General features: G+C 44.2%; 1 protein-coding gene across 2 annotated transcripts; it reads left to right on the top strand.

Annotated features, from left to right (window-relative positions):
• Nucleotides 1-54,907: 54,907 nt before the first annotated feature.
• LOC145359333 (SWI/SNF-related matrix-associated actin-dependent regulator of chromatin subfamily D member 2-like) lies at nucleotides 54,908-120,881 on the top strand. 2 transcript variants are annotated; one of them, XM_080213928.1, is made up of 13 exons: nucleotides 54,908-55,522; nucleotides 66,614-66,798; nucleotides 69,106-69,151; nucleotides 70,596-70,718; nucleotides 73,599-73,718; nucleotides 77,346-77,441; nucleotides 80,770-80,871; nucleotides 82,426-82,587; nucleotides 85,339-85,436; nucleotides 87,584-87,719; nucleotides 103,427-103,549; nucleotides 108,402-108,503; nucleotides 114,288-120,881. In XM_080213928.1, exons 1-13 carry the CDS (start codon nucleotides 55,352-55,354, stop codon nucleotides 114,339-114,341), a joined length of 1,518 nt encoding a protein of 505 aa, XP_080070054.1. In that variant the 5' UTR covers nucleotides 54,908-55,351; the 3' UTR covers nucleotides 114,342-120,881. The 2 variants fall into 2 exon arrangements, with proteins under 2 accessions (XP_080070054.1, XP_080070055.1); XM_080213929.1 differs by having other exon boundaries at nucleotides 69,109-69,151.
• The last annotated feature ends 1,186 nt before the right edge of the window (nucleotides 120,882-122,067 follow it).

Here is a 122,067-nt window from a genome sequence, read left to right on the forward strand (position 1 = left end):
CTCTCAGGTGTTTGGAGCTTTTGTTAGTCACCTGCTCAGAAGATACTTTAATGTTGGCTTAAGTCAATGGCCATGTAACTTGTGCGGGGTTTTTTTGAAAGGTTTAGGGGTTGTCTCTCCTTTGATATTTTCCAGGCCTCATCCCTCTCCCAAAAAGCAATGAACCTAAAATGTACTGATTTGCCCAGGAGCTTTTCGGGATAGGCCCGAGGGTTGTTGAGACTGAGTGCCAGTGGGGCAGGGACGTGGGGAGTTGTGCTCACGTCCATCTCAGACTCATGAGCTGAAAGTCAAGTACATGCGTTACGCTCCTTTGTGAAATTAGGCAGTTTAGTCCCAGAAGTGGTCAGGGACACTCAATACCAAACTGCCCCTACACTGACACTAACTCACCCAGAATCACATAACAAATTTGATTTGAAATGGAAAAATGTCACAAGTGTTCAGCAGGATGAGTATTCTTCCAAAGTGAACACTGTGGTGATTTGTGGAGGTAGAATAGAGAGACCTTTGCTCTGTATCTCACTGGGTGTGAATCAATGAATTTATCAATGGGTTTATTAAGTTTAGTAACTATTCACAGTGAGATAAAGGCTACTGCACGCCACAACTCCAGGCTCTTTACACAAGAAAAGGCCACGTTCAGCCCCACAATTTGCACGCTCAGGCCCAATTGGCCAAATGGTCACATGACCCAAGGGGCATGCTACCACAAGCATCCAACATGGGCGGCACGGTGGCACAGTGGTTAGCACTGCTGCCTCACAGCGCCAGGAACCTGGGTTTGATTTCCAGCCTGGGTCACTGTCTGTGAGGAGTCTGCACATTTTCCCTGTGTCTGCGTGGGTTTCCTCCAGCTGCTCCGGTTTCCTCCCACAGTCCTAAAGACGTGCTGGTTAGGTGCATTGGCCATGCTAAATTCTCCCTCAGTGTACCCGAACAGGCGCCAGAGTGTGGCGACTAGGGGATTTTCACAGTAACTACGTTGTAGTATTTATCTTACTTGTGATTCTAATAAATAAACTTCAAAACTTAAGCATGTTCATGAATGTAAAATCCACATAACAAAATCATGAAAGAAAAATTACATCCAGTGAACCTAGAAATGCAAGCCACAAAAGGAGAATGTGATTGAATATTTCTGACCTAGAACCGACATGGGCCATGAGTCAGTAATCGGACAGTTCTGCTTTTGAGATGTTGACTTCTTAACTGCTCCCAGATCAGTAAGTCTTACCTGGTCACAGACGTTTTTAACATAGAACACTACAGCACAAACAGGTCCTTCCGCCCACAAGTTGTGCCAATCATATCCCGATCTACCAGGCCTATCTATAACCCTCAATCCCATTAAACCCCATGTACTCATCCAGAAGTCTCTTAAAAGACCCCAACGAGTTCGCCTCCACCACCATCGACGGCAGCCGATTCCACTCACTCACCACCCTCTGAGTGAAAAACCTACCCCTAACATCTCCTCTGTACCTACTCCCCAGTGTCCTCTCATAGTGACCATTTCAGTCCTGGGAAATAGCCTCCGAGAATCCATCCTATCTATATCTCTCAACATCTTATAAACCTCTATCAGGTCGCCTCTCATCCTTCATCTCTCCAGGGAGAAAAGACTTTCCTTCCTCAATCTATCCTCATAAGGTATGCCACCCAATCTAGGCAACATCCTTGTAAATCTCCTCTGCACCCTTTCAATAGCTTCCACATCCTTCCTGTAGTGAGGTGACCAGAACTGCGCACATTACTCCAAGTGGGGTCTGACAAGGGTCTTATAAAGGTGCAGCATTACCTCCTGACTCCTAAAGTCAATCCCTCGATTAATGAAGGCTAGTACACCATATGCCTTCTTGACCACGTCCTCCACCTGCGAGGCCGATTTAAGAGTCCTATGGACCCAGACCCCAAGGTCCTTCTGATCCTTTACACTGCTCCTACCCTTGATAGTGTACTCCTTCATCCCATTGGAGCTGCCAAAATGGACAACTACACATTTATCTGTGTTGAAGTCCATCTGCCACTTCTCCGCCTAGTCTTGCATCCTATCTATGTGACGCTGCAACTTCTGACATCCCTCCAAACTAACCACAAACCAGAAGCTTTCGCTGCTGGTGACACAGCCTTTAAGTTTTATGTCACTATAGCAGTCACAATGGCAGAGCCTGTCACACTGGTCGCACCCACTCAGTTTCCATATGTCTATGACCAGCGGTCAGTAATGTCTGACTGAGTGACAACTGTAACAATGCCCAATGTCTTCCCACGGGCACAACTCTGGTGTTGGTGCTGTTACTGATATTTATCCAGGTACGGGTGCTGGTCCACTTATATTAGCGGCGTTTTGTTTTTTCTGAAGTGTCAGTTGGTAAATGTGTTGAAACTATCGACTTCTGCCATGTTTACACTCTCGAGATACGCCCTGAAAAATGACCAAAAGGTCAAGTTGTGTTATGTAACAAAGGGACAATAATTGAGTCAGAGAATGGTTCGAGCACAGGAGGAGGCAATCAGGCCCATCCAGTTCTTCTGGTTTTCTAAGAGTTATTCAGTCGGTCCTATTGCACCACCAGTTCTGAATGGCCCTGCACAGTTTTTCTCTCTATACAATTATCCAATTCCCTTTTGAAAGCCACAATTGAATTTGCCTCCAATGCACTCGTAGGCAAAGCTTTCCACATCCTAGCCACTCCCCACTTGAAAATGCTTTTCTTCATGTTGGCTCTTTGGTTCTTTTGGAAATGATTTTGAATTGGTTTTCTCCAGTTCCTGACCCTAAGAATCATAGAATCCCAACAGTGCAGAAGGAGGCCATTTGGCCCATCAAGTCTGTACCAGCAACAATCCCACCCAGACCCTATCCCTGTAACCCCAAGAATTTACCCTGCTAATCCCCTTGACTCTAAGGATTAATCTACCATGGCCCACCAACCTCAGCTGCAGACTGTTGGAGGAAACCGGAGCACCTGGAGGAAACCCAAGCCGACATGGGGAGAATGTGCAAACTCCACACAAACAGCAACCTGAGGCCAAAATGGAACCTGGGCCCCTGGCGCTGTGAGGCAGCAGTGCTAACCATCGTGCCACTGTGCCTTTTGCCAATGGGAACAGTCTCTCTCCTTTCTATTCTTCAAGACTATCCCTGAATTTGAACAGCGGATTAAATCATTTCCTCAACCTCCTCTTCTCTAAGGAGAATAAGTGTAAAGTTTAAGTTCTAAAGTTAATCTATTAGTGTCACATGTAGGCTTACATTAACACTGCAATGAAGTTACTGTGAAAGTCGCCACTCTCCAGCGCCTGTTCGGGTACACTGCCAGAGACTACGTTTACTTCTCTGAAGTCCTGTTGTTTGGAGGACATATCTTTCTCTGAAATTGCTGTCTCATTCACTGTCCAGAAGTGTTAAAAAGTTGGAAGTCCGGCATCACACGGACATACTTGTTTTTGTGCTAACTAATCCTGAGGAGGGGTATATGTCTGTGGGATATTGCTTTACATTGGAATAACAGAGATAAAGACGGACAAATCCACAAAAAACAAGACAATCCAACCCAGCCAACTGCCACCCAATCAGTTTACCCTCGATCATCAGTAAAATAATGAAAAGGGTCATAAACAGTGCTATCAGCAGCACCTGCTCAGCTATAACCTTCTCACAGGTGCTCAGTTTGGGTTTCAGCAGGGTCACTCAGCTCCTGACCTCATTACAGCCTTCATTCAAACATAGACAAAAGAGTTGAATACTAGAGGTGAGGTGAGAGTGACAGCCCTTGACATCAAGGCCCCATTCGACTGAGTATGGCATCAAGGAGCCCTAGCGAAACTGGAATCAATGGGTATCAGGGGGCAAACTCTCCACTGGTTAGAGTCATACCTGGTACATAGAAAGATGGTTGTGGCTGTGGAGGGTCAGTCATCTCAGCTCCAGGACATCTCTGCAGGAGAACCTCAAGGTAGTGATCTAGGTCCAACAATCCTGAGCTGCTTCATCAAAGACTTTCTCTCCATCAGAAGTGGGGATGTTCAGCACCATTTGCAACTCCTCAGATACTGAAGCTGTCCATGTTCAAATGCAACAAAATCTGGTTTGGGCCAACAAGTGGCAAGTAACATCCATGCCACACAAATACTAGACAATGACCATTACCAGTAAGAAACACTCTAGCCACTGCCACTTGACATTCAATGGTGTTACCATCACTGAATCCCCCACTGTCAACATCCTTGGGGTTACCATTGACCAGAAACTCAACTGGACTCGCCATATAAACACAGTGGCTATAAGAGCAGGTCAGAGGTTAGGAATACTATGGCAAGTAACTCACCTCCTGACTCCCCAAAATCCACCATCTATAAGGGCACAGGTCAGGAATGTGATGAAATACTCCCCACTTGCCTGGATGGGTGCAGCTCCAACAGCACTCGAGAAGTTTGACACCTTCCAGGACAAAGCAGCCCACTTGATTGACACCACATCCACAAACACCCACTCCCTCCACCACTGACACTCAGCAGCAGTGTGTACTATCTACAGGATGCACTGCAGCAATTCATCAAAGATCCTTAGACAGCATCTTCCAAATCCTCGACCCTTTCCACCTAGAAAGGCAAGGGCAGCAGATACATGGGGACACTACCATCTGCAAGTTCCCGTTCAAGCCACTCACCATTCTGACTTGGAAATACATCACCATTCCTTTGCAGTCACTGGGTCAAAATCCTGGAATTCCGTCCCTAATGGCATTGTGAGTCAACCCACAGCACGTGGACCGCAGCGATTGAAGAAAAGGCAGCTCACCACCACCTTCTCAAGGGCAACTAGGGATGGGCAATAATTGTTGGCCAGCCAGCGACACCCATGTCCCCCAGTGAATGCTAGCTTTCAGAGTTATATTGTGTCATGTTTAACTCTGGCAATTGGTAAAAGTTATGCTAAGTCTTTTTGTTATATTCTAAGTGTGTTCTTAAATGAACTTTGTTTGATAAAAGCTTCCTAATGGCTCACTTGAATCATACCTGGAGTGAAACAGCTTATGCTCAACCATTATGCCAAATTCACATGTAAATCTGAGGCTATTTTGAGATGGGGAGCTAATGCAGGTCAGCAGGTTTCTGTGGGTGAGTGGGGCTCACTGCAGCATAGGATATCTGGATGTTACAGAATGTATTGAGGCTTGAAGGTTCAGAGACTGATGGAGGTGGGGGGTGGGCATTGAACTTGAGACCTGAGGTGATAAAGGAATGGATAAGAATTTGTGTGGAAGTGAGGTGAGGGAAGGGCGAATGTAAACAACGTTGTGGAGACAGAAATACGTGATCTGAGTATTGAAGAAGTTACGGGACTTCAAGTTCAACTCAGTCAAATGGAAGAACTGTGGGCACTCAGTCTGATTCAGTCGAAGTGAACAAGTAAGGGACGGATAATGTGCAAATTTACCCATCAGTGTCAGAAACAATTGGTTTCAAGTCTTCCTGATATTCAGTCGGTGGATCACCTGACAAGATACCGACTTGTCTACTTGGCAATTCTATAAAAGCAAAAGGTGCTCACGAGGTCAGGAAAGGTGCTGGAAGGGTAGAGTGGTAACTGTCTTTGGAAGAAAAGCACTAAATTACCTGGTAAATGGCATCAGCAGCCTGCCTGAAAACTGTTCATAAGGCAGACACTGGGAAATCTGTCAGGGTCAGCGTAGGGTCAGTTGGACAGATAAAAATCCTGCCTTACTCTGCCAGACTGCTGATGATATTTCTGCCTGAGCAGCAAACTTTAACGATGGATGACTACAGAAAGGTAATTAAACAACAACTGAACGAATGACTGCACTGCACAAGGGAGCTGGGAAGAGGTTAGTGGATCTCCGTCATAAGTCACTAATTGCAAGAATCAGCAAAAGTTTAATAAACCTGAAATAATCTTACTGAGGTCGGTCTTCTGTAATCAGTCACCCTTTATCCAGAGCGCTGTTCAGGGTACAGGTCAGCCCCGTGTCTGAATGGAGCCAGCTGGTTTTAAACATCCCGCACTCACCCCACCCCCCCAAACCCCCCTCTTGTTCCTCCTTCCCCATTGGGCAAGCCTCCACTCACTTAATAGCGGAGAACCCACTTTGTAAGGCCTGGAGGGAGATTATAAAATGATAGCTTTAAATTGAGGGGTGATGATTATAGGACGGATTATATATATTATCCTATTGATTATAGGAATTATAGGACGGATGTCAGAGGTAGGTTCTTTACTCAGAGGGTAGTAAGGGTGTGGAATGCCCTGCCTGCAGCAGTTGTGGACTCGCCAACTTTAAGGGTGTTCAGATGGTCATTGGGTAGGCATATGGATAACATTGGAATAGTTTAGGTTAGAGGGTCATTAGATTCATTCCACTGGTCGGCATAACATCGAGGGCCGAAGGGCCTGTACTGCGCTGTAATGTTCTATAGAATCACTACAGTGCAGGAGGAGGCCATCTGGCCCATCAGGCTGGGTACCGACAACAATCCCAACCACGCCCCATCCTCATAACCCCATACACTTACCCTAATCTCCCTGACACTAAGAGTCAATTTTGCATGGCCAATCAGCCTAACCTGCATAACTTTGGAGTGTAGGAGGAAACCGGAGCATCCAGAGGAAACCCACAGGGCACGGGAAGAATGAGCAAACTCTACACAGACGGTCACCCAAGGCCAGAATTGAATGCTGTGAGGTAGCAGTGCTAACAATTGTGCACTGTGACGACCTATTGATGATTCCTCGTGGCCCCAAAATTATGTGTTAACTAAACACAGAGGCCAGGTTTCTCCGATGTTGTACCCTTTGCCGTTGCTGCCAGCAAGAATGGAGAATTTGATGCTCAGGCAAATCTCCATTCACTGCAGCGGGACTGGAGAATCCCAGCCAGGTCGGAGGTCAGAGAATTCTGGCCAGAGTTCCAGCTGACACCGGAAGATTGTGAACCAAACACCCAGACAAGGTCGCGTTAAATGCTCAGTGTCCTTGAGGTAACAACTGCCACAAAATAAACAGATGTCATTGCTTAGCAAGTATCACAAGGCTATGTTCTTTTTTATTTTTGAAAATATGATTTAAATTCTTAACTGACTGGAAATTTTTGCAATTTGAAATGAGATGGAACAAATTAGTTAAAAGCACAAGAACACCTCCCAAGATGATGGTGAAAAAACAAACAACACATCTCTGGGGAATGTGAAGAGAGAGACATCTCCTATCATTCAGAGACCCATCAAAACCTGTCACTGTCTGAGAAAAAGCCATTAAAATGCAAAGTGCTGGATATTGAAACAGTGGTTGTCACAGGTCTACCCAAAACACTTTGGACATACACCATGAATGAAGTATAACAGGCTAGGCTACAGACACTGCAAAGAGACTGCAAGGAAGTTTTAGCAACATTTATGCTCTGTCGCTCTCTCTTTCTCTCTTTTGGAATATGTGGGTGTCACTTGATCCGAGAAGCCAAATACCGGAAAGCTATCGTCAAATTGAGATCCTAAAATAATTGCAATACCTTTGACATCTGACCTCATCCAAGAAACCAGCTAACCTTAATTGGCCACAATGCCAAAAATCAAGGACAATAAAAGAACACCTAACCACATATTCTTCTATATTATGTATTGTAAAACAATACATCTCTGTGTGCGCAGACACATGACATGCTGTGACATCATCTCCCTAATATCTTGGATCACTAAGGGGTAATTTTGCATGGCCAATCCACCTGAGCTTCACATCTTTGGACTGTGCGAGGAAACCGGAGGATCTGGAGGAAACCCACGCAGACACGGGGCGAATGTGCAACTCCACACGGACGGTCACCCAAGGTCTGAATTGAACCCGGGTCTCTGGTGTTGTGAGACAGCAATGCTGACCACTGTGCCACCATACCGCCTAGTGTAAGGTCCTATAACTCATGTTCATAGTGAGTAATCATCAATGTTTAAAAGTTTGTCGTAGCACCACTGAAGTAAAGGAGGAGAGATGTTGTGTATTATAAAGCAATTCATCCCTGTGTGATTAGTCACATGGTGTGCTGTGGCATCACTGGAGGCATTTGCAAGCTTTAATCTCTTTTCCATGTTTGACTTCAATCAGGTAACACCTTGTAAATAAATCTGCATTGGTTTGTTTAGGAACCCCCATTGTGACAATTCAGAAATCCTCTCTCGGTGTATGTTTGGGACTGTATGAAGGCCAAATCATTTGATGTTGCGTTTTTTTTATTCTTCTCTTTTGTTTAAAATCTGCTCTTTCTTTAATTCAAGTGAAAACATTGTTTGATTTGGCTCCTTTTTGCTCAGTGTTTAAATAGATAAATACATTCAGATTTGGAAGGGATATGCGCTTGTAAAAAAGAAACTTAAACCTTTACTGCGAGGAAGTTGAGTAGAGGCGGTAAATTTAAAACTGAGATAGAAACATAGAAGATAAGAGCAGGGGGAGGCCATTTGGCCCTTTGAGCCTGTTCCGCCATTCATGGCTGATTGTCCAACTCAATAGCCTAATCCTGCTTTTTCCCCAAAACCTTTGATCCCATTCACCCCAAGTGCTATGTCTAACAGCCGCTTGAATGTAATCAATGTTTTGGCATCAACTACTTCCAGTGATAATGAATTCCACAGGTTCATCACTTATTGAGTGAAGAAGTGCCTCCTCACCTCTGTCCTAAATGGTCTACCCTGTAACCTCAGACTGTGACCCCTAGTTCTGGACTCCCCCACAATCGGGAACATCCTTCCTGCATCTGGTCTGTCTAGTCCTGTTAGAATTTTATAAATCTCTATGAGATCCCCCCCTCATTCATCTGAACTCCAGCGAAAATAATCCTAACCTAGTCAATCTCTCCTCATACATCAGTCCTGCCATCCCCAGAATCAGCCCCGTAAACCTTCACTCCCTCGAGAGCAAGAACATCCTTCAGCAGAAAAGGAGACCAAAACTACACACAATACTCTAGCTCTGGCCTCACTAAGGCCCTGTATAATTGCAACAACACATCCCTGCTCTTGCACTCGAAACCTCCCGCAATGAAGGCCAACATACTATTTGTCTTCTTTACCGCCTGTTGCACCTGCATGCTTACCTTCAGTGCCTAGTGCACCAGGACACCCAGGTCCCGCTGCATACTCCCCTCTCCCAATTCACAGCCATTCAGGTGGTAATCTGCCTTTTTCTTTTTGCTTCCAAAGTGAATAACCTGACATTTATGGTGATGAGAGGGAACTATTCATTCCTCCTCACCTGGGTTTAAGACAAGGCTGCAATTTAAGTAACAAATCATGCAGATTGTTATGAAAGGGTTGGGTTACTCCAGTCTTCACCAGGTTTCATTAAAAAAATAGACATGAGCACAAACAGTACGCTCTTTTTTAATTGCGTGCACTTTTTTGCTAGAAATAGAAATCTGTTGAATTCAGCACAGTTCCTTGATAATAGGGTCATGGGGTTTTTCACCGTAACTTCATTGCAGTGTGAATGTAAGTCTACTTGTGATTAATAAATAAACTTTACTCATGGGTCTAAGGTTAAACCTGGTGGCTGTGAAAGATGACATATGAAGAGAGATTAAACAGTTTGGGTTTATACTCGCTGGAGTTTAGAAGGATGAGAGGTGTATAAAATAATATATAAAATACTAAAAGGGATTGATGAAGTAAACATAAACCTTCCTGCCTGCCATGGAAATCGTAGCAGGCGGGGTGCGGACTCCCCATTGCAAAGGTCCATTGACATCAGGTGGGATTTTCTGGTTTTGGGGCGAGTGCGGCTGGAAATTCCTGCCCCAAATGTTTCCCCTTGTGGGGCAATCTCAAACAAGAGGTCACAGGTATGGGTTGAGAGGCGGTAAATTTAAAGCTGAGATGTGGAGGAACTACTTCTCGCAGAGGGTGGTGAATTTGTGGGACTCACTGCCCCATATCGCGGTGGAGTCTGAATCATTAAGTGATATCAAGATGGAGATAGATACATTTCTGATATTAAAAGAATAGATTAAGAGGATATGGGAACAGGTGGGGAGATGGATTTGAGACCAGGAAGAGATCAGCCATGATCTGATTAAATGGCAGTGCAGGGTCTAAGGGCTGAATTGCCTACTTCAGCTCTTAATTCCTATGTTCCTACTAGCTGGCACGCAGCAAGTAGCCAACACAGCTTATTTACAGTCTTTTAAAACTAATAAAAGGGGACCAACTGGCAGACAAGGTGAAGGGTTTTCTTCACTGACGTTTAAAAATTGGAAATTTAGAGTATGGTGGATAATCTGCCTTTCCCAATTAGTCCAGTTCTTGCTTTGACTGGTAACCAATCATGGGCAGTGGAATAACTTCATAGGCTTTGTTACTGCCAAAGAAAAATCTCACCTTGGGACAAAATTTCCTTTGTGCACTAAATCTAGTCAGTCTTATGCAATCATTGCATTTCTTCAGAAGGTTTTTGAGGGTTAAGAGCCCAAGACCTGAAGGTCACTGTTTTACAGGCACAGAAAGGACTGCCTCATGAACCAGTGTGTGCCATTTTTTATGCCAGAGGAAAGCAGTGCACCAAGTTGAACACCCAGAGAGGTGTTTGACAAAGCTGTTAGCCTCTTTGCAGATGCAAATTGGAGCCTCTTATTTGAAACCTACTCCGTAAAATCCAGTTGCAAATGTCCGTGGCAATCTGGTGAATGCTGAGATCCATTTCTTTCAGTGACTAACAGTCAAACCAACAGTTTTTGTTGGGAGTCCATTACCTAAAAGGTAAATTCTGAATTTCTTTTCACTAACCTGCAGTTCAAGAGGAGTAAGTCTGTTCTTTCCAGCTCCACATTAAATGTGCAAGATTCTGCCTGCCAATAATCGCACGCCCCCGACAAGATGGTTCCTCCTTCCCCTAGACTCTGCTGGGGGACCATAGCATGTGTGCTGGCCAACTCTGCTTCCTCATTCATAATCAACAAACTTCACCTTCTCCTCAGCACCTCACACCTCCCCCCCCTTTCCCTCCCATGCCCCTCAGCCTCCCTCAAAATCTCAACTACAACACTTAGTTTGCCAGTAATAACTTTGTCCATTATGGGACAAGATAGATGGATCTGTTCCTATGATCAACAATCATGAAGAACCATTATACCACACACAGTGGGACATTGAGATCGTCCTCTTTTTGTGCACGTTCCAGTCAGAAGGCCCAAACTGACCTGCTGAAATTAATTTTACTTACAGTCTTAGAATCATAGAATCCAGCCAGTGAAGAAGGAGGCCATTCGGCCCATCTTCAGTCATTCAGAACAGTGGCACAACCAACAAATTTTCTCTCTGCTTTCAGAAGCCACTGTATAAGGATTCAAAGGCAGGACTATTAGTGCAGTTGATTATTGAAAACAGTACCTTACCAGACAGAGTTCACCATTCAAAACCTGGGGCATAATCCCCCCTGATGTAACCATGTCTTGCCAAGATCTGAATTCCTTTAACTATGAAAGAAACATAAAAAAGACATTTGGAAGTCGGAAGAATGTTTAAATGCTTGAACTGTGCCTGGTATTTTCCCCCGTTCCCCCATCCCGCTCCAGTAGAGAAACATGCCCAAGGCCCCGCTAAGCCAATGCCTTCTCATTCAGACACTACCTATGTGCAATTCATTCTGTTTTTTTGTTGCCTGAAGTAATAGATGATGTCCAAATTTGTAATACTTAATAACAGCCATTGGTTATAATGAGCTGAAATTATTCTTCAAAATCTATGAGCCATGGAAAGTGAATGCACTTCTTGTAGATATTTGTTCTGCATAAAAAATATTCTACAACTAATGAGCCATATCTGACCTTGGAATTTTGAGAGACAGGTAAGTATTACAGTGACAAGCATGATTAAATTATGTTTAAATCTTGGGAATTACTCATTTCTTGCTCTGAAACAATGATAATGTGGAAACTTTGTTTTTAGGATTGAGAACAGCCTATCCCTGATGAACTGGAACAATGATAGACAGAAAAATCTCATGACAATATGAATTAAAGCAGGATGGCAGAAAGGTAAGGAAGGACAGGACAAGGGCAGCCCATTTAGCCGCATATTTCTGAGAATAATTTTTCTGGCATGATTTTTTTACGTTTATTTATCAGTGTCACAAGTAGATTTACATTAACACTGCAATGAAGTTACTGTGAAAATCCCCTAGTCGCCACACTCCGGCACCTGCTCGGGTACACTGAAGGAGAATTTAACATGGCCAGTGCACCTAACCAGCACATCTTTCAGATTGTGGGAGGTAACCAAAGCATCCAAAGGAAACCCACGCAGACACAGGGAGTACTGTGTGCAGTTTTGGTCGCCGCACTTACGCAAGGATATTTTGGCCTTGGATGGAGTGCAGAGGAGGTTTACTAGGCTGATACCGGAGTTGAGGGGGTTGAACTATGAGGAGAGGCTGAATAAACTAGGCTTGTACTCGTTAGAGTTTAGAAGAATGAGGGGAGATCTCATTGAGACATATAAGATGACGAATGGGATGGATAGGATAGAGGTGGAGAGGCTCTTCCCGCTCAAAAAAGACAATAGGACTAGGGGGCACAGCCTCAAGATAAAGGGGGGGCGGTTTAGAACGGAGTTGAGGAGGAACTTCTTCACTCAAAGGGTGGTGAATCTCTGGAATTCTCTGCCCGTTGAAGTGGTGGAGGCTGCCTCGCTAAATATTTTTAAGACGTGGGTTGATGGGTTTTTGATAAGCGAGGGGATTAAGGGTTATGGGGAGAGGGCGGGAATGTGGAACTGAGCCACGTCAGATCAGCCATGATCTTATTGAATGGCGGGGCAGGCTCGAAGGGCTAGATGGCCTACTCCTGCTCCTATTTCTTATGTTCTCCTATTTCTTATGTTCTTATGAGAACATGCAAATTCCACACAGTGACGAAGTCAGGAATCGAATTCGGGTTCCTGACTCTGTGAGGCAGCAGTGCTAACCACTGTGCCGCCATGCCCAATGCTACCCAATTTGTCCAACAAAATTGTAAACCCATTAATGAGCAGCAGTTTTATGACTCCATTGCATCCATTATGTTTGTCTTCCCCACCTCACTTTCCAATGGTCTGTATAAGTGTTGGTTCATTTAGGGTGGCACGGTGGTTGGCACTGCTCCCTCACAGCTCCAGGGACCCTTTGAATTCTGGCCTTGGGCCACCCCTGTGTGGAGTTTGCACATTCTCCCCGTGTCTTTGTGGGTTTCCTCTGGGTGCTCCAGTTTCCTCCTACAGTCCAAGGATGTGCAGGTTAGGTGGATTAGCCATGGGAAATGCATGGGGTTACTGGGATAAGGCGGGGGAGAGGGCCTGGATTAAATCCTCTGCTATAGAGTCAGTGCAGACATGATGGACCGAATGGCCTCCATCTGCACTGTAGACCATTCTATAATCTTCTGAAGGTTTTGATTAACATAAAACAAAGTTTCAAGAAAGATAATGTCAAAAATAATTAAAAGGGACTCCAGGATGACAACTCATCCTGTTGTCCAGCCATACACAGGTCGAGTCTTTCATTCATTCATTCTATTACTTCCACAGTCCTGTAGTAAAGTAAATTTGAGTCACAAGTTAGGTTTACATTAAAACTGCAATGAAGTTACTGTGAAATTCCCCTAGTCACCACAGTCTGGTGCCTGTTCTGGTCAATGCCCCTAACCAGCAGGTCTTTCAGACTATGGAAGGAAACAGGAGCACCTGGAGGAAACCCACACAGACACGGGGAGAACATGCAAACTCCACACAGACAGTGACCCCAAGCCAGAATTTGAACCCAGGTCCCTGACACTGTGAACAGCAGTGCTAACCATTGTGCTACTGTGCACCTGTAGATCAGAGTTTGAGGATGATGTGACTAAAGATTTATACTGAAGAGTGAAGCTAGTGAATTGATTGAGTGACTCTATTTATAATGCAATTGGGGATTTTCACCTCTACAATACAGTGAGTTTGTTATTACAGTTAGTTACATTCAGATTTTAGGATTCCAAGTTTGTGGAATGTCTGAAATTTTCAGTGGATGAGGGAAGGGGACTTCTGGCCCTGAAACGATGCTGTAGGATACTAACAGAAAAATCTTCAACATATCGTTGTCTGAAATACGTTTCATCACTAAAGCGGTGATGTAAAATTGATTTGTTTTAAATTATAACTTAAAAGTCTATATTAGAATCTGTAATGTAAGCTTCAGGACTACTGATTTTTAATGTCTGCAAGACAGATCAGAAAAGGTTGGGTGGATGGTTTAAAAATGTGAAACCCGGTCCCAAATCATTCACTGTTTCCAGCTTTCATGGACAAGTTTGGGTTTCCCGAGTAACCCACTCTCAAGGTGTGTCAGTGATTACAATACTCAAATAAAGTGTTGCCAAAATTCTCAGTTCTAAGAAAAACCAGCAGCTAACAGGAGGCCGGAGTCACCAGATCCAGCAGTTAGGAGTTTTTCCAGCACTGCTTGTGAGCCAGGAAAATGTGCTTCCTTCCATTTCCCCTACACCTCAAAATCACCTTCTGCTCTTGTGTCTCCCTCCCTGATCACTTGCCCACATAATCTGCCCCCAGCCCACTAGAGAAGCAGTGCTGACCTGGTACTCAGTAAGAGTATGATTCAATGGGCTGGATTGATATCCCTGACATAAAAGAAAGACAAGGGCAGCAGATACATGGGGACACCACCACCTGCAAGTTCCCCTCCAAGCCACTCACCATCCTAAATTGGAAATATATCGCCGTTCCTTCGCAGTCACTGGGTCAAAATCCTGGAATTCCCTCCCTAACAGCATTGTAAACCCAAAGCTCGTGGACTGCAGCGATTCAAGAAGGCAGCTCACCACCATCTTAAGTGCAACTAGGGGTGGACAATAAATGCAGGCCAGCCAGCGATGCCCATGTCCCACGAATGAATTAAGAAAACTTCCAGTGGTATCAAAGTTGATCAATTCTGTTGTTGACACTGGTCAGTCAATAACTTCTATCTGGCTCTTTATTTTACTTTATTGAAGAACTGAGGTAAAATATGAAAGCTGCAAGGGCTGGGTTAATGTCATTAAACTCAAATGTGTTTCTGATTGGCTTTAAGAAGCAGTGGTTCAACATTCACATCAGTATTACCAGCAGAAAACTTCATGGTTAAAAGAAAATTAAACTGGGGTTTGTGAGTTCAACACAACATTGACGACCTGCATTTGTTTCACATCTTTAATGTAGTAAAACATTCCAAGGCCATTCAGTTCAAGTTTATTTATTAGTGTCACAAATAGACTTACGTTAACACCGCAATGAAATTACTGTAAAGATCCCTGAGTCGCCACACTCTGTCATGGTACACTGAGGGAGAATTTAGCATGACCAATGCTTCGAACCAGCACATTTTTCAGACTATGAGAGGAAACCGGAGCACCCGGAGAAAACCCACGCAGATACGGGGAGAACGTGCAGACTTTGTACAGATAGTGACCCCAGCTGGGAATCGAACTCAGGTCCCTGTGCTGTGAGACAGCAGTGCCACTGCGCCACCTTGCCGCCCATTCCTGAATTGCACTTACATAACTTGGGTATATTATTCACTCATTGACACATTTATTCACAAGACAGATTCTCTATTTAAGGCTTACAGGCAAGTATTATTTTCCTCTTAATTTTTTAGTACATTTTCCAACTAGAAAAGCTACTCCAGTGCAGCGGAACCCATTCAATCAAGACGTAATTAAAGAACTCGACAATAGTGCCAATAAATCTAACATATGAGAGAAAGAAAAGTAACAGAACTGGAGCTTTTATCTTGTTTACATTGTTAACTTTAACTAGCTAAAAAGCATCAGCATCAAAATACCTCCAGCTTCGAAGATCTAATGTCTATCTGCAGACAAGTTGAAATGAATGAAGTTGTTTCTATTCTTAAATCAAACGGCACGAGCTTGGAGCAAGCAGGTTTATTCCGCATTTTCACCTTTGGGGAACAGTGGGAAGGCTTAGCAGATCTTCCACAACTAATAACTCCTGGAACGTGACTTGGACCGACGACTTGTAGATAAGAGCTTGGGGCAGAGAGCTACAAGACTTCCAGTAAACAGGCCAAGGGTGAGTCAGTACTTTCACAGAGGATAGTAAGTGTTTAAAAATGCCACCAATGAATAAAACATAGAATAACAACTTGTACTTTATATAGGTCCTTTAGCATAGGTAAACATCTTAATAGATAGAATCCTAAAGTGCAGAAGGAGGCCATTTGGCCTATCGAGCCTGAACCAACCACAATCCCACCCAGGCCCTATCCCTGTAACCCAATGCATTTACTCTAGCTAGTCTCCCTGACACTAAGGGGGAATTTAGCATGGCCAATCCACCAAACTGGCATATCTTTGGATTGTGGGAGGAACCCAGAGGAAACCCATGCAGACACAGGGTGAACATGCAAACTCCACACAGACAGTGATCCAGGCCAGAATCGAACTCAGCTTCCTCGCGCTGTGAGGCAGCAGTGCTAAGCACTGTGCCACCGTGCTGCCCAGAAGCATCACAGGAGCATAACCGGACAAAAACTGACACTAATAGATAAAGATAATTGGGCACTTTGGTGAAAGAGTTCAATTTTAAGGAATGTCTTAAAGGAGGAGTTGAAGAGGCAAAAGCATTTGGGGAGGGATTACCAAAGTCTGCAGCCTAGATGCCTGCTACACATCCACTAGTAGTGACGTGAAGAAAGTGGAGGCCTCACTAGAGGCTGGAATTGAATTAGTGTTCTTGGCGGGATGTAGAGCTGGAAGGCGGCTTATAGACAAAGGGAGGCCAACAGAAGGACCTCAAAAAGGGTGAGAATGTTAAAATCAGGGCATGGTGATTGTGGAGCCAGTGTAACTCAGTAAGCACAGGGGGTGATCGAGAGGACAGGACTTGTTGTGAGTTAGGATACACCCAGCAGAGTTCTGGGCTCGCAGAGGGTGAGATGGGAGGCCAGCCACAAGTAGGCTGGAATAGTCAAGTCTGGTGGGGAACAAAGATGTGGACGAAGGTTTCAGGAACGAAAATGACTGGGGTAGGTATATTCCACACGTTACCTATTACAGCATTGTTATAGCTCTTTAAACTAAGGTGGGCATTAAAAAACAGTATTGGAGCACTAACAAGTGATGCTATGATAACAAGCTCAAGGATTTTAATGTCGACAGATAGGTAGATCACAATATACATTTCGAAATGTGCAGAAAGGGAATTCATATCAATACGCGGTGCATGACATCAATTATATCATGATCGATATGTCCAATGCATAAAATATGGAGATTATATTAAATACAATAACAAATAATCCAAACTCTCTTTCAAGCCACAATTCCCCCTCAGGGTTCTGTTAGCATTCATAACATACTTGTTGAATTAATGTCTTGCAACATTGAGGCAGCTATCCATCACCTTTTCTGTTAATCACATCAATCCCTCAGGTTATCAGATTCGGTCTTGTTTTACACCTGTTTTGAAAGCAGTCACAAAAAATCAATAATGACCCTTCCAACCTCAGAAAGCAACTCCTTTTCATAATGAGCTTGTTTGCGTCAGTATCGTTTTGAGCAGGAGGTAAATAGGGGAGGGGATGAAGGAAAGGCATGGGGAGAATTGCACTTCCAGAATGATGACTGCAATGCCTGGGACAATCCGCCATGGTCTCCTGGAAGAGCAACAAACTTGGCAGAAGAGGAATTTAAAGCAAAATCCCTTAAAATGGAACCTGCCTATCCTTAATTGTCAAATACCAAAATGAAAGACGAGGACAAAATTGATGACAAGAACCAGGTCAGGTTGATTGATTGGGAAATTAGTGACCAACAGGGGGATTTGTTCTCAGTACAAATTGTACATGGTCAAGGCATCAACTCTGAACATGGTGACATATCAACAGTTCGCTCTCCATCATACCTTTGATCATAGATAACTAATAGCTTTGACCTGAGAGGTCCTAAGACTGGATAATTCCCGCTTAGAAATTAGTTCCAGTATGAAATCTGCACTCCATGAATGAATGAAGATTCACATTTCAGTGTTGCATCTAAAAGGTCCATCCATAGTCAAACCTGACCCAAAGTTTGTGTCTTTTGTCATTTTGTGTAAGAAATATGTTTTGAGAAGAGCATTTCCACCTTGAAGCTCTAATTCTAATTTAATTGTGATTTGCAGCATCTTTCTGTAGCATTGGCTTCTGTGCATTCATTTGCCCTCCAAATATATCTGGCCAAGTAATCTTAGCCTATAAGTATAGATCGGTTTGGTCTTCTGCTTTTTAGAAAGACAGGAAGACATTATGGTTGTCCCATAACACAGAGTAAGAGAGAAAGCTCTTTAGCCTCAGCAACAGCACCAAGAGAGCCCCTCGCTATACCCCTTATACACCAATGACTGTGGGCAAATTCCATTCCAACTCCATTTTCAAGTATGCTGACGACACCACCATAGTGGGTCAGATCTCAAACAATGATGTGATGAAGTACAAGAAAGAGACTAAGAATCCAATGAAATGGTGCAATGACATAATCCCTCCCTTAAAGTCAGTAAAATGAAAGAGACAGTCATTGACTTCAGGAAACATAGTGGAGGTCATGCCCCTGTCTATATCAACGGGGATGAACTGGAAATGGTCAAGAGCTTCAGGTTTTTAAGTGTTCAGATCATCAACAACCTGTTCTGGTCCTTCCACACCAATGCGACAGTTAAGAAAGTCCACTAATGTCTCTACTTTCTCAGGAGACTAAGGAACTTCAGCATGTCCATTATAACTCTCTCCAAGTTTTACAGTTTCACCATAGAAAGCAGCCTTTCTGGATGTATTATATAGCTGGTGTAGCTCCTGCTCTGACTAAGACCGCAAGAAGCTACAAAGGGTTATGAACATAGCCCAGTCACGCAAACTTGAATCAATTGGTACGTGACCTCAGACTTTTGATCCTTTTTCCCGATGGAAGAAATTGAAAGAGAGTAAGTCTGAGGTGCGTGAGGTCCTTGATTATTTATGTTGGCTGCTTTTCCCAAGACAGCAGGAACTGTAGTCAGAGTCAATGAATGGGAGACTTGATGGACTGGGCATTGTTCATGACCCATTGTAGTTTCTTGCCATGTTAGTCAGAGAATGAGCCAAACCCAGCTGTGAGAGAAGCAAAAGGATGCTTTTTATAGTGCATCTGTAAAAAATTGGCGAGAGTCATGGCAGACATGCTGAATTTCCTCAGCGTCCTGAGAAAGTAGAGGCGTTGGGGGGCTTTCTTAACTCTAGTGTCGACATGGAGGGACTAGGACAGGTTGTTGGTGATCTAGAACCTAGAAAGTTGAAACTCTCGACCAAGGATGAGATCAGTACAGTCGTGAGAAATGATCTGGGTTTGGAAGATATAAGATTTAAAATCAGTTTGGTTGGAAGCAATAAAAAGCAAGAGAAAGAAGTCATTGATATGAGTAGTTTAGAGGCCCATAACAGTAGCTACACTGTAGGACAACACATACATCAAATAACAATGGTACTTGTAAACAATTTGCTGCAATAATTGTGGCTAGCAGCCTTGAGGATGAGTTCATAAAGGGTATCTGGATGAGTTTCTTGGAACAATATGTTCTGGAATCAACCAGGGATCCGGCTATTTTGGACCTGGTAATGTGCAATGAGATAAGATTAATTAATGTCCTTATAGTAAAGAATGATCAAGGGAAGAGTAATCATACTAAGACAGAATTTCACATTCAGTTTGAGGGTGAGAAATATGGGTCAGAATCTAGAGTCTTAAACCTAAATAAAGGCCATTACAGAGATCTGAAGACAGAGTTGGCTAAAGGAGCCTAGAAAAATAGGTTAAAGGCAGAAAAGTAGAGGCGATCATTTGAGGAGCTACTACATAACTCCTAACAAAAATATGTTTCAATACAAAAGAAAGACTCTGCAAGATGGATACACCATCCAAAGCTAACTAAAAAATGTTATGGATGGTATAAAACTGAAAGAAAGGATGTACAAGAACGCAAAAATTATGGTAAGCCAGGAGATTGGGAACGTTTTAGAAATCAGCAAAGGATAACTAAACACAAAGAGATACACTAGAATCTGAGAGTAGACTAACGCAATATATAAAAATGGAGCATAAACCTGTTAAAAAGAAGAGCAGCTAAAATAAATATAGATTCCTTAGAGAAAGAGACTGGGAAATTAATAATGGGAGCATGGAAATGACAGATTTTGTACAATTATTTTGCATCTTTTTTCATGGTAAAAGACACAAACAGCATTCCAAGACGAGTAGAAAATCAAGGGGCAAAAGGAGAGAGGAAATTAAAACACCGCTATCACGAGAGAAAAAGCATGAAGAAAATGAATGAGATGAAAGGCTGACAGATCCCCTGAACCTAATGGCCTGCATCATAGGGTAGCACAGTGGCACAGTGATCACAGTGCCAGGAACCCGGGTTCAACTGCCAGCTTGGGTCACTGCATGTGCAGAGTCTACACATTCCCCTCATGTCTGCTTGGGTTTCCTCCAGGTGCTCTGGTTTCCTCCTATAGTCCAAAAGACGTGTTGGTGAGAGACATTGCCATGCTAAATTCTCCCTCAGTGTACTCGAACTGGAGTGTAGCGACAAGGAGATTTTCACAACAACCTCATTGCAGTGTTATTGTAAGCCTATTTGTGACACTAATAAGTAAACTAAATTAAAAGAAGTGGCTGCAGCTATAGTAAATGCATTGATTATAATCTTCCAAAATTTCATAGAGTCTGTAAAGGTTTCAGCAGATTGGAAAACAGCACATATAATGGAAGAAAGGAGAAAGACTAATCTACTTTGTTTTAGTAGTCTCAAAGCAGGGGTTTCTGTATCTCCTGCTACAATAAACATCTTTAGTTGCAATGTAAATTTATCATCATGGAATAAACCAATTTAAAATCATAGAATTTCTATTGAGCAGAAGGAGCCATTCAGCCCATCAAGCCTGCACCGATAGCAACCCCACCCAGGCCCTATCCCCGTAACCGCACATATTTATCCTGTTAGTCCCCCTAAACTAAGGGTCAATTTAGCATGGCCAATCAACCTAACCCACATATCTTTGGACTGTGGGAAGAAACCGGAGCACCCGAAGGAAACCCACGCCCTCCCGCAGAGAATGTTAAAACTCACTACAGCGACCCCAGGCTGGAATTGAACCTGGGTCCCTGGCACTGTGAGGCAGCCGTGCTCACCACCTTACCACCCCGTAAATCATTGAACATAACTTGAAAAAAAAACCTAAGAAATAGGAACAGGAGTAGATCACGCAGTCCCCTTGAGCATGCAGTGACTTCAATAAGATCCTTAGCACTGTGCCTTAACATAGTGGCACAGTGTTTAGACCATAAGACATAGGAACAGAATTAGGCCACTTGCCCACTAAGTCTGGTTTTCTCCACTATTCAATCATGGTTGATATTTTTCTTATCTCCATTCTCCTGCCTTTTCCCATAACCCCTGATCCCCTTATTAATCAAGAACCTATCTATCTCTGTCTTAAAGATACTCAGTTTCCTGGCCTCCATAGCCTTCTGTGGCAAAGAGTTCCATAGATTCACCACTCTCTTGCTGAAGAAATTCCTCCTCATCTCTGTTTTAAAAGATCATCCCTTTAGACTGAAATTGTGCCCTCTGGTTCTAGTTTTTTCTACTTAGTGGAAACATCCTCTCCAAATTGTCCAGGCCTCATAGTGTCCTGTAAGTTTCAATAAGATCCCCTCCTCATCTTACTAAACTCCAATGAGTACAGACCCAGAGTTCTCAACCGTACCTTATATGGCAAGCTCTTCATTCCAGGGATCAGTCTTGTCAACCTCCTCTGGACCCTTTCCAAGGCCAGCGCATCCTTTCTTAGATATGGGGCCCAAAACTGCCCACAATACTCCAAATGGGGTCTGACCAGAGCCTTATACAGCATCAGAAGTACATCCCTGCTCTTGTATTCTAGCCCTCTCGACATGAATGCTAACATTGCATTTGCCTTCCCAACTGTCAACTGAACCTGCATGTTAACATTAAGAGAATCTTGAACAAGGACTCCCAATCTCTTTGTGCTTCTGATTTCCTAAACATTTTCCCATTTAGAAAATAGTCTATGCCTTCATTCCTCCTTCCAAAGTGTATAACCTCACACTTTTCTATATTGTATTCCATCTGCCACTTCTTTGCCCACTCCCCTAGTCTGTCCAAGTCCTTCTGCAACCGCCCGCTTCCTCAAAACTACCTGTCCCTTTACATATCTTTATATCAACTGCAAACTTAGCAACAGTACCTCAGTTCCTTCTTCCATATCATTAACGTCTACGGTGAAAATTGTGGTCTCAGCACCGACTCCTGAGACACAACTGGTCACCGGCTGCCATCCTGAGGGAGACCACTTTATCCCCACTCTCTGCTTCTGCTAGTCAGCTAATCCTCTATCTATGCCAGGATCTTACCCTTAACACCATGGGCTCTTAACTTATTTAACAGTTTTCTATGCAGCACCTTGTCAAAGGCCTTCTGGAAGTCTAAATAAATCATGTCCACTGGTTCTCCTTTATCTAACTTCCTTGTTACCTCCTCAGCAGTTAGCACTACTGCCTCACAGAACCAGGGACCCAGGTTCAATTTTGATCTTGGGTGCCTATCTGGGTGGAGTTTGCATGTTCTCCCCGTGTCTGTGTGTGTTTCCTCCGGAGTCTTCTAGTTTCTTCCCACACTCCAAAGATGTGTCGGTTAGGGGGATTAGCGGAGTAAAAAGATGGGGTTATGGTGATAAGGCCTGGGTGAGATTTTCAGTCGGAGAGTCAGTGCAGGCTGAATTAGCCAAATGGGCTCCTTCTGCACGGTAGAGATTCTATGATTCTACGATCCTGCCTGAATCCCATTATCCTTGACTTGTTTGCCGATCAAACTTCTGTCTAATTCATTAGTATATTCAATGAGCCAGTTTGCTTCACTCTGTAATGGAGAACTCTGAAGGTTAGACAGCCTCAGAAGAAATTTCCACCCACCTTCACGTTAAATGGGAGAGCCCTTATTCCAAAACTGTGTTCCCGAATTCTCTATTCCCGCAGGGAAACACATCATCCCAAGGGCTCACCTTTCAGGCTTCCTTAGAATCATATGTTTTAATAACCTTTCATTTTTTTAAAACACCAATGAGCACAGACTCAACCTTTCCTCACGAAACAAACCCTCCATCCCAGGAACCAACAGAGTGAACTTTCTTTGAACTGCCTCCAATGCAAGTATATTCCCCTACACTAAAACTCTACACAGTATTGCAAGTGCAGTTTCATCTATGCCCTCAGCTACAGTTGCGGCAAGGCTTCGTATAAAAATACTTCATCCTCTTGCAATAAAGGCTACCGTTCCATTTGCCCTCCTAATTACTAGCATGCTGACATTTTGTGCTTCATGCACGAGGACATCAGCCCCCTCTATGTCACAGCATCCTGTCGTCACGTTCTATTGAGGTGGCACAGTGGTAGGCATTGCTGTCTCACAGCAGCAGGGACACGGGTTCGACTCCAGCCTTGGGGGTCACTGTTTGAGTGGCTTCCCATGTCTGCGTGGCTTTCCTCCGGGTGCTCCAATTCCCTCCCACACTCCAAAGATGTGTAAATTAGATGGATTAGCAATGATAATTTGCCCCTTAGTGTCTCAAGATGTGTAGATTAGATGGATTAGCCATGCTAAATTGCCCTTTAGCATCCCGAGGTATGTAGGTTAGAAGGGAATAGCCATTATAAATGTAATGGGGTTATGGGGGTAGGGCGGGGGAGAGGGCCTGGGCAAGATACTCTTTCGGAGAGTTGGTGCAGACTCAATAGGCCAAATGGCCTCATTCTGCACTAAAGGGATTCTATGATTCGATTCACGAAATGTTTAGAAAATAAAATATTTGCACAAATCAGAAACACCAAATCACCTCCAGAGAGACATCCTCACCCAAAATAAGGAAAGCTTATTGACAAATTTCCAATTGCAGTGGATGCTTTGAAGGAATGATGTGGAGACGCTGGTGTTGGACTGGGGTAAACACAGTAAGAAGTCTGACAACACCAGGCTTAAGTCCAACCAATTTATTTGATAGTAAATAAATCGGTTGGACTTAAACCTGGTGTTGTCAGACTTCTTACTGTGCTTTGAAGGAGGCTGTCTTGCTCCATAGGTCACCAGAGGACATTAAAAACATATAATAGTTTCACAATCAGCATTAAGTGATACTTAGGGGCATTAGTGAGACAAAATTCAAAATGTAAAGTCATGCTTGGCTTTAACATTTTCCTTGAAAATAAAAGTTTAATGACAAGCAGAACAGGTCAAGCAAATTTAATCTGTGGATTGTTATGGCTGAAATACCTAAAATAGGATTGACTAATATAATTTTAATGTAATGTGCCATAATATTAGTTCTATAGCGCCAGGCTTCCCTCTGTGACAGGAAAATGGTATTGCCACTAATGTTCCTCTAAACTGGAGGCGCAGCTAATGTTTTGAGGGTTATTAGAGATGAGTGATATTCCTAATGTCAATGCAGGCATATAATGGGATTAACATTATATTTATCAGTTTAGAAGTCAGGCAGCTTTTTCCTTCTTTTCATTGCAATTTATATCTTTGATAAGTTGAGTTAAGGCAATGCATGCTGATTTATGCCCAATCCTCTTTGTTTTCCATAACCTGTCAATCTTGGACCATGCAACGTGCAGTCAAAGGCAGCAAAATGTGGCTCAGTAACACTTTCCTTTTGTGTTACAAGTGCCTTTTTGCTCTCGAGGGTGATATTCAAGCCGTGAAAGTTGCCCAAGGTCATGAACCTTTACGCGTCTGAGACTGGCTGGAGCATGTGATAACTGCAGCATGTCCACGATTGCGATGATATGTTTAGGAGGTCACTGAGCCTCTTATATTCCAAGAGAGCTGAGTTTGATTCTCTCTTATCATAAGGCACTAGGCAGAGGGAATGAGGATTGCAGGCTTAGCCATAGCGAGCAGTGTTATGTATGTGGGGGGGTATTGCCTTTAAGGGAATGGGCCATGTGACCTCAGGTGTGAGTTTTTTTTATTCATTTGTTCAACATGGGCGTCACTGGATGGCCAATATTTATTACCCATCCCTCATTGCCCCTGAGAAAGTGGTGATGAGCTGCCTTCTTGAACAACTGAGTAATTTGCAAGGCCATTTAAGAGGGCAGTTGGGAGTCAACCACGTTGCTATGGTTCCACAGTTACAGGTAGGCCAGACCAGGTAAGGACAGCAGATTTCCTTCCCTAAAGGACATTAGTGAACCAGGTGGATTTTTCTGACAATCGACCAAGGTTCCAGCTCATCAGTATATTCCAGATGCTTTTTATTGAGTTCAAATTTCATCATCTGCTGTGGTGGGATTCGAACCTGGGTCCCCAGAACATTAGCTGAGTTTCTGGATTAATAATCTAGCGATAATACCACTAGCCCATCACCTCCCCAAAGTTGAGCTGTTGGGATCTGCCCAGAGTGGGCAGTCAAAGCTTGGAGTGTGGATGAATAGACATAATAAAGAGCTGTGTTCCCTGATTGTGGACTAGTTATTAAGGAAAAGCATCAGTACAAGTGGTGTCCCAGACTCTCCACACATTGCCTTGAGGACATCATTCAACTCTGAGATGTACTGCAACCAAAAGGGGTTCTAATCGCTGACCCTCTAGCTGGTGTGCAACCACTTACAATGCATGAGGCAAGTCCATGCTTAGTATCTAGGCAACAGTGATGGTGCCTTTATTCTCTGGCATTTTGCTATGCTATCTCTACTGGCATGACAGGTGATACTGGGAGACTAGGGATAGCGTGTGACGACATGGTTGACGACATTTGTACACAGCCCATGCACATTTGGGCAGCATGCATAAAATGAAAGCCAAACTGCCATGCAAAATGTGATAGAACATGAGAACTAGGAGCAGGAGTAAGCCATCTGGCCCCTCGAGACTACTCCGCCATTCAATAAGATCATGGCTGATCTTTTCGTGGACCTAGCTCCACTTACCCACCCGCTCACCATAAACCTTAATTCCTTTACTGTTCAAAAATTTATCTATCTATCTACAGAGCAGACTACTGGCATGCTGAAGCAACTGGACATTGCTGGAGGAGTCTTTGTGTGCTTGTTACAACATAAGTAAGACCAATGATGTTCTACTGTATACTACATGGCATTGCCAGCATTAAAGCAAGGCTTTTGCTAACAGTTATATGGTAACAAGTTGAGTTGGAGAAGGAGGACAAGAAGAGTCAACTCACCCTTTCTGGTCAGGCTGTCAGTGACTGACTCATCAGACTGCGATACCGATAACTGAAACCTCAAATCTCCAATCAACAACAGTCCCACACTCAATCTTCCAATTGTTACTGACCATCAGAGCAATCGCTTGGCATTGATGCAAAAATAAGAACTTACCACAAAATAATCTTTCCAAACCATGCTGTATTGCATTGAGATACCAGCTAACAGCCCTTGTGAATTCTAACACAGCCTGCAAAGTGGTTGCCTGGCCTAGTTTTTTTTTAAGTTTTAAGTTTATTTATTAGTGTCACAAGTCGGCTTACATTAACACTGCAATTAAGTTACTGTGTGTCCCCTAGTCGCCACACTGTTTGGGTACACAGAGGGAGAATTTAGCATAGGCAATGCACCTAACCAGCATGTCCTTCAGACTGGAAACTGGAGCACCCGGAGGAAACCCACACAGTCACAGGGAGAATGTGCAGACTCCACACAGACAGTGACCCAAACCGGGAATCAAACCTGGGCCCCTGGTGCTGTGAGACAACAGTGCTGTGCCTCCGTGCTGCCCATTTGCAGAGCTACCTCAGTGGCTGCCATATGACTAGGAGAAGATTGTTGACTTCCAGTGAGGGAAATTGCAGGATGTCCTCGAGTAGCTCCGGCCTCTGTGCGCCTGAGGTCAGACTGCAACATCTTAGATGAATGCTGTCATTCTGAGAGAATGACAGTAACAATATCCTGATCCACCACTCCCTGGGGCCAGTAACCCTGGCATTGCTCTGGAACGCAGGTTAGAGGACCACTGTCAGACCCTTTGATCAGGGACACCTGCAACTATGAAGGCAGCATTTTAACTTGTGTGACAGCAAACTGAGCTTACACCCAGCTCTCAGATGTTGGGTGGTTTCTGCGTGTGCTGCAATGATGCTGAGCTATCAGGTATTGCATTGTGGTTGGATTTTCAAGTGATAATCAAATTGCGTCACTGCTTCCATACTGGAGAGATTGGCTTCAAGCTCTGCATAAAACCCTGTGCCAAATTAGTGCCAGACTACTCCATGCGCCTTGGCATTGGTTACAGATCTGCCAGTATCACCGAGCATTTCATTTTGCATATCCATCAGCCTTCTTCTGCCCCGTCAGAGTCCTTACTCGAATCCTCTTTAGCAGCCTCACCCTCTGATAAACTAGAAGAAACATTACATTTATTCCCTGCCCTGGCTGTGACCATTCATACCCGATCCCACCTCAGAGGGAAGTGGATTGTGGGAAGTGGAATATGGGAAGGACGATTGGTTAAGAGCATACCATCATCTTCAATGGTTTCAGCCCTCTCTCTGGCCATGACCGTTATCATGGCTGCTCCAATGAAGATGTCAACCGTGTCCTCCGTGGAGATAAGGACATGTAGCCATGCCTGCTCCCCTGCAGCTGGCGTGTGCCACCTTACCCTGCAAGAGAGAAAGAAGTGTGTCAGTAAGCATGACTCAATGTGTTTGGATGATGTGGTTGTCATTGTTGAACAGCTGGCAGTGGATGAAAGGAGTGAAATGTGGGTACTCTTAGACTCTTGATTGTCACCAAGGGATTCACTTGGTGCCTAACCTAATGTATACTTCCTTCTTTTTCCTGATCAGAGCCTCACATTCCTTGTCACCCAGGGATCCCTAAACTTCAAGCCTTTCCCTTCATCCTGACAGGAATATACTGCCCCTGGACTCTTGATATCACATGGGTTTGAATGGCATTTGTGCGCAAAGACATTGATTTCACCATAATGTTGATGATGCTGCATCATTTTTGGAAAGTGTGAAGAAAGACCTCAGAGAAAGGCACCTCCAGCTGATGACACAGCTTCTTGTGGAAAACCTGAAGAAACAATGGAGCATTAATCTGTTGACCTATCATCTTGTGCTTTGTGATGGCGGCAATCTTTGTGGGGTAGCACAATGACACAATGGCTAGCATTACTGTCTCACAACGTCAGGGACCCAGGCTCGATTCTTGTCTTGGGTCTCCGTCCGTTTGCATGTTCTCCCCGTGTCTGCATAGATTTTCTCTGGGTGCTCCAGTTTCCTCCCACAGCCTGAAAGACGTGCTGGTTAGGTACATTGAACATGCTAAATTCTCCCTCAGTGTAGCCGAACAGGCGTCAGACTGCAGTGACTGGGGGATTTTCACAGTAACTTCATTGCAGTGTTAATGTAAGTCTATTTGTGACTAATAAATAAATTTTGCTTTTATTTTACTTTACAATTGCAGCACAGCAGAGACAGGGTTTTTGGGACTGTTTATATTTCAGCCAAATGTGGTTAAAAAGTTTAAAGTTTAATTATTAGTCACAAGTAGGTCTTACATTAACACTGCAATGAAGTTACTGTGAAATTCCCTAGTCGCCACACTCTGGTGCCTATTCAGGTCAATGCACCTAACCGTGCATTCAGAACTGTGGGAGGAAATCAGGGCACCTGGAGGAAACCCACGCAGACACAGGAAGACCATGCAGACTCTACGCAGAAAATGACCCATGCTTACTTTCAACTGATGCACAAGGACACCAAAGTCTCACTGAGTATCCAACTCTCTCAACTTACACTCATTCGAATGATAAGTCAGGATGGTGAATGATTTGGAGGGGGACTCCAAGTGGTAGTGTTCCCAGCTATTTGCTGCTCTCGTCCTTCCAGATGGTAGTGGTAGCTGTGATGTGTGTATATATACATATATATATATGTTGGTGTTTGGGGAGCAAATTGCCCCTTTAAGAGTACAGATAGGTGACCTCTGGGTGCTTAGCTCTGCCCAGTGTGGGACCTGTTGATCAGTCTTAGACCCTGACTGTGAATGAGTGCACACTTTCAATAATTAGCTCCCAATACTGAAGTATTTGTAATTTTTTTATGCCACTTAGTTCACAGAGGCATACATAATAGTCATGGGCTGGGAAGGTGCTGTCTGAGGAACCGTGGTGAGCTCCTGCAGTGCATCTTGTAGTTGGTACAAGCAGCTGCCACTGTTCATTGGTGTTGGAGGGACTGAACACTTGTAGTTGATTTTATTCATTTAATATCTCTTGTAATAATCTTAATTAAGTTTTCACATTTAATGAACCTTGTCAACATCTGGATAGCAGGGAGCAGAATTAGTAATGCTGTCAGTATGTTCTCAAAATACTCTGCTGAAATAAACAGTGTGGAAATAGTGCTCATGGAAAGAGGGGAAGAAAGAGAACTATCATCCCAATAACTAGCAATGTGGGATTTCCACGGGTGAAGGTGTTCTGGTTGGGTCGGTTGGAGTATTTTGTGTGCAGTTTTGGTGTCCTTATCTTTTTAGATAAGCTTTTTAGACGGAGGGTGGTGGGGGGCCTGGAATGCACTGCCAAGTGAGGTGGTTGAGGCAGATACATCAGTGACATTCAAGACTTATCTGGATAGGCACATGAACAGATGAGGGATAGAGGAATACAGATGGTTAGTCTAGATAGGACAACATGATCGACGCAGGCTAGGTGGGCCCAAGGGCCTGTTCCTGTGCTGTACAGTTCTTTGTTCCTTTAGAAGTCATGTGACTAAAACCTCCAAGACTACATCCAACTAGAACTTGTTGCTATATAGCCAGCCATATTTTTAAAAGTGTTACTGTTCTCCCAAAATAGGCTTTCTGAGTCACTGTGGTGGGCACCAACAGAAGATCCAGCTGTAAGTTCACATTGGCGTGATGTCTGGGCCTCCCTTGAACATGCCAGCGGCGGCTTGGGAGAATTAATCCTGCCCAAAGTTTCCTGAAGCTGAGCTTTTTTTTTCATTCAGGTAGGATGGGAAACTACACAACAAACCTTTTTAAAAGCCCAGAGGTCAAGAGATTGCCTGCGGACAAAGGTTTAGTCTCCTTTAACAGGGTAAGTGGAATATGTCATGGAGAAGTTGTCATTCTTGCTTATATCCTATATTTAACTCAGTGATCTGTTTTGAAACATAGTCTATCCATTATACTGACACAAGTACTTTCTAAGGGCACGGAAGCAGCCATTAACTCTTCAATTATCCCTAGCCTCTACGTCCCTGACCTCTTCCATGATAATCATATGGTTTTCAACACAAACCCTCCACTGGTTATCCTCAAGACTATTTTATTACCTTTGGAGCTATTAACAATAATTTACTGGTTCATTGCTTATATCTTGGATATTTCTGCATCCTTTCAATGAATCTGACACAATGCATTGCTTAACCATTGTCAGATATTCCTTGAGAACTATCTACTCCCTTTTACATTTCTCCAAGATTTTCTAAATTTTAAAATTAATGGGGTGGCACAGTGGTTAGCACTGCTGCCTCACAGTGCCAGGGTCCCAGGTTCAATTCTGGATCACTGTCTGTGTGTAGTCTGCACATTCTCCCAGTGTCTGCGTGGGTTTCCTCCGGGTGCTTTGGTTTTCTCCCACAGTCCAAAAATGTACTGGTTAGGTGCATTGGCCACGCTAAATTGTCTGTTAGCATCAGGGGAGATTAGCAGGGTAAATGTGTGTGTTTGTGGGAATAGGGCCTGGGTAGGATTGTGATTGCTGCAGACTTGATGGGCCAAATGGCCTCCTTCAGTACTGTAATGATTCTATGAATTCTTGGGATGTGGGCATCACAGGCTAGGCCAGCATTGATTGGCTTTCTAGGCCATGTTCAGATGGCATTTAAGAGTCCAACTACTTTGCTGTGGATCTGGAGTCACACATAAGCCAGATCAGGTAAGATAAAGACAGCAACTATCCTTACCTAAAGGACATTAATGAGCCTGATGAGCTTTTACAACAATTAACAATGGTTTCGTGGTCACCATTAGACTTCTTATTGAATTCAATCTCCAGTATATGTCACTGGATTTGAACCCAAATCCCCACAGCATTACCCTAGGTCACTAGATTACTAGCCCAGTGACAATTCTGGTATGCCATCTTTATCCCCTTTATACTTCAAATAAAGAATCCACATGATGGTTTCATCAACACTTGTTGTATGATTGATACATTTGCGCCAAACAGATGATTGGGAGAATAATAGTCACATCTTGGTTCCTCTTTGGGAATACATAATTTAGGCATATGCACATCCAATAAAGACCAATCTTGTGTATCGGTGTTGCAATTATACAGAGCCTTGGTGGGGCCACACCTGGAATATTGTATGCAGTTTTGGTCTCCTTTTCTGAAGAAGGATGTTTTTGCTCTCTCGAGAGTGCAGCGAAAATTTACCAGGCTGATTCTGGGGATGGAGGGATGGAGATATGAGGAGAGGTTGACTAGGTTAGGATTGTTTTTGCTGGACTTCAGATGAATGAGGAGGGATCTCAGAGTGGCTTATAAAATTCTAACAAGACTCGACAGGGTAGCTGCAGGGAGGATGTTCCTGATGGTGGGGGAGTCCAGAACTACAGGTCATAGTCTGAGACTTCAGGTTAGACCATTTAGGATGGAGATGAGGAGACATTTCTTCTCCCAAAGAGTGGTGAGTCTGAGGAATTCATTACCACAGGAAGTAGTTGATGCCAAGACATTGAACGTAATCAAGAGGTGGCAGGATATAGCACTTGGGCTGAATGGGATCAAAGGTTATGGGCAGAAAGTAGGGTTAGGCTATTGAGTTGGACAATCAGCCATGATTGTGATGAATGGCGGAGCAGGCTCGAAGGACTGAATGGCCTCCTCCTGCTCCTATCTTCTATGTTCCTATGAAACAAAGTTTCATCATCATGATCTTCCAATGCAAGATTAATGTCAGAATTCAAGCTGCCAAATTTTCTAGTTCCGCCCGCGATGATGTTCGCCGGTGTTGGGGCTGGAAAATCCCACCTTAGATTGGAGCGATTTACTGTTTGTTTCTGTTTGGGTTTCTTGTTCTCAAATTTCTTTGACATTGTGTCAGTGGCTGAACATTTAAATCACCTCTTGTGTATCTTTTGCTGGTAGGAGACTGACGACCAATCGTTTTCTGCTAGCTGTCATCATTCGCCAAGCACAGGCTCCGAAGCAACATTGGGCGATGAATGGTTTAATTATGAGATGTTGGAGTATTACGTTCCCACTCCTTGTAAAGCCAAAGTTAATCGATGTACCAAACGGGCAAAGACCCGAGTGAAGCAGATCTGCATTGTACCCTTGCTGACAAATGTAGTTGACTCAGATCCAACTGTACACCCAGTGGTGAAAAAATACATAGTGGCAAAGTCACCTTCAGCACCTGCTGTACTTCTGTCATCACCGTCTACTAAAAGACCACCTGAGAAAAATGTTACGTTTGTTAAATCAGTTGCTCGGTCAAATGCGCCCACTTCCAAACAACCGAGATGGACTGTGCCAACTGGTGTACTGGATGGATTCGCGTCTAATGTAGACACCATACCCCAGGAGACTGCATCCGACACGTCATTACTTTTGTCACAAGATGTTGCTCTGCGGCCGATCATTCGATTCCGAAACACCTGGTTGTCGTCCTCAGCACCGGCTGCGATCATGTCCCAGATGCCTCCGGAGACTTCCTTGGCAGAATCAGCGGATGTCATATCAGATGCAACCACCTCAGACCTGACGGGTAAAATTCAACCCGCAAATAAAGCTAAATGTGCTGTGGAAATAATATCTGCAAAGGAAAGTGACTCAGAATTGGATCTGACAAATGAAAGCTCCCTGACGCAAATCAAATCTAAACGTGTCACTGAGGGATGTCTAGGGAGAACGGCAACTCAACTGCTGGCGACCTTTAGATCATGCATTGGAATTGGGAGTAATGGGTTAGTTGGCTACAGTGTCAGCTATATTCTAAAATCCCCCAGCAGCCATGAAAACTTAATACAACAAGCATAGGTTACTAATTACCTGTCAAAAGTATCTGTTTCACCATCAGTAGCATTAGCGGTTCTCCCTGACCCTGAACATTATATTCAAGGTGTAATAAAAACGTTATCTCCTGAGACATAGCTATCTTAGCTAAGGCCTATTCATTTACGTTATCCCAGACAGAAGCCAATATTGAGTTTTCCTCCAAGCTTCTCAAAGCTGAAGATGACACATTTGGAGTAAAAATGCACCTTATTAACATTCATCAGTGATGAAGATGTCTTTGTCTCTGAAATATCAATCAAAAATTCCAATTTAACAGATTCAGCAGCTCCTGTTACCCAAAACTTCAACCCTCAAAGTAGACAAAGAGTTACGCACTTCTTTCTGGAAAATAACTACATAGGTCTTAGTTAGATGTTCATGGCATCAATGTGATTTGGACACTGATGAATAATGAAGACTACCTAGGAATATTAATAGCTTGTGGCATAAGAAAGGAATGACAGTCAGAGAGGACAAAGCAACTGAAACACAAATAACCTGATGGATTGTTTGAATAATTTCCTCAATGTAAATGTAACACGGAAGAACAATACAATGCCTCTTTTGGCTATTCCATGAATATTCAGAGAGAGCTAAGAACACCACTCAATATCTTAATCTATACATCTGGCACCAAAAATGTTGAGCATGTTTTGTAAAAGACTGCAAAGAAATGTCAATTCATCCGTTGCTTTCCTGTTTCCAAAGCCTTCACAGGACCTCGGTTTAGCTTTCTTTTCCCTCATGTTAATGTACCCATTTTCCTCGATTTCATAACTGAATCCCTATGATTAATTTTGGTACTCCATTATCTCGGTACTCCATTCAAAGCCAGGTGGCTGTCCCTGTTGTAACACCGCGACCAGGATGATTTATATAAGACATTTCCATTCACTGCTCCATTCTGATTTGTTTCATTTTCATGTTGAGGTCTGCTGGAGTACCTGGGCTCATTCAACTGTGGAGGGGCAGCAACATGTAGTTAAAAACTGTTCACAAAAAAAGATTAATAAATAACATGACCTCGTTCGACGGCATAAAGGGAAAATTTTGATTTGGCCTTCAAGTCGATGATTGTTGTAAAGCTTTGTAAACTGCCTGGTATAAGCCACAGAATGTTTTTTTGGGCTTTGTTACAATGCTTTCCTTGTTGTATTCAAAACTATTATTCTCCTCTTTTGAATTGATATGTTGCTTATCAACGAGACTGGGGATACTTGTGGAGCCTCCTCTTCCAGTGCATTGTTTAATTGTCCACCAAAGTCGTGGAATGGTTTCAAGATGGTTTATTGACAAACTGCAGCATGACAGGACTCCGACTCAGCTGTTAAGACCAGTCAGAGTGCAGAATTCGGAACTGCACAAGAAATTTTTGTTTCAAATTTGATCACAAGTAATTAGCATTTACCGATAAAAGTGTAGGAGTTATCTCTAACCACTCACGGTTATTGATGAAGGTTACATCATGCATACATAGGGTATAGTAGCCATTAAAGCTTGTACATAACAACATAAGAACGTAAGAAATAGGAGCAGGAGAAGACCATCTAGCCTCTCGAGCCTGCCCTGCCATTCAATAAGATCATGGCTGATCTGAAGTGGATCAATTCCACTTACCTGCTTACTCCCCATAACCCTTAATTCCTTTATTGATCAGAAATCTATCTACCCATGACTTCAACATATTCAACGAGGTAGCCTCCACCACTTCAATGGGCAGAGAATTCCAGGGATTACTACCCTCTGAGAGAAGTTCCTCCTCAACTCTGTTCTAACATTATCTCTGTTGTACACGTTATATCAAAAAATTAAAGCTATATCTCTGACCAAAGGTATATCAACTTCCCTTTCCATTGTTCCTTGTTTAATGGGTTGAATGGTGGCATAGTGGTTAGCACTGCTGCCTCACAGCGCTAGGGACCCGGGTTTGATTCCCGGTTCAGGTCACTGTCTGTGTGGAGTCTGCACGTTCTCCTTGTGTCTGCATGGGTTCCCTCTGGATGCTCTGGTTTACTCCCACAGTCCAAAATATGTGCTGGTTAGGTGCATTGGGCTAAATTCTCTTTTAGTGTAGCTGAACAGGTGCTAGAGTGTGGCGACAAGGGGATTTTCACAGTAACTGCATTGCAGTGTGAACGTAAGCCTATTTGTGACACTAATAAATAAACTTTGCTTTTACTTTGATGAGCAAACATAGGTGCAGCTGTGCATCATTCAGTTAAATGGTCCTTGACTCTTATTTGGGTTTGCCTTAATCAAGATCTGTGGTTTGCACATAGCTTTCCCTGTGTGATTGAGATACAGCGTGCAGCTTATGTGATTTTTAATCTTGTGTGACTATTAACCTTTGCAGACTATATCTATTATTTCTCTGGCTGCTGGGTACTAGTCTAGTGTCCTTTTTACCCTTCAGAGAGTTTGGAAACAGTTCCCACATTTTTAGCCCATGGATCTTTATTTTCCGAATTCACAAATGTCCAAATTGTATACCTCTGAAACCAGTTCCAGTGATTCCCCTTACTTTCTTCAGTGGCACCTTGGCCATGCAGGCATGTTCTAATGTGCCCACACTTGTGCCAAAGCAGGGTGGCCTTCGAACTACTCTGGCATTGGAGTATAAATTCCATTATCCCAGAATCTTACTGAACTCCCAAAAACTCTAATTAACAACACATTCAAGTTCACAAAAGAGGACAACCACTCAGGGTGGCCTAGAGATAGCGTTGCTAACTGTACTCCTGGAGGTCTCATTACAATCATAGAATCCCTACATTGTAGAAGTAGGCCATTCAGCCCATCAAGCCTGCACCAACAACAATCCCATCCAGACCCTATCCGTGTAACCCCCATGTATTTACCCTGCTAGTCCCCCTGACACTATAGGTCAATTTAGTATAGCCAATCAACCTAACCCACACATCTTTGGGGGCAAACCGGAGCACCCAGAGGAAAAATACACAGACACGAGGAGAATGTGCAAACACCACACGGACAGAGACCCAAGGTTAAAATCGAACCCGGGTCCTTGGCGCTGTGAAGCATTAGTGCTTACCACAGTGCCACCATGCTGCTCTAAGTCACACGTCCTCACATGATGTGCCTTCATGTTCCAACCATTAGTCGGGCAACACATCCATTCTTGTGATGCACTGCCTTCTTGCACCAACTGGACAGCAAAAAGACTCATTTTTCAATTGGATGATCATAGAATCCTTACAGTGCAGAAGGAAGCGAGTTGGCCCATCTACACCACCAACAATCCCACCCAGGGCCTATCTCCATAACCCCATGCATTTACCCTAGCCAGTCCCCCTGACACTGAGGGAGAATTTAGCCAATCCATTCAACCTGCACGTCTTTGGACTGTGTGAGGAAACCAGAGGAAACCCACACAGACACGGGGAGAATGTGCAAACTCCACACAGACAGAGACCCAAGCCAGGAATCGAACCCTGAACTCTGGTGCTGTGAGGCAGCAGTGCTAACCACTGTGCCACCCCATGAAGCTTGACTATCAGCCAAACAGCCTTTTAAAAATACTTTTCAATATTTTTCTACCCGCTAAAGAGAAATGTTCAAAGAAAATGACAAAGAAAAATATTTTATTGTTCTGATGATTTATCTCAGAGTTGCACACAGCAGTATCCTGGAGATTGATATTTAATTCCTGGAAATCCAGGCGAATTCTGAAGGTTTGGCAACCTACCTGCCTGTTCAGAAGATGAAAAATCAATTTGGCTATTAAGTGTGACAGTCAGTACACATATTAACAGGCACTCAGGAAACTTATATAATAGACATAGAAGTTCTGCAGACCAGGAAAGTCCCAAACTTTGGGCATAGTTTTTCAAATCTTGCACAGAGTGCTGGATTAGGAAATAAAAGCTGCGTGAAGTTTGCTGGTTTGTCTGGCCTGATCAAACAGCACACTGTGTGAGGATTGCACAGCCAATTGGGGGGATAAACTCACCAGCAAAATGGGAGATTCATTTTTAAAGGGTGCTCCAATCTCAAAGTAAAGTTTGTGCCCGGAGGACTATACTCACCTTCGTGCCCTTATTGTGGTCATCACAACTAAATCAGTACTGATTCCCGTCGGCATGATGTCACACCCGCACTCAACGTTCCTGGAAGATTGTGAGGTTGGTAAACAGATAGATGCGTGTTGTATGTAAAAGTCACTAAGTATTATCAATCTCTTACCGATTAAACAGCCCAGATTTCTCCTCTCACTATCCATCTGTAATCAGAAAGGAGTTTTTAATTTTTTGATTTGATCCCTTTATCTGTGGTATTGTATTTTCCCCAACCCTTAAATTTGAAGTGTTCCAATCCACCCACACACACACGCATACACACACACACACACGTACACACACACACACACACGTACACACACATGTACACACACACACGCATACACACACACGTACACACACACGTACACACACACACGCATACACACACACACATACACACGCACACACACATATACACACACACGCACACACATACACACGCATGCTCGCTCTCTCTCTCTGGGAAAGGGATTTTGCAATGCCCCTTCAGCACACAGACGATAACACAGATACAGGGCCAGACCACCATAAAAATGCCAGTTATGGTTTTATGCGAAACCGGAATCCATAATCAAGGGCCCGATTCTCCCAATCAGATTCTAAATGCTGAATTGGCGAGCAAAATGGGTAATTCACAATTTTTTTTTCAGTGGGAGTTCAGACTCGAATCTCCCACACTCTGTGCAATGCAGAGGTCACTATTATGAACATCATTAAGAGCTCAGGGCAGGGCCGATTCACGCCAGTGTCTGACAGTTCTGGAACTCTGCACATGCGTAGTGGCCTGGAACTGTCAGACTGCAGTTTGCTGGCCGGCTCGATCGCTGCCCAGGACTCCCGCACTGCTGCCCCCCATGACACCCCCATCGCGGCATGATTGTGGGTACCCCTCATCCATTCGTGGGCTAGCCCTTAACCCCCGCCCCCCGCCCCCACCATCCGGAGCACTGCAATCTCCAGCTCCACCCCTCCCAGCAGTGATGATATCCCCCAGCCCCGCCACAAGCCTCCCCACAGGACATAGACGCTCCCCTCCATCCAGCAGACCACTCCCCCCAAGCCAGCCCTGATCTCTGGCCCCCCTCTAGCCCCGACCAATCCTATATGGAGGGGAATCCCCCACCCCCACTGATTGCCTCCAGGCTCCACCAACAATAGGTCCTCCTCAGGCCCGGCCTACAATAGGCCCTGCCCACAATTGATCACACCCCCCTTGGCCCCGCCCCAGGACATGCCCCTTGGCACTGCTCAATGCCCAGTAAGGCAGTGCCAAGGTGCCCCCTAGGCATAGGCACCTTGCCCCCTTGGGCAATGCTGGTGGCACAGGCTGGCACTGCCAGGTTGCCCATGCTCGGGGCACCATTCCTCTGCTGCCCGACCCCGGGGGGATGGCTGCAATTGCCCCCCTTCACTCCAGCAGGGTCTACTACTCTACTCTAAACCCCCCCAAAGTGGAATACACCTGGCGGGTGGGAGACGCTATCGGGCCTGGAGAATTCAGTCCCGGGCCCGATAATCACATTTAAATAAAACTAAAAACAGATTTAAATCACTTACCTCTCATCCCACCAATTTCCAGCACAGTTCCATTCATGGGACATGGACATCGCTGGCTGGTCCAGCATTTATTGTCCATCCCTAGTTGCCCTTGGAGGACAGTTGAGACTCAACCACACTGCTGTGGCTCTGGAGTCACATGTAGGTCAAACCGGGTAAGGGCAGCAGATTTCCTTCTGTAAAGGACATTAGAAAACCCCATCTGGTTCACTAAAAATTGACAATAGTTTCATGGTCATAAGTAGATTCTTAATTCCAGGTTTTGTTTTCTTGAATTCAAATTCCACTATCTGCTGTGGAGGGATTCGAACCTAGGTCCCCAGATTTCTGGGAAAAGGCAGGAGAATGGGGCTGAGAAACTTATCAGCCATGATTGAATGGCGGAGCAGACCCAATGGGCGGCACTTTAACATAGAGGTTAGCACTGCTGCCTCATAGCGCCAGGGACCCGGATTGGATTCCCGACTTATGTTCCTGGCTGGTGTTTTATGACCTCGCTCGAGCGTGACTCATAATATCCCACCCGAGGTCAATGGAGAATTCTGCTCTGTGAGCCTTGCTTGCCTCAATTTCAGTGAAATTCCGGCCTGTCTGTGCAGAGTCTGCATGTTCTCCTCATGTCTGTGTGGGTTTCCTCCGGGTGCTCTAGTTTCCTCCCACAATCCAAAAGACGTGCTGGTTAGGTGCATTGGCTGTGCTAAATTCTCTCTTAGTGCACCCGAACAGGTGCTGGAGTGTGGCAGCTGGGGGATTTTCACAGTAACGTCATTGCAGTGTTAAAGCAAGCCTATTTGTGACACTAATAAATAAAGTTTTAAACTGAAAAGAATGGTCTAATTCTGCTCCCATATATTATGATCTTACTTGTCACTTAACAACTAGCCAAAACTGAATGTTGTCCAATGAGAATGTTGCTTTGACTCCTCCAATTGCAGGCCATGCAGCAGAGGAGGTTGTGCAGGATGCAGTTTATCCTTACAATCCTGTCGGGAATCTTGAAATCGGCCCAGAAATCCATTTGAACAATCATATGGTGCACTTCATTATAATTCCAGTGGTCCCATGACTTTGATTATGCCTGCGACGCTCATGCTTAGTGAGGTTGCCAAGGGCTGCTCGGAGCTTACAATAATTTTGAAAAAAGGGAATTAAAATCCTTCGTTAAGTCATGAAAACCTGGCAGGCTTCGTGAAACCGAACTCAGTGCTCAGCCCAATGTGAAACCTGGTGGGACTGGTTCCTCGGAGCCAGGGAAGCAGGTTTGTGCAGGGTGACTAAACGACTACCTGTAACTTTTAATATACAACACTCAATCGTTCCCCCTTGAGGACAGCTATTGGAGTCAAGCAGCGACCCTACTTTAAAATTATTAAGTGCTTGCTGTGTGTGGAGTTCTGTATGTATGTTTCATTACAATTCCAGTGAAACAATTATAGCTTGGGTATAGTTTCTGGCGAATTTATTCAGCAGGCACTGATCTCAGACTTGTACCACATCAGTGAATGCAACATGTTTCTATCAGTGGCTCTGCCAGAAATTCAAGCATTTCAAACATTTAGGGCTGATCGGATAAGAGGTTTACAACATTGTAAGTGGCACGGACAGAGTGGACAGTCAGATGCTCTTTCCTAGGGTAGAAAAGTCAAGTACTGCGGGACACAGGTTTAAGGTGAGTGGGGAAAAGTTCAGAGGAGATGTGCGAGACAAGTTTTTTTACACAGAGGGTGGTGAATGTCTGGAACGCACTGCCAGGGAGACGGTAGCAGCAGGTACAATTAAGAGGCGACTAGGCAAGTAAGGAATAGGATGGGAATGGAAGGATACGGACTCCGTAAGTACATAGTTTAGGCAGGCATCATGATTGGTGCAGGCTTGGAGGGCCGAAGGGCCTCTTCCTCTGCCGTACTGTTCTTTATTCTTTGTTCATTTTGCGAAATTGATGAAACAGGTTTACGTGTATTGTACACATGTATACATTAAGATCTGATCAACTTCCTGCAAAGGCTTTCAGTAAATTGTATAGCTTTTATTTTTGACACTTTTCAGACTTGGCAGTTCACCTCAATTCCTGTAAGTGTTTTTTCAAAGATGACACTACTCCCACAACACCTTTTTGAAACCTTGTCATGCCTAAACAACACAGTTATTATCATAGATCCCCTATCGTGCAGAAGGATATCATTTGGCCCATCAAGTCTGCACCGATTCTCCAACAGAGTATCCCAACCAAATCCTAATTCTATAACCCCCACATATTTACCCTGCCAATCCCCCTGAAGGGGCAATTCGACATGGCCAATCAACTAAACTGCACACCTTTGGACTATGGGAGGAAACTGGAGCACCCGGAGGAAACCCACATAGACACAGGGAGAACGAAAGTGAGGTTATACACTCTGTTAGGACGAATAGAGGCATAGACTATTTGTTAAATGAGGAGAGAATGCAGAAATCGGAAGCGCAAAGGGACTTGGGAATCCTAGTTAAGGATTCTCTTAAGGTTAAGTTGCAGGTTGAGCTGGTAGTCAGGAAGGCAAATGCAATGTTAGCATTCATTTCAAAATGATTAATATACAAATACAGGGATGTACTGCTGAGGCTTTTTAAGGCTCTGGTGAGACACATTTGAAATATTGTAAGCAATTTTGGGTCCCATATCTAAAGAAGGATGAGCTGCCCTTGGAGAAGGTCCAGAGGAGATCCACGAGAATGATCCCAGGAATGAAAAGCTTGATGTACGAGTAGTGTTTGAGGTCTCTGGGTCTGTACTCGCTGGAGTTTAGAAGGATGAGGGGGGATCTTACTGAAACTTACAGCATACTGAAAGGCCTGGATAGATTGGACATGGTGAAGATGTTTCCATTAGTAGGTGAGACTAGGATCCGAGGGCACAGCCTCAGAGTAAAGGGACGACTCTTTAGAACCAAGATGAGGATGAATTTCTTCAGCCAGAGGGTGGGAAACCTATGGAACTCATTGCCACAGAAGGTTATGGAGGCCACGTCATTGAGTACATTTTCAATAGACATAGATAGATGGTAAGGGGATCAAAGTTTACAGGGAAAGGGTGGGAGAACGGGGTTGAAGACTTATCAGCCATAAATGGCAGAGCAGACTCGATGGGCTGAAGGGCCTAATTCTGCTCCTATATCTTATGGTCTAATGTGCAAACTCGACACAGTCTTCCAAGGCTGGACTTGAACCTGGGTCCCTGGTGCTATGAGGCAGCAGCGCTAATCACTGTGCCACCGTGCCACCCTATGAACACATGGGACCACCATGATTATAACTGAGCATTCCAAAGAATCGTTCAAAGATTCAAGTGAGGGTTTCCTACATTATAACCAATAATGGGTGAACTGCATCCAGCACAGCCTCATCATACAGAGAGGCCTGCATCTGGAGGAGAAATAGCAGCGTCCCCGGATGAAGGCAACACACTTGAGGATGAGAAAATAAATGAGGAGGATCATCTCAACATCTTGTCGCACTGCTACCTCACAGCATCAGTGACACAGGATCTATTCCAGCCTTGGGTGACTGTTTGGAATCTGCACGTTCTACTCGGGTCTGTCTCATGTTTCCACCCACAGTCCAAAGATGCGTGGGTTAGGTGGATTGGCCACACTAAATTGCCCCTTAGTGTCCAAAGATATGTGGGTTGGGTGGCACCAGTTTATGGGTATGGGACGGAGGAGCGGGCCTGGATGCGTTGCTCTTTTGGAGAGTCGGGGCAAGCTCGATGGGCCAAATGGCCTCTTTCTGCACTGTAGCAATTCTATGATTCTATGCACAGTGATTCCAGGGATCAGTTCATCGTCCGACCCTGAATAATTACACAAAGCCTCCCTGTATTACTCTTCCTGTTACAGCCTTCACCTCTCCCAGCATCCTGCTCGAATATATTTCCTCCATTCTTCACATGTTGAACCTTAACAACAACATAATAAACTATGGAGGGTTTCACACACTGTGCTCACCGGATGACAACTAAAATGCACTTTTCCATTTAATTACTGGAAGTGTAAATCCCGCCTTAGCTGCAAGCTAAATGAACTGTCAGTGCCGCAAACTGGGAGTGTTTAATTCAGCACAGAACATAAATTGAAATCTTTCCTTTGCTATCACGTCACATGGTGAATTTATGCACTGAGCTAGCATGACAACTTTCAATGGAGCGGAAATGACAGACACTGCAGCACTGTACCACAAACACCGTCCGCAAAAACCATGAGATTGTACGTGTCACAATATTCAGGGAAATTAAGTAAGAACTGATTAGGAATCTAAGAACTTTTAAGAAAATAAAAGAGTTTCACTGTGATACACAGGAATGGCAGCGTCACAATGGTTAGCACTGCTACCTCACAGCGCCAGGGACCTGGGTTCAATTCCCGACTTGGGTCACTGTAGAATTCTACAATGCAGAAAGAGGCCATTCGGCCCATCGAGTCTGCACCAACCACAATCCCACCCAGGCCTTACCCCCATACCCTCACATGTTTACCCATTAATCCTTCTAACTTATGCATCCCGGGACACTAAGGGGCAATTTAGAATAGCCAATCAACCTAGCCCGCACATCTTTGGGCTGTGGGAGGCACCTGGAGGAAACCCACGGAGACCACAGGGAGAATGTGCAAACTCCACACAGATAGCGACCCGAGCCAGGATTCGAACCCAGGTCCCTGGAGCTGTGAAGCAGCAGTGTTAACCACTGTGCTACCGTGCCGCCCATGTCTGTGTAGAGTTTGCACATTCTCCTCGTGTCTGTATGGGTTTCCTCCAGGTGCTCCGATTTCCTTCCACACTCCAAAGATGTGCGGGTTAGGTTGATTGGCCATGCTAAATTGCCCCTTAGTGTCAGGCGGATTAACAGGGTGAATATGTGGCATACGGGGATTGGGCCTGGGTGGGATTGTTGTTGATATGGGCTGAATGGCCTCCTTCCACATTGTAGGGATTCTATGAATAGTTGGGATGACTCCTTTACGTAAGTCTAGATGTATGCTGGGAGTCCCTCCCTAAACTTCTCAAACTCTCTCTCTCTTCATGTGAGGAAAAAGAAGAAAGAACTTGCATTTATATCACATTCTCCACAGTCTGGAATTCTGTTTTACATTATTACTCTGGCAATGCAGCAACACATTGAATCAGCGTTAGCTCAGTGAGAACACTCTTTACCTTCTCAAGGTTGTTCACATAATCTAGGCTGGCACCTCAGAGTAGTGAGGGACTTAAATTAATTAATAGCTGAAAAGACAAAGGAACTTCAGGGAAAGGCCTACAAATCCCCGGGACCTGGTGGCCTACATCTTGGGGTTCCAAAGGAGGTCGTTGCAGATTTGTACTTGTTATGGTTTTCCCAAAACTCTTAATTCCTCAATTTTCTCCATGACTGATGTAAGGCTAACTGACCTCTAGTGTCCTGTTTTCTCTCTCTCCCTCCCTTCTTGAACAGCGGTGTTACATCTCTCCATCAGCTGGGACAAAAACATCAATGTGGAAGATAAAGTTTAAAGTTTTAAGTTCATTTATTAGTGTCAGAAGTAGGTTTGCATTGACACTGCAATAAAGTTACTGTGAAAATGCCCTCGTCGCCACACTGCAGTGCCTGTTTGGGTACACTGGGGAGGGAGAATTTAGCGTGGTCAATGTGCCTAACCAGCACGTCTTTTGGACTGTGGGAGGAAACCGGAGCACCCGGAGGAAACTCACGCAGACACGGGAAGAACGTGCAAACTCTGCACAGACAGTGACCCAAACTGGGAATCGAATCCGGGTCCCTGGCACTGTGAGGCAGCAGTGCCAACCACTGTGCCACCCTCGTGAAGCCGGAAATATTAGATTAGTTGGATGGAAAATAGGTTAATGAGCGGGACAAAGAGAGTAGGGAAGAATAGGGGATTTCTAAGTTAGCAGGCTATAGCTAGTGGAGTGCCTCAAGGATCAGTGCTGGGGCCTGGCTATTTGCACCGTTACTGACTTCAACAAAGAGAACCAGAGCCACATTTCCATGTTTGCTGATGGTGCAAAGCCAAATGTGAGTATAAACTGCAAAGAGAGCACAGAGAGGCTACAAAGGAATATAGTGAGATTAAGTGAATGACAGATGGAATGTAATGTGGGGAAATCTGAGGCTATTCCCTTTGGCAGCAGGAAAACAAAAGGAGAATTTTTTTAAAGGCATGAAACTTCTAAACATTGATACTCAGAGAGATCTAAGTGCAGCATTGCAGGTACAGCCAGCAATTAGGAAGGCAAATGGCAAGGGGGTTAGAGTACAAGAGTATGGAAGTTGTCCTGCGATTATACAGGGCTTCGGTGAGACTGCTCCTGGAATACCGAGTGCAATTTTAGTCTCTATGTTTAAAAAAACGATACACTTGCATTTCTGCAAAAGACTGACTACCTTCCTGCCTCCACACTGATTAAGTCTGTGGTGGGAAGGCCCATGGACAAGCCTCTCTCCCGGCCACTAATCGATGCAATGAATGCCAACCAGTGCTTCAGCTTGTTGCTGCTGGTATTAATCTAAAAGGGGGGGTTGCACCTGCCATGTGGGAAGCACAACAATTATACCCTGGCCTCTTTGCTTGTGGCTCCCGGTGAGGATGGGGGGGTGGGATGAGGGGGGGGGCGCTCATTTGAAGGCACTCAATGTCTGAGCGAGGGACCCAGAGTTGGGAAAGGAAGGTCCATTGTGACTCACCCCCTTCCCTTGCTGCCGATCCTCTTCCCCACTCACCCAGGATCCCTACTCCGGCAATCGTCCTCTGGACATCACTATTTGTGCCCAGATCCATCTGTGATCTGTAGCGTGGTGGCCCAGTTGTTAGCACTGCTGCCTCACAATGCTGGGGACCTGGGTTCAATTCCCGGCTTGGATCACGGTCCATGTGGACTCTGTACATTCTCCACGTGTCTGCGTGGGGTTTCCTGCGGGTGCTCCGGTTTCCTCCTACAATCCAAAGACGTTCTGGTTAGGTGCATTGGCCATGCTATTTTCTCCCCCAGTGTACCCGAACAGGCACCGGGGTGCGGGGACTAGGGGATTTTCACAGTAACTTCATTGCAGTGTTATTGTAAGATTACTTGTGACAATAATAAACTTTAAACTGATCGTTGGCCTCAGGTGCCTGTCATACTGCCAGCAGCTACTGTCTTCCCTGTGGCACTGCTCTTCAACTGCCCACAAAAGACAAAGAAAATTACAGCACAGGAACAGGCCCTTCGGCCCTCCAAGCCTGCACTGACCATGCTGCCTGACTGAACTAAAGCCCCCTGTCCTTCCGGTGACCGTATCCCTCTATTCCCTTCCTCTGACTGACCAGTCTCTGATTGGCGCAGCTCTTGGTGATGAGCCATCCATCCCCCCCACCACCCATCACGAATGTCGAAGTGGGCTCGAGGAGCTGAAGGGTCTACTCCTCCTCCTACCCCTTATGTTCTTATGTTTAAGATGCTCTTTAAACCATACTTATCTGACCAAGCTTTTAACCATCTGCCCTATAGCATTTGCCTTATGTGGGTCAGTCTTTAATTTTATTTTATAACGTTTCTGTGAAGTGCTTTGGGCTGTTTATTATGCTGTATAAATTATTGCTGCTGCCATAACACTGTGTACTGTACTCTCGAAAGAATCCAAGAATCCCTACAGTGCAGAAGGAGGCCAATCGGCCTAAACTGACAACAGTCCCGTCCAGGCCCTCTCCCCATAACCCCACACATTACTCTGCTAATCCCCCTAACACTAAGAGGCAATTTGGCATGGCCAATCAACCTAACCTGCACAGCTTTGATTGTCAGGAACTCTTGCATTGCACTGTACATCTGATCACTGAATGAGTCTTTCATCCTTAAGATTGTTTATTTTTAGTTCTCTGTTTCTCCTGGTCCAGTTTAAAATCACTCCTATAATATGACTGATTGGTGCAAAAAGTCAAAGAGATCGTTCTTCCCATACTGTCTGTGCCGACTCCTTGAAGGAGCTACCAATTAACCCCATTCCCTACCCTTTCCCCAAAAACACCCTTACAAGTTTCTCTGATTTGCTAACTATTTCCACATCAGCTTTTTCTGCGTCCCTTTTTCTTATTTTTTTCTATTTTCAGTTGTACACAGAAATAGAGCCTGCAGTGACCCAAAACATGTTCTCTCCACGCCTCTCACAACCTCACTTGAAGACATTTCTTTACATTTCCTTGCTGTCTGCCTGATGGCTCAGCACCAGGTTCTCTGTTCCCTCCAGTGAAATTCACAGTCAGTCACGGGCTTCGATCAGCCTGTCCTCTCTGTAGCTTTCCTAGTCTCTCTGAGTATCTTTGCCAGCCTTTCCATGTATCTCTCTCTCTCACACAGCTGCCACAAGCAACCTCTTAACATTAGAGCAAAGGATGAAAAAAACTTGCATTTATGTAACATATTTCATGGCCTGAGGATTTTTCAAATTAGCTTACAGCCCAAGGGTGTGCATTGGTGCTCTGACACTGCGACAACGCATCGTGTCAGCCTGGGTTCAATGGTGACACTCATTACCCTCTCAAAATTGTAGGCTCAAGACCCATTCCCAGGAATAGTGCACATAATGTAGGCTGGCACTTCAATGTTGTCCTGAGGGAGTGCAACACTGTTGCAGGTACCATCTTTCGGACGAGACATCAAACCGAGTCACAACTGGATCTCAAGCCAGATGGTGAAGTATGAAACTAGATGGAAATCCAATTCTGGATGGTTGATTGATTGGCCAGTTGGTCAATCAGTCAGTCGATTGGTCAGTTGGTTGGTTTGTTGGTAGGGCAGTCAGTTGGTTGGATGGTGTAATAAACCTTCGGAGGCAGAAGCCCCTTCACCAGAATCTCTTTATTTACAATTCCAACAGCGGTACACACAGTGCTATCAGTCAGCAGTCTACCTTCAGGGGTGCCAACCTCAGTGGCCTGATTGAAATCATTACAGATGGTCAGTTGGTTGGTTGATCGGTAAGCCAGTTGGTCAGTTGGGCAGTCAGTTGGTTGGGTGGTGGTCAGTTGGCTGGTCGGTCAGTCGGGTAGTCGGTTAGTGGGTCGGTCAGGCAGTCAGCTGCTTGTTTTATCGGTAAGTCAGGCAGTCGGTCAGTCAGTTGGGCAGTCGGTTGTTTGGTTGGTCAGTTGGGCAGTCAATTGGTCAGTCAGTTGGTCAGTTGGTTGGTTGGTCAGTTGGTCGGTCGGTTGATCGGTCATTCGGTCGTCAGTTGATCGGTCAGGAAGTCGGTTGGTTGGTCGGTCAGTTGATCGGTCGGGCGGTCAGTCAGTTGGTTGGTCGGTCGGGCAATTGGTTGGTCGGTCAGTCAGGCAGTTGGTTGGTTGGTCAGTCAATTGGTCAGTCAGTGGTCGGCACAGAACCACATTCCATGGAGTCCGTAGAACCCGACGGTGCAGAAGGACACCATTCAGCCCATCCAGTCTGCACTGACTCTCCAAAAGAGCATCTCACCCAGGCCCATTCCCACCCTGTCTCTGGGACCCCACTCCACCTAACCTACACACCTTTGGGCGTGTGGGAGGAATCTGGAGCACCTGGAGAAAACCCACGCAGACATGGGGAGAACGTACAAACTCTACACAGGCAGTGACCCAAGGCTGGAATCAAACCCACATCCCTGGCACTGTGAGGCAGCAGTGCTAACCACTGCACCATAATGCCACTCTGTCTTTGCTGCTCTGAAATAGCTATACAGTTAGTCCAGTTATCCTCTCTTTCCCCATTGTCATGCAAACTTTTCCTTTTAAAATTTATCTCCAATTATCTATTGAAAGTTACTACTGAATCTACTCTGACCATCTTTATAACTGGTGTATTTCAGAACATAACAACTCTCTGCATGATGAAAACTCATCTCTTTTACCTGTTTACTAACAAAAAGCAAAAGTACTCAGCATTAGATTTTATTACACAAAAATATGAGCGATTTTGGCAACTTTTTATGTCATAATTGAGGATAAAATCAGTTTGGCCAGATTAGAAATTATTTTATAATCTGGGAAGTTATTTAATTATCAATCCAATCTAATCTCAAAGGTCTATATTATGAGGAAAATTTGATGAAACCTGGGCTCTTCAGGTTGTTAAGGGAATGCCTGAGCAGTGATATTATGGAAGTTTGTAAAATAGGTAAGGGAGTGGAAAAGATAAATCTGAAATTGCAAGAGTTGGTCAAAGACACAGGTTCTAACTAATAAAAGAATGCATTGAGAATTCATAGCAGGATTTCATAGAATAGAATCTCTTTATTGCAGAAGGAGGCCATATGGCCCATCAAGCCTGCACTGACCACAATCCCACTCATGCCCCACTCCCATAACCCTCATTTACCCTGCTAATGCCACTGACATGTGGGTCAATTTAGCACGGCCAGTCAACCTAACCTGTGGACTGGGGGAGGAAACTGGAGCACCTGGAGGAAACTCAGGGAGAATGTGCAAACTCCATGCAGACATTAGTATGAGGTTGGAACTGAACCCAGGTCCCTGGCGCTGTGAGGTAGCAGTGCTAATCACTGCGCCACTGTGCCGCCCATTAATCACGGAATCATAGAATAGAATCCCTAGAGTGCAGAAGGATGCCATTCAGGCCATCAGGTCCACACCGACAATAATCCCATCCATGCCTTATTCCTATAACCCGGCATATTTACCTCACTAATCCCTCTAAGCTACACATCTCTGGACACTAAGGGGCATGGCCAATGTACCTAACCCACACATCTTATTGTTGTAAACATAAAATAGAATTGTCACAGTCTCTCTCCAGCCCTACAATTCTCCTCAAAGCTCTGACTCCGCTCTCTTTCTTATATGTCTCCCCTCTGTTTAAACATAAGAACATAAGAACCAGGAGCAGGAATAGGCCATGTGGCCCCTCGAGCCTGCTCTGCCATTCAATAAGATCATGGCTGATCTTTTCATGAACTCGGCTCCACTTACCCACCCACTCACCATAACCCTTAATTCCTTTACTGTTCAAAAACCTATCTATCTTTGCCTTAAAAACATTCAATGAGGCCACCTCAACTGCTTCTCTGGGCAGGGAATTCCACAGATTCACCACCCTTTTTAGTCCTACTGTTTGTGTCCATGCCATCAGTCGCTTGCACCCAGCACTCTGAAATTCCCTCCCTTCATTCTCACTACCGCCCCCCCGCCCTCCTGTCCTCCCTTAAAGACCCTTCTTAAAACATTAAAAATCTTTTCAATCAAGCTTCTGGTCACCCCTTCTAACATCTCCTTCTTTGGGTAGGCGTGGATTTTCTTTTTAAACACTAGTGCAAAGTTGTCTTGGGCTTTGTTTCCTATGATGTGGAACCTGGTGGAACTTAAACCTGGTGTTGTCAGACTTCTTACTTTGTTTTCTATAGCAGAGACATGTAGAAAGTTGCACTGTAGATGTTGTACATTTTCCTGGTTTACAGGCAGAGGGCGCAGTCTGCATGCTCTGGTGAAGTCCAGAATGACTTGAACAAAATATGTCATTGGGTAGAATAGTTAGGGACAGATGAAATTTGATGCAGACCTGTTTACAAAGCTTCACATCAGAAGGCAAAACAGTCACTGCATTTATTTCATGTACAGTGCTGGCAGAGGTAAAGAGGAATCTGAAAGAGGTTTCGGGAATCTCACTGAACGCAATTGTCAGCACGCCCAAGGCAGGAAGGATAATGAACAAAGCCAATAACAATGTAGAAGCACCTTGCCAAAATGTAGGTCAGGCGATGTTGAGATTTAATTGCAGAGCGATCTGGTCGGACCACACCTTGAAAACGGCGTTCAGTTGCAGCTGCCAAGAAACCAGTGAAGACACTCAGGTGCTGGAGGCACAGGAACCACAAGGCTAGGCCTAGTAGTAGGGATGTGAGGAAATATTGGATAAACTTAGGCCTTTCGACCTTGGGAGGAAACACCTAAAAAGTGGCCTTGTAGACTAATGATTGTTAAGGGATTGGAACAAGTAAACCTGGAGCCTGAACCCCATTGCTCTATTCTCATGATTTACAGGCTCAAACTAGTAAAAGATAATTTTATGATTAATATCAGATTTTCTTCAACAAATGTGTGCAGGTAGAGTATTTGATACAAAACCCCCAGAATCTTTACGTCATAAGGAGAGGCTGGATAGACTGGGACTTTTTTTCCTGGAGCATAGGAGGCTTAGCAGTGATTTTATAGAGGTCTATAAAATAATGAGGGACATAGATAGTCAACATGTTTTCTAAAAGGTAGGAGAACCTAAAACTAGACAGCATTGGTTGAAGGTGAGAGGGGAGAGATACAAAAGGGACAATGTTTTCACACAGACAGTAATGAACTGCCAGAGGTAGTAGTAGAGGCAGGTACGATTTTGTCTTTTAAGAAGGATTTCGATAGATACATGGGTACGATGGGTATAGAGGGACAAGGGCCAAACGCAGGCAATTGGGATTAGTTTAGTGGTTAAAAAAAGGGGTGGCATGGACAAGTTGGGCCAAAGGGCCTGTTTCCATGTTGTAAACCTCTGTGACTCATCTTTTGAGAAACAATTAGATGCTGCAATGGAAATACTTTAGGTTTTTTTGAGACAGACAAATTAAATTGCCTGCTCATTCAGAAGTATTTTATGATTTGTCATAGGCCAACCAGAGGTTCCTGGCCTCGGCCAGTCTGGTGTTGCACATTAAATCTGCCTGGGCTGTAGGGGAATGATTTTGTCTAAGAGATTCTTGTAACCATGCAGTATTATTGTGAGCATAATGGAAACTGGGAGCTTCTGCTAACCATTAGATTTGCCTACTAACAGACAGAAGTGTGTTATCTGATGTTAGATTTGCCTGACATCCAGACACAGTGCAGTTTGAAAGTTTGTACTAACTGTGCAGTTCTGGAATCAGAGTATCCCTACAGTACAGAAGGAGGGCATTCACTCTGAGTCTATACCGACTCTCCGACACAGTGTCCCACCCAGGCTCTATCCCTGTAACCACATATTTACCCCACTAATCCCCCCTAACCTACACATCTTGGGACACTAAAGGGCAACTTAGCATGGCCAATCCACCCAACTGCACATCTTTGGACTGTGGGACGAAACCGGAGCACCCAGAGGAAACCCATGCAGACATGGGGAGAACGTGCAAACTCCATACAGACAATGGCCCAAGGCCAGAATCGAACCAGGTCCCTGATTCTGTGAGGCAGCAGTGTTAACCACTGTCAGTGTAAAGGAAATGCTGAGGGCAATCTTTGGGTGAAATAGAGTGGAATATACTGTCACCCATTTTACATTGTTTTTTAAGAATAGATCTCACTACCAATGATTGAAACTTGATCTCTCTGGCAGTATGTTAGATTAACCCTGCTTCAAGACAGAGAACTCCTGCATTCTATCATTAAGTCATATGTGTTAGTTGATACTCAGTAGTAACACACTGGTCTCTAAATCTGAAAGTCCCACTTCAGTGGTCTGAGCGCATAACTTTAAATGCTGCCCAGACCAGGAGTGAGATCTACCCTGTTCTTCTTCGAGACTGAGGATCATTTACATTCAATTGAGAGGGCCTCAATTTAAGGTCTCATTTGAAAGAGTACTACTGACAGTACATCACTCCTGCAGTACTGTAATGAAGTGTCAGCCAGGGTGATGTGGCTGACACCATGCTAATCAATACTCTGAACATATATCACTCAACTAACATCACTAGAAGCAGTTTTGTTTTAAATCATTTGTGGAACATATGCATCACTGGCTGGCCAGCATTTATTGCCCATCCCTGGCTGCCTTGAGGGCAGTTGAGAGTCAACCACATTGCTGTGGCTTTGGAGTCACATGTAGGCCAGACCAGGTAAGGACAGCAGATTTCCTTTCCTAAAGGACATTAGTGAACCAGATGGGATTTCCTGACAATCGACAATGGTTTCATGGTCATCAGTAGATTCTTAATTGCAGATATTTTTTATTGAGTTGAAATGCCATGGCTGGATTCGAACCTGGGTCTCCAGAACATTAGCTGAGTTTCTGGATTAATAGTCTAGAGATAATATCACTAGGCCATCTCCTCCCCATATGGTCATTTCTTTCACTGCTGCTTGTAGGGCCTTGCCATATGAAGAAAGATTAAACAGGCTGATTAAACAGTACTCCTTGGAGTTCAGAAGAACAAGAGGTGATATGATTGAAACGTATAAGATTATTAGGGGGTTAGACAGGGTAAATGTTGGGAGCATATTCCATTCATGGAAGAGTGTAGGACCAGAGGGCACAGTCACAGAATAAGGGCGTGCTCATTTAAGCAAATTTGAAGAAGACTCTCTTCTCTCAAAAAGTGGGGAATCTTTGGAATTCTTCACCCCAGGAAGATGTGGAGGATGAGTCCTTGAACATTTCCAAAGCTGAGATCAATAGATTTTTAATTAGTAGAAGAAATAAGGGTTACAGAGATAAGAGGTGGAGATGCTGGCATTGGACTGGGGTGAGCACCATAAAACGTTTCACGACACCAGGTTAAAGACCAACAGGTCTTCTCCTGATGAAGAAGCAGTGCTCCGAATGCTCATGATTCCAAATAAACCTGTTGGACTTTAATCTGTGAGATTTCTTACAGAGGCAAGATGGAAAGGTGTACCTACTGAGTATTAGATCAGTCATAATGTTATTAAATTACAGAGCAGGCTCAAAGGGCTGAATGGCCTTCTCCTATGCCTATTTCTTATGGTCTCATATACACATTGGCTGCGGTGTTTCCTATATTAAAGAAGTGACTGCAATTCCAAGGTACTTCATTGGCCGTGAAGCACTTTAGAACATCCTGTAAGTTCAAAACTTTCTTCATCCATGTTAGGTTTATCTGGTTTTCAGGGAACATTTTAAGAATTTGGTTCTGGAGTAAAAGGTCCTCTGGTCATCATGTATAGAGATAAAGTAGAATACCGTGGATGCCGGAAATCTGTAATAAAAACAGAAAACTCAGCAAGTCTGGCAGCATCTGTGGAGAGAGAAACTCAGTTACTGTTTTGAGTCCATATGAATGGACTAAAAATGGAGAGTAACAAAATTCATGGCTGGAATTCTGTGGTCTCATGCACTTCGCCATCATTAAGAACAGAGAATTTGGCGCTCAACCAAATCTCCATTCTCAGCAGTGGGACTGGATAATCCCAGCCCATATTTTGAGTCCATATAACTCTTTCAAGGGTCGCATGGACTGGAAACATAGGGCGCAATCTTACCGGCCTTTCACACCTTGCTCCCTTGCAGCGAAGTCGGAGAATTCAACAGCTATTCAAACCTCCATTCACTGTGGCGGGATGGGAAAATTCTGCCAGTGTGAACAGTGCTAAGATTCCATCCATTAACTCTATTTTTCTCTCCACAGCGCTGCTGAGTTTATGAAGCACTTTCTGCTTTTATTTATGCCTAGAAACATTTTTGGAGTAGCTGTGCTTGTAAAGATTTCCCCCTTTTATTAAACGCATCACAATATCTATTAATTTATGCATTTATTTACTAGTGTCACAAGTAGGCTTACATGAATGCTGCAATTAAGTTACTGTGAAAATCCCCTTGTCACCACAGTCCAGCGCCTGTTCGGGTACACTGAAGGAGAATTAGCATGGCCAATGCACCTAAACAGCACGTCTTGAGGAGTGTGAGAGGAAACCGGAGCACCCGTAGGAAACCCACAGGGAGAACGTGCAGACTCCACACAGACATGCTGGGAATTGAACCCGGGTTTCTGGCACTGTGAGGCAGCAGTGCTAACCGCTGTAAAAGGCTAAAGATGGTTAGAAATATGTAAAGATACTGCTTGCTGGAAATAGCTGAGGAATAAAGTGGGTTGGGGGGGAGGGGGGTCTGTTAGATTTCCTCTGACAGAAGCTTCTGCTGGCTGTGGAGTGCACTTTACCTGCAGCTTTGTGTTCAACACTACAGCACAGTATTGAGGGCTGCCCGGGTAGAGTGCTCCTGCTAAATGTAGACAGAGGGCGCGCAGCCTGAGTTAGTTCCCTGTTATAACCTGCTTGTGCAATCCCCACCCATCTGCCAAAAGCCACAGAGTGGGCGGGAGACGCAGCAGTTCGCAAACAAGACTCGCTGGCACACACAAAAACACACACACACACACACACTCTGATCTTTATCATTTTGGACGGTTTGCTGGTTCTGAGGGACTTTCAGAGAATGTGTCAGTGGCAGCAGAATGGGGGCTTACTGCTCCGCAGCAGATCCATGGCTCATGATGACACCAAACACCTTTGTGCCTGTTAAATGCAGTGTGTGTGTGTGTGTGGATTTGTTTTTTTGTAAAAAGCCTTAAATGTAGCTGGCAGCAGTAGTTGTGGAGCAAAACCAGACCCCCCATCTCCCTGAGGCTTGCTTTGTGAACATCAGCTAACTGGAGGAGTGAATTGTACCTCAGTGACAACTGGGCCAGGAAGAGTTACTGGAGTGAGATTAGTCTCTTTTTTTGTTTTTTGTGTTTATTTTTTTTTTAAAAAAAATCTATATATGTAAATGCACTTACTTTGAAAAAGATGGCGACAAGAGTAGGAGGAGGATACCCCATGAATCCAGGGAGTCCTATGAACCCTTCCTTGGGGGTGAACCCAATGAATCCGATGCCAGGGCAAGGAGTCAGGATGCCCCTGAATCTGCAGCAGCAATCTCCAGTCTTCCGGACGATGGGTCCCGGCGGCGCTTACAGTGTGAGTACCCACCCACCCTCCAGCTCTTCAAACCAAGAGCAAAACTTTCCCAACTTCTGTCTATTTTTTAAATCGATTTATTTACAGCGACCAATGGGAAATCTCTGAACCCAGGACCAGAAGAAGAGCAGAAACAATGATTTTTTTTTCATTTTGTGCAGTCTAATTGTGTCCCTTCTAATTTAATATTTCTGTTCGCAAGGAGGGTTTCATGTACACTGCTTTTTTTGTGGGTGGAGGGGCTGCTCATACTGGTTTCACACACGTGTAAGTGAAATTGGGACAGCTGTAAGAGAGGGTTTTGTTTTATTCAGAGTGCTTCTTGTTCTGGTTGTGGAAGGAGACTTTTTGAACTGCCTTCTCCCCCCACCCCCACACCCCGGCAGATCTCTCTTTCTCTCCTCCACCCTCCCTGCATTTCTGGGGTTGAGATGAACTGGGAAAACTCGGCCTATAAAAGCTCCCTCCCCGATCCTTCCTGCTTAATATGTTGTTTTTTTTTGTTCCCGTTTCGCTCCACTTCCGCATTGGGTGTCGCATCCAGAAAGCTGCTGGAGATGGCAGAGGCTGGGAGCTCCCCCGCTGCCGGGATCGGCTCCCAACAGGGGCAGCTACTACCCCCACACCCACCCCCACCCCCGGGAAGGACAATAACCCCACTGCCCCCAACACTGCAGCCCGGTCCCCCGCAAAAAAAATTAGATACAAGTCGCGTCCCCCACGTGGTCAGCACTGTAACTGAGGAGAGGCACATGAGCGCCATCACATGTCCCGTATTACAGAGACTCTGGCAGAGAGTGGGGGGTCAGCACAGCCAGGGCAAGGCAGAGAGTGGAATGAGACAGAATAGGGACAGTGGGGGAGAGGGGATGTGGATTATAGGGAATGAGTGTAGAGGGGATGTGGATTACAGGGAGAGAGGCAGGGGATGTGAATTAAGAGGTTAGGGGGGATGTGGATTATAGGGAGAGATGATGTAGAAATGCCGGCGTTGGACTGGGGTAAACACAGTAAGAAGTCTCACAACACCAGGTTCAAGTCCAACCAGTTTATTTGTTAGTAATCACACTATTGCTATCAAATAAACTGGTTGGATTTAAACCTGGTGTTGTGAGACTTTTTGTAGGGAGAGAGACAGGGGATGCGGGTTATAGGGAGAGAGACAGAGGGGATGTGAATTAAGAGGTTAGGTGGATGTGGGTTACAGGGAGAGAGGTGATGCAGATTATAGGGAGAGAGACAGAAGCGATGTGAGGGATTATAGGGAATGAGGGTGGAGGGGATGTTGGTTATATGAAGAGAGACAGGGTGTGCGGATTGAGGGGTTAGAGGAGATGTAGTTTATTGGGAGAGACAGAGTGGATGTGGATTACAGGGAATGAGAGTAGAGGGGATGTGGATTATTGGGAGAGACAGAGGAGATGTGAATTGAGAGGTTAACAGGGATGTGGATTATAGGAAATGAGAGTGGGGGGATGTGGATTATAGGGAGAGGGACAGGGTGTGCAGATTGAGGGGGTAGAGGAGATGCGGATTATTAGCAGAGAGTCAGAGGGGATGCAGATTGGCGGGGGTGGAGGGAATGTGGATTATCAGAAGAGAGACAGGATGTGGATCACAGAAAGAGAGAGAGACAGGATATGGATTGAGAGGGTGGAGAGGATGTGAATTGAGGGGGTAGAGGGGATGTAAATTATAGGGAATGAGGGTAGAGGGGATGTGGATTATAGGAAGCTGGGGAGAGGGGATGTGAGTCACAGGGACAGGGGGTAGAAGGGATCTGAATTATAGATCCAAGGGAATGTGAATTATAGGGAATGGGAGAATAGAGGGGATGTGAATTGAGAGGTAGGAGGATCGCAATTAAAGGAGTAGGAGAATATAGGGGACATGAATTATAGGGACAGTGGGGTAGAGGGGATCTGAGTAACAGAGACAGGGATATAGTGGGTCTGAATTATAGGGATGGGGGGAGGATATCAATTATCTGAATATGGGCAATCCTAAATCCAGTTTATGTATTTGCCAATAAGGGCAGCACCAAAATGGATCTGTGTAGATTGCAACTCACCACAGGGTTCGGGAACCCTGTCTTTAGCCAATCTTATTCTTCCAGCCATCTCTCTCTGTGTACGTGCCCACATGTTTCCCTTTGTTCCATGTGCCAATGTCTTTGCCATCAGGCTGATTTCATATCTAGTTTTCTTTTTGAAAAACATAAAACCCCATTCAATTTACCTTTGAATTCTTCAAAGAATTCTATAAAATTAGTCAAGCATGACCAACCTTTAGAAATTCATGTGACCGGCCCTGATGAACTCATATCTCTCCAAGTGCTTTGTAATTTAATTTTATATTATAGACTGGTGGTCTACCAACTGAAACAAGACTAACTGGCCTCTAATTTCCCAGCTTTGAATTTGCTTCCTTTCTAAACCGTCACAAGTCCTGAAATAAGAAGGCATAAAAGAGAAACAGAAAGTGTTAGAAATACTTAGCTGGCCTGGTAGTATCTTTTGAGTGAGAAACAGAGTTAAAGTTTCAGGTCAATCACATTTTGTTGGAACTGGAAAAAGTTCAAGATGTGACAGACAGGCATTTTTGTGGCAATAAATGTGACTCCAGGATGGTACATTGCAACGTCAAGGATGGTACGGAGTGGCTGCAGGACATTCCTCTGCGGGAGGGTGAACAGTCACGTTGTGGTCCGTTTTGGGACCAATGACATTGGTAAGACAAGGGATGAGGTCCTGAAAGCAGACTTCAGGGAGTTAGGAAAGAAATTGAAAAGCAGGACCACAAAAGCAGCAATCTCAGAATTACTCTAAGCATGCTGGTAAGCACAGGAACAGGAGGAGAGAGTGATTGAACTTGTGGTTGGAGAATTGATGTTGGGGGTCGGGGGGCATCAGCTCTCTGAGGCATTGGGACCGGTGCAGGGGCAGATGGGACTTGTAGAAGATGGATGGATTACACCTTAGCAGAAGTGGGAGTTACACACTTCAGAGCGATTTGCTAATGTTGTTGGGGAGGGTTTAAGCTAGATTGGCAAGGAGATAGGGTGGTATGGTGGCACAGTAGTTAGCACTACTGCTTCACAGTGCCAAGGAACTGGGTTCATTCCAACCTTGGGTCACTGCCTGTGCAGACTTTGCAAATTCTCCCCCGCCTGCTTGGGTTTCTTCCATGTGCTCCGGTTTCCTCCCACAGTCCAAATTCGTGCAGATTGGGTAGATTGGCCATACTAAATTGGTCCGTAGTGTCAGGGGGACTAGCAAGGTTATGGGGAGGGAGCCTAAATGGGATTGTTGTTGGTGCAGGCTTGATGGGCCGAATGGCTCCTTCTGCGCCGTAGGTATTCTATGATTCTGAGAGGGTACTCAGATTGGAAGGAATAAAACTGGTAACCAGAAGTAGAAAAGTAAAAGCATGATTAGAAGGCAGGTGAAATGAAGACATCCTCCAGATAGGATCAGGATGTGGAATGATATTAGAAAACAAAGTTATCCAAATGCATGCAGCCTCCACAATGAGGTCGATGATTTGAAGGCACAATTGGCTGTAAATGGGAATGACGTCAATGCCATTTCAAAGACTTGGTTATTGGGCAACCAAGACTGAGAACTGAATGTTCAAAGATATTCATCATTTAGGAAGAATAGGTGAAAAGGGAAAGGACATGGGGCAGTGTTGCAAGTTATGGTTGCGATCAGTACGTTAGTGGGAGAGAATCTTAGACCAAAGTGTTGAAATGTAGAATCAGTGCAAGAAGCAGCATGAATTGGTGTGAGTTACTTACAGGCCAGCAAACTGTGCTGCTAATGTTGGGTGCAGTATAAATCAGGAAATTAGAGCTGCATTTACACGGGAAATACAGTAATATTGGGCAACTTCAATTTGTTTATAGATGGTAAACCTAAATAGCTCTAATGTTATAGAGGTTGAATTCCTGGAATGTGTATGAGATGTGTTTCTGGAATGCTATCTTGAAGAATCAACTAGGGAATGGGTATACTATAGATTTAGTATTATTTAATGAGAAAGAGCTAATTAATTACCTTGCTGTAAAGGAGCCTTTAGGAACTAGTGAGCATAATGTGTTAGGAATTTATATTAAGTTTGAAAGTGGTATATTCGTCCTGAAACTAAGGTCTCGTATCTGAGCAAAGCTATGATGGTATGAGGGGCAAGTTGGCTAAGTTGTATTGGGAAAATACACTAAAAATTTGATGATAAACAGGCAATGGTTGATTTTTAAAGAAATATTTCATGGTCTACAACAAATATATTTTGTCTATGATATAAAATGCCAATAGAAATGGTGAATCCATCATGACTAACAAAAGAAATTAAAGCGCAGGAGGTGATGGCCCAATGATATTATGACTAGAGTATTAATCCAGAAACTCAGTTAATGTTCTCGAGACCTTGGTTCGAATCCAGCAACCCAGCATTTCGATTCAAATCCAGCATTTCGAATCCAGCATTTCAATTCAATAAAAAATATCTGGAATTAAAAGTCTACTGATGACCATGAAACCATTGTCAATTGTTTGAAAAATCCACCTGGTTCATTAATTTCCTTTAGGGAAGGGATTCTGCCATCCTTACCTGAAAGGCGTACATGTGATTCCAGAGCCACAGCAATGTGGTTGATTCTCAACTGCCCTCTGAAATGGCCTAGTGAGCTGCACAGTTGTATCAGTGTTTCAGTAAGGCAGCTCAGCACCACCTTCTCAAGGCAACCAGGGATGGGCGATAAATGCTGTAAGAAGTCTCACAACACCAGGTTAGAGTCCAGCAGGTTTATTTGGTAGCAAACGCCACTGGCTTTCGGAGCGCTGCTCCTTTGTCAGGTGAGTGGGAGTTCGATTCACAAACAGGGCGTATAAAAACACAAACTCAATTTACAGCATAATGATTGGAATGTGAGTCTTAAAGGTGCAGACAACGTGAATGGAAAGAGCATTAAGCACAGGTTAAAGAGATGTGTATTGTCTCCTGACGTGACAGTTAGTGAGATTGCTGGCCAGCCAGCGACACCCATATCCCACAAATGAATAAAAAACAAAATTGCATTGGATCAAAGGGAATTAGAAGGTTGTCAGAAAAAGTGGTAAATTGGGATCAATTTAAAATCCCACTAAGGAGTGAGAAAGAGGATATTATTGCAGCCTGTGAGAAACATTTAGGCAAATTGTAAAAGCTTTTTTAGGTCTGTGGTAAGAAAAGGTTAGTAAGGATAAATGTGGGTCCATTATAGGTGCAGACAGGATCATTTATAATAGAGAATGCTGGAAAAACTAAACAATTACTCTGCATCTGCCTTCAGGGAGAAAGACCAGAAAATCTCCCAGAAATACTAGGGAACTAAAATGAGAAACTAAAAGAAATTAGTATAATTAAAAAGGTAGCGCTCAAAAATTAATTAGTTTGAAGGTTAATACGTCTTCTGGACCTGCAGGGCTTGACAGGATAGATGTAGATAAGATATTTCTTCTGGCTGATGAATCTGGGAAGGGAGTAGGGTTGGGGGGGTGGTGAGGGGAGTTAGGAGGGTGGGTGCAGCTTCAGAATAAGGGGTAAGCCATTTGAGATTGAGTTGAGGAGGAATTTCTTCACTCAGCGCGTAGGTTTAATCTTTGGAATTCTCTACCCCAGTGGGCTGTGGGAGCTCAGTCACTGAGCATGTTCAAGACAGAGATTGATAGCTTTCTGGATACTAATGACATCAAGGGTTATGGGGACAGCGCAGGAAAGTGGTATTGAGGCAGATGATGTAAGTGAATGGTGAAGCAGGCTTGATGGACTGAATGGCCTGCTGCTACGTTCCTGTCATGTGGAGATCTTTGTACTGGTGAGGCCGTAGCTAGAGTACTGTGTGTAGTTTTGGTCGCCACACTTGCGCAAGGATATATTGGCCTTGGAGGGAGTGCAGAGGAAGTTCACTAGGCTGATACCAGAGATGAGGGGGTTGGACTATGAAGAGAGACTAAATAGACTAGGTCTGTACTCGTTGGAGTTTCGAAGGATGATGGGGGGGATATTGTAGAGACGTATAAAATGATGAAGGGGATGGATAGGGTAGAGGTAGAGAGATTCTTACTGCTTAGAAAGGACAGCAGGACTAGAGGGCACAGCCTCAAGATAAAGGGGGGGGGGGGGCGCAGTTTAGATCGGAGTTGAGGAGGAACTTCTTCACTCAAAGGGTGGTGAATCTCTGGAATTCTCTGCCCGTTGAAGTGGTGGAGGCTACCTTGCTAAATATATTCAAGTCCCAGGTAGATAGGTTTTTGATAGACAGGGGAATTAAGGGTTATGGGGAGAAAGCAAGAAAGTGGAACTGAGCCACTTCAGATCAGCCATGATCTTATTGAATGGCGGGGCAGGCTCGAAGGGCTAGATGGCCTACTCCTGCTCCTGTTTCTTATGTTCTTAGATGCCAACATTGGACTGGACTAAGCACAGTAAGAAGTCCTGAGGACGGCTTCAACCAGGATCTTGGGTTCATGGCACACTATCTATAATCCCCACAACTTGCCTGGGCTTGCAAAATCTCACTAACTGTCCTTTCTGGAGACAATACACCTCTTTAAGCTGTGCTTAAGCCTCTCTCCACTCACATTGTCTGTAACTTTAAGACTTCATTGTCTGTCAAGATTCACATTCGAACCATTATCTTGTAAATTGAGTTTGTGTCGGTATATGCCCTGTTTGTGAACACAACTCCCACTCATCTGATGAAGGAGCAATGCTCTGAAAGCTTGTGGCTTGTGCTACCAAATAAGCCTGTTGGACTTCAGCCTGGTGTTGTGAGACTTCTTACTGTCCTGTGTTCCTATGACAGGTTTTAGGCAAGTACAGAGAAGGGAGGAAAGAACACAAGGGAAGGTCTGTTATAGGGTGGAAGGCAAAATAACAAACTGGATGATGGCTCGAGGTTATAGTAATGGGACAGGTAAAGTAATAGAAGATAGCCCTGAGGAATTGGAAGTGGGAATGGCAGAATCAAAATTCAGAATCAAACACTTCTGGGTTTAATCAGAGGTGATTAAACCACCCTCTGAGTGAAGAAATTCCTCTTCAACTCAGTCCTAAATGGCCCATCCCTTATTCTGAGGCAACCAGAAGCTTGGGGATCATACTTGAGCCCCAAAAGGAGGTGTTCCATGTAGTTATTACCCAGTCTGTGCCTGGTCTTCCCAGTGTTGAGGAGATCACATAATGAGTAACATATAGTGTATGCTAACTTGAAAGAAGCAGAAATCACTCTGTCACCTGGAAGAAACCCAGAGTAGTGAGAGAGGAGACAGAAGGGGAGGTGTTGCACCGTCTATCCTTAAATGGGAAGGTGTTGGGACTGAGTGGGCAGGCAAGGATGAGGACCCTGTCAACCATAGTGGAGGGAATGTTTGGCTGACCGAAAAAGATAACATTGGAAGTTACAGTATGGAAGGTGACATTGAGAGAGCAGATGCGAGGAAGGCAGAGAAACAAAGAAAATGGAATAGTCCTTTAAAGGAAGCTGGATGAAAGGTCGTAAAGATAGCTATGGGAGTCAGTGGGCTAATAGTGGATATTGTTTGATAGTCTACCCCTAGAAACTGGGATAGAGAAGACAGGGAAGTGAAGCCAGAGATGGACCCTGCATAAAACCAGGAAAGATGGAAATTGGAAGTACAAGTGTTGAATTTGTCCTGTTGCTGGTGAAAGCAGGAAACAGGACCAATACACCAGAGAAAGGTCAGGAAGATAGCTGAGTAGGAGCCTTAAGAAGATATTCCACATATTCCATGAAAAGGCAGGGATAACATTTTGTTCTGTCATTTAAAGTGTAAATTGTTGACAAATTAGTGTTTAGTCAGTCGTCTGTTAGTCTGTTAATTACAGCAAACATCTTAAAATGTGAAAGCTTCTTGAGTTATCTTTTCAGTTGTTAACTGCAAGTTGTATATTTTTAAAACCTTGTTGGTCTCCAGAGTGATCATGACAGTAATTGGGAGGAACAGCAGTTCATCTTTCCTTTAGGCATTTGACAGTCTTCCAGACTCAGCAGTTCAGCAGTTTCTAATCATAACCACGGTCCCAATTTTTCAACAGCCGTTGTTGATAATGATACTGTTTTTCCCATTTATACTTCTTCCAGGCCCATCTTTTGCTTTTTCCACTTGTCCCATTACCACCTTGTTGTTCCTTGCCCGTCATCCATTTTGTTGTTTAAGCTCTCCTGCATTTTTCCCTATTATCCGATGTTGCTTTTCCTTTCCTCTCCCTCCTCACTTACCCTGCCTTCAGCATTTTCACTTGCTTAAACTGTTCTGCAGTGACCTAAAAATTGGGTGGCACAGTGGTTAACATTGCTGCCTCACAGTGTCAGGGACCTGGGTTCAATCCCCGTCTTAGCCAATGTGCAAACTCCACATAGGCATTCTCCTCGTGTCTGTGTGGGTTTCCCTCTGGGTGCTCTGGTTTCCTTCTACAGTCCGAAAGACGTACTGGTTAAGTGCGTTAGCCATGCTAAATTCTCCCATGGTGTACCCAAACAAGTGTTGTGTCAGATTGTGGCGACGAGGGGATCTTCATAGTAACTTCATTGCATTGTTAATATAAGCCTACTTGCAACACTAATAAATAAACTTAAAACTTTTTTCTTCATCCACTAATGCTGTCGAACCCATGGAGTATTTCCAGCATTTTCTGTTTTTATTTCGTATTTCTAGCATCTGAAGTATTTTGCTTCTGAGTTAATGTTAAAAGGTTTAGTCAGATTTGAGATTATAGAAGTGTTCCGGCTTCCTCCCACAGTCCAAAGATGTGCAGGTTAGGTGAGTTGACCATGCTAAATTGTCCCTTAGTGTCAGGGGGACTAGCTCAGGTAAATGCATTGGGTTAAGGGGATAAGCCCAGGTGCGATTTTGGTCGGTGCAGACTTGATGGGTCAAATAGCCTCCTTCTGCACTGTAGGATTCTATGATTGAATTATAGAAGTATAAGGATGATTGAAAACTGAACAATGATAAGAAATCTAAATTATAGGAACATGGGGAAAATATAAGCGCAGAGTTACAGTTTCATAAAACAGACATCAAACCCAAATATACAAAGCAAGGGTACATATGGGATTTGAATTGCGGGATATAGGGAGATGTAAAAATTGAATTAAAGTAGCATGGGTGAATTACGTGAGCTGAATTGTCAGAACTGTGGGGACATGAGGAGGAGAAATTTGATGGCACGTCATGCCATCAGCAATGTCTCATTTGCAGTTGATGGCTTAATGGAAAATCATGTTAGCAGCAAGTAATAGAGAATGGTGAATGATAGAAATGCAATTTTGCAATAAGCCCACCATTGGTATGTGAGCCCCTGCTAAGGTCTTCAAAATTTTTCCCCATCGAATTTCAATTGTAAATCAGGGCTGGATAGGACATGAACTTTAAAGTTTATTTATTAGTCTCACAACTAGGCTTACATTTTAAAGTTAAAGTTTATTTTTTAGTCACAGGCCGACATTAGGCTGACATTAACACTGCAATGATGTTACTGTGAAAATCCCTTGGCTGCCACACTGCGGCGCCTGTTCGGGTACACAGAGGGAGAATGCAGCATGGCCAGTGCACCTAACCAGCACATCTTTCAGACTGTGGGAGGAAACCAAAGCACCTGGGGGAAACCACATAGACACGGGGAGAACATGCAGACCTTGAACAGACAGTGACCCAAGCTGCGAATCAAATCCAAATCCCTTGCGCTATGAGGCAGCAGTGCTAACCGCTGTGCTGTCCCAATTATAGAGACATACGGAGGTGCAGGGAACTATATCATAGGAACGTGGCTTGAGAGATACAGAATTTTTTAGCATATCTACTTTGGGGATCTAAACAGAAGTACAAAGAATAAAGAGAATTACAGCACAGGAACAGGCCCTTCAGCCCTCAAAGCCTGCACCGACTATGCTATTCGTCTGAACTAAAACCCCCTACCCACCCGGGACCATATCCCTCTATTCCAATCCTATTCACGTATTTGCCCCTTAAAAGTCACTATCATATCTGCTTCCACTACCTCCCCCGGCAGCAAGTTCCAGGCACCCTCCACCCTCTGTGTAGAAAAACTTGCTTTGTACATCCCCTTTAAACCTTGCCCCTCGCACCTGAAACCTGTGTCCTGTAATAATTGACTCTTCCACCCTGGGCAAACCTTCTGACTATTCAGCCCATACCCCTCATAATCTTCTAGACTTCGATCAGGTCGCCCTCTGCCATTCCAGTGAGAACAAACCAAGTTTCTCCAACCTCTCTTAGCTAATGCCCTCCATACCAGACAACATCCTAGTAAATCTTTTCTGTACCCTCTTCAAAGTCTCCAAATGTTTTTAGACTTTTAAGCTTGGGTGGCATTAAGGAATTCAAGCATTTCCCCCACCAAAGTGATTTAATTGTTATGGAACTGTGACTTTATGTGGCTTTATGTGATTTTATATTACAACCACAAAAAAGTATCGACAATTGTTAAATAAATGTTATGCACCTAAACCAGAGGCTTGTCTAACCTCAGCCACATGTGGAAGAGGTTCCAGGAGGGAGCTCATAGGGAGAAATGTTCCCATCAGTGGGAGGATTGAGAATGATGTAAGATGATTGGCAAAAAGAAGTGATGGCAGCACGAGAAAAAAATGTTTAATACAGCGATCTGGAATGCACTGGCGGAGAGTGTGTGGCTGAGGCAGATTCCGACATGGGTTTCAAAAGGAAATTGGGCAATTGTTTAAAAATTTGTTGGGCTATGCGGGGAAAAAAGTGAGGAGTGGTACTAGTGCTCTTGCAGTGGGCTAGCGCAGACACAATGGGCCAAATGGCCTTCTTCAGTAACCATTCTGTGGCTACAATCTCCCACTGGTGGAGAGAATAATAGGACACTTTAATGTTGGGCTCTGGAATTTATCTCAATATATCTCACAAAAATGTTTAGAGCTGGACTGGTTGATCAGGAAGGACATGGATGAAAAGAGCCATACTCCTGCAAGGGTGTTGCCTGTTTGTGACAACGTTCAGTAAACTGTCTTGCCTTCCTCCTTTCCCCTCACCCCAGCGTCAAGGGATGCCACCAGGAGCTCGCATGGGAATTCCGGGCATGCAGATGGGCATGCCCTCTGGCTCATCCTTCATGGGGGGTTCTGGCATGAGGCCAGGCATTCCGCAGCCAATGATGGACCCCTTTCGTAAACGTCTCCTTCCACAGCAGCAACCTCCGCAGATGCAGAATCGCGGGAGAGGGTAAGGAATGGGGGTAAGGTGCGGGGGGGAGGGGGGTGGCAGCGGGGGGAGGGAGGCATATCATTCCGTACAGCAAACAAAACACTTCTTCACTCCTTTTCAAAGGGACAGCCAAGTTAATAAGATGCTTTGAAATTTATATAGTAGATTGTCATGTATAATCCCCAATGTGTCTCCAGTTATCCAATTTGTGCATGAGTCATACAGATCAAGAAGGTTGCAGCTTTGTTGCCACGTCTTTGCTGGACTGCCTGATACTCAGAATTCATAGAATCCCTACAGTGCAGAAGGAGGCCATTTGGCCCATCAAGTCTGCGCCAACAACATTCCCACCCAGGCCCTGTTCCCGTAACTCCACGCTTTTACTCTGCTAATCCCCCTGACACTAAGGGGCAATTTAGCACGGTCAATCCACCTAACCCACACACCTTTGGAGTGTGGGAGGAAACCGGAGCACCCGGAGGAAACCCACTCAGACACGGGGAGGATGTGCAAACTCCAAACAGACAGTGATCTGAGGCTGGAATTGAACCCGGGTCCCTGGCGCTGTGAGGCAACAGTGCTAACCACAGTGCCATCGTGCTGCCCTATTGGCAGGGATAGAATGCTGCAGTGCTTCTAAGCTTTGGCAGAGAACATTAGCCCAATGTTTCTGCTCCTGACGGCTGGTCTGGTGACCATATAAGGGTAGCATGGTGCCTTTTGAAATGGCAGCAGACTACCCAATAACAATGTCAAAGCTGTCAACAAATAAAAATGTATTAGTGCATAGTAATGGTACTGGGAGCACAATGAACACCTATGGAATATTGCCTCAGCATGGAGTCAGTTTTATAAGAGGGCAGGGAACAGAATTAACCAAAACTTGGCAAAAGAAATAAGGCATGTCCTAAGTTCTTTAGCAAATCTAGAAGTGATGCAATGAGTTACTTTAATTTCCTTTACTGTTTATAAACGTAGGCCACATCCCTCTGCAAGGTCCCTTCGGAAAAAGGGTTGCCTCACTGTACTCTCTGGACATGTAGATAGCACAACATCATGTGCATCGCTGCTGAAATGGGGTTGAGTAGTATTTAGGCTGGAATGTGTGACCACAATGGGTATTAACAGTGATGAAAACCCAGATTTGCTAAATGTGAATGTTGGGGGATGAAAGAAAAGTGTGTTCCTAGTGACCATACTTAGCAAATCAGAGGAGAGGCCGTGGTTTAGTGGTATTGTCACTGGACTAGTTACCCTGATACCAAGGGTAATGCTCTGGGGACCCAGGTTCAAATCCCACTGTGGCAGATGGTGAAATTTGAATCGAATAAAAATCTGGAATTAAAAATCTAATGATGACCTTGAAACCATTGTTGTGAAGACCCATCTGGTTCAATAACATCCTTCAGGGAAGGAAATCTGCTGTCCTTACCCGGTCTGGCCTACATGTGACTCCAAATCTACAGCAATGTGTTGACTCTTAAATGCCCTTTGAAATGGCCAAGCAAGCCACTTAGTTGAAGGGCATTTAGAGATGGGCAATGAATGCAGGCCCAACCAGCATCGCCCACATCCCATGAATGATTTTTTTTCAAAAATCTGGCATGTTTACTGTGAACATGCTTGAGTCCCTGGCGCTGTGAGGCAGCCGTACTAACCACTGTGCCACCCCAGTCTGTCAGTGTGTGGCAGAAATGCCTTATAAGGAAGAGCATGAAGAAGAATAATCCTACATAACCGAAGACATTTTCCATAGATGGAGTAAAGGGAGCTTCTACCTTGTAGTTGCTTGAGGGAGCAAAGACTAACGTAACCATTACACCAAAACTAATTACAAAAGTGGGCAAACAATATCTTATCACTGAAACATAGAATCCTACAGTGCAGAAGAAGGCCATTTGGCCCATCATGCCTGCACCGACTGCAGTCCCACCCAGGCCCCATCTCCATAACCCCATACATTTACTCTAGCTAGTCCCCTTGACACTGAGGGGCAGTTTAGCATGACCAATCCACTTAATCCACACATCTCTGGACTGTGGGAGGAAACTGGAGCACCCAGAGGAAACCCACACAGACACAGGGAGAAGGTGCAAACTCCACACGGACAGTGACACAAGCCAGGAATCGAACTCGGGTCCGTGGCGCTATGAGGCAGCGGCGCTAACCATTGTGTCACTGTGCCGCCCTGTAAAAACGTCCTTGATTTTGCACTCACATATCAATGATAATAAAATAAATAAGAAATATTGTGAGCACATGTATTCCAGTAATGTTTCAATGTTCAATCTGTATTGTTACCTAACCATTCCTCTTTGGTGTCAGCAGTGTGAAGAGACGGAAGATGGCTGACAAAATTCTACCACAAAGGGCAAGTGTTGAATATTGCTGATACCTTGTTGAGAATTACTCCTGCATGATTGTCTTGAGTATCAAACAGAGGCACCTGAGGTCACCGAGTGGCAGCAAACTCTCCAGAAGGATGTTTTCTGTGCCCCACACTTCAGCTGCTGGACTAGATCTTCAGCTGGTGGTGAGGGAACCAGTAAGAGGGAAAAAGCTACTTGACCTCATCCTTCCCAATCTACCTGGCGCAGATGCATCTGTCCATGACAGTTTTGGTTGGAGTGACCACCACACAGTTCTTGTGGAGACAAAGAGTGGGAGTTTACAGCCTCACTCAGGCAAGACCAAAAAATTCCCGCCCAAGGTCAATGGAGATTTCTGTTGTCGGGCTCTCGCCTGTGCCAGTTTGGTGGCAAGTGAGGTGGTAGAGTTGAGGCCAAAATCCTGCCTTCACGGCAAGGATACCCTCCATCATGTTGTGCGACAGTATCACTGTGTTAAATGGGATAGATTTCAAACGGATCTAGTCACTCAAAACTGGGCATTTATGAGCCAATGTGGGCCAATGGCAGCAGCAGCAGAATTATACTTGACCACAATATACAACTCTCTCTCTTTCTCTCTCTCTCTCTCTCTCTCCCACCCCCCCCACCCCGCCATCTGTCCAGGGGACCAACCCTGGTTTAATGACGAGTACAGAAGGATATGCTAGGCATACCTAAAAATGAGGTGTCAATCTGGTGAAGCTACCAGATGTCCCCCATCATGGTTGTGAAGTCAGCTCTGAATGTTTGTGGCAATTGTCTTATAACCACAATTGTTATTTTTTATTTGTAGTTGGCCTTTGCCCAGCACTCTCTCTGCAATAGAAGATTTTCAACACTGATTCATCAACTGCAGGAATGAGCCAATCTTATTTTTCCCTGTCGAAACCCTTGATAATGTTTAAATATCTCTACCAAATCTACGGCTCACCTTTTTCAGTGCAGGCAGCCTCCGTTATCTCTGGTATGGCATTCTTTAATGCAGTGCCATAGAGAGCACGCTTGAATCCCCAACCTGGCATCAGTATTTCTGCCTGGCATACTGTTCAAAATATTCTCCAGTTCATGTTTGAGAAGACAAGGTCTATAAATGTATCCCTGAATGTTCTTGAACTCTCAATTGAATATATTTCATTTTCACTATTTCACCTTGCAATCTCCGGTGACAACTCAGTGGGAAACAACACTAAAACCAAGGCCGGAATTTTACTGCCTCGCTTGCCTGGGAATCAGGACGGGCAACGCTTGCAGAACGGAATCTTCCGTTGGCCTTGGCTGGGATTTCAAGAGCCTCGCCCGAGTGAGGTCGTAAAATCCTGCCCCATATATCTCGGAGGCAACATCAGAAAGAAACTAATTATTGTACAGTTGCTCTTTTTCCCAGCCCAAAGCTGCCTTGTGATATTGTTAGCTTTTATTTTTCAGATCCGAGAACTTGTTCCTGAATCCCAAGCTTACATGGATCTCTTAGCCTTTGAACGCAAGCTGGATCAGACTATCATGAGGAAACGGCTGGAGATCCAAGAGTCCATGAAGAAACCCTTAATGGTACAGTTCCTCAAACAGTTCAATTCTATTACGTTTTGGGATTGTAAACTCTCGTTTTAACTGGTCGTCTCCAAAGTGGCATTCTTGCCTCATATCCTGCAGGGTCATACTCACTCATTGTGCACCAGCAATATCTCGCAACTATTCTACAGCATTCAACAAAAGTCACAGAGTAAAAGGCCATCTAATTGAAACATTAACGAAAATGATCTTCATATTAACTGTTTCACTGGTGTCTAAACTTCCTGCCAGATTGAGGTCTCCAGTAAACACAATTTTAAAGTTTGTTTATTGTTGTTACTAGTAGGCTTACATTAACACTGCAGTTAAGTTACTGTGAAAATCCCCTAGTCGCTACAGTCCGGCGCCTGTTCGGGTACACTGAGGGAGAATTTAGCATAGCGAATGCACCTAACCAGCACGTCTTTTGGACTGTGAGAGGAAACCAGAGCACCCGGAGAAATCCACACAGACACAGGGAGAAAGTGCAAACTCCATTTGGAGAGTGACCCAAGGCTAGAATTGAACCTTGGTCCCTGGCGCGTGAGGCAGCAGTGCTAACCACTGTGCCACCATGCCACCCTTGTTCACGTTTGAGTTCCATGGCACTCCCATGCTGTCCATTATTTAAATAGGTCTGCTGATCTGAAGGAAAAGCAGATGTCAGGTAATCACAGTATGGTCTTCTTGTTGCAGTGAACAAGTATTTGATCAAAAGCATCCTGCTGTCATGAGAAAGGCGTTAAATTGCAGCAGGTTTTCTAATGTTCCTAATTCAAGGATGCTTAATTTGAGTTGGGCTTTCGTAGTTTGAGTTAGCCAATACTCGTTATATGTCAACTGACTTCCATAGATAACTTGACTATACTCCCTAACATTCTCTATTTCATTCTTCCAGTTTCTCCGTCACGTCCATTGGAACCACGTTCCATACTAGCACTTCCAATACATCTTCCTTTTCCCCCCAGTTGAAGATCCTACTCCGCTGTGTTTGACAGGTCCCTCAGCTACGTCTGTCCCTTATCCTGCACTTTGACTTCTCACCCCATTCCCACCTCTCCCAAAATCACGATGCTTGACCTCACTCCATTAGCCTCACATTCAACTGATCACCCCACCCTTCCCCTTCCACCATTTCCACCACTCCAGTGTGATTTACTCCTCTTGTTTCAGCATTATAAAGGGACCATTCCTCCATTGCCTCCACCACACTCTGGCCCATTCCTTACTCGCTCCCACCACCAACTGCCTTTCCCATGACTACTGCACGGGAGATGTTACATCAGCCCTTTTACCTCCCCTCTTCCCATCTCCTCCCTTCCCATTATCCAAAGATAATGTCCAAAGATGTGCAGGTTAGGTTGATTGGCCATGCTAAAAATTGCCCCTTAGAGTCCTGAGATGTGTAGGTTAGAGGGATTAACAGGTGGATATGGGGATAGGGCCTGGGTGAGATTGTGGTCAGTGCAGACTCAATGGGCCAAATGGCCTCTTTCTGCACTGTAGGATTTCTGTGATTATCCATGGGCTTCTACACAACCTCAGAATGAGCCAGTGATTTACTTGTATGTCTTTCAATGTGGTCTCCTCAGTGTAGGGGAGAGCATCCATAGATTGAGTAACAATGCGACGCATTTGTTTAGTGCAGGGAGTGATCTTGAGTTTCCGGTCTCGTGTCATTTTAATTTTCTGCCTCCTTTGTTTCCGGCTTCCTACATTGTTGCAGTGAAGCTCAATGTGAGGAACAGCACCTCCTCTTGATGGATATTTCACAATCAGTCTCAATATTGAGTTCAACAATTTCAGATCAGACCACTTTTCCTTTTCGTTTCTGATCGCAGCTCCTGAAAATGATTCTGCTATTCCCATTTACACATCCTCTTGGATGCGGCTTTTATTCCTTATCCCGTTACCAGTCAGTTACCATCTTCACCACCTTTGATGTTGACTCGCCCTTGCAATCCAACTTGTCACAGATCTTTCCCTTTGTTATTTCCTTCTCCTCTTCTCTGACTGTGTTTGTTTAAAACCTGTTAAATGAAAAGGACTAGGGGGAGGCAATGGCATACTTGTATTGTCACTGGACTAGGAATTCAGAGACTCAGAGCAAGATCTGGGGACCAGGATTCAAATCCCACCACGGCAGATGGTGAAATTTGAATTCAGTAAAAAAAAATCTGGGATTAAGAATCTACTGATGGCCATGAAAACATTGTTGATTGTTGTAAAAACCCGTCTGGTTCACTGGTGTACTTATAGGGAAGGAAATTTTTTGTAGACTCTCTACAGTACAGAAGGAGAGCGTTCGGCCCATCGAGTCTGTACCAACCACAATCCCACCCAGGCCCTATTCCCATAACCCCACACATTTATCCTGCCAGTCCCCTGACATTAGGGTCAATTTAACATGGCCAATCAACCTAACCCGCACACCTATGGACTGTGGGAGGAAAATGGTGCACTGGGAGAAAACCCACGCAGACGTGGGGAGAATGTGCAAACTCCAACAGGCAGTGACCAAAATTGAACCTGGGTCCCTGGAGCTGTCAGGCAGCAGTGCTAGCCACCGTGCCACCCCTTACCCAGTCTGGCCTACGTGTGAGTCCAGAACTACAGCAATGTGGTTGACTCTTAAATGCCCTCTGAAATGGAAGGTAGGTGGGGATGGGCACTAAATGCTGGGCCCAGCCAGCCAACTCACATCCTGTAAATGAATATAATTTTTTTTTAAAAAATCATTTTTTTTCTGGTGCAAGGCCATCAACCTGAAAATATTTGATCTTACAAAGACTGCTGGGAGGATTAACAGTTGGACTGATATTACTTGCAGATGCCCCGCACTGCAGTGTTTCTGAGCTACTCTTGTTTTCTCCATTTCAGCAAAAGCGCAAACTGAGGATTTACATCTCCAACACCTTCAGTCCAGCCAAGCCCGAGGGTGATGAAGGAGAAACTGTTGCATCGTGGGAGCTTCGAGTGGAGGGAAAGCTACTTGATGATGTAGGTGGGATTGATTCTGCCCTGTGCCTGGTGCCTGTACTGTACGGTGATTTTAAATATACTAATGGCAAAGATTGTTTTCTTTGCGACATGCCAGTATGCTTGCTTTTGTAAATACCAGGAGCCAAATCTTCCTCTGGGCCAGGGAAAACTTAACCTGTGCACTTCTATAACTTGCAGACTACACACCTGGCCTACTTGTGAATTCACACATATTTTTGTCTTTTCATCAGGCGGTCAGGTTTACAGGGTATTCTGTAAGTTACACTGCAGTGGGTGAGGAGGCGGGCTGGTTAGAAGGCCCACCTTAGAACTAGCCTTCTACACACTATTCCCAACCGTGTTCAAAGGCCCCATAACTCTCACTCACTCCTCTATGGCTCTTCAGATCACCCACATCACCTCGATGTCCCCATGTATCCTTCATGCTCCCACAGATCACACAGTGGCACCTCTATGCACCCCCCCCCCCCCACAACTGCCATATTCTTCATAGCCATTCACCTACTGTGGACTACATATGTACAGTTCTTAGATTACATGTAATATCAGTTGAAAATAATGTATGTTCTTACAATTTCTCACCATCTAATAAATGCCTCCATATCATTGATACTAACAAAAATGTATTCTGCCATGTAAAGAAAACTTATAATACTTGCAGTTATAAAACTTGTAATGCTTAGCTTGAGTCAACAAACCAGAAACCATGTCAAAGGGACAAGCTGTTATTATAACATCTTGAAACTGTCATTCATTCTCAGATGAATGAAACACCTACTGTGCTGATACCCATTAGTTCTCTAAATTCAGTTAAGCATTGCTAATGGTCACAGCTGTCCAAACAATAGACTGCTCTCCGAGAAAGAAAGAACAGAAGCTGCTTCCTTCGATTTCATAGCAGACTGTCTGTCGATCAGTGTAAGGCAACAGGTGGTTAGACTTTTTCAAGTTTAGATTTTTTTTCAAGTGTCAAAGCCAAGGCCATTAAAATCACAGTAGAAAAGAGAACAGCACAGGCTGACAGGACATTGTGTAACATCTTTCATTGTATAATGGCCCGTTCTCCGTTGGAAAAGCACTGTAATGCATGTGAGTAAATGCACAAGGCTCGTTAGTGGAAGGGTCAACTTACTTTTGAAGGGCATCAAATTGATGCCCAGTGATGAATCACTGCATTAAAAAAGACATCTACATTATAATACAGTACTGAATAAGGTTATTTGAAGGTGTTAACATACTTAACTTTCAGACTGCTCAGCATGTTTTCCATTTTCTTTGTAAACTCTCAAAACTATTGTGCTTTTAATGGGCTTAGAAACCCAGCTCCCCTAGACAAGCATAGCAACATAGGACTAAGGGGAGGCCTTTTGGCCTTTCGAGCCTGCGGCGCCATTCAATAAGATCATGGCTGTTCTGGTTGTGATCTCAACTTCACTTTCCTCTCTGCAGTCCCAGTTGCCGTAATCCTTGACTCCCTTGTCTGCCAAAAATGTATCTAACTGCCTTCACTGTTCACTGGGGAAGAGCATTCCACAGACTAACAGCTCTTTGACAGAAACCTCATCTCTCTCTTCAAATGGAGATCCCTTACTCTTAACCTGTGTCCCTCGTTATAGTCATCCTCACAAGAAAAAATGGTGTCAAGTCCCATAGAATCTCTACAGTGCAGATAGAGGCCATTCGGCCTGTTGGGTCTGCACCAACTCTGTGAAAGAGCATCCAACCCAGGCACCCCCTCCACCCTATCCATGTAACCCTGCACATTTACCGTGGCAAATCCACCTAACCTACATACTTTTGAATACTAAGGAGCAATTTAGCTTGGCCATTCTACCTAACTTACCCATCTTTGGACACTAAGGAGCAACTTAACATGGCCAGTCTACCTAACCTGTACATTTTTGGGCTGTGTAGGAAACTGGAGCATCCGGAGAAAACCCAAGCAAACATAGGAAGAACATGCAAATTCCATACACTGCCACTCAAGGCCAAAATTGAACCCTGGTGATGTGAGGCAGCAGTGTTAACCGCTGTGCCACCGAAATGCCTCAGAACCTTATATAGAACATAGAACACTACAGCACAAACAGGCCCTTCGGCCCACAAGTTGCGCCGATCATATCCATACCTACCAGGCCATAGAACTATCTATAACTCCCAATCCCATTAAATCCCATGTACTCATCCAGAAGTCTTTTAAAATACCCCAGCGAGTTCGCCTCTACCACCACCGACGGCAGCTGATTCCACTCGCTCACCACCCTCTGAGTGAAAAACTTACCCCTAACATCTCCTCTGTACTTGATGTTTCAATGGGATCACCCCTTATTCTTCGAAACCCTAATGGGTATAGACTCAACATGTTCAAGCTTTCTTCCCAAGATAAGCCTTTCATCTCATCAATATGTTGAGTGAACCTTCCCTTAATAATAACATTCGGGAATGCGGAGGAATGTCGCATTTCCTCCAAAGCAGAACTGTGGTCATTTGCAGAAAAAAATACACCTTCACAAAACATAAAGACAAAAATTTAGCTCTGGAGTACCTATGCTCTTTTTTTGGAATGAGTACCTGACAGTGAAACTAGTAGAGGGGCTTGTATAATAGAATTCTTTTAAGTGAACACCACATCTCTACATGTTGTTTATAAAAAGTGTAACTAATACCTGGTACCAGGGTCTCAGGGAGGTTAGTGACTACATGATATTGGATCACAGGGAGGCTATTAACTGCCCAGTAGAGGGTTAGCTGTAAGACTTCAGTTGAGAGACTGTGTTGAAGTCATACATAATAATTCTGTAACTGGCAATTAGAAGAATCTCAAATCCAAGCAATAATCAGATATGTGTTCCTCACAATAAAATGCAGGTTGGTTTGAATAGATTTACAAATTGCATCTTCTATATTTTGCAAAGTTGGCTCAAAGTTGAACACCTGTGCATATCTGAAAGACCCAATTCAGTTTGCATAAAATCCCACAATAGAAATAACATGTGGATCAGGGCCAAAGAGTTTAAAGTTTAGTTATTAGTGTCACAAGCAGGCTTACGTTAACAATGCAATGAAGTTACTATGAAAATCCCCTAGTCGCCACATTCCGGCCCCTGTTCGGACACACTGAGGGAGAATTTAGCATGGCCAGTGCACCTAACCAGCACATCTTAACGGACTGTGGGAGGAAACCGGAGCACCCGGAAGAAACCCGTGCAGACACGGGGAGAATGTGCAGACTCCGCACAGACAGAGACCCAAGGCAGGAATCGAACCCGTATCCCTGGCACTGTGAGGCAGCAGTGCTAACCATTGTGCCACCAGGTACAATGTACCAATGGTATAAAGCTGTATGGGTATGGTAATTACAACCAAGATATTTGATGCAGAGAATTCGTTATGTTGGTTGTGCTGACAGATCAAGGCATGCAGCACAGTCTAAACAAGGTAGAGAAAATAAATGACAGAGCCACTCAAAGCCCTTTAGCAGCAGGTCGATGAGTAGGTTTGACTGGGGTTTAGTAGCAAGTTACATCCTGCTTTGGCAATATGCCCAGTTATAAGCAGGAGTGAAAAGTACATTTTTCACCTGGGAGCTGAAAGACTCTGACCTCTGTCCTTTCCTTTACAAAGCCTGGAAAAGTGAAAAGGAAATTCTCATCCTTCTTCAAAAGTTTGGTTATCGAGTTGGACAAAGATCTATATGGACCAGACAATCACTTGGTGGAGGTAAGATTGAATTGAGTTAAATAACAAGACATGGACATTATGCAACCAACCCCTGTCTTTCACATCAAGCATTAATACAGTCAATCAGGAAGCTTTCACAGTCAAAAAAACAGTGCAATTTTGTGCAGAACCAGACCACTGCAAACCAAGGTTTACTGCTTTGACATCCCAATTAAACACATTGCACACACATCACAATAATCCACATAAAAACATAAGAAACATGACCTCTACACCACCAGATAAACCAGTTATACAGCAAGAGACAGACATAATGCAACTGCTAAAGTCTGAGGTCATGTACCAACCGACTCAAGAACAGCTTCTTCCCTGCTGCCATCAGACTTTTGAATGGATCTCCCTTGCATTGTGTTGAGCTTCCTCTACACTTGAGCCATGTAACACTACATTCTGCACTCTCTCCTTTCCTTCTGTATGAATGGTATGCGTTGTCTGTTTAGCGCACAAGAAACAATACTTTTCACTGTATACTAATACATGTGACAATAATAAATCAAATCAAATCATTGTTCCGTACATTTTCCGTTTACTTGACTTAAAAAGCAGTCACTGTGACATATTTTGCAAAGTCCCCTGCTTGTTGGCTTTCGCCCCATTTGTTTTACTTTGTAAAAAGCTAATCTGATCTCTCTGCGTAAAGTGTAAATATCTTTGACAGCTGCTACTATGTGTATGTGAGTGACTCCCATCTGTTCCTATTGTGGGAGGTGAGAAACAGTGTGTGTGTTTTCTGCGAGTGCTTCCCTGTTTTTTTTCCCTTCCCCGGAGGGGAACCAAGTGTTTTTTAGCAAAGTGAATACTGCACAGAAGTGCTGGCGGCCCCAGGCGGTGCATAATATTCCCTTTGGTAATATTCGTTGGTCTGTGTTATATTCCAAACTGTAAATGGGATTATCACTGCAGCCCTGCAGCTCTCAGTATGGTTAACTTAGGTTTACTCAGCGGAAGGATTTGGACTGTGTAAACACAGGCCTTAGTGTAGAAGATCGAGGGGGAAAAGGAAAAGATTATTAAGTGGTTTGCTGAAATCTTTAATGGACATCACCTCGAGGTGACGTTTCCAATCAATGCTAGTCTTTTTTTTATTAATTCATGGGACATGATCGTTGCTGGCTGGGCCAGCATTTATTGCTCATCTCTACTTGCCCGAGGGCAGTTGAGTGTCAACCACATTGCTGTGGCTCTGGAGTCACATGTAGGCCAGACCAGGTAAGGACAGCAGATTTCCTTCCCTAAAGAACATTAGTGAACCAGATGGGTTTTTCCGACAATGGTTTCATGGTGATTCTTACTTGCAGATATTTTTTATTGAATTCAGATTCCACCATCTGCCATGGCAGGATTCGTACCCGGGTCCCCAGAACATTAGCTGAGTTTCTGGATTAATAGTCTAGTGCTAATTCCATGTTGCAAATGCTCCACGCTGCCGCGGGTCTGGAGTCACATGTAGGCCAGACTGGCTAAGGATGGCAGATTTCCTTCCCTAAAGGACATTAGTGAACCAGATGGGTTTTTCTGACATTCAACGATGGTTTCATGATCATCAGTAGATTCTTAATTCCAGATATTTTTCATCGAGTTCAAATTCCACCATCTGCCGTGGTGGGATTCGAACACATGTCCCCAGAACATTAGTTAAGTTTCTGGATTAGTAGTCTAGCGATAATACCACTAGGCCGTCGCCTTGCCTTATCAACCAATTCAGCCCTGCACGCTGCAATTCTTCTCCTAAATTCTTTCGTCCCTCCATCTCCCTCTCTCTTCCTTTTCGTTCATCCATTCAAATCTCTCCTTCCTTATCTTAGTGACTATTTCTTTCCTTCCATTTCCATGAAGTGCCTCAGGATCTTTTCCTTTGTTAATACAATGTCCATGCTATTGCTGAATAAATTGTTGCAGGATTATTAAACACAGTTCAAGATAGTGCCTTTGACAAGGTACTGCACGGTAGATTGTTGCATAAGTTAAATCACACGGGATCCAGGGTGAGGTATCTAAATGGATATAAAATTGGCTTTTTGATAGAAGCCAGAGGTTGGTTGTAGAGTTGTTTTTCAAACTGGAGGCCTGTGACCAGCGGTGTGCCTCAGGGATCAGTGCTGGGTCCAGTGTTATTTGTCATTTATATTAATGATTTGGATGAGAATATAGGAGGCATGTTTAGTAAGTTTGCAGCTGACACCAAGATTGGTGGCATAGTGGACAGTGAACAAAGTTATTTCCAATTGCAATGGGATCTTGATCAATAGGGCCATTGGGCTGACAAATGGCAGATGGAGTTTAATTTAGACAAATGCGAGATGATGCATTTTGGTAGATTGAACCAGGGCAGGACTTATTCACTTAATGGTAGGGCGCTGGGGAGAGTTACAGAACAAAGAGATCTAGGGGTATGTGTTCATAGGTTCTTGAAAGTGGAGTCACAGGTGGACAGAATGGTGAAGAAGGCATTCGGCATGCTTGGTTTCATCGGTCAGAACATTGAAGTCAGGAGTTGGAATGTCTTGTTGAAGTTGTACAAGACATTGGTAAGACCACACTTGGAATAGTGTGTGCAATTCTGGTCACACTATTATATGAAGGATACTAATAAACTAGAAAGAGTGTAGAAAAGATTTACTAGGATGCTACCAGGACTTGATGGATTGAGTTATAAGGAGAGGCTGGATTGATGGGATTTTTTTCTCTGGAGCAGAGAAGGAGGCTGAGGCGTGATCTTATAGAGGTCTATAAAATTATGAGGGGCACAGATCAGCTAGATAGTGAATATCTTTTCCCAAAGGTAGTGTAATCTAAAACTAGAGGGCATAGGATTAAGGTGAGAGAGGAGAGATACAAAGGTGTCCAGAGGGGCAATCTTTTCACACAGAGGGTGGTGAGTGTTGGGAACAAGCTGCCAGAGGTAGTAGTAGAGGAGGGTACAATTTTGTCTTTTAAAAAGCATTTAGACAGTTACATGGGCACGATGGGTATAGAGGGATATGGGCCAAATGTGGGCAACTGGGATTAGCTTAGGGGCTTTTTTTAAAAAAAGGGGTGGCATGGACAAGTTGGGCCGAAGGGCCTGTTTCCATGCTGTAAACCTCGATGACTATGATTCGAATACATTTTGAGTTAATTCCTCTTCAGTCACTGACTACATTAAATCAGGGATGTGCATGTCCCACAAGTGACAGTAACAGAGTCTGCCCACTGAGGTTACGTAGTTAGAGGAAAAAAAGAAACGGTAGCAGTTAAAATTCTTTGGCATGACTGGCTTTTTGTTACTTGACGTGTAACTGGAGTGTATCTCTGATGTGGATTACAGTGGCATAGAATGCCCACTACCCAGGAGACGGACGGCTTTCAGGTGAAGAGACCAGGAGACATGAACGTGAAATGTACTCTGCTGTTGATGCTGGACCACCAGGTAGGAGTTCCTCGATTCACTGGAACTGTTAACAATGAAACACAAGTAAAAACTGTTATAACCGATATGTGCTAATTGCTTGTGTGACAGTCCAGAAATTTCATGGTCATTTTAAACTTATATCAGCTTTTTATTTCCTGATTCTGAAATCTTAGTTGAAATTCTCAGTGTGGTAAAGTTTGAACTCACATGGTCTCAATCACAAATCCAGGAATGTAACCAGTTGAGTACCATCCCCTATTTAACCAGGAAAAAAATAAGGACCTGCAAGGGTTCATAGGATGAAGCAGGTTGGTAAAAGCTGAAATGAAAACCAGTCATGATGACCATGCTGGGGACACACGAGTAAGTATAGCCCCCGGGGTGGTGAGGGAGATGCCAGAGGCAGGCCTACTGCAGAGCTCCATTGGGGGAGCGAGGGGATGCCCCACAGTGGGGAAGGGTGGAGAATGGATGTGTGCTCCAGTAGACGTTTGAGAGGGGGAGGTACACCAGTGGATGCTTGAGAGAGGGCAGTGCCCCAATGGATGCCAGAGAGGGGGAAGTGCCCTAATAGATTCTTGAGGGGGGGACCCCCCAGTGGATGCGGAGGTGGGGGGGAGAGGGGGAGTGCCCCAATGGATGCCTGTGAGGGGCAGGTGACTCAATAGATGCATGAGGGGGAGGGGGGTGCCCTGATTGATGCCTGAGGGATGGGTTCTCTGATGCATTGGGGGGGGCATTTCATGTGTGTGAACGGATGGGGGGGAGTTTATTTCTAATGCTGATCGAGGAGCTCTTTAAAGATGGCCCCCAACTGTGTGGAGCAAGTTCCATCAGGCCCAGCCTTGCCAGAGTGCTGGTGCAAACCATGTTCCCACGTACTCTGTGTACCAAGTGCCAGAAAATCTGGAATGAAAACATGTCTGTGCACCTGGAGAGATACGCAGCGGTTTGCAGTCTGAACCTGGCACTCGTACAAACATTGGGAACACTCTGCCCAATGGGCACCTGTCATTGTTTCTTCTAACTTTAACAATGGCATTGCCAAACCTGAACAATACGATCGACAAACCATTAACAGCACGCCTTGACTGGAAAGTATCTTAATGTGCAATAAACTAGAAATGGCCGTTGCTCACGACAAACAAACGGTTCACTCCACAAGTCTAAGCAGCAGTGTGGAGTGCTGTTGCTATAGAATTGCACCAGCAAACACAGGTGGAGCACCAGCTTAGTCGCTTCACTTTGCAGAATGAGAAAAACACCGATGAGTTACAAGACTGCAGGATAATTAAGGAAATCCAATCGCGTCGCTTACTGTAAGAACAACACTCCAGCCAGCTGTGAAGTGAATAGGACCATCAGATCACGTTACGCTGGTAGCTGACCCATCTCGCTGCTGTATTGTTCTTGCTGGCAAGGGGATTTGATTGTTCTGGGTCAGCGGCAGCCTGGCCAACGTGCTGGCAGTTTTATTCTGTGAGATTTTCAGGACGTACGAGTGGTGAGAATGTGTGAAACTGAACAAACGGTGCAGCCCGTGATCACCACTCAGCTGCTCTTCCTCTTCAGCCCCCACAGTATAAACTGGACGCCAGGTTGGCCCGTCTGCTGGGTGTCCACACTCAGACCCGGGCGAATATCATGCAGGCGCTGTGGCTGTACATAAAGAAGAACAAACTGCAGGATTACCACGAGAAGGAGTACATCAACTGCAATCGCTACTTCAAGCAGGTAAGAAACGCCAAAGGGCAGTCAGAGTTTTGATTTGTAACGTATGAGGAGGGGTGTAACCCGTAGCGAGTTCCTCATCTCAGCTTCCAGAACAGAGAAGATGAGTGCGCAAAGCACTTTCCTCGAGAGACAAAGAAAATCAAACATTGCTGTTTCTGATCTTAGAGCTGGCAGCCTGGGGGAGATGGACAGAAGCTTGGAGGGCCTCTGCCCACTTTTGGGGAGTGGTCAACACCGAGCGTAAAGCAAACTAGAACATGAAGGAAATACAAAGACAGAAGTGGTCAGGAGCTCAGAGTCTTTGACCCAGTCATCAGTTTTTCTCCAGTTAGTGTTAGGATAACAAAACGCGTCTGTTTCTATGTATATAAGCTAAAGTCCAATCCTCCTCCAGGACCTATCTGAAGCAAGTGTGCCCAATCTGCCGCACTGAGGCCATGTGAAGGAAGTGATTGCTGGGCTATGGAGAAAGGGCAGCCAAGCAGGTCCGATTTCAGAGGTCTTGTGAAGGGCCAGCACTGTCACAGTGTGGAATGGCCTCCTCCACCCTCTGTATAATCCTACAAAACCCAAAGCTCTAAACAGTCTGGACTTCCAAAGTGAAAGCAATCAATCCTGTTCTGCTTTGTGAGCCTGGAAAAACTCTACCATTGATGGATAAATCCTCAAATAGAACACAAAGATTTGTTAGCACCAACATCTTAAGACATGCAGATCGAACATAGAAACCATACAGTGCAGAAGGAGGCCATTCGGCCCATCAAGTCTGCACTGACCACAATCCCATCCAGGCCCTATTCCTGTAGCCCCATCTGTTTACCTTGTTAGTGCCCCCTGACACTAAGAATCACTTTAGCATTACCAATCCACCTACCCCACACATCTTTGGACTTTGGGAGGAAACAGGAGCACCCACAGGAAACCCACGCAGTCATGGGGTGAACATATAAACTCCACACAGACAGTGACCTGAGCTGGGAATCGAACCCAGGTCCCTGGTGCTGTGAGGCAGCAGTGCTAACCACTGCAGCACCCCAGGGTATTTAATGCAACCCCTCTGCCAACACCCCATCCCTCCCTCCAAACACTCACTCACACACACACACACAGTTCACAAAGCCAAATTGAACATGCCCAGAGGTATTATGGTTGACGATAAAGGCAGCACTAAATAATGAAGTTCTCAGAAATGTTGTTGTCAGTGAGGCTGCTTCTCCCTTTTTTTTTTCAACATTTCTGTCTGCATAGTTAGAGTTCATGCAACTTAGTCCAGTCCCCTTCAGATACATTGAATCAGGTCGGTGTCACTTCTTTTTAAAGTTTATAAGTTTCTCAAGTAGGCTTGCATTAACACTGAAGTAAAGTAGCTCTGAAAATCCCCTAGTCTCCACACTCCGGCACCTGTTTGGTTACACTGAGGAAGAATTTAGCTTGGCCAGTGCACCTAGCAAGCACATCTCACTAACTCTTTTAGTTATCAATTAGTTTATTTGTTTTAAAAGAGGGTGAAGAGAATCAGGGCTCTTGGCTCATTGGCTAAGAGATATGATTCTTTAGCTAATTTCACTGATGGGAGTATTTGACAGATCCTGGAGGAGCCCTTATTTTAAAACTTGGGCTTTGTTGCACTGCCTTTAAGGGAATATTAGTTCATTTGTTTTAATTGACTCTTTTTTCATTCGTTCATGCGATGTGACTTTCACTGGCTGGGGCAGCATTTATTGCCCATCCCTAGTTGTGCATTTTAAGAGTCAGCCACATTGCTGTGGAACTGGAGTCACTTGTAGACCAGAGCAAATAAGGACGGCAAATTTCCTTCCCTAAAGAATAGTGAACGAGACGGATTTTTACAATGGACAATGGTTTCACGGTCATCATTAGGTTTTTAATTTCAGATTTTTATTGAATTAAAATTTCACCATATGCAATGGTGGGATTTGAACCCGGGACTCCCTTGGGTCTGTAGATTACTGGTCCAGTGACAAGTACCACTAAACCACCACTCCCCTCAAAGTGTATAGAGTTAGCTGGAATACTGGTCTAATATTTAGGAGGCAGAGATGTGTAATGCTGCATCCTGTGAATAAACCTACTACCAGTGGAAAAATAATGAGTCCATCATTGAAGACGCCACCTCCTTGATCTACCTGCAGTACCAGCAAGTGGCCAGTGCTCCTCCTTGGCGCTGTGGGTGTAAACAGGTTGGCGACTCTGAGGTGGGCTTCCCCCGGAGATGGGCGGAAGTCCCACCTCGTGCTAATTAAAGGACCTTCACCCAAATAAGTACAGCTGGGCGAGCCAGCTAAGCAGAGGCAGGCTCATCCTTGACATCTTCTTTGAATAGTAGGGAGAAAACCCTCAGCATATGACCCATTCCACACTTACGATTTCCTTTTGCTCTGTGTTTTTTATTCTTTAGTGGGATGTGGGCATCGCTGGCTGGGCCAGCACTTATTGCCCATCCCCAGTTGCCCTTTTGGGGGCAGTTAAGAGTCAACCACGTTGCTGTGGGTCTGGAATCATGTGTAGGCCAGGCCAGGTGGCAGATTCCCTTCCCGAAAGGACGTTAGTGAACCAGGTGGGTTTTTATGACAATCGACAATGGTTTCACGGTCATCATTAGACTTTTATTGAATTCAAATTTTACCATCTGCTGTGGTGGGATTCGAACCTGGGTCCCCAGAGCATTACTCTGGGTCTCTGGATTACTAGTCCACTGACTCCCCTCTAACGGTGAATCTGTTTCCTTAGATCTTTAACTGCATGCGAATGAAATTCTCTGAGATTCCAATAAAGCTGGCTGGTCTCCTGCAGCATCCAGATCCCATCATTATCAATCACATGATTAGGTAAGAGAAAGGGTGTTGTACTGAATATTTGATTAATTAGTGATGTGATTTGGTTGAGTATTTAGACCAATGCTGCTCAATGTTTTAAAGGTCATACAGTGCGCGATGGCTTTGTTTTAATGTTATTCTCGTCAAAAATTACCACTGGCTACTTTGATCATTAGCCTAATATAGAAGTGCATCTTTTCGGTATTCGTAGAAGTTTCACAGAATCTCTATGGTGCAGAAAGAGGCCATTCACCCATTGAACCTGCATAGTTTATCCCCCTAACCCCAGCACTAAGGGACACTTTAGCATGGTAAATCAACCTAACCCGCATACCTTTGGAGTTAAGTTGCTGACTGCCAGTCAGAATTGCCACACACACCAAGGATCCGTGGCATCCGCACAGATGATAAGGAAACAGTGAAGGGTCACGGGCGAAGAGATTTAATTATCAAAGGCCAAAATTTTACTGGCGTGCCCGCTCCGTTTCTGGCGAGGCTTAGAGAACGGCATTCTCCGCTGGCCTCAGGCAGGATCGTACGAAACTTGGGTCGGACATGCCGGTAAAATTCCACCCAAAGAATCTAAAACAGAGTGGCAGTCATGCCAAACAGTCAGAGAAGGATGGAAGGATGTAACTGCATGGCCAAGGATATTGAGGAGTCAGGATAAATGTGCTGAAGTATTAGTGATGGGAAATACTGAGTTCTTCAGGTTGCTGAAACTGAAAAGTAATTCTCTCCCAAGTAATTGGGCCCTGGATATGGACAGTACTCCATAAATTGATGCAATGTTCCAATGAATTGTGCACAATCACATGCAGTTTATTTGGCCTCAAACCCATAGGATTATGTACCGGAATGGGATGGGATAATTGGTAGTGATTTAGAAGGAAAAGTTTAATAAGGAAGTTCCTATAGAACCCTTACAGTGCTGAAGGAGGCCATTCGGCCCATCAAGTCTGCACCAACTCAGAGTATCTTACCCAGGTCTTCACCACAGCCCTATCCATGTAACACCACACATTTACCATGGCTAATCCATCCACACATACAATTTAGCATGGCCAATCCACCTAACCTGTGCTTCTGTGGATTGTGGGAGGAAACTGGAGCATTCGGAGGAAACCCACATAGATACGGGAAAAACGTGTGAACTCCATACAGACAGTAACCCAAGGCTGGAATTGAATCTGGGTCCCTAGTGCTGTGACATAGCAGTGCCATCCACTGTGCGACTCTGCCACCCGATATGATATCACAAACTGGAAACAAACATTCATTTATAGCCGCAGTACTAACTTTTTGTTGTAATGTAGAGTTATATGAATTGGGTGCAATTAGAGTCTGTTAGTAACTGTGTACAGTAATAGAATCTCCATTTCTAATTGGACACAGTACTATAGAGGCTAATATCATAGAAAACTATAGTGCGGAAGGAGACCATTCTGCACCAACTACAATCCCATCCAGAACCTATTTCCATAACGCCATGCATTTACCCTAACTAGTCCCCCGGCACTAAGGGGCAATTTAGCAAGGCCAATCCACCTAACCTACACATCACTGGACTGTGAGAGGAAACTGGAGCACCCAGAGGAAACTCATGCAGACAATGTGCAAATTCCACACAGACTGTGACCTAAGCTGGGAATCGAACGCACGTCCCTGGTGCCGCCTGATGTGATATCACAAACTGAAAAAATGTTCAATTGTAGCCTGCACTAGTGTTGTACTTTGTGTTGTAACATAGAGTTCTATGCAATTGGGCGCAAGTAGAATCTGTTAGTGACTGAGTTACAGAATCTCCGTCACTAATTGGGCACAGTACTTTTTTTTTATTCATTCGTGGGAGATGGGGGTTGCTGGCTGACCAGCATTTATTGCCCATCCCCGGATGAAGGTGATGGTGAGCTACCTTTTTGAATCGCTGCAGTCCATGTGCTGTGGGTTGACCCACAATGCTGTTAGGGAGGGATTGGAGGTTGGATATTCCACAGTTCTATCTGAGAGATGGTACAGTAAGAAAGAGTGGGTATTAGCAGCTGTGTCTGTATAATCTATGTGAAGGTAAAATCGAAGCTGTGCTGGTGACTGAGTACAATAACACAGAACCTGTATAAAGCAAGCAGATACGGTAATGAAGCTCTCATTGGCTACAGTGTTGATCCTAATGATCAGAAGAAAACTGCGTGTTATGATATCGATGTCGAGGTTGATGATCCTTTGAAGAGTCAAATGAACAACTTCCTCCTTTCGACAACTAACCAGCAGGAAATCGCAGTGCTGGACATTAAGGTAAGCAATTATACGGCTAAGGAATGTGAATTCCTTTTCTTTCTGTTTTCATTTACTGCAGCCATGTAGGCGATTTTATCTTGGATACTATAGGCACTAATGTTCCCTGAGGTGACTAAGATGGGATATTGAGATGCGACACCAGTTATTTAGTTCTGTCATGGTACGCAAGAGAGTTTAAAATGTAACTATACCCACTGAAACATTCCCCTTTTTAACCTGATACCTGAGTGGAACAACTGGACAGGTAGTCCGAAGACAGGTGACTAGACAAGCGATGCAGTTGAGCTATAAGTAATCTGTGTGTCTTTCCTCCTTCTCTCCCTGTTCCTGGCCTGTTCCCATCACCGTGGGTGTCAAATTCTGTTTGATATTCCTGTGAAATACTTTGGAATATGTTGCTGCAATAAAGGCACTAATTAAATGCAAGTTGTTATTTTACTGTAACAAAGGATTATAGAACCTCTGCACTGCAGAAGGAGGCTATTCAGCCCATCGAGCCTACATTGACAGTAATGCATCCAGGTCCTTTCCCCGTAACCCCACGTATTTACCCTGCTAGTCCCTCTGACGTTAAGGGGCACTTTAGCATGACCGATCAACATACTCTAACATGCACATCATTGGACTGCGGGAGGAAAGTGGAGTACTGGATGAAACCCACGCAGACACAGGGAGAATGTGCAAACTCCGCAGAGGCAGTTAGCTAAAGATACGTTAGCTAAGCTTAACAAATACTGTAAAATGTCTGCTGTGTTTTTGCTTTTATTCCCTGATCCCATCACTATTTGACTCAGCAAAAAAAAGACTTACATTGATATTGCGCTTTTCACAACCACCAGGCATCTCCAAGCGCTTTGCAGCCAGTTAAGCACTTTGTGACATTTAGTTACTGTTGTAATGTGAGAAATGTGATGCTCAGTTGGTGCACAGCAAACTGTCGCAAACAGCCATGTGGTCATGACCAGATGGTCTGTATTTCTTGATTGAGTGATAAGTGATGGCATATGTGGGCACTTGGAAGATCTCAAGGCCATCGGGCAGAGTCAACATGGTTTTGTGAAAGGGGACTCATGTTTAACCGATTTATTGGAGTTCTTTGAAGGTGTCATATATGCTGTGGATGAAGGGAATCAGTAGATATACTGTGCCTAGCCTTCCAGAAAGCATTTGATAAGGTGCCACGTCAAAGGTTATTGCAAAAAGATAATTGCCATGGACAGAAGTTTAGCTAGCTAACAGGAAACAAAGAGTAGGCAAAAATGGGTCTTTTTCTGGTTGGCAAAATGTAATGAGTGGTGAGCCTCAACTTTTTACAGTTTATAAAAATGACGGATGAAGAGATCGAAGAAATGGTTACTAAATTTACAGACAACGCTAAAATAGGTGGGAAAGTAAGCTGTGCAGAGGACATACAGACGCTACAAGGGGATATAAATAGGGTAAATGAGTGGGCAAAAATATGACAACTGGAGTATAATGTGGGAAAATATGAAATTGTCCATTTTGGCATGAAGAATTTAAAAAACATATTTGGGGCAATCTTACCAAAAAAAATCTGAAGTGCTGAACGAGCATGAGAGAGAATTGCGCTGATTTTTTTGAGCAAGTCTCAATCGTATAACAATTACAAAAAACTAGAGCTCAGATGTTATTCTTGCCAATATGGGGTGAGGCGGAGCCTATTTTGCTGGAAAGCCGGCTGGTGAGCTCCAGGGACACCATTGCACCTGGCACCCCAATTTCCCATTGCACTGTTCCAAAATTATGCATCATCCATTAAAGAAAGAATCATTAAACAAAAGATCAGCCATGATTTTGTTGGATGGTGGTGCAGGCTGAAGGGGCCAAATGGCCTACTCCTGCTGCCTGTTCTTATGATAAGGAAAAATGTTTTCTCTGAGAGTCATGATCTTTGGAACTCTCTTCCCCACATGACAGTGGAAGCAGAGCCTTTGAATATTTTTAAGTAAGAAGCCTCACAACACCAGGTTAAAGTCCGAAAGGTTTATTTGGTATCATGAGCTTTAGAGCACTGCCCCTTCGTTAGGTGAGTGACTTACCTGATGAAGGGGCAGCGCTCTGAAAGCTCGTGATACCAAGTAAACCTTTTGGACTTTAACCTAGTATTGTGAGAGTTCTTACTGTGTCACCCAGTCTGACCCTGGCATCTCCACATCATGAATATTTTGAAGGCAGGGGTGGATAGATCCTTGATAAGCAAGGTTGGGAGGTGGGAATGTAAAGTTGAGGTTACAAATCAGATCAGTATGCTCCCATTAAATAGCAAAGAAGACTTGGGGGGGTGGGGTGGGTTAATTGGCCTATTCCTGCTCCTAATTCATACACTTGTGTGTTGGCCAGGACGCTGCAGGTACCTCCCCTGCTCATCTCTGAAATAATGCCATGCCATCTTTTACATCCACTGAGCAGATAGTTATGGCCTCTATTAAATATTTCATTCAAAGGACAGTATCACCAACAGTGCAGCCTTCCCTCAGTCCTGCACTTTTTTTTGTGTGTTCAAGCCCTGGATTGGGCCTTGAACCCAAAGCGGCCTCAGCTTGGGGTTAAGTTTATTACCAGCTGAGCCGCAGCTCTTAAAATGGGGAATATCCGGTGAAGACACATGATGTGAGCAGTGGTTGGCACAATCTGGGATGTTATCTCTGTTAGCAGGGCGTGTTGTAGATTATATCAAACTATCACAGACAGTTGAAACATTCCAGGACCAACACCCATGGGGATCATTTGAAATGTGGAAGCCATAAAAAAATGCCTCAGTCGGAAAAAGATAAACCCCAGAGTATATCAGTGGTAAGAGAAGTGGAGCGATATTGCCGTGAGAGTTTAGCGGGACAATGTTGTGTTAGGTTGATCTTCTCTCCTGCAGTGTGTGATCACCCACTCCAGCAAAACTAACCGAACAATCCCACTAAATGTCTTTCACACTCCATGAAAAACCATCTCAACTGAGTGGTTTCAAGATTGCAAACTGCTGGGTCTGATTGTCAACATTAAGTGCAGCACGTAACTAGATGACACAAGAAGTCATAATAGAAAAATAGAAGCATTTAATGCTGCAGAATTGAAGGAAATTGCAGAGCAGTTCTGCTTCAGAGCATCAGACAGATCCTAATCTTTCAGATGCAGCGAAAAACCACCTACCGATAATCGGGACTCTCATAGAATCCCTACAGTGCAGAAGAAGGCCAATTGGCCCATCAAGTCTGCACTGACCACAATCCCACCCTGGCCCTATCCCCATAACCTCATGCATTTACCCTAGCTAATCCCCCTGACACCAAACGGCCAATCCATCTAACACACATCTTTCGGACTGTGGGAGGAAACCGGAACACCCGGAGGAAGCCCACACAGACAGGGGGAGAACGTGCAGACTCCGCACAGACAGTGACCCAAGCTGGGAATCAAACTCGGGTCCCTGAAGCAGAGAGGCAGCAGTGTTAACCACTGTGCCACAGTGCTGCCTGAGCTGGAATTACAGCCAATATCATTATTTTGTAATAAAACATCACTGTTTGTATTATCTGTCTTAGATTATTGCCTGTTGGCTATAACAATAACATCATATTGATGGAATGATTGCCACAAGTCCTTGTGGTTGAAAAAGTTTCCAGTAAAATCCAGTTAAGCCACGTCAGCCTTTGGTAACTCGAGACCAGAGGACTGTTGTCTACTGTTATAGTAGATAATTGATTACGATGGGTCTTGCTGATTAGCTCAGCATATGGCATAGCCCCTATTGGGACATGAGTTGCTCAAAGACCCTTTGTGTTACTTATTTGGATAGTCTGCTTCTGTATGTTTAATATTTCCAACTTTTTTATGCTGTATTTGAAGCCATTGCTGAAATTCCTCTGGACCAGCAGCTCCCAAGATTAAAGTTTATTTATTAGTGTCACAAGCTTACGTTAACATTGCAATGAAGTTACTCTGAAAATTCCCCAGTCGCCAACACTCCAGCGCCTGTTCGGATACAAAGAACAAAGAAAATTACAGCACAGGAATAGGCCCTTCGACCCTCCAAGCCTACACTGACCATGCTGACTGACTTAACTAAAACCCCCTACGCTTCCAAGGACCATATCCCTCTATTCCCACCTCATTCATGTACTTGTCAAGATGCCCCTTAAAATTCACTATCGTATCCGCTTCCACTACCTCCCCTGACAACAAGTCCCAGGCACCCACCACTCTCTGTGTAAAAAATCTGCCTCGTACATCTCTTTTAAAACTTGCCCCTCGCACCTTAAACCTGTGCCCCCTACTAATTGACTCTTCCACCCTGGGAAAAAGCCTCTGACTATCCATTCTGTCCATGCCCCTCATAATCTTGTAGACTTCTATCAGGTCTCCCCTCAACCTCCGTCGCTCCAGTGAGAACAAACCAAGTTTCTCCAATCTCTCCACATAGCTAATGCCCTCCATAGTAGGCAACATCCTGGTAAATCTTTTGGTTTTTGATAAGAGAGGGGATTAAGGGTTATGGGGAGAAAGCGGTAAAGTGGAACTGAGCAGCGACAGATCAGCCATGATCTTATTGAATGGCGGGGCAGGCTCGAAGGGCTAGATGGCCTACTCCTGCTCCTATTTCTTATGTTCTTATGTACCCTCTCCAAAGCCTCCACATCCTTTTGGTAGTGTGGCAACCAGAATTGAACACTGTATTTCCAAGTACACTGAGGGAGAATTTAGCATGGCCAATTCACCTAACCCACACATCTTTGGACTGTGGGAAGAAACCGGAGCACCCGGAGTAAACCCACACAGACACGGGGAGAACTTGCAAACTCCACACAGACAGTCACCCAAGCCGGGAATCGAATCCAGGTCTCTGGCGCTGTGAGGCAGCAGTGTTAACCATTGTGCCACTGTGCCACCCTCAGATGGGCTGCTGTCCTTCCTAGCCACTTAAACAGCTGTGCCTAGTAAAATTCAGGGGGATGTCCCACTGCTTGCCTGGGCCAGCTGGCAATTCAAGTAACCTCCTGAAATCAGAACCTCTATGCAAATGATAAAATTCTTGCCCACCTGAAAGCAATTGAAAATGTTAAAAAACAAATAACTGTACAGAACCACCAGAAATAGCTTTTGCCACTATTAGCACTTGTGGGCCCTTACTGGCACCGTGAATAACCCCCTTTCCTCTTATGCCATGACACCTTTGTTAATCTTCCACCTTATTCCAACCTATTCCTGACCTTCTATTCTGCCTCCCCACCTGCCCCTCCAACTATATAATTCATTACATTTACTTAAAGGATGTGGGGGTTAGGTGGATTAGTCATGCTAAATTGCCCCTTAGTGTCGGGGGACTAGCTAGGCTAAATGCGTGGGTTTACGGGGATAGGGCCTGGATGGGATAGTGGTCCGTGCAGATTGGATGGGCCAAATGGTCTCCTTTTGCACTGTAGGGATTCTGATTCTGATTGCTACTCCTCTTCCATTCTGTAGAGGAGTCATACAGTCTTGAATCATTTGGCAGCACGGTAGCACAGTGGTTAGCACTGCTGCTTCATAGCTCCAGGGTCCTGGGTTCAATTCCCAGCTCGGGGTCCCTGTCTGTGTGGAAGTTTGCACATTCTCTTCGTGTCTGCGTGGGTTTCCTCCGGGTACTCCAGTTTCCTCCCACAGTCCAAAGATGTGTGGGTTAGGTTGATTGGCCATGCTAAGAAATTGCCCCTTAGTGTCCAGGGATGTGTAGAGGGGTTAATGGGTACAATATGTAGGGATAGGGGGGGTAGGGCCTTGGTGGGATTGCGTTCAGTGCAGACTTGATGGGCTGAAGGGCCTTTTTCTACACTATAGGGTTTATGATTCTCTCTCCTCAGACATTGCCAGACCTGCTAAGTTAATCCAGCATTTTGTCTTAATTCCATTTAGTAGTTGCAACAGGTGTGGGCTGCTCACTTTTGTACTCAATTCAAATAGATTGTATTCAGAGGCTTTTAAAGGGTATCTATTTGTGTCTTCGTGCCCAGAAGAATCAGCTTAATTTTAAGAGACTCTGTGAAGGCCCGCAAGTGGGTGCAGTTGGCATAAATAGTGACTAATCTGATCTGGCAGGAGCGCAGGGGTGATGACAAGGACCAGTTTCCAGCCCAGTGTTTTGTAAACTAGTGCAGAAAATCCCTGTGACTCGACTTGGTGGTGGAGGAGTCCAAAACTAGGATAAGGGGTGAACCTTTCAGAACTGAGGTGAGGAGAAATGACTTCACTCGGAGGGTGGTGAGTATGTGGAGTTCACTACCACACAATGTGGTTGAGACCAAAACATTGTCTGATTTTAAGAAGGAATTAGATATAACTGTTGGGGCTAAAGGGATCAAAGGGATATGTGGGGAAGAGGGGGACCAGGATATTTGATGATCAGCCAGGATCAAAATGAATAGCGGAGCAGAATCGAATAGCTGAATGGCCCACTCCTGCTTCTAGTTTCTGTTTCTACGGTTTGCGCTGGATGTGATTTGCTTGAAATCCATCAAGCTTTATCAATGATGTTTGGGTGAGTGGAGTTGGAAGGCTGAATGCAATCTAGTGCATGGAGGTCATGGAAGGGGTAAGTGGGCAGGAATATTGTGGGGATCAGTCAGACTGAAGGAATTTCTCACAGACGGGAGGGGAACAAGTTCCCGATCCAGTCAACCCGATCTGTAAATTCATGCGTAGGTCAGTAAAGCAAACTCTGGTGAAAAAGCTCAAGGGTTGCAAGTGCCAATCTGATATCTGTAACCAGTAAGATGCATTGTACCTCAGAGCCTCCAAGGAATATCTGCTCTCTGAAAAGATCAGTCGGGTGGAAATGTTTGAGTGAGTTTAACTGGTTGAGGTCATTGTTTCTGTGAAGAGTTCAAAAGGAGCTGCGAGCAGAGATTTAGAAGCATTAGGTCATGCCTCACAAAATCACAGGAATTCTTTAAGAAAGTAACCATTATTTTGGATAAAGAATAGCTGGTGCGTAGGGTTCATTTTGATTTCCAAACTCCTTTTGATAAGGGCTCTGCATCTTAATCTTTTGAAGGTAATCTTCTCTTTGAGAACTGACAGCAGTAAATAAACAAGTGATCAACCTCTTTTAAATGGACACTCCCGTATGTTATTGGAACAAAACCAGAAAGAAAGGAAACTTATCAAATTAAGCTATCATTCCAAGTGTCGATGATAAACTCCTGCCTCAAATGCAACACTGACCATGCGTGCTCTTTCCCCAGGGGAACTAGGTGTGCACATAACGACAGAAGGGAGGCAGGCAGTTGGCTTGTACCGCCATTCTCAACTGCTCACTGTCAGGACCTGCGTATGGCCACCTTGCCTAGGCCTGGGACCAAACTAACCAAATCTTCCTCACCCCCTCTGCAACAGTTGATTGTTGGGCGCAGTGGGGAGAGATGCTGAATATAACCAAACCTTAAGGTGCAGCCACGGTGGCACAGTGGTTAGCACTGCTGCCTCACAGCGCCAGGGACCTGGGTTCTGTTCCCCACTTGGGTCACATTCTCCCCGTGTCTGCGTGGGTTTCCTCCCGGTGCTCTGGTTTCTTCTCACAGTCCGAAAGATGTGCTAGTTTGATGCATTGGCCATGCTAAATTCTCCCTCAGTGTACCTGAACAGGCGCCAGAGGATGGCGACTAGGGGATTTTCACAGTAGCTTCATTGCAGTGTTAATGTAAGCCTACTTGTGACTTATAAATAAACATTATTGAAAAGGGGGACTGCAACCCCACACATTTTATATAGTGTTAGAACATGGACTCCTCGAGACTGCAGAGAATACCAAGAGTGGGAGTTAGTGAACTGATTTAATCTTTTGTTATACAAAGTACGGTTATACAATCAACTGCAAATTAGCAGAACAGATTTGAGAATTGGAAATAGAAAGCAGAAAATGCTTACTATCTGGGGCTAATAACTAGTAACATTTCCCAGAAATCTTGTGGGTCTTCTGCTTACAGAAATTATAAATTGTATTGAGAATGTTTTAAATATAAAATGCAATGAGAAATAATGAACAGTGCGGGGGAGGTTGCAGACACCAAACGTGCGATGGGCATGTTTATTAGGTGGATTAAGAAATTTGCAGGTGAAAGTTAAACATGGAAATATACAGGCACGGATGTACAGGAAGAAGTATTCAAGTCCAAAGATGTGCGGGTTAGGTGGATTGGTCATGCAAATTTGCCCCTTAGTGTCAAGAGGGGGCTAGCTGGGGTACATGCATGGGGTTATGGGGATAGGGCCTGGGTGGGATTGTGGTCAGCGCAGGCTCGATGGTGGGCCTCCTCCTGCACTATAGGGATTTTAAATGGATGTCCAGTGTCAAAGGTGGAAAGCAAAAGACTTCAGCTGTGGGACCATACGCTGAGAATATTTGGGCAACGTTATTACCCTGCTGTTACCAAGATTAGTCGCATATTGAGGTGCATGGTGTGGAAACAAACTTAGTTTGGGCAAATAAGGAAAGAAAAAAAAATTAGAGTGGCATGCTAATTTTGAATACTGTACCTTTAATTGGATGTCGATGTGCTATTGAAAGTTTGCAGCGATGTAATGGAGTTTGTGAAGGAAAGTGAGGAGAAGTAAATTAGTTATTGTGGGAGAAGAAATAGCGAGGCACCTAGAAAAGAATGGTTTGATCGAGCAGATGCAGCATGGATTCGTTAAGGGGAAGTCGTGTTTGACGAATTTATTGGATTTCTATGAGAATGTGACTAGTGCGGTAGACAGAGGGGAACCGGTGGATGTGGTGTTTTTAGATTTCCAAAACGCGTTTGATAAGGTGTCTCACAAAAGGTTGCTACAGAAGCTTAGGGTGCACGGAGTTGGGGGTAAGGCGTTAGCGTGGATAGAGGATTGGCTGTCTAATAGGAAGCAAAGAGTTGGTATCAATGGGTGCTATTCTGGATGGCGGTTCGTGACTAGTGGAGTGCCGTAGGGATCGGTGCTGGCGCCTCAACTGTTTACCATTTATATAGATGATATGGAGGAGGGGGCTGAGTGTAGGGTGACGAAATTTGCTGATGACACGAAGATGAGTAGAAAAGAAAATTGCATGGAGGGTGTGGAAAGTCTGCAGAGGGATCTGGATAGGCTAAGCGAGTAGGCGAGGACCTGGCAGATGGAGTATAATGTTAGCAAGTGTGAGGTTATCCACTTTGACAGAAATAATAGTAGGAGGGATTATTATTTAAAAGGCGAAAAGCTGCAGCATGCTACAGTGCAGAGGGACCTGGGGGTCCTTGTGCACGAATCGCAAAAATCCGGTCTGCAGGTGCAGCAGGTGATCAAGAAGGCGAATGGGATGTTGGTCTTTATAGCGAGGGGGATAGAATATAAAAGTAGGGAGGTCTTGCTGCAACTGTACGGGGCACTGGTGAGGCTGCAGCTGGAGTACTGTGTGCAGTTTTGGTCGCTGCACTTGCGGAAGGATATATTGGCCTTGGAGGGAGTGCAGAGAAGGTTCACTAGGCTGACACTGGAGATGAGGGGGTTAACCTATGAAGAGAGACTGAATAGACTGGGTCTGTACTCATTGGAGTTTAGAAGGCTGAGGGGGGATCTTGTAGAGACGTATAAGATAATGAAGGGGATGGATAGGATAGAGGTAGAGAGATTCTTCCCGCTTAGAAAGGATAGCAGGATTAGAGGGAACAGCCTCAAGATAAGAAGGGGGGCAGTTTAGATCGGAGTTGAGGAGGAACTTCTTCACTCAAAGGGTGGTGAATCTCTGGAATTCTCTGCCCGTTGAAGTGGTGGAGGCTACCTTGCTGAATATATTTAAGTCACGGGTGGATAGGTTTCTGATAGACAAGGGGAATTAAGGGTTATGGGGAGAAAGCAGGAAAGTGGAACTGATCCACTTCAGATCAGCCATGATCTTATTGAAAGGTGGGGCAGGCTCGAAGGGCTGGATGGCCTACTCCTGCTCCTATTTCTTCTGTTCTTATGGAGGTAGATAAGTGGGGGATTGGTCTAGTTTAGTTAATCTCAATAGTATAATTGAGATTGATGATGAGAACTGGTATTATGATTAAATGGAAGGAATTAAAAATTGGATTGCAACACATTCTTTGCATTTAACTCCTGGAGTCCTATAGGCAGAACAGAATTTAGCTACTTTCTGATCTGTGCTCGCCTTGGCCCTATCAATTTTACCTTCCCTGTCCCTTCCGCTTGACCTCTCTGGAAACAGTCACAACCCTTTTATATTCTCTTCTTGTTCATAGAATCATAAAATCCTCACAGTGCAGAAAGAGGCCATTCAGCCCGCACTGACAACAATCCCACACAGACTCTATGTCCGCAACCCCACGTATTTACCTTGCTAATCCCCCGACACTAATTTAGCATAGCCAATTAACCTAACTGGGAAGAAACCAGAGGAAACCCATGCAGACATGGGAGAACATGCAAACACCACACAGTAAACCAAGGCCAGAATTGAACCAGGGTCCTTAGTGCTGTGAGGCAGCTCTGCTAACCTGTGCCACTCAGACACTAAGTGCGTCAGCAGTATTCTTTTAGGAAGGTATTAGAATCATAGAAACCCTACAGTGCAGAAGGAGGCCATTTGGCCCATCGAGTCTGCAAGGGCAACAATCCCACTCCAGGCCCTATCCCCACACACTTACCCGCTAATCCCTCTAACCTACATGTCTCGAGACACTAAGGGACAATTTAGCATGGCCAATTAACCTAACCTGCACATCTTTGGACTGTGGGAGGAAACCGGAGTACCCGGAGGAAATCCATGCAGACACGGGGAGAATGTGCAAACTCCACACAGACAGTGACCCAAGCTGGGAATCAAACCTAGGTCCCTGGAGCTGGGAGGCAGCAGTGCTCACCATCGTGCCACCGTGCCACCCAGTTACGGTGAGCGGAGTCAGCAGTGTTCTTTTAGGAAGTTATTAACGACTCTTTATTAAACAGAGTGCAGTTCACCTTCTACTTTAGAGAATAGAGAAGAATGTACATTGACAGTCCAATGGAAGCTTGCATTACCTAAGCCAGCCATCTCTAATGGCCTTTTTACTGCGAGTGCCATTACTTAATTAGTCCTGAATTCCTTCCAGTGAATTCACTGAGAATTGGACTGCGAGTGCCCAAAAGGCATTGTTAATCTAGAGTATTGCAGCCTGTGTGTTGCCGACATCACATTCTTGTACTCCTGTTGATTTATCATTCAAAGCCACTTCGCCGGCTTTGATCTTTTTTTCTGCTGCCTAACAAATTATCAACTCAGTGTTCATAAGAAAATGAATGTGAACACTGGCCTGTTAGGATATGTGTGCGAGGGTGGAAGAGTTAAGCTGAGTTTATTTTTCTTGTTTGGGTGAGGGGATCTGGCTTGCTTTCATGTCGAGGGATTATAGATGCCCTGAGCTCACAGAATCATACTGGGTCTGATTACCTCAGACTGTGCCGAGCCTGCTGTGCAAAGCAGAATAATCTCTATAATAGAAACAGCAAATGATGGAATTACACGTAAGATCCATCAGTGTCAACAAGTGAAAGTTTGTGCTGCCAGTTCTAGTACGGTCCCTTCCCAATCATCTGCTTTTCATTTCCTTGAAATACCGTTTCATTTCAAGGAACTGCTCTTCACATTAATGGTCGCGGTGTAAATTCTTTCGGAAAAGACATTTTCCCAAGAAAAGGACCTTTCCTATCGAGATCTCGATGCCACCTGATTTCAGTGTCTCCGGGCAGCTATAACTGACACAGGGTGGAATTAATGGAGTCCTCTGGGGCAGGTGACATGATGGTCGGGCCCCACCGGAGGCCAGGGTTAGTCTGCACCCACCAGACCCCAATTAAGTCGGAGGTAATCCAGCTCATTAATGAGCCACTTGGCAAATCCACGGGATGTGTGACTCATGGGGTGGCACTGTGGCATAGTGGTTAGCACTGCTGCCTCACAGCGCCATGGACCTGGGTTTGATTCCAGCCTCAGTCACTGTTTGTGTGGCATTTGCACATTCTCCCCATGTTTGTATGGGTTTCCTCCGGGTGCTCCTGTTTCCACCCGTAGTCCAAAGATGTGTGGGTTAGGTTGATGGGGCATTTTGTATTGCCCCTTAGTGTCAGGGGGATTAGGGGGGTAAATATGTGGGATCACAGGGATAGTATCTGGGTGGGATTCTTGTTGGTGCAGACTCGATGGGCCAAATGGCCTCTCTCTTCACTGCAGGGATTCTATGATCTTATGAATACAGAGCTTAAATCCAGGCTAAGAGGCTGACCTGAGGTGTTGAACCGTGTGAGGGGTGGGGGGTGGAAGAAGCTCTCCTTTGTGAAGCAGAGGGGCGTTAACATGGCCATGCTCACTGGAGGAGTAGAGGGCCACTTCTTAAAGTGCCAACCAGGTCATTTGGTCACCATTTTGGAGGGATTTAACAATGGGTGTCATTTACCCAGTCATGTTGAACCCACTGGCACATGGAAGGAGCGTGCAATGAGGTGAACTCGATGTTGGAGAGGCAGTACAAATGGACGTCAGCAGCAGCCACAGGGGTAACTCCAGTCCAGGCAGCAGGGAGGCAAACTATGATGATAGCTGGCTTTCCGTGAGTGCAGAGTGTGAAGAACTGAACCCACATCGCCAACCAGTGCACCTACACTCCAACCAGTGGCCTTCATCAACAGGAAGGGGTTTGGCATGTTCAGATAGTGTGTGACCGCTGAAAGCAGATTCTGCAGAGATACCAGCTATCATGTGGCCTACATACTTTAAAAATTCCACAAGTATGGCAGTAAATGAATGGCAGAATCCTAGGGGATAGGGCTACCCAGCACTCAACACCCGTCAGGAACCTTCTTATTGATGCTGAGGAAAGATATGAAGCAAGTTATATGGATGTATTTCCACTGTCTGCAACAGTCGTGGGGAGTGCTTCAGTACAACCCAGAGGATGTCACACATCATCGTGATACGTTGCTACCCAGGTAACCTGTCAACTATCTAAACCCTGTGGAGGAAGAGGCAGCACAAGCCCTGTCCGACAAGGACAGTGGGGATGGGGTATAATTCAGAAAGAAGGGCATGCTGCAGATGCCAGAGTGGTGGAAGTGGGTGCAAGGGAGGTGTGGGAAGATCTCATTGTCACATGATTTCAGCGTCCCGGCCTACAATGTGGGCCAGTCAGTCACAGTTCTTCCTTTCTGGCTGTTGGAGTCTCACGACATTCAGTTCAAAACCTTACATTTTAGGCTTTCCATCTCAACTGCTCAGACTCAAAACATCATGCCCATTGTCCAGATGTTGACAGATACTCCCACCTTAACCGGTCTAACATTCATCACAGACAACATTGTCATTACAAAGTCACAGAAGTTCTCATGGACAGGCGTGTGCTTATGGCGAGGAGCTAAGTATACAGAGAAAAGTAGGTAGTTACTGCCAAGTTCTGAAAAAAGCAAGAGCTGTTCCTATCTCTCTCTGTCAGCTGCTGCTTGGGACCTGCCAGGAGAAATAGGTCTCTCTCTCTCAAGGTGTTCTAGAGGCTCGAGGACAAGCAGCCCAAGCCCAAGCGCATAAACCTGTGTGTTGCTACCTGATTTTGAAGAGGAGTTAAGTCTATAAGAGGAGTATTGCTTGAACTGGAACTAATAGAGATAGATTAGTAGTTTCAACTGATAAAAGTTCAGCTAATTCATTTGTTATAGTTAAACTGCATTGTTAAAATAAAGTTTGTTTAAATAAAATCTTCCTATTGTGTCAACAGAATTACACCTTATCCTCACACTAATGCCAAATAGAAAAACTGTTGTGATCTAGTCAGGCTTCAGAATATAACTTAGGGTTTCTGATTTGGACCCTAACAACGCCATAGTGATGAACTTCATTGAGTTGAAAGGTCTTCTCTCATCTGTGTGATATTCTTTATATTTCTGACTTGTGATGCTATATAGTCTACAGTTTGAAAACATGGGTAATGAAGTTCACTCTGACATGTTTATTTTGATCACTTGGCTATTATGGTGAATTATTTCTGATTTCTATTGCTTCACAGAATCCTCTTTACAGAGTCATACCTAGTGAAAGACACCAGTACTGTAAAGCCTAAACCTGCTTTCAAAACTGGATAGAAGTGGTTAGGTCAAGAAAGATTAATTCCGAGGATGTAGGAGTTATCTTAACGGGGAAAGGTTGGGCAGAATGGGCCAAAATCCAATGGAGTTTGAAAGAATGAGCAGTGATCTTACTGAAGCATATTAGATCCTGAGGGGGTTCAACTGAGTGAATGCAGAAAGGACCTTCCCCCTTTTCGGAGAGACCTGAATGAGGGGGACGCTGTTTTTAAAGTAAGGGGTATCCCATTTAAGAGGGGAGACAGAGATAATTTATTTTCCTCAGAGGGTCAGGCGTCTATGGAACTCTCTTCCCCTAAGAGCAGTGGAGGCAGGGTCACGGCAGGATTAGTTAGATTCCAGATGAACAAGGAGTCAAAGAATGATGAGTGCATATCGAATATTGGGGCCACAACCAGATATGATCTTACTGAAAAGAGAAGAAGCTCGAGCAGCCGCTTACACCTCCTAACTCTTGTGTTCATATATACCAAGGCCAGAAGAATTACTTTTGTCCAGTCGTGTGGAATAAACTTCCAACAGTTAGCACAAGTGACAATTAACTGTTTAAGTTGGGCCAAACGCCCCAAGAGAAAGGATTGGATTGTGTAAGAGTCAAGTGTAAATATAGCTTAACCAGATATTCAGTGGAACATTGCTCCCTGCTCCCTGGGCAGTACCAGCAGTGAAAGACTGAAGTGTGGATTATGGATCGTACATTGCTGCTGGATAAAGCCCAATGGCCTTTTCTCTTTCCTTGTTGAATTGAATTATTATTGTCACATGTATTAGGATACAGTGAAAAGTATTGTTTCTTGCGTGCTATACAGACAAAGCATACCGTTCATAGAGTACGTGGGAGAGAAGGAAAGGATAGGGTGCAGAATGTAGTGTTGCAGCTACTGATAGGGTGAAGGGAAAAATCAACCTGATGTATGGTAGGTCCATTCAAAAGTCTGATGGCAGCAGGGAAGAAGCTGTTCTTGAGTCGGTCATACGTGATCGCAGATTTTGGCGGGATTTTATGGCCTCACTCGTCACAAAACCATAAAATCCCACGCAAGGTCAATGAACCTTTCCGGGCGCTGCCCCTCGCCCGCTCTGATTCCCATGGAGGGTGGGCCAGTAAAATTCTGGCCAGCATGCCCGGGATGCATGGAGTCCATGATTATGCTGGCCGCTTTCCCGAGGCGGCAGCAAGTGTAGGCGGAATCAACGGCTGGGAGGCTGGTTTGTGTGATGGACTGGGCTACATTCACAACCCTTTGTAGTTTCTTACGGTCTTGGCGGGAGCAGTTTCTGCGCCTTCCCCCTTACTCTATCCAGGCAGATGTAAAAAAATGCTGACTTGGACACAAAACACGCACACGCACACACACACACACACACACACACACACACACAGGCCAGAATTCTACCACCCCGCCCGCCACGGAATCAAAGCAAGTGAGGGATGGACAATTGAAATGTCCATTTACTTGACGCAAGATTTTCCAGTCTCGGGTTGAACGAGACCATAAAATCCCTCCCAGTATGTTTTACTAGCATGTTCTGATGATGCCTGTGGAGATTCTGATTTTGAGCAAATTGTAAGCGGCTGCGTTGTTTTCTAGATTCATGACACAATTGAATCCATCAACCAGTTGAAGATCCAACGTGACTTCATGCTGAGCTTCAGCAATCACCCTCAGGAGTTCATCCAGGATTGGATGAAGTCGCAGTGTCGAGACTACAAGGTAAGAGTGCGAGAATAATTCAACACCTCAGATCTCCTGAACATAAAGGGTAGGCCAACAGCTAACAGGAAGCACCAGGATTTGTGGTTTGTCTGCCGGGCATGTAACTGAAAGCGCACCTGGATCTCAAGACAAGAAAACTGTTTAAGGTTTGATACATTGGGATCAATGAGTGCAGTCTAAAACATGGAAACCAAATTAATCTAGATTCAGAGAACACAAAAAAATGGGGAGGCAGTGATGTACTGGTGTTATCACTGGGCTAGTAATCCAGAGACACAGGGCAAGATCTGGGGACCCAGGTTCAAATCCCACCATGGCAGATGTGAAATTTGAATTCAATAATAATTTGGAATTAAAAGTCTAATGATGACCCTTAAATAAGTGTTGTAAAAACCCATCTGATTCATTAATGTCCTTTAGCGAAGGAAGTCTGCTGTCCTTACCAGCTCATAGAATCCCTACAGTGCAGAAGAAGGCCATTCGGCCCATTAAGCCTGCACCTATCACAATCCCACCCAGGCCCTATTCCTATAACCTTGCACATTTACCCTGCTATCCCTTGACACTAGGGTCGATTTATAATGGCCATTCAACCTAACCCGCACGTCTTTGGACTATGGGAGGAAAGCCATGCAGACATGGGGAGAATGTGCAAACTCCACACAGACAGTGACCCAAGGCCGGAGTTGAACCCGGGTACCTGGCGCTGTGAGGCAGCAGTGCTAACCACTGTGCTATTGTGCTGCCTGGCCTACATGTGACTCCAGAACCACAGCAATTTGATTGGCACTTAAATGCCCTAGATTATGGGCACTAAATGCTGGCCCAGCCAGCAACGCCTACATCCCATGAACAAATTAAAAAATAGTAACAGTCCTTCTACGATTTGCTATACCTGAAGCGTGAGTTCCTGATAACGATATTCGTAACGTTAGCGACATGTTTAGACCTTATGAGAACAATCAAGATTTAGCAACAGCAGTTCAGCCTTCTGAAACTCATCAAATTCTCTAACAAGCCACCCACATTCTTTTCTCCTCAGATGTCTGGTAGATTATTTGAAATAATTTCCTGTTTTAAATTTACTGTGACTTCAATTTAAATCACCTGCTTCAACTGGCCTGACTTTTCCACTTACCTGTATAATTAAAAGCCTTTTCATCGTCCACATTCCCGGTGTTATATTTCAAAGGTATTCCTGGAGCTTTGATTCACTTCAGTACGGAACCCAGTGAGAACTGCAACAGCCCATGCCCAGGTGAAAAATGCAGAAACAAGTTGGTCCTCATAGCGAGAGGATATGAGTATAGGAATAGGGATGTTTTACCGCAGTTGAATACAGTGTTGGTGAGGCCACACCTGAGGTATTGTGTACAGTCTTGATGTCCTTATCTGAGGAAGGATGTCCGAAGTACAATGAAGATTTACCAAGCTGCTTCCTGGAGTGGCAGGTCTATCAAATGGGAAGAGATTAATTGGTTAGGATTATATTCATTGGAGTTTAGAAGAGTGAGAGGGGATCTCATAGAAACTTAACAAAATTCTAACAAGGTGAGACAGGGTAGAGAAAGAATGTTCCCAATGGTGGGGGAGTCCAGAACTAAGAGTCATATTTGAGGATAAACATAGAAACATAGAACAGTACAGTACAGGGCCTTTTGCCCTCGATGTTATGCTGAGCTTTGTCCGAAACCAAGAACAAGCTATCCCACTCCCTGTCATTCTGGTGTGCTCCATGTGCCAATCCAATAACCACTTGAAAGTTCCTAAAGTGTCCAACTCCACTATCACAGCAGGCAGTGTATTCCACACCCCAACCACTCTCTGTGTAAAGAATCTACCTCGGACGTCCCTCCTATATCTCCCACAATGAACCTTATAGTTATGCCCCCTAGTGACAGCTACATCTACTCGAGGAAATAGTCTCTGAATGTCAAACCTTTTAAAACTGAGGTGAGGAGAAATTTCTTCACCCAGAGAGTGGTGAATGTGTGGAATTCACTACCACAGAAAGCAGTTGAGGCCAAAATGTTGTCTGATTTCAAAGAGAAATTAAATATTGCTCTTGCTTCTAGTTTCTATGTTTCTAAGTCACCAGTGGGAAATAATGTAAACACTCCATTGTTTCAGCATCTTCTGTGAGTTTAGGTTGTTAACCAAAATTTCTGAACTAAATATGCCATTTAAGGTGAGGTTTTGTGTCTCAGATTTATCCTGATTAGGTGAATAATTTTGCAAATGGAATAGCTCAGGAAGTTTGAGTGCTGTTCACACTTAGCATTATAGCATTACACTTAGCAGACAGCATTAACACTCCTTCTTAAATAGTTTTTTTTTAATTCATTCATGGGATGTGGGCATCACTGGCTAGGTCAGTACTTATTGCCCATCCCTAATTGCCCTTGGGAAAGTGGTGGTGAGCTTCGTTTCTTGAACCACTGTGATCCATGTGGTGTAGGTACACCCACGGTGCTGTTAATCAGTAGAGCAGGAAATCAGTTCCTTGGGAGTTCAGAGGACACACGGTTGAAAATAAGCCCTCAGATCCCCAGTCAGAATAGTCAGCAATGACGTCCAGGTCAGGGAACACAGCCTGATGTTCATTTACAATTCTGTTGCGGGTGATATCTTGTTCTGGCTTTTCACAAGCTACCTTCAGTGTGTAGAGTGTGAGAAGAGAAAGCAAGTACCATGTGGGATGACCCCAATTATACTTTATAGAAACCATTTCGAAAGACACTGGCTGTGTAACTAGGCGATGGGAAACTGGCACATGAATGCTGCAAGTGTTGGCCTGACACTCCTTTGTCACTGTCTTAACAGAGATATTAACCCATTCATTTTAACCACTATTGCTAAAATCAAGGAGGGTACATTAAGCGTTTATATAGACCCAAGGGACGACTACAGGAACACTGCATGCTGGTGAGCAACTTTTAGGCCAACTAGTCGGCAAAATGTTAGGTATACAAATGTAATTTTCCATGCAATATAACTCACCCTTATACAAATACTTTTCCACTACAGCTGGGATAGAACATTACAGCACAGTGCAGGCCCTTCGGCCCTCAATGTTATGCCAAGCTATGTCCAATCCCAAGGTCAAGCTATCGTACTGCCTATAATTCTGGTGTGCTCCATGTGCCTATCCAATAACCGCTTGAAAGTTCCAAAGCTTACCAGTACTGAACTGACGCTAAACCGAAAGGGTGGCACAGTGTGTGGAACTCTGCATTGTAACCATGTATTAAATGCAGTATTTCCCAAAAATTGGAGGTAATCAAGAAATTTGTAGTTTCACATTCCTATCTGTGGGATTACAGTAATGAGTTTTGGAAATTTGCTTCCACAAGTAAATTCAGGATGATCCTACAAAGGCAGCAGGCAGCCCTGGCTGTGGACAGGCAGTCTTTGGTTTCGTCGCTGCGAGGGGAACCAACTTTGTGTTGTTGGAATCTTCCATTTGAAACAAATGCTTTCAATTCAGAAGAACACAAGAAATAGGAGCTGAACTGGGTCAGTCAGCCCCTGAGACCTGCCCCATTCCCAGGGGAGGCAATGGCTTAGTGCTATTATCGCTGGACTATTAATCAGCTGATGTTCCAGAGATCCAGGTTTGAAACGCGTCACAGCAGACGCGGAATTTGAATTAATTTTTTTTTAACTCTGGAATTAAGAGTCTACTGATGACCAAGAAACCATCGTTGATTGTTGGAAAAACCCATCTGGTTCATTAATGTCCTTTAAGGAAGGAAATCTGCTATCCTTACCTGGGCTGGCCTACGTGTGATTCCAGAGCCACAGCAATGTGATTGATTCTCAAATACCCTTGGGCAACTAGGGATGGGCAATAAATGCTGGCCCACCACTGACACCCATGTCCTACAAATGAATAAAGGAAAAAATTGGACCGTGGTTGATCTGATATGGTCTTAACGCCTTTTTCTTGCCTGTCACCCATTACCCCTTGACTCTTTTGTCAATTAAAATCTGTCCAACTCAACCTTGACTATATTGAATGAACCATCCTCCGCTGCTCTTTGAGGGAGAGAACTCCAGGCACTAATTATCATCGAGAGAAGAAATTCCTCCTCATCTCTGTCTGAAATAGGAGACGCCGTGTTATGAAACTGTTCCCCTAGTTCTAAATTCCTCCACAAAGTGAAATCTGCCTGTCAAGCTCCTTCAGAATTTTATATGTTTCAATAAAATCACCTCGCATTCTTCTAAAGTCCAACATGTTCAACCTTTCCTCATTAGACAACCCCCTCCTTTCATCCCACATTATCAGCCTGTAGTGAACCTTCTCTGAACTTCCTCCAATGTAAGTATGTCCCTCCTTAGGTAAGGTGACCAAAACTGCACACTGTCTTCCAATTCTGGGGCATCACGGTGGCACAGCGGATAGTGCCCCACAGCACCATGGACCCGGGTTCAATTCCTGGCTTGGATCACTGTCTGTGTGGAGTCTGCTGCACGTTCTCCTCCGTGTCTGAGTGGGTTTTCTCCGGATGCTCTGGTTTCCTCCCACAGTCTGAAAGACGTGCTGGTTAGGTATATTAGGCATGCTAAATTCTCCCTCAGTGTACCCAAACAGGAGTCTGGTGTCTAGGAGTTTTTCACAGTAACTTCATTACAGCCTACTTGTGACACTAATAAATAAACTTTAATCTTTAAAATTACAACCTTGCCAATGCCCTGTAAAATTGCTTACATTTACACTGCATCCTACTTGTAATGAAGTTTATTCCCTCATATATAACTGCACCTCAATCGTGTTAGAAAAGTTTGCTTTGGACACTTGATTTGCTAAAGTTCTTTGTTTGCTTATATTTTGAATTGGATCCAGATTATGACTGATATCATTGGAAACCCAGAAGAGGAGAGAAGGGCTGAGTTTTACCATGAACCGTGGACACAGGAAGGCGTCGGAAGATTCATCTTCTCAAAGGTATGAGGAATATTTTTCACATTGTCTTGACTTGTCTTTGTGAGCTGTAAAGGTAAATATAGTGAAGTTTTGTGTGTAACATTGAAGTGAAGTTCATGTTCCCGTTACATTGTATGTGCTTCGAGCTGCCAGTGTTCTGTTCCGAGTGTGAATTCATAGAACGGTAGAATCCTTACAGTACAGAAGGAGGCCATTCGGCCCCTTGAGTCTACACCAACTATAATCCCACCCAGGCTCTATCCCCATGACCCCACACATTTACCCTGCTAATCCCCCTGAAACTAAGGGGCAATTGAACATGGCCAATCCGCCTAACCTATCTTTGGATTGTGGGAGGAAGCTGGAGCAGACAAAGGAAACTCATGCAGAAACGGGGAGAACATGCGAACTCCACACCGACAGTGACCCGAGGCTGGAATTGAACCCAGGTCTCTGGCGCTGTGAGGCAGCAGTGCTAACCACTCTGCCACCGTGCCGCCCTATTGAGTCAACAGTGCTGTGGAACACCTTCCAAAACTCCAGGTCTGCAAAGTTCAAATGAGGTAAAGCAGTAAAATAAGAAATAAAGATAAATAGGACTGGCACAGAAGCAAAGTACTGTTGATGTTGGAGACCTAAAATGACATAAAAACATGAATGCTCAAAAGGTCAGGGACACGGAGAGTGAAACTAGAGCTAAAAATTTCAGGTTGATGACCTTTCTTCAGAGCTGGATTGATGAATATCACTGCAGATTGGGCGTGAGTCATCTGGACTCTTAAAGACCAGATAGCCAAGCGTCAGGCTACAGTTCAGGAACCCACTTCATCTTGAGCGGGCAGAGAAGACTGGGCAGTCGATTGTTTCGTCGTGTCACTCAGCCATAGTCTCCCATCACAATTCATAGAATTGTGACAGTACAGAAGGAGGCCATTCAGCCCATTGTGTCTGCACCAGCCACCCCACCCAGCCCCTATTCCCATAACCCCATGTATTTACCCTGCCAACCCCCCCCCGACACTATGATCAATTTAGCATGGCTGATCCACCTAACCCGCACATCTTTGGAGCATGGGAGGAAACCCACGCAGGCACAGGGAGAATGTGCAGACTTCACACAGACAGTGACTCAAGGCTGGAATTGAACACTGCGGTGAGGCAGCAGTGCTAACCACTGTGCCACATTGCAGGCAGTTACTTTAGAAAGTTAACTCCACTTGCTGTATTCCTAATCTCTCTTATCCCTTTCTCTCTTCAGTCTTCTGTAATCACTTTGCCTTTTTCATTTCTTACTCATTTTCTGAGACTGCCTGGAACTATCTTATTTAGAGAAGTTGTCTAAATTTAGAAGGCTCTCTCAGTAATTCAGTACCTCCACAATGTGTATATGTGTGTGTGTGGTGGGGGTGGGGAGAGATGTTAGCTTTGGGAGTTTAGCCTACAGTGAAACAGACCATCAGAACCTGCTTATAAAAGGCTCATTTAGATCACAATTTGTATCATGCGATTCTGGAAGATGTGAATGAGAGATTAACATTGAGGCCTTTGGCTATGGGTAATCTTCAAAAGTTTGATCTATATAAAGCATAAAAGAGGCCACTTTGATCCTCTCTGGGAAGTTTTAAGAGCTTTGATTCTTCTTAATTTCTGTCCTTTTCCAGAATTTCTGTACTTTTGCCACTTTTAGCTCCTGAGTTGTTTCTTGTGGATGAAGAACTGAGGTGCCCACTTTGCTACTGTTCCAATTATTGGGACACCATATTAATGGGGTGGCACAATGATTAGCACTGCTGCCTCACAGCGCCAGGGACCCAGGTTCAATTCCCAGCTTGGGTCACTGTCTGTGTGGAGACTGCACATTCTCCCGGTATCCGCATGGGTTTCGTCCAGGTGCTCCAGTTTCCTCCCACAGTCGGAAGGACACGCTGGTTAGTGCATTGGCCATGCTAAATTTCCCTCAGTGTACCCGAACAGGTGCTGGATTGTGGCGACTTGGGGATTTTCACAGCAACTTCATTGCAGCATTATTGTAAGCCAACTTATGACACTAATAAATAAACATTTAAACTTTTAATGACTTGTCATGAGCTGAACAGGAACAAGGGAAGCAAAGCGTATGTGTGAGTGGGAATCTCAGTTAGTTCTGTTCATAAGCTCAGGATGTATCTGAGTGAGCACCAAATCCTAATTCTGCTTGTATGAACTAATTAATTCATAAGTTCATAAGATATAGGAGCAGAATTAGGCCCATTCAGCCCATTGAGTCTGGTCCCCATTTGATCACGGCTGATATGCTCCTTATCCCATTTTCCTGCCTTCCCCCCCCCCTCCATAACCTTGCAACCCATTACCAATTAAAAATCTGTCTAACTCCACCTTAAATTTACTCACTGTCCCAGCATCCACCGCACTTTGGGGGAGTGAATTCCACAGATTCGCAACCCTTTGTGAGAAGGAGTTTCCCCTCAACTCTGTTTTAAATTTGCTACCCCTTTAAATTTGCTACCCCTTAACATAAGGCTATGACTTCTCAACCTAGAATACCCCACAGGAGGAAGCATCCACTCCACATCTACTTTATCCACATCTTTTATCATCTTGTATATCTCAATTTGATCTCCCCTCATTCTTCTAAATTCCGGACAGTATAGCCTAAACTGTTCAATCTCTCTTCATATGACAAACCCCTCATCTCTGGAATCAATCTAGTGAATCTCCTCTCAACTGTCCAATGCCACCACGTCTTTCTTCAAATAAGGGGACCAAAACTGTTTACAAAATATCCCGGGTGCGGTCTCACTAATGCTTCGTATAGTTGCAACAATAATTCCTTACCTTTATATTCTATTCCTTTAGCTCTAAATGCCAATATTCTATTTGCTTTCTTTACTATCTGCTGTACCTGCATGCTAGTTTTTCTGTGACTCATGAACAAGGACATCGAATACCCTGAAGTCTCTCCCCATTTAGATAATAAGTTGCCTTCCCATTTTTCTGATCAAAGTACATGTTTTATCCATGTTAAACTCCATCTGCCACATTTTGGCCCACTTTCCTAACCTATCTATATCCATTGCAGTTTATTATCCTGCCTATTTTTGTGTCATCTGCAAATTTGGCTATATAGCCTTCTATCCCTGTATCCAAGTCATTAATATAGATTGTAAATAGCTGGGGCCCTGTGGCACCCCACGAGTTACTTCTTGCCATCTGGAAAAAAAATCATTTATCCCAACTCTCTTTTGTCCATCAGCCAGTCACCTATCCAAGATCATAAATTACCCCTAATCCCATGTAATCTAACCTTATGAATTAACCTTTTGTGCGGCACCTTATCAAACACCTTCTGGAAGTCCAGATATGCTATATCTACAGGATCCCCATTATCCACTTTGCTTGTTACGTCCTCGAAGAACTGTAACAAATTAGTCAAACATGATTTGCTCTTCATAAAATGATGCTGACTCTGATGGATAGTGTTTTGACTTTCCAACTGTCCTGATATTGCTTCCTTGATAATTGATTCTAACACTTTCCCAACAACAGATGTTAAACTAATTCGTCTCTAATTTCCCATATTTTGCTTCCTTCCCTTTTTGAATAAGCATTTTTACATTAGCATTTTTCCAATCCACTGGAACCTTTCCTGTGTTCTGGGAATTTTGGAATATTATAACCAATGTATCCACTATCTCCGCCGCCACTTCCTTTAATACCCTAGGCTATTGTTCATCAGGCCTGGGGGACTTATCTGCCCTCAGTCCCAATAATTTGTGGAGTATCTTTTCCTTATTGATGTTGATTGTTCTAAGTTCTGTTACCTCTGACTTGCCTGTTCCTATAGTAATGGTACCAGTGTCCTCCACTGTGAAAACTGAGGCAAAGTAATGATTAGCATCTCTGCTTTTCCCCACTATCAACTCTCCAGTTTTATCTTCCAAGATGCCAACATTCACCCCAGCAGCTCTAGTCCCTTTTATATAGCTAGAGAAGCTTTTGCTATCCTTCTAGATATTTTACACTAGTTTTCTTTCATAATTTACCTTAACTTTTTGTTACTTTCTTAGTATCCCTTTGTTTATGTTTGAAAGTTTCCCAATCTTCCAGCTGGCCTTTGCAATATGGTATACTTTAGTTTTTGTCTTTATGTTGTCCTTGACCTCCTTGTTTAGCCATAGATTTTTTTTACCCCTCTTACCATCTTTCTTCCTCACTGGGATATATTGTGGTTGTGAGGACATGAGTATCTCTTTAAACAACTGTCGCTGCTCATCCGCGGTCCTTCTCTAGCCTTCCTGCCCACTCAACTTGGGCTAAATCTGTCTTTATGCCAATGTGATTTGCTTTGTTTAATTCCAGAACTCTAGTGCGGGACCCCACTTTCTCACCCCCAAACTGAATTTTGAATTCCATCATACTATGGTCATTACTCCCTAGAGGATCCTTAACTATGCAGTCATCAATAAATCCCTCCTCATTACACAATACCAAATCCAGAGTGCCCTGTCCCTTTAGTTTCTGCTCTCACCAGAAAATTACAAAGAAAACTGCCAGGTTGCTGTAAAAACCAAGTTATTCACCAATGTACTGCATTGCAATTGATGCTTTAACCACCTAGGGATGGGTAAATTTACCAAAAATATTTTCTCAAGCAAGGCTTTCTTATGCATACGAGCGACATTATGAGAGGACAAAACCATCCATTTTAACAGTCTGTTCTCCCACTGCACAATCCTGATCTCAGATACTTCAGCATGAAAAGGCAAAGTGGGAAACCTGAGCTCTTTAGAATCATAGAATCCCTACAGTGCAGAAGGAGGCCATTCGGCCCATAGAGTCTGTACCGACAACAGTCCCACCCAGGCCCTATCTCCACATATTTGCCCCGCTAATCCCTCTAACCTACACATCCCAGGACACTAAGGGTCAATTTAGCATGATCACTGCACCTAACCCGCACATCTTTGGACTGCAGGAGGAAACCGGAGCACCTGAAGGAAACCCATGCAGACATTGGGAGAATGTGCAAACTCCGCACAGACAGTGACCTGAGCCAGGAATTGAACCCAGGTCCCTGGAGCTGTGAGGCAGCAGTGCTAACACTGTGCCATTATGCCATTACCTGTCTTCCTGTTGCTCACTCGTGGGCAGACAGTTAATGGAAGTCTGGGAACAGCCAAGGTACCTGGAACTCAAGCAAGAAGTGATGTACAGTCCAGACAAATTGAAAAATCCTCAAAATCATCCCTATAAAATGTTGCATGTGATGCCCTCCCCCTCTGCTGTTTTCACCAGCAAGTGTTACTTTAAGAGCCAAAATTGAGGGGGAGATTTAGACATTGCAGATAAAGTTAAAGTTTATTTATTAGTCACAAGTCAGATTTACATCAGCACTGCAATGAAGTTACTGTGAAATTCCCCTAGTTGCCACACTTTGATGCCTGTTTGGGTGAATACACCTATCCAGCACGTCTTTCAGAATGTGGGGGGAAACCAAAGCACCCGGAGGAAACCCATGCAGACACAGGGAGAATGTGCAGACTCTACACAGTGACCCAAGCCGCAAATCGAACCCGGGTCCCTTGGTGCTGTGAAGCAGCAGTGCTAAGCACTGTGCTACCGTGCCATTCCCCCCCGCCCCAGTAAATGTTCTCTTACGCAGCCCCTAACAGTTGCAGAGCATTGATTTGACAGCCGATGGGATGAAGGCAATGGCAGTTCTATTATCAATGCTCTGAAGCAAAATGTACGTTGCCATGCCCACAGTAATGAAAACTTGAAGAAACCTCTGGTTCTCCCACACAGGTTCAGCAACGCAGACAAGAACTGGAGCAAGTACTGGGAATCCGCATCACCTAAGACAACAACTGTGCCTCCCTTCCAAAGAACTGGAACTCGACACTCACCTTACTTGCACTGCGCCTTCGATGTCAGAGAGCCGCACCTGGTTGGATTACAGATCAGAAGCAGGGAGATCATTCTTTGCTGGGGACATTCTAGCAATATGGTTTTTTTTATATATATAGAAGTCTCAACTTAAAAAAATTTAAAAGTTTGACAATCTATCAGTAACATCCCCGCCCCCTCCTGCTGCAGTGGAGGCGGAGAGAGATACAGTCTGGACAGATAATCTTTTTAAAAGCCATTGCTCAACCCCAACCCCTGGTAATTTATTAACTCCAGCGACTTAATTTGATTGAAAGGCCTCTGGCACGGCCCAAATCTGCCATTAGATGTGCACTTTTTGTTGTGTTGAAAAGATTGCACAACCGAGTGACTTAGCAGAAGCCCACGAATAACCTGATAGCCTCCAAACTTCACTAATTTGTCACTCCCAAAAAGGATCATAGTGACCTCCCAGGCCAGTGAAGGCTGCCACATATAAAATATTATCCCTGATAGCTGCAGGCTCAAAGGAACAAAAGCCATTTTTACTCATGTAAGCACTTGAAAAAAACAAGTTAGGCCCAGAACTTGCTGATTGCACTTGTGGTGTTTGAACATGTTTTGTGTTCGTAAATTAATAGGAACATTGTAATTCTGAAGCCATGAGAAGCAGGAGTAGACCATACGGACTGTCGAACCAGCTTTTGCCATTTGATATGATCGTGGCTGATCTTGGACTTCGAATGCACTTTCCTGCCCGCCACCACCACCCCCCAACCCCCCGTCCATAGCCCTTGATTCCCTAATAAACCAAAAATCTGTCTATCTCAGCCATAAATATATTCAATGATGGTGAATCCACAACCCTGCCCTCAGCTATAGAAAACCCACAGAGCAGAGACCATTCAGCCCATCAGGTCCACACCGACAACAGTCCCATGCAGGCACGTAACTACACATTTACACTGCTAATCCCCCTGACACTAAGGAGCAATTTAGCAAGACCAATCCACTCTAACCCACACATCTTTGGAGTGTGGGAGGAAACCGGAGCACCCAAAGGAAACCCACGCAGACACGGGATAGAATGAAGAAGTTTTGCCTAGTCTCTTGTCTAAATAATCAGTCCCTTATCCTGGAACTGTGCCCTCTTGTTCTAAATTCCCAAGTCTGGGAAAACGTCTGTAAGCCTGTCAAAAGTCTCACAAAGTTTGACCTTGCTGTGAGAGACTGCATCTAAGTGTGGATGAAATATTTTTTCTATTTTCTGGTTGTTATGGGCAGCACAGTAGCTCAGAGCTTAGCACTGCTGCTTCACAGCTCCAGGGACCTGGGTTCGATTCCTGGCTTGGGTCACTGTCTGTGTGGAGTTTGCACATCCACCTTGTGTCTGTGAGTTTCCTCCAGGTGCTCCTGTTTCCTCCCACAGTCCAAAGATGTGTGGGTTAGGTTGATTGGCTACGATTAAATTGCCCCTTAGTGTCCTGAGATGTTAGAGGGATTAGTGGGTAAATATGTAGGCTACAGGGGTATGGCCTGTGTGAGATTGTGATCAGTGCAGGCTCAATGAGCCAAATGGTCTCTTTCTGCGCTGTAGGGTTTCTGTGATTTGATCTTAGCTAAGCAATGTCACAGCCTGGGTAGCCCTTTGCAAAACCCAAATTCTCTCCTGTTCTCCAATTTTAATTTGTTCAGCCTTTCAAAAGAAAGATCATTAAACTGGAATTGGAACTGAATATCACAGCTTGAAATCAAGGAGCTAACTAGTGCACTACTTGACGAGTTACTTTAATCTGTACCAACATGTGTTCCATCACATGGAGCACTGCCCTGATCAGCTTAACGATGGATGGACGTTACCCAGTTTGTCCCCTTGCAGTGTCACTCCAGATTGTAATCTGCTTCCCTGAAAGTGATGCAGTGCCTAGAAGTCAGGATAAGGTCTGTCCTTTCTTTAGCAATATCTTGTGAACTGATTCTTACAACGACATTTCTTTAAACATTCACATTGCACGTAAAAATCTAAACTTGTGCCATTGCGTCCAACCCAAAGAAGGGACTGGTAATAGAGATTGCTCGGATAGCTGATGTGGAAAAGGAAGTTGCTTTTAGTCACTTTCCTGTTTGTGGATATTGTGGGAATCAAAATGAACTCTTGGTTGCGTGATGGACCATTTTGGGAAGTACAGATAGAGGACAGATTAGGCCTCAAATGGAAAATACAACATCAGGTAATCCCATAAAGCTAAACGGGCTATGTTTCTGACAAGTCACTCGGCAATCTTGAAGACGACTGCTGTGAGGAGAATCCCATTTGTTCAAGCAAGCAAGCACAGATCTCTCCCAGAACACATATAGAAATAAAAACTACAGTTGCATTCAGTCTATATCCTCAGAAGTGCTTAATTCGCTCAAACCAATAATTTTTTTATTGGGATTCAGTTTTTCTTTTAAAGTTGAACCAATGAAATACCAATGTTTCTTTATAAGACTGCTCACCACCAGAGTAAACTTAAACTTGAAACAGGCTAGGAGGATAAAGTAGATGCTGTCAATCAAAGTGTCACTGGGAGTGCAAGCTCTATAGCAACCCAATTGTAATAAACATGTAACTTGATTTTAGGACTACAACTCAATTTCAAATTCATGTCCTGTTTTATGGTTCTGAATAATCATCAAAGTCAGTCAGATGTAGAGCCATATGGTGGATAACACAATTAAAATACACTAGCCAAAGCATTAATGCACAATAATGGGAACATTTACTATAGTAACAAAACCCTTTCCAAAAATCTGTGTCCTGAAACAAATTAATGCAAATCTGCACAAAGAGCTGGATCTAAGCAAATAATTAGAGGATTGTAGTAGAAATACAGAATAAAAGCAAATTACTGCGGATGCTGGAATCTGAAACCAAAAGAGAACACGCTGGAAAATCTCAACAGGTTCGGCAGCATCTGTAAGGAGAGAAGAGCTGATGTTTCGAGACCAGATGACCCTTTGTCAAAGCTTTGCGAAAGGGTCAGCTGGACTCGATGTCAGCTCTTTTCCTTCCTTACAGATCATAAAATCCCTACAGTGCCGAAGGAGGCCATCCGGCCCATCAAGTCTGCACTGGCAACAATCTCACCCTATCCCTATAACCCTTGCTAATCCTCTGACACTAATGGTCAATTTAGCCTGGCTAATTAACCTAACCAGCACGTCTCTCAAATTGATGCTGCCAGACCAGCTGAGATTTTCCAGCATTTTCTCTATTGGTACGAGAAATACAGATGGGCTCCAATTCCATCTTGGTGGAGTTTTTAAAAGTTGGAGATTTTATTAATAATCGATTTCCTCAAGTATATTTAGAGAAAGAAGTTGCTTTCCTATAGCAATGTACAATCGCTTTTTTTATATATATATATATAAAACGAAAATCATTTTCAAAGTTCAGGAAAATAAAAGTTTTTAAAGGACTGTTGAATATTTCAGGTAGAAGTTGCATTATTTTTAATTAAAACTGCTGAGTGCAAAGTTAAATGTTAAATCTGAGTTATGGAGTTTGCAAAGCTTTAGCTTTAATGGTTTACAATAATGACTGCTGTGCGAGTGTGAAGTAGCTTAGAATGGATTTTGAAATGCCGAGAAATCGCTTGTGTGAGGTTGTGATTAGTTAGGTGGCTGGGTAATAAAGGTATCAAAGCATCTGCACCAGGAGAGAATGTCTCTTATTTAAAATAGCGTCCCTTCAATGATCAGCACAAAGTCATTAAAATGCATAATCGTACCTCACCTATCCCAGGTCATACATCATCTCTGAAAGGACAATTTCCTGACTGGCAAACTGATGATAAAATTATACAGTCCAACCAGGATTCTGGCTAACCTAGTTTAAAATTGGTCATCCAGCTTTTAATGCAACTTAGGGTGGCATTTTTGTCAAAATGCCACTAAACATTTGTGCATCACAAGGCATTTTATTTGTCGGATTTGCAGTTTGTGATGCATTAGGCATCTCAGGAAATACTCGTGTTATACATGATCCGAATAATACTATTTGCTTGTATTAGTTAATAAGCTACTTATGTAGTTGTATCAGAAGCAGTCAGTACAATTCAGTTATGGTCCAGCTTGTCGCACTATGTAACGGGATCTTTTTTCTAATTTAACATTTCCCTCCTCTGCTGATTGCTGTTCTGATAACAACCTGCGGGTTCGTTTCCTTAGTAAACGCCACTAGCTTTCAGAGCGCTGCTCCTTCCTGACAAAGGAGCAGCGCTCCAAAAACTAGCGGCGTTTACTACCAAATAAACCTGTTGGACTTTAACCTGCTGTTGAGTTTTCTTACTGTGTTTGCCCCAGTCCAATGCCAGCATCTCCACGTCTTGGTTTCCTTAGCCAGTGGCAACTCAAAAGAACAACACAGTACAAGGACAGGCCCCTTGGACCTCCAAGCCTGCACCAATCATGTGCAGTATCCCTGTATTCCCAGACTGTTCATGTGGCTATCTAGATAAGTCTTAAATGATCCTAGCATGTCTGCCTCAACCACCTTGCTTGGTAGTGCATTCCAGGCCTCCACCACTGTCTGTGTAAAAAATGTCCCCCACATATCTGTATTGAATCTTGCCCCTCCCCCTTACCTTTAACTTGTAATGATCATTTTTATACCAGCCAATTTGTAATGATCATTTTATACCAGCCCAAGACAGAGATTGTTGCCACCCACTGACTACCCCGCCCAATTCCAAATGTCCTCTCATCCGAAGTATACACGTTCAGCTACAGCAAAGTATAACCCAACAGGGACCAAATGGGAAATTGAAATTAATTTTACTAACACCATTCCAGTACAGAAAATGAAAAATTCTATAAAGTTGCATGTTAATTAGGTTAAAATAATCAAGCTGCCTTATCACCAAGCTTCCGTGATAATGAAAATATAGAATTAGGCACTGAAATTTGTTCAGTCTTCCACTGAGCTGTACACTGGGTTCCACAAATCCAATAATCCTGCCTTTGTGATCCTGCCAGACGCATATGAGCTTGTATTACACAAGAGGTAAAGCAGTTTGGCATTGCCAAAGACAATTAACTTTTCCACTACTGAGGATGGTCAGTAGATGAAGCCTCCCCACTTCCCCAACTCACACTGTTGTAATATGCACACTTAAAGCAAGAAAAACTACAGTCTGTACTGTACTGCACTGCACTGGAGAATCCGGGCACAGATTCCAAGTTGCATAAACCCATTCAGGTTCGCTGGTGTCATCTTAAACTGGAATTGGACCATTGTTGAAAAATATAAGTCAAATAGGCCCTTTTTGCTCAAATCACCCTTGAAAATGAGACTGGGTATTGACTTAACAGGCTTTATGACTACCAGACTAGGCCTTTTCTCAAACTTACGGAATAGGAAGCACACTGTGGTGCAGTTAAAAGCATAGACTCATCATATTCAGGTTGACTTTTGAGTACACTAGTTTTTTTTAAATATTTGCAGACAATGAAGCAAGCATATGTTGTCCAATTTTGTAAACGCATTATAAACCTACTAGCATTACAGTATTTTAGTAACTAGGTACTGTACAACAGTGTAGTAATTCCCAGGCTGAATAATTAGGCAACATGATAGATGGATGAGGTGAACCAATAGGCCATTAGCAATAAGGCAAACAGCATGTGGCTCACTTCCCAGTGTTAAGAGTTGAAATTAAAATGCAATTTCCTTTGGAGATACTGGGATTCAAGCTCTGTGCTGTGGACACTCAAAACTAAAAGTCTAAGAACATGTCTGATTGGAAAATGATACGAGAGACATTCTTCCTGTTGTACATAGCATGCAACTAATTGCGTAACAACTATTAAGTGATGCTTTTACACGTTTATATTTACAGATTTTTAAGATGTTCTGATGTTTTTACATTCAATGCAATGGTGTGCAGGACCAAGGTACCATGTGGATATTTATAGAGAATGCCTGTATTAGTTAGGTACTGGACTTGGTTTTTAAGTAAGTGAAATGGTGTTCAAGGGTTGCATTTTATGCTGCATACGTTTAGTTCATTTTGATACTGTTTTGAAAATTGCACAGCTTTGTAACTGAAGGGGCAGTTTAACCATCTTCTATTCCAAGGGCTCATGGTTTCCTGTGACCAAGGCTGCCAGGTTCCAATTTTACAATTATATTTTGCAGTTTCAGTAAAGCACCAGAATAATACTGTATTACTAGTTGACTTGTTGCACTCCATTAAAGGAACTCCGAAGCCCTTAATGGGAAGTGAACTTAAGAAAAATACGGAATGTTGTTGGCTTATAGGAACACATCAGAATGAAGTTGCAGCATGAAAAGTATCAGATCCATTGTATAGGCATTGCTTGACAGGTACCGAAATGCTTATTTCTTACATACATTGTAATTTGGTTCTCTTCCATTTGGGACCACATTTGTACCAGAGCCAGTATACAATCATGTGCAAGTGCCCCTGTAGAGGTTTTTGCATTGAAAATAAACCAAAACAAAGCTGATCTCTGCTGTATTTATTTCAAAACTGCTAATTTTGGAGGGGGTGGAGCAGAATTGGATGGAACAGATAGTAGTAATTTCTGCAGAGATTCTCCTATGCCAAAGAGCAAGAATCCTACTGTTTCTTATAATAAAGAACAAAGAACTGCACAGCACAAGAACAGGCCCTTCAGCCCTCCAAGCATGATGCCTGCCTAAACTAAAATCGGATGTACTTCTGGAGTCTGTATCCCTTCCATTCCCATTCTACTCATGTATTCATCCAGTTGCCCCTTAAATGCCGCTGTCATACCTGCTCCCACCACTTCCCCAGGCAGTCAGTTCCAGACATTCACCACCCCCTATGTAAAAAGCCTGCCTTACACATCTCCTGTAAACTTTTCCCCTTAAACTTATGTCCCCTAGTACTTGACTTATCTACCCTAGAAAAGAACATCTGACTGTCCACTCTGTCCATGCCACTCAAGCTTGTAAACCTCTATCAGGTCATCCCTTAACCTCCATGGAAGATGTCTAATTCCTGCAGAAAGTCTGCTTCACAAAAACTATTTTAACTTGCATTTTTAAAAATTGCAACAATTAATAATATTGGATGCAAAGTATCCAGAGCTTTACCGTTCCATTCAGCTTTGGCAGTTCAGTGGTCATTTGATAGAATGAACACTGTCTTATTGCCATAAGCCCGACTAAACCATTTTGAGAGAAGTTATTAGATATGCAAAACGTAAGTCTGGTGGACTAATGAGCAGGGTTGATGGGTGAAAAAATATTTTTTCAATGCTTTATAAAAATCATAATAACCAGCAGATTTTAGAAAGCAGGAAAAAGATAGAATCTACACTGCAGAAGAAAGCCATTTGGCCCATCGGGCCTGCACTGACAACAATCCCACTCAGATCCTATCCCCGTAACCCCACGTATTTACCGTCCTAATCCCCCTGACACTAAGGGGCAATTTATCATGGCCAATCAACCTAACCCTCACATCTTTGGATTGTGGGAGGACACCAGAGTACCCGGAGGAAACCCACATAGACACGAAGAGAATGTGCAAACTCCCCACAGAATATTCATCCAAGGCCAGAATTGAACCCGGGTCCCTGGCGCTGTGAGGCAGCAATACTAACCACTGTGCCACCATTTAACAGACAAACCTGTTAAACTTCCTTCAAGCCTACAATCCCTAAA

Source organism: Carcharhinus amblyrhynchos, chromosome 27 (assembly GCF_965287045.1).
Source record: "Carcharhinus amblyrhynchos chromosome 27, sCarAmb.v2.hapA, whole genome shotgun sequence".
Classification (NCBI taxonomy): domain Eukaryota; kingdom Metazoa; phylum Chordata; class Chondrichthyes; order Carcharhiniformes; family Carcharhinidae; genus Carcharhinus; species Carcharhinus amblyrhynchos.

Coding starts and splice junctions, on each gene's coding strand:
- LOC145359333 (XM_080213928.1), top strand. CDS start 55,352: ATGGCGACAAGAGTAGGAGGAGGATACCCCATGAATCCAGGGAGTCCT. Junction 73,719..77,345: donor AGGGAAAGCTACTTGATGAT/GTAGGTGGGATT, acceptor TCCTTTACAAAG/CCTGGAAAAGTGAAAAGGAA. Junction 87,720..103,426: donor TCGCAGTGCTGGACATTAAG/GTAAGCAATTAT, acceptor GTTGTTTTCTAG/ATTCATGACACAATTGAATC.